Raw genomic sequence first — 133,857 nt, forward strand, 5'->3', positions numbered from 1 at the left:
TACAGTGGTTCAGTTCAGTCTATATGCAGCCATTGAGTATGAGTAGTACTATAGCCATCTAGTGGCTATTGATATTATTGTTTTTTATTCTTAATTTAATACCAATATAAGGCACTAGATGCCAGCAAAAACACTTCATCTTCAGGATTTAACTCTCAGAACTTAGTGGAATGATATTTTTAATGTAGGTAAAGAAATAATAAATATAACATAAAATAAGCATTATTTATATAGAAATTGTGGTACTTTTAGAGGTAAATAAATTCAAAAATACCCCCAAAATAAAAAAAAAATACCATAAATGGATAGAATAAATTTTATCAAAGACATTGATATAACATTTATAATAAATAAAAAATTGGATGACACCTGAGACCTCTGTGCCCACATTTGTCCACGAACAAACAATTAAGGGCTGTTATGTGAATAGGGTATGAGGGTTAAATAATAAACCGATGGAGCTTATTTACACTGTGTTGGTATGTTTCGTGTCCTGTGTACCACATTCCTCACCCTCTACTTGTTCAAAAGCTGCAGCTGTTTCTTGCACAGATTTATCTTCTTATCAGCAAAATCATCATAATTTATACTTTATATGATTTTAAAGGGGGTACAATGCAGTTTCATGCATTCAGAGTTGTTTACACTGTTTTTGGACGTATGACGGAGTATTTCTGTGCCAAAAATCTTACTTCGGTTCGCATAAGTTTCGGAGAGTTTTTCGATCGTGGCTCTTGCTGACGTAAACGAGGGTGGAACTCTGTGACCCGTGCTGGCAAAATGAGTCGGAATGTGCAGATTTTCTTTTATTTTCACATTCTCCATTAAAATACCTTCAAAATGATATATGACTTGTTGTTTCATCGGTGACTCCAGCCCCCGTCCCACAGACTGCTCTCTCCGCAGCATCTGATCCCGCACGAGCCGACTGAAGGACAGCTTTCTCCCTCAGGCTAGCAGGCTAATGAACTAATACACGCTACAGCACACTCCCACTATACGGTATGTGCTGTGATGATGTGACAATAAAAGTGATTTGATTTGGAATCGGATACAGAATGACTGAGCTACGGCCGTTTGAAGGCAGCAGATCTGATTTTGAGAAAAATCTAGTTAAAGGTTCCAAAGCAGAATCACCGAGCAGCGTTGCATATTTTCCTCCAGTTCTTTTCTTAATAATAATTACTACATTATTAATCACAATATAGCTGTTTTTATTTTATCTTTGTTATTAAAAATAAGAACAAAGATGCAAATAAACAGTATTTAATCAAGAGCAGCGAGTGATTCCGTCGTTTCTTTTAATGTAACATTGAGACAGATCTATATTAAGACCTACAGTAATGCATGGATCAAATATAATGTTTTCATATTTTCCCCCACCCTTACGAAAATGAACCATGGTTTTACTATAGTACAACTGTAGTTAATCATGACTGTAGTAACCATGGTTTTTTGGTGTGAACCATGGTTTTAAAAACCATGGTTCAAGTACCACAAATGAAGTATGGTTGTAATACCATAGTTTAACCATGGTTTTACTAAAGTACCTCAAATTACATTTAAGCCAGTTATTCAACAAACATCTACAAAATAAAAACAGAATGACACGTTACTATTCTATGATACAGGCTTTATTATAGCAGTTACATCATCTGAAACAAAATATTGTTGTCACATGTCAAAATGATTCAGAAATACTTTTAAGAATGTTTAAAATGATATCAACTCACGAGAAGATTTCAGTCATTTCAAGCCTAAAGCAAGCTGATTTATTCTACATCTACAGAGTCACCTCATGAGGCCCGATGAAGGCCAGATGAATCCTCCACACTTTTACTTGGTGAAGGAAATGCCCTCTTTTCAAAGACTTGTCATGCTGCATACATGGCAGTAGTGGTCAGTATGAAGTCTATCATATAGTCCAGTAGGTTACAGTCCACCTTTGGTTTGGTTGTCTTGATCCTCACCCCATATGGTACACTTCTACACAATATTAATAAACAGCTTGCTGGAATACTCAGTTGTTATTGGTCAGTTGCACACTCGTCTACACTCTTAAAAAAAGGTGACAGAAAGAACCAAAAAGGGGGTTTCGCGGCGATGTCACAGAGAAACCTTTTTTGGCAGGTTAATGTCAGTCCCTCATCATCCACTACTATCCACTATCCACTATAACTGCCACTGCTGGTTCAAAGAGTTCCCGCTTTCACAGTCCTTCTGCTGAATGGTTGAGGCTGGGTACATAGCATCCTGTAAAAAAAACATAAAAACCAACCTTTCATTAGTTTCTTAATTTGAATAGGTTTAGCACAGGTGTAATGATGCAAAACGACAAACATCGATAATGGAAAGGTATTTTTAAGCTGAACAGCAGTCAGAATAGAAACAAAATCAAAGCAAGTCAAAGTATTTTGGAAGTTCATGCATCCATCACTTATCCTCTCCAGGGTCTCGGGGGCTGAAGCCTATCCCAGCATCTTGGGCCACAAATCCATCTAATTAATGGTATTTAAGCAATATAGTAACAATTATACAGTAACTGTCAAGATTGTGGAAACATTACAGTGTTTTTGGGGAAAAAAATCTCTTCTGCTCACCAAGTCTGCATTTATTTTATCAGGAATACAGAGAAAATAGTAATATTGCAAAATATAATTACACGTTAAAAAGAACTGTTGTCTATTTGAATATATTGTAAATTGTAATTTATTCCTGTGATGCAGCTGTATTTTCAGCATCATTACTCCAGTCTTCAGGGTCACATGATCTTCAGAAATCATTCTAATATGCTGATTTGCTGCTCAAGAAACATTTCTTATTATTAAAACAGTTGAAAACAGTTTTTGCTTCTTAACATTTTTGTGGAAACGGTGATACCTTTTTCAGGATTCTTTGATGAATAGAAAGTACAATTAACAACATTTATTAAATGTATTAAACAATTTAGTAAATAGAAATCTTTTCCAACATTATAAATGTCTTCACTGTTACTTCTGATAAATGTAATACACCCTTGATTAATAAAAGTATTAATTTCTTTCTTTTCTTACCACAAATGTTTGAATGGTATTGTTTCCATAAAAATGTTAAGCAGCAAAAACTGTTTTCAACAAAGGTAGTAATCAGAAATGTTTCTTGAGCAGCAAATCAGCATCTGGGAATGATTTCTGAAGATCATGTGACACTGAAGACTGGAGTAATGATGCTGACAATACAGCTTTGATCACAGCAAAAAAATTACATTTTAAAATATATTCACATAAAAAAGTGGTATTTTAAAATGATAATATTTTACCATATTTCTGTTCTTACTGTATTTTTAATTAAATAAATAAATGCAGTAGTGATGAGCAGAAGACTTACTTAAAAAACACATTCAAAAAACATTTAAAAAAATCATTGAACAGTAAACTTTTGAACAGTAGTGTCCTGTATGTTTGAGGTTTTACTTACTAGTCACATGGTTCATAGCGACTTAGAGATGTTGTCCGACAGGAGACTCTGCGCTCCTCTGCTGCACGGCCATCATAATCTAGAAACATAATATGCAATTTATCATAGAGCCAACGATATTCAGCTTTGTTTAAAGGAAGCAAGCTAGAGCAGAAGTGAAACGCAGAAAAGAAAACGGTACACACACATACACACACACACACACACACATAAACAAACAATTTCTTAAAATAAAATTATTAACGCTCATGTATTTAGGTTTGTGTCACTACCTGTCAAAACCTTCCTTTAATGAACTGTAATATAACAGATGCATGGTGATATAAGAAAATATGTTGTGAAAAAATGCATATGAATGCATATTTCTTCTATGCTCACCTGTGTTTCCTGCATTTCTGTCAGCAGCTCCCTTCAGAAATGTTGAAATCTTGGAGCTTCTCTTCCTTTGTAGAAAGATTATATTATCACTCCTGAAACCACAGAACAATTTTAATTTATCAATATTTGTTTACCATGAAAGATCAAAGCACTTTTGAACTAATGTTAGATTCAGTTAATTTGTGCTTTGTGTAAGTGACGTCACCCATTAACAGTATACAGCACATATTTTAGGTTAAATAAGTTATACAACTTCCAATAAACCATTGACAAACTGACAGCAAACCCTTTACAAAGCTATCAAAACCTCTCATCTACACACAAAGATGTGATTAAAAGCCCAAACTTTCATAAACAAGAGCTCAAGCTTCAGAGTTAGCCTAGCATACCTCGTCTGAAAACAGATGCTAGCGGACTTTTCGAAGACTGTAAAACATTTCTGTGAAGTAAATATTCAACAGAAACATGTCAGTTACATGTAAGAAAGTGTCTGGAACAGCTGTATGTGATATTTGTGTGATTTTAGGGACTAAACTCACCTGAAAGCAGTGAAAACAGCAGCGAGAGACGGAGATTTACTGCTCGTCAGTTACAGTGTTGCGCACCGTTTCCATGGCAACTCCCTCCGCTGCAGTGTTTGAATGAGACTCCAGTATTCAGCGCGCGCGTCCATTTAAACACGTCACAGTCATTCACAAACCTCTTAAAATCTTTCTTTAAATCGCGAATTTGAAACTCATTTTGTAATTCAACGACCAATACATTGGTGCAAAATGTATGATAGTGGGATAAAAAAAAAATATATATATTTTAAGATTTGTATCAATCAGCCTTTTTATTTCATTTGATTTCATTTTAAAACATGATTTTAATGTTTCACTGCTCTGGCCACGCCCCCTGCAGGCTCCGCCCCCAAGGGGCCCGTCTACAGCCGAATCTGGGTTATAATAACACACGGTCTGGCAGGAGCTGATGAAGTCCTGCTGTCTAAAGTCTAATGATGCTAAAGTTCATCATCCCATCATTCATCCGCTCATAAAACTGTGAATGTACGATGAATATGATGATAATATGATGGTCAGGATCTCCACCGGATCAGCGTCACGATCATCAGAACAGAACTCATGTCTTTAGTTCCTGTGATAACGACACAGGGTTGAGAAACACTGGTCATGTGACTCATGAGCATACGTGTCATATTTTATATTATATATGCTGATTATTGAGCAGCTGAATGACGGGAACAGACAAACAGAGACTCGAGAAAAATCACATCAACACAAACACTGATGAGCACTAAACCAGACCTCACACGAGCACAGCCGACACGGCAAAAATAGATTGCGGTGTGACCAATTCAAGATTCAGATTTTTTAATGTTTAACTGGTCCTAATCCTGTAGCTCTCAAACGCGGAGCTGAGATCAGCTGAAATCATCCCATCTCCATCTGGCTCCGTCGACTCGTGGACCTGCACAAACGGCCCTGATGCACACGTGTGTTCACTGAGATCATATTTATGATGCACACACACACACTGAGAAGAGAGGAACCTCATGGGATCAGACTCAGAGCGTTACCTTAATTGTGAAGTGTGTTGTGTTCCATTGTCTTGATTGAATTGTATAGTGAGTACAGGAAGAAGCATAAGTCCACCAGAAATCATATATTTCCATCAGAAGGCAGCTAGACAAAGTTTCGAACTCAGGCCCTTATCAGTCCAGCGGTAAATTGGTAAAGGGGCTACACACTATTTATAACTAAAAATTAATACTTTATTGAGCTTTAATTGAACACAACTAAAAGAAAATGAGTCTGGAATGAGTTCTGGACCAGGCAGCTAGGAACATTTAGCTCACTTGATCTCACTTTCCAGAAAAAAATATTTACAAAAATGTTGATTGTGAAGAACCATTATATAGTCTAAAGAACCTTTTGTGCAATGATGGGTTCTTTTGGATATTAAAGGTTCTTCATGGAACCATACACCCTGCCAAAGAACCATTGTTTAAGAGTGTATTGTTTGTAATAACTGACAACACATTTGCCAAATTTGATTGTTTCATTTTCAGAAATCATGAGATTAATTATGATTATTTTATTGAGCCCTATTTTTTTTTAAGAGTAAGAAATAACTAAATCTGTAGTTAATACTGTTGAAAAACCATGGGTTATTTTGTAATGGTTCTACTGCAAATGCTGTGGTAAACCATAGTTCATTTTGCAATTACTATGGTTTTCTACAAAAACTATAGATAAATCATGGTTACTGCAGTAAAACCATGGTTCATTTTGTAGTTACTATGGTTTAACTGCAAAAAACAGTTAAACCATGGTTACTACAAAAAACCATGGTTAATTTTCGTAAGGGCTAACCTCATCAGGCGTTACAGGAGAACATTTAGAGCTGTTAAACTGGCAAATGGAGGTTTCAGAAAGTACTGAACAAAAGGGTGCCGTTAATTGTGGCCAATGTGTATTAGAGAAAAACATTTATTTCATAATGATATGTCCCCCCATTTTAAATTCTTATTATCCAATGAAAGGTTAGATTTTTGTGATTTAAAAAAAAAAAAAAATTATTTCTTTTTTTTTTAAATAAAAGACCAAAAGGATTAACAAAGCAGATTAATTTTCACAGCATTCTTTGATCATATTTACCAAGGGTGCCAATATTTTTGGCCATGACTGTATATATATATATATATATATATATATATATATAAACCTTTTTGAAATAAATGTTTTAAAATTGTACAAAAAAGGAAAAGTTTGTGTTTTATACAATGCCCAGTAGGATGTGTTCTAGCCTAGGCATTATGCTTTCCTGGATCTGTTTTCCATGAAGAGAGATAGGTTGTTGTTGAAAATTGAGTGACTCCATTCCATTTTTATCACAGAATAAGGCAAACATATATTTTATGGTTTCTGTTCTATGTCAATTAGCACTGTTTTAATTAATATACTATATTTGATTTAATATATTTTATTTCTTGAAGACTTGAAAAACACACACAAACCATATTGTGGCAATTGTGTAATTACTAGCAGGGATCAACGGTCGAGTCAGTGGTACTTGCCCTGCCAATATTTTCACTGGCTCTGCCACAAAAAATAAAATAGTTGCTGTCATCATTGTATTTGATCTATGTTATCTTGTATTCTAATAAACAAGCTTATATGACACCAATATTTTAGATACCAATTAAATTTTACAATTTCGATGATAACAGCAAAAATCACTAGTCAAAAACAAACATAAATATAAAGTTTAAACATTATTAAAGACAAGTGACAGCCAGTAAATAAGAACAAATAACAAGTAATAGCACAGATAAACATAAGCCTATAATGCCGTCCAAAGGCAAAGCACAGTAACTACACATTTGGTCAAAATTGAGTTAAGGTTAATGGCACAATCCTGCGGTCAAAGGATGGTTGAACTCGCGTTAAAACGCAAATATCCAAAGACTGGGAAGGAAGATAGCAAAATATTAACTCCTAGCAAGGCAAATGACAGCTTTATAAAAAAGTACAGAGATTAGCCTATCTTCTCCATTGAAGGCAATATCCAATGTGTCTTACAATAATGTGATTTTCAAGATCTTTAATGTGGCGTGACAGATCGTTGCATTTATGTGAATCAATTCATTAAATTATTGTGCAAATTCCACCTGCTCCGCAAAAACGTCTGTGTCCTCCAAACCTTCACTCCTCACATGTAGCCTGTTTCATTAAACAGCAATAACACGCTCTAAAGGTTGAAGTGGACTCAAATTTGTTAACACACATATTGTCTTTTCTGCTGTAAATGTTGAGTGACTATTCACAAACTGTTTTATTCATGGTATACTGTAAATGAGGACATAATATTTAACGTCTTCCATTCATTATTTGTAGCGCGCCAGCCAACCATAATCGCAACACTTTTGTGCTTTGTTGCTTTTACACACAGCTCAGCTTTCAAATTCTGCCAGTTTTATAACGAAATACAAATTATAAATGTGTTTTTGCTCTTTATTTCAAGTTTATAGCAAGATATAAATTGAAGGAACATCATAAGGCATGAAAAAAAAATGTGTAGCCTAATTTATAATGAAAATAATGTCTCGTCGTTGGTTATTGTAATCGGAAAGATGATTGACTCGCATGCCGCTTGACAAACACATTATTGCAATATAGCCTACATATTGTTTGTATTTCGCTATAAAACTGACAGATTTTGAAAACTGAGATTTGGAATATCTCCCGGTGCTCCCAATCCGGGCCATTCGCATGAGCAAAAGGCTAGAATAGCCTATCTCAAACTATTATAACTATATAATCTTTATTCTCGAAGCATTTCGACTTTAATCTCAAAACATTTCGACTTTATTCTCATAAATTAAAAAATTTTTTTTTAACAAGGCACTAAAACGCCGTCGTATTTTCATTAGTACAGCTTCAATGATGTTGAGATCTGATATACCTTGCCCCAAATTTAAAGAAACTTGATACAAAAAATAAAAAAAAATCCTTTTTAGAATATATCCACAGGGGCATTTAAAAAAAAAAAAAAGGATTTTAGTTTGTTCTTCTGTTCCTGGAACTCTTGAACACCCTTTTACTGCTGTCATATGTATGGATGTTTTCAATTAGCGTTTAGTGAAAAATAACAATATTTATCCCTTAGATAAAAAAAAATAAAAAAATTTTTTTTTTAGAATATATTGAATTTCCTTTTTTTCTGACATAGACATGGTAATTTGAAGAAATATAAACCCTCTTTTACTATATTTCGTAAATTCTGTGAGAATATTTCAAAGTTTGCTTACAAATACTTCAAAGTACAACCCTAATTCCAGAAAAGTTGGGATGTTTTGTAAAATGCAATAAAATCAAGAACCTGTGATTTGTTAGTTCTCTTTAAATTTTATTTAATTGACAGAAGTACAAAGAAAATACTTCCAATGTTTTTGCTGACCAACATAAATGCATTTTATACATATAAACAAATTTCGATTTTTGATGGCTGCAACACACTCCAGTTAAGTTGGGACAGAGGCAAAATGAAAATGAAAGGGCTATAGAAGATCCAAATTAAACTATTTTGAAACCGTTCACAGTAAGCAGTTGTAATAGGCCAGGGTATCATGTTTGGGTATAAAAGGATCCAGTGGCGGGCCGTGCATTTTACACCTAGGCCTTCAGTGGCATCCTACACAGGGCCGTACCCACCATTGAGGTCCCCGAGGTCCGGACCTCGGTATTTTTCCAATAACAGAAGTTGTAAAAGAATTACCTTATATTAATTCTGCTTTCTGCAAGGATAAAAAGCCACGGTAACAGATCTTCTCACCTGAGATGCCTCAGCGGTAGGGGTGTGCGATATGTAGTCTGCGATAATACCGTAACTGTTGTTGTCGGTGTGCGCTTTGACATGATCGAGTATTTTGCAAAAACCATTCAAAACACCCCTACAGAGTGAAGTCTAGACTAGTGAGAGCGCATTTAGAGTGCGTTCTTTCACTGCATGATTCAGTCTATTAAAATGCATGTAGAATTTGTGATCACCAGAGAAATCTCAGTCTGTGTAGGGCATGACCCTTGAGCCCTCAGATGGCATTGCATGAGAAACCGCCGTGTTACATTGCCGCATGGGCTCAGGAGTACTTCAGAAAACCACTCTCACTTAACACAGTCTGCTGCTGCATCAAGAAATGCAACTTGAATCTCTGTTACTCAAGGATTTTTAAAAAAAAAAAAGGATTTTAGTTTGTTCTTCTGTTCCTGGAACTCTTGAACTTTCTATTCATCAAAGAAACCTGAAAAATTCTACTCAGCTGTTTTCAACATGTTAATAAATGTTTTTATTAACATGTTTTTATTTTATTATCAGTTGCCTGTGGTGAAAATACAGGCCGTCTCCCTCCTGCTTTTCAACAGTTGTTGAAGATGCTTCCGAGTCTCTGCACTACACGTTTGACTTCAATGGAATTGTAGTGCAGTAGTCAGATGGGTCTTGCTTAAATGCTGCACTACATTACCTGTTGAAAACAGTGGAATATGAACCGCATCATTTTGATCTGCAGAGTTCATTTGAGTCCGATGATGGTGAATGCATTGTATATCCATGGACAAAGAGCCTAGTCTTTTACTAAATTTGATGTGCTCTATGTATGTGTATTGATCAATATTTATATATGAATAAAAGCCTTAATTAAATCTGTTCATCATATAAAGTGGTCATGTGTCTTCAGAAGACTTGGATTAAATTTAAGATTTTTTGGGTAATGAATGTTTTGGATTAATAACCTTTCATAAATCACCTGGGTTTCATTATAAACACCATTTCCAAGTGGAATGTTTTATGGGATTGGAATGGAATGCAGGTGAACAAATGGTGTCAATTTTTGAGCAAACTATCCCTTTAAATGCATATTATTCAAATCCACTAAAATTTCTTAAAGACTTTTCAAAGGGATTCAGTCTGGATTTACAAAAAATAATAATTTTGAGTTAAATCAAAAAGCTATGAATCATGAATGAAATCAAATCTAATAATGATAATAAGATGCTACCTCTGTCATGCAATCTGCACACATCCTCGATCTCAAGCCTCTTCCCCAGAGGTTGGTTTTATAAGTGTGAATGGATTTGAGGAATAGATTACACACAGATGTGCAGAAATCCCTGTCACCAAAAGGATGTGGGTTGGATGTGTTGGTCAAGCACATCTCATAGATTAGATGCTCAGTTGGATTGAGATCTGGGCAACACCTTGAACGCTTTGTCAAGTTCCTCAAATATTCCTGAACCATTTTGCAGTGTGTCAGGCTGCATGATCCTGCTGAAAGGGGCCACTGCCATCAGAGCACCTTTGCCATGAAGGGGTGTATGCAGGGTGCGAATACCGGGGGGGTCTGACCCCCCTAAAGAAGGCTTTATCCCCCCTGATAGACGTCAAAATTAGATGGGGTGTGGGGGACAGATAGAAAGAAGACTAGCTTACGCATTATATGGAGATTTACTTGTAAATATTAATATGCATTTCTATAGCCCTAACTGATTTAAAATATAATTTTGGCAGCTCCTGATACGGGTCGTATTGACATTACCTGAGCGGTTGAAGAATACGCTTCAGCGCTCATTCAAAGACGTTCATTCATTGCTTGGAGAACACCTCAAATGCATGTGTAGATTCAGTCGTGTGATAAAGTTTACCCTCTTCAATTTAATGCTGTTGAACTGAATTTATGGAGCAAACTATGTGCTAAAATAACCATAACATTAACTGCACCGCTGGCTGAAATACAAGCGCTTGGTTCTGTCAGTCAGATGCACGTGAAAGTTGCATGTGTTACTATAACAAACACTGCGTGTTTTCTTTCAGAATCATGACTGGCTGGTAGAAAGACAAAAATAGATAACATACAAGTTTTTACCTAAAAGTGAAGATAAGGTAATTACACTTTAGACACATTGTTAGTAATTTCACTAATGAAAATAAATCCCTAGCAGAACTGTTATGCGTCTTTGATCAACACACAGCGGTGTTTCATTAATGATTCCACATTTTTAAATGAATGATTGAATATATTTAGGTAAGCTATAGTTTCTTTTTTTAAATAATTTCATATTTTACTATTTATTTGTATTTTTGCATGGAATTAAAATATTTCTTTCTAAAGCTACTTATATTTCAGCAACTTTGTAATGTCTATTCTGTGTTTTTTTTTTTTGTAAATTAACACAATAACACACTATTATCTTTAATAATAACTATCTTTAAATCAGCACATAATGTGTATGTTAATTAATTAATATAATTATTTGGGATTTATTTTATTAGGCTAATTAATCGGCACATTATGTAATTAGATTTTTTTTTAAATAATCACTCGACTGCCATCTCTTCCCCGCGTAAACAACACTCTACACCAGGGGCCTGTACCATGATGGTAGCTGAACAAATTCAGAGTTACAGGATTAGTTTCGAGTTGACAAAACCAAACCACTCCAATCAGGCTTTATTGGTACCATGATGTTGATCATCAACTTTCTTTGTCAACTCAGGCTTTGATCCTGAGTTAATGGAGCGCGTGCACATGAATGTGTGACATCATGGTGAACAGCCAATCATATGCCTTGCAACAATTGGGATTCACTTCTCGTGAGAGAGCCAAAAGATCCAAAACTATTTTGCTAAAGGTTAAAAGATTGAAGAATGAGAGGAATTTAAACACATTTACACTGAAGAAAGTACTTGTCCATGAAAGAGGAGAAATACGGCTTCATGGTACAGGCCCCAGGTGTTCATATGGTGTTTACATTTTTCATAAGTTTGAGATCCAGTAACTCTTCTGTGTGATCGGACCAGACGGACTAGCCTTTGCTCCTCATGTGTATCAGCGAGCCTTGGACACAGCAACCCTGATGCCAGTTCAGCGGCTGTCCTTCGTTGCACCACTTTGGTAGGTACTAACCATTGCATACAAGACTCGCTGTCTGGAGATGCTCTGGGGCAGGGTTTAGTCCTAGAGAGCCGCTGTCCTGCAGAGTTTAGCTCCAACCCTGAAAAAAATCTCACTAGCCTTAGTAATCCTGAAGACATTGATTAGCTTGCTCAGGAGTGTTTGATCAGGGTTGGAGCTAAACTCTGCAGGAAAGCGGCTCTCTAGGACTGAACTTGCCTACCCCTGCTCTGGGGCGTTCAGAGATACCCACAATTATAGGTTAAATATAAACCAAGACATTTTTTTTCAGGGATGTAACAATTCACTCAACTCACGATTTGATTCGATTCACAATTTTTTTTTTTTTTACAAAATGAGATTCAAGACAAATGATAAATTAAAGGTGTCCTTTTATTATTGGTTGGACAAAATGCAGCACGTTTCTTTGTGAAATTGAAATATAACACTATAATAATATACTAATATGGCACTTGCATATTATTGCTCTTTTGTTGGTTTTGATTGCTTCTCCTCATTTGTAAGTTGCTTTGGATAAAAGCCTCTGCTAAATAACAACACTAAATTGAAATTTTAAAACAAGCTCCAAATCAACTAAGTAACACAAATAAAAGAAATCTCTTCAAATAAATAAACTAAGGCTTTGTCTGTGCTCTTTCCATTTAAAATTAGAGGCAACCACTGCATTTTAATCATGATCCAAACAAAGATGCTGCATACATGCAACAGGAGCAGTTTTTAATCTAAATTAGATTGTATAATTTTGAAATTTGAAGCAAAAACAGAATGGTCTGTCTTCACTTTTGTGAAACTACTGTATACATAAAAAAAATATCTGTATGAAACAGAAACAGCAGACGAGCTGAATGAGACGCAGATTCACTCTCTGCCAGCAGGTGGCGCTTTAAGCGTTTCCTTGGCTTCCGCTGTAAACAAAGCAGCGCTGCACTCATGAACTTTAATATGCATTATACAGAGGCAAGATGAGAAGAAAAAATACCATCTAAACTTCTCTAAAGACAGTAAGTTCCCCTCAGACATACGTTCATATAAACTCCTAGCCCTAATTGAATCGCGATTTGTTTAGCATCTTAAATGATTTGAATCGTCACATATATTAATCGATTTCAACTGGCTCGCAGTTAATCGCTTTTTTTATTTTTTATTTTTATCACTTATAACTTCTGGGGAGACAGAGCACAAATGGACAAAGATGAAACTTTCCAGATGTCACCTGTAGCCACATTCAGTCCCATATTTGAAAAAGCTTGCATTTTGAGTGCATTCTCTCCATAAATGTTAATTAAATAATGGAGTGCAGTGTTCATAATTGCATTCAGTTTATGTCCTGTTATTTATAATTGTTTATTAATTGCAGCATTTCACAGCAAGACATATTTTTTTTTTTTTTATTCAATACAAATTAGTTGCTTAGTGTTTAAAACTATAGCAAAAGAGATGTGTTCACATGTACATTACAAAAGAAAATAAAAAGCCTCAAGACAAAATATAATGGCATGAAGGATACAAATAAAACTAATGAACATCACCAAATCACTGACCTGATATCTGATATGGGCAACATCTAAAGGTCACTTCAACAGCCTGGCCAAAAAAACTTTCTACATTTGACCAGAAAAATCTAATCTGGGCCACATTCACCTGTGGTGTGTACGTAGCCTTAATTTCACACAAATCCGTATTTTCTTGTGCCATTTGAGATTGCTAGGCCATTTGAAACTCTTTCCACACACTGAACACAAATACGGTTTCACATAAGCATGAGTTTTCATATGTATCTGTACGTGTGATGGCAAAATAAAGCTTTTATTACACTGATCACATTTAAACGGCCTTTGTCCAGAGTGAAAGCGCAGATGGTTTTTGAAATTGCTCCCTTTTCTGAAGCTCTTGCCACACTCAGAGCACTGCAATTTCGTTTCAGAATGCGTTTGCAAATGGCGTTTCAGGCGTCGCAGATACGCGAAGCTCCTCTCACACTGATGGCACTGGAAAGGCTTCTCTCTGGTGTGATGCCTCATGTGATTCTTAAAGGTTTTAATGAATTGGAAAATCCTTCCGCACAGGTCGCATTCGAGGAGTTTCACTCGGGAGTGAATTTTCCTATGCCTCTTAAGATGAATCATTTTATGGAAAGTCATTCCGCACTCGTGACACATAAAAGAGTTCTCTTTCGAGTGAATCCTCACGTGTCTCTCAAGGGTACCTTTACCTGTGAAACTCTTTCCACACTGATCGCAGGTGAACGGCTTCTCTCCGGCGTGAACGTTTATGTGATACATGAGGCTGACTTTGCATGTGAAGGCCTTCCCGCACAGTTTGCAGGTGAAAGGGCTCTTTCCAGTGTGACTGATCATGTGGGAGTCGAGAGCGGTTTTATATGTGAAACTCTTTCCGCACTGAGCGCAAGTGTAAGGCTTCTCTCCAGTGTGAAGTCTCATGTGGTTTTTAAGACTTTGTTTTTCAGTGAAACCTCTTCCACACTGTTGACATACAAAACAGTTCTCTCCCGAGTGAATCTTCAAGTGGTTATTAAGGCTAGTTTTACGAATGAAACTCTTTCCACACTGATCGCAGGTGAACGGCTTCTCTCCGGTGTGAACGTTCATGTGATACATGAGGCCAACTTTGTTTGTGAAGACCTTCCCGCACAGTTTGCAGGTAAAACGGCTCTTCCCAGTGTGACTGATCATGTGGGAGTCGAGAGCTTTTTTATATGTGAAGCTCTCTCCGCACTGAGCGCAAGTGTAAGGCTTCTCTCCGGTGTGAAGTCTCATGTGGATTTTAAGATGTGCTTTGTCAGTGAAACGTCTTCCACACTGTTGACATACCAAGCAGTTCTCTCCCGAGTGAATCTTCAAGTGATTATTAAGGCTTATTTTACGAATAAATCTCTTTCCACACTGATCACATTCAAACGGCTTCTCTCCGGTGTGAACGTTCATGTGATACTTGAGGTTTAGGTCTGTTGTGAAACTCTTTCCACATTGTTGGCATGCAAAAGGCTTCTGTCCAGTGTGAACGATCATGTGCTTTTTAAGGGTTTCTTTTTGAATGAAACTCTTTCCACACTCTTGGCAGGTAAAAGCTCTCTCTCCGGTGTGAATTCTCATGTGTACTTTCAGGCTTGCAGTTTGAGCATAACTCTTTCCACACTGTTGGCAGGTGTAAGGATTCTCTTCTTTGTGAATTCCCATATGGACTCTAAGGCTTTCTTGTTCACTGAAACTCTGTCCACAATGTTGGCAGGTGTAAGGATTTTCTCCATTGTGAATTCCCATGTGGATTCTAAGGCTTTCAGGGTGAATGAAATTCATTCCACACTCAAAACAGGTGAAATAACCCCTAGTTAGTGTCTTCTGAGCTGTTTCTCGTGAGGAAGTCTTTCCAGTCTGTAAAAGATGTCCCTCCAGTTTTGAAATGATTCTTATTTTGAACTTTCTCTTCTATTTCATTCAGTACTTCACGTTCCTCTTTCAGCAGCATCATGTCTAAGGCAAAAAGACAAATAAAGGTTTACTCCAGTTTAATGACAAAGCCACAGAAATAAAAACCTTTTTTTTTACATTTAAAGAATCAAAATCTACATAATCAAAACCATAAATATGTTCAATAGTACATTCAAAGCATTTATTGTCATGTGTACAGTGAGGAAAAATAAGTTTTCCTGTACAATGAAATTCTTTCTTTGCTGTCCACAGTGAATGCCAAGACAAGTGCAAAAACTATTAAAAAAAAAAGAATAAAAAATAAAACTATGCCGTACAATGTTGACTTATGTTGCAATATTGATGTATGTGCAAAAACAATAGTACAGTAACGTTCAAATTGAATGCAACTGTAGGTATTAGCAGCAGTAGTAACATTAATAATGTGCAAATTGAGATGCAGCTACTATTATATAATAATAACAGTAGTAACATTACTGGTTATGTTGCAATATTGACTTATGTGCAAAACAATAGCACAGTAAAGTGCAAATTGAATGCAACTGTATGATACTAATAGCAGCAGAAGTAACAATAGAAATGTGCAAATAGAGATGCAGTTGTTGATGATAATAGCAGCAGTAACATTAACAAATGTTCAAAAGGAGGAGAAATTCAGTCCAATTCAGATGAGACTAGTCCTCTCTGGCTACCCGTTTAAAAGTCTAATGGCTGAGGGAAAGGAGTCCCTTAAACCACTAAGAAAGTTGTTACTTTTAATCTAATAAAAAAAAATTATAACAATCTTTTTCCATCTTTCCATCTTTTCCATGTAACCATGCAGCTGTCAGCCACAGTATTGCATCAGATAGTGCACTATAGATCCCCTGAGGAACAATTCCTCTCTTCTATAGGAAATTAAGAATTTTATAAACTTGTTAAATCATCTAAACCAACAACATGTATGTTAGACTCTATTCCATCTAAACTACTAAAAGAGCTGCTTCCAGAAGTCATAGATCCTGTTCTGAATATTAACTTGTCATTGTCATAAGGATATGTCCCAGAAACCTTCAAACTGGCTGTTATTAAGCCTCTCATTTAAAAAAAAACACAACTTGACCCAATATGTTGGCATTAGTGGAAGTGCCTTAGCATGGTTCAAATCGTACTTATCTGACCGCCATCAGTTCGTAGCAGTGAATGAAGAGGTATCATATCGATCAGAAGTGCAGTATGGAGTACCTCAAGGCTCAGTACTAGGATCGTTATTTTTCACGCTTTACATGTTACCCTTGGGAGATATTATCAGGAGACATGGTGTTAGCTTTCACTGTTATGCTGATGATACTCATCTCTATATTTTAGGGATGGGGAGTCGACTCCAAAAGAGTCCGAAATCGCTGATGTCTTCACGGATTCTCAAATCCAGTGCATGGCAGTTGAGTGCTGTATATCAGCAAGGAGTGAACGAAATTAAGCGATGATCCGTTTGCATTGCAGTCCGTGTGCGATTCATATGCGGTGCAGAAGCAGCACAGGCTCAGTGTGCTTTATTTAGTGCTCAGCTATGATCCACGGCTGTTTACCACCATTATTTTGATTTAAAATTCAAACATTGTTTTTTCCTCTCTCTCTCAGCATAGTGATTATCTTTTCACACAGTAATACTTCCAGTATCTTTCATAGACATATTCATGTTTAAGCGCAATATTACTAAATGCATTGCACTTCTGTACTAATTTATATAAAAAGTTTATATATTAAGATGCTCAGGTAAGTGGCAAAACATGTAAACAGCCTACAGTCTACTTTTCTTACGTTAAAAGGCACTAGCAATTTTAAATGAGAAAAGTCTCGTGCCGTTGTGTTTTTTTTGCATTTACATTACAAATAATCCTGCTGGTTATAAAAAGAACTTTGTTCTCTAACTCCACGAGTGCCATCGGTTACCATGTTTATCTAATGGCGCTTTTCCACTGCATGGTACGGCACGGTACGGTTCAGTACGGCTCACTTTTGGGGGGTTTTCCACTGGGTACAGTACCTGGTACATTTTTTAGTACCACCTCGGCCGAGGTTCCAAGCGAACCGTACCGTTACTAAAACGTGACATGTAAACTCTGCTGATCGGCTGGAGAAAATCGTCACTGTCTGCGTCATTGAACTTGCGGCACGAGACACAACAGACCCGCTAGATTTAAATCAGCAGCCAGCGAAGGATCGAACGCAACTGTTTTGAATGAGCGCACCGCTTTCTTTAAACAAACAAAAAATGGCTGATCCGTTGTCTGTTGAGGAAGTACAGACTGTCCTCTCGTTGATAGCCGAGGAGCGGATCCAGCGAGAGCATGATGGAGCGACGTGGAATTAAAATGTTTTTCAGGAGTCACAGCAGTAGAGGCGGCGTAACTATAACGACACGTGAATAATCCCGCCCACTCTAAAGGGCTTTTCACACTTGAAATTGTTAACCCCAGATAAGCGGAATGCTGGGTTATCTGTAATCACGTTTCACACTGCTCATACTGTGCCTGGGGTTAACGGTTAACCCTGGGTATTCATTAACAGACGTTTCACACGGTACATTCCTAAACCCCGGTTAACGTTCTTATTTGCATATTTGCGGTGTCACTGTCTCTGATTGGACGAACAGCATTTATCCTTTGCTGTAACTTCTGCGTCTTCATGAAGAGCGCAGGTCATGGCTGCTCAGCAACGGCAGACGCCATGGGAGCGCCAGCTACAGCGCTTTGGAAAGAAGGAGAAAGCGGCGCGCTTAGCGTTTTTAGGCGCGACATGTGAACGGCCTCATGACGCACAAAGGCAAGAAAACAAAGACAAAAGTACAAAAGAAAGAAAACAAGGAGCAAAGTATGTGAATATTTCTTTGAATTTCTTTTAAGTGTGGAGATACGTTACTTGTACATTTGCGTAAGAATAATACCGTCTCCTATTCGCTCCAGTTCACAAGCTTTCCGTCTTTTGATTTTTCTTCTCACCGGCTGCAGTTTACACAACGTGCGTTTCCTGTTACTGCCGTGACACAAGCCTCGCTGCTCAGTTTCTGATTGGCTGTCTGTTGCCAAGCGTCCAGCAGCAACAAGCAAACACCGCTCTGTTTCACACTGAACAAACTTAGCACCGCAATGCGGGGTTTACACCACAAATGCGGTGCTAACCCTGCTCCGGAGCAGGGTTTCATAACCCCGGGTAAAATGCGGTGCTAACGCATGGAGTGAATGCTCAACAGCACAGAAAAAACACTGCAAACGGAGTATTAAACAGGTGTGGAATAGTAAATTCAGTTTGTAATTATACATGCTTCTGTAACAGCTTTGTATAATGTTATGCAATGTTAGCCTATGTTTAATGCAGTCGGTTTTCCATATAGGCTATTCAATCATTAAACTAACCTTAAATCATTAAACACATAATAAACATCAGTAAGTGTAGGCCTACATTTGTATTTATTTTAGTATTTAGGCCTATTGTATTTATTTTTTAATCTCCTGACCATGATATTGTGATGAATTCATCAAAGAATACATTCTTTTATTTAATTCTGAGAGAATATTCCACCACAGCTATTTTTCGTGACTTTCCCCTCTGTGAAATTAAGTATTGGCAATAGCAAACAATGCTGCTCATTTAAAGGTAATGTCACCCCTAAATTGGACTAATTTGGACAGTCACACTAAATCGAGTTCCAAAAAACCTGGAACCGAACACCCTACTATATTTCTATGTGGCCTGACGAAACATACCAAATAGCAAAACTAACAGAATGCATAGTTGATATAAAAACTAGATGACTAGTAATTTCTTACTGCTTCAGACGGACAGCCGAGAGACAGAAACGCTTGCTTTCCTCAGAACGAACCTGCCAGTGATGCTTGAGCCTGAGCTTGAGAAACCTGCTTGAGCAAGTCACGGGAAATGATGCACATGCGTTAATTTGCAGAGGTGATTGGCTGCCGTGGCTGGAGAGTACGTCATCAGTTTTCTCAGTATTATTCATGAGAATAAACTCTTATGATCCAATCACTGCGCTGTATTATGCATGAGGTTATCTTACAGCAGAGAATTCAAATCTGATGCAAGAGCTTCTGTGCTGTCAGTTCAGCTCTGACCGTGTATTTAACAGTAACGACGCGTGGAGCGCTCATTAGAGAGCGGTTTCTGCGCCGAAAGCGGATCATAATCATATCCGGAGCAAGTGTGTTTCAAGTTTTGTGAGTATATTTCCCATTCTCTCTCCTCCAAACATGAACCAGCACCGTACGCTCACATATCATGTCTTCTTCAAATGAAATACGCACAAATAAAGGCACTGATGCAGCGGTGCGTCTGATCATGACACGACGGATTATCGTGACACACAGCAAACAATGACAGACCGAAAATTCAAAGAAGAGCAAACGTTTAAAAAAGTTTCAAAGATATTTCAATGTTCATTGGTCTGTATAATGAGTGTGTTGTAGGTCTGTTTTATTGGTTGTTTTCCCCCTCTACACACACACACTTTCCACAGTTTTCCAGTCTGGTTCAGATCTAATTGCTTAATTTTCAATAATTAAAAGATAAATACAATTTATGTTTTATGCCTTCAAAGTTTAAATACACAACAGAGCTTTTGAGGGGGGAAAAACATTTTGTAAGGCTATTTTCAGAAAAAAATTGAATAAATTAAGTATGCATTCAAATAATTAGACATGCTAAAACAGAATTTGATAAAACGTGAAAAAAAACAACAACATTTCATAGGGTCCTAAACATGTAATTTTTGTTAAACTTTTAATAAATTGGTGTGAAATTGTATAAGTTTCATGATTTCAATTGATTAGACATGGTTTTTGATTAATATAATATAATTGAACCACTAAAAAACGGAACCCAGAAATGTAAAACGGAACACTGAATTTGGGGAGAATGACACTGATTTGACAGGGGCTGAAAACTGCTACAGAAGGGGGCGTGGTCAGACAGCACAGCTTCGGTTTCAGACCCTTTCATTTCACTCTTATGGAGTTAAAAACATAAATGCACAGCCATCTGCATCCACACTACGCATCAAATATATATGTACGCGCTGTTGCACCACTAATTACTGGTCATCAGAGTCTGAGCGATGAGCCTGGCCTCGGCGGCGGGTCTCGCGGTAGTCTGATCTAAATGTTCTAACCAGAATGCATTGCTTTTGCTTTTGCATTCATCTTTGCGGCACCGCATGAAGTCGAACAAGCCTATTCTCTCAAATGCATGCCAATGAAGAGCGACAGCCAATAGGAAAGAAGACGGCAGTGAGTTGCTGTTAGCGACTGTCCTGTTCTATCTGAACATACAGGGACAGACATTCAACAACGAGGCATGGAAAGGGGCGTCTCCAAAATGTTTGTGTTTAGCGGCAAGAGACCTGATTCGCTGTCAACAACGCCGTTACTAGGCAACCAGTAGTGAGGTAAATGAAGACGGTCTTCAGTGGTGTGTGAGGATGAAAGCCAACCTGTCTCTGCGGCCCCGGGGTCTTCAGGCTCCTCTTTAATACACGCCATGCTCCTCCAGCAGTGTTATCTGTGTGTTTGACACGAGACTCATTAACAGAGACACTAACTACACCTCAGTTCATTAGTGACATGATTAGACGAGCTGTACACACGAACAGAAGAGAGCAGATAAACAGGAGGCTCAGTGATTAGACTCGGTATTGTAGGAGGTGTTGATTCGGGAGAGAAGAGTGTTTGTTGTTATTCTGACTCTCAGACAGTCAATCATTTGATTCAATCGACTCCAAAAGTTTAGAAAAGCAGGCTGTTTTCTATCACTACACCGCAGAGAGAACTCGTACTTACTATAATAATATAAACGATTCCTCCGTTCACACAGGTTTGCGAATACTCTACAATAAATCTGTTTAAGACTGAAAACACAAACCTTTCTTCAGGCGAACCACGGACGCAGCCCTATGACGTCAGTCACGCCGCCGCGCCAAAATAAAAGTCCTCTTCTTCTTCTTCTGAGGTTTCATTGGCAGTCAACTGAGAACAAGAATACTATGTGCTTTTATTTAATTGACTTTATAATATAATCACATATCTTACTAGGTGTTGTTTCTGTAATAGACCTGATGAAGTCCTTCTGTTTTGATTCTCCAGGGACCGAATCAGATGAAATCTCTTATTGTTGTTGTAGTACACGATCAGCTGTTTCTTGAGGACTGAAGTTTATAATGTAATCATCTGTCCACAAAAAAGTTGGCAATTACACGAATGTGAAAATAAAGCGGCTCATGCAGAGATGGAGTTTACAGTATTACTGAGAATGAAACAATCATTCATGAATGCACGGGTCTTGAAGGACGTTCATTTTGTATGTTTAAACAATATTGAATCAAAGACTTTTCTTCCTCATAAGTTTACATACCCCTTACAGAATATGCAAGATGTTACAAATTTTAACAAAATAATAATTAAAATAAAATTTGCACATTCTTTTTTCATTTAGTACTGTCCTGAATATGCTGTTTCACATATATCAAAAGTTTACATTTAGATAATAACTGAATTCAAGTTCAAGCGCACCCTTGATTTTTAATACTGTTTTGTTACATGGATGATCAACAACGGTTTTGTGTTTCACGAGTCTCTTTTTTGTCCTGAGCAGAAAGAAACAATCCTCCAGGATCCTGCACATTTCTTTTGGTTTCATTTACAGGACTTTAGACCAATCGAGAGGCTCACACACACACACACAACTATTACAAAGAGTGCATCCCGTCATCTACTAATGCTCCTGAAGGAAATCTGCATCAAGAGCTGAGGACTACATGTAAACATCTGTTATTGTGAATAAGCTTAATCAGGACAGTGCTAAATTAAGAAAAAGAAATTGTTAAAATGATTGATATCTGGCAGGGGTGAGTGAGCAGAAGTGTATGAGCGTCTATTTTTAATTAAGCTAACGCACAACTACTGCACTGAACTTCTAGGAAAAGAGAAGCACGGAGAAGGAAGCTGAATGGTTTTACTTCCCCACACATTTTAGTTGAACTACTAACAAGAAGATGGTTGAGAATGCACATTTCACTGCATGAAGAGGGCATATACATGTCAGTAAAGGAGGACATCGAGAAAACAAGCTTCTTTTGAAGAACACACATGCACACACTATTAAAGTGGTGAGTAACAGACTGTTAGTTCTTTACTACCTTAGTGAACAATAAATATACTAAAATGTATTTAAAATACATTTATATCATACATTTACGTATTATGTAGTTAATACAAAAATACCCTGCAGTTGTACTTTTAGTACACTAAACTGGTACATTTAAAGTCTGCTAAATTGGAACAACTAGTTATGGATTTTAATTGTGCTGAAGTCCAACTAGAGATATACTGAAGTATATTCGATTGTGCTAAAGTGGAACAATACTTTAGGTACCCTTCAAATATTATTTAAAGATCACACAATCCTCATCAGTAGTGACATTAAACATAATTTGCCTCATCTTGCTCTTGTACCGATAAATACATGCAAAACTGTGTCAAAATACCCGTCTTGGAGAGTATCCTCGAGAAAACAGTCGGTTATGTTTTAAGTGAAAGTAAACAGTGGAGAAAGAAATGGGATGTGTATCATTATAATGGATGCATTGTCTCTTCATACAGTGGACTACCAGTAAAACTGATCAAAACCCTTGCAGAGAACTTGATTTCTTCATCTCTCATCCGCTTCATCATGACGCTGCTTCTTCATGTGCTGATGCTGTCGCTTCTCTCCGCCGGTTCAGCCAGAGTCGTGCGCGATTTTGAGACAGAATGTGGCCAATTCTTTGCAAATGAAAGATCACCCACAAGATTTCCCGGACAACAGTACAGGCAGCTCTGCCAAATGCACAGTTATGTTGATTATTATGCCACATTTTATGACACGTTTAACAAGACCCCTGTGTACTCAGCCTACAGGTTTGAAGGGATAAAGCACTGTAGAAGACACACTAGTTGGTACATTGAACCTCAAGTAAGTGAAACATTGTTATTTAATCATAAACATTATTATATTATTATCTAAATTCATTCTGAATTCTGCCTATGAACTACGTTTGTTTTGTTTTCTTATTTGTAGCATTCTCAAACATATCTTTCTCTTGATATAATACTGCAGATTGATGATAATAATGGAGGACCAAACGTGGCATCTGAGGGGTCTGTGGATATACTAGTGCGCGGAGCCCGTCAAGCTCTGAATAGAGATTATTACCGCTCTGGATACCACAAAGGTCATCTGGCACCGGTCTACCTGGCAAACTCACAGAGATGTGCTCGTGCCACCTTCACGCTCACCAACGCTGCTCCACAAGCCCCTTACTTTAACAGTGTTTGGTGGTGGGATGTAGAAAAATCACTGGCAGAATATCTAGAAAGGGGATGTTATTTGCAACCAGTCTACATTGTGACAGGGGTGGTGCCAGGCACTCGTTACTTAAACAACAGAGTGAACGTGCCTAGTCATTTCTGGACCGCATACTGCTGCTTAGACCAGAATAACAGATGCTCGGACTCCTGGGGAGTCATTGGAACCAATGACGATAACTCCACTATTGAGAGAATGAGTGTGTCTGATTTAGAGGAAGAGTTGGAAAACCTGTATGGAGCAACATTTCAGGTGTTTCAATAATAATGACTAAAGCAGACATGGGTTACATAAAGATAACGCCTCACCGAGCCATTGCAAACATTTTTTAGGGAACCTATTTTAAGTGATGTTTTATGCAGATTATTATAATTTCATTACACTTATAATCACTGTAATATTTCCTGTCAGAATTATAAAACAATAATCATTTCCAATACTTATAATTCTGCAAACCTTTGTGCTGGATGTCACAGCTGATCTACAGGCAGACCTTGTTTAATTTTGAAGTTGTTTCAACAAATTTTAAGTGTGAGGGAATCTATATTGAATTATATGTTGCATTTCTTAATCAGAATGACAATTATCTGTAAAATTATAATGAACATGATTTGATTGTAACGTTTATCATTATAAAGTCTGAACTGTAAAACTATTAACCTCTAATACCTCTATGAAAAATCATTAATACTGCAGACCTTGTACTGGATGCTTGTAGAAATAAAATACATGTGCATTTGCGCTTGATTACAGATTTTGTCAACTTGAATGGTATCAGACAGCACTGTAAAAATAAAAGGTAAGGACATCATCGATACAGACAATTCCATTAACCCTAAAACACAATGCAACAAAATGAATAAGGACAATTCCTTTTCGCTTTTTTTGTTTTGTTTTTCACAGAGAATCATATAAATTGTACCAAGCTGTCTGTGATGATTGCAGGGGCTCCATATTTTAACCAACAAGATCAGTGGCATCAAATCTTAGACCCTTAGGGGCCATTCACACAGAATGTGTTTTTCCATTACAATGCTTGCTGTTTTTCTATGTAAACACCTTAGATGGATGTGTAAAAAAGAAAGTTCAACTTTTAAAAACCACACTTTACCCCATTCCACTGCCTGCGTCTCACATGATCTGTGTGAACTTTCAGATTTACCTGCCCATCACATCAGAAAGCAGACAGTATAGTAATTGACAAACAAAATCTTTTGGCCAGAATAAGATGTTTTGCAAATAATGAAACTATTTGTTACTTAACCTTGGGGTTAGGTGAAAGTGGAGGGTCATGATTTGAAACAAAACACCAACACGACTATATCGACCAGTCGTACAGCATGCCATACAGTAAATTACACGTGGTGGCCATGCATTTAAACATGACAGGAACAGCCATACATCAATAAATTTAACAAGGCGAAGGTTATTCAGACAGTCTGGGATAATACTCTTAACACATCCCTGATGAACAAATCAGCATATGTTGTGTTTTGGATGCTGGTCCCCACAATGCAATTCTAATATGCTGGTGTCCCAAACTGGGATTCTTATCTTGCTTAACCAGCAGACTTTCCTTGCACAAACCAGACTCGACCAGTATGCAAACTCAGCAGGGACAGTCTCTGGAAATGTTCTTTATTATTACATTAACAAAACAGTGTAGATATGAGAGAGACACTCAGTGGCCGGGCATATAGCTCTGTAATGTGAGTGTGCTGTTGAGTTTCAGCATGCGAGGTCAGGCTGTATGTTGAGCAAGACACTGCAGAGCTGAGCATCAGTCCCGCCGTATATGATGCAGTCGTGGTGTGCCCTGAAAAAAAAATAGCTGAAGAGAAATCACAAGAAAACTGTAATATATCAGTTGCTTCTCATAGACAAGAATGAGATTAAATGGTAAGCAAACGGAGAATTTAAGTCTACTGCTTCCCAGTTAGAAAGAATTGAATAATGAAAAGCCTCCAACAGTCAGAGGTTTCGATATCAACTCAAATAGCCTACTGCACATCAAATGTTTTAACAAATTAATAGAGCTATGCTATCCACATGAATTTCATCTCACTGTTCTTTTATGCCAAAAATCATTAGGATATTAAGTAAAGATCATGTTCCACGAAGATATTTAGTAAATTTCCTACCGTAAATATATCAAAACTTCATTTTTGATTAGTAATATGCATTGCTAAGAACTTCATTTGAACAACTTTAAAGGAGATTTTCTCAATATTTAGATTTTTTTGCACCCTCAGATTCCAGATTTTCAAATAGTTGTATCTCAGACAAATATTGTCCAACAAACCATACATCAATGGAAAGATTATTTATTCAGCTTTCAGATGATGCAGAAATCTCATGACTGGTTTTGTGGTCCAGGGTCACACACTTCTTTTACTACACTGTGTGTAACTGCCCTCTAGCTGTTGAAACGTATAATTGTCAGTTGCTGGGCTTCAGTGTGGATGGATCTGATGGTTTGAGATGTACACATCTACCCATAGTTACAGGTAATCATCTTATAAGAGCGAATGTCACATCCAAACTCTCCCCTATCCAAATCAATTAATAAGAAAAAAAGATGAATATTTTAATAACATGTCTTGAGGATACCACATCGCACAACACCGAATTCTGTAGAATTTAGTAGTCAACATTTCTAAAAACCTATACAGTATAGCTTTAGTCTGTTTAAAAACATTTCATATATTATGTATTGTATTAGCATACATTCTGTGCAACCTAGGGACAGAAAAATGTGTCAAGTACATGCTTTATATTGCATTACATGTAGTAGTCATTTAGTTTTTTTGGTGACGAGGGATTTAAAAAAGAAATATGTAAAACAGACACAGAGTGATGAAATATGTCACCAAAACTGAGAGCATATAGGGCCAGATCATCCGGGAAACAGCACACCTCCGACCCAGCAGCTCTGTAAGAAAGTCATCATATATTATGTCAAAAACACTTAAAATGTCCTAAAATGCTGATTGAACTTAAAGCAACAGTTCACCAAAAATGAAAATGTGCTTACCTTCAGGCCACCCATGATGTAAATGATTTAGTTTCTTCATCAGAACAGATTTGGAGAAATGTAGCATTGCATCACTTGCTCATCAATGGATGTGAATGGGTGCCGTCAGAATGACAGTCCTAACAGCTGATTAAAACATCACAATAACCAATTACAAGAAACAATTAGATTATTGAGGTGTTAACTTTTTGATAATAATCTCAATTTATAATCATTGCTTGTAAACGGTGCATGATCTGTGCAATTCTTTCTCTCCTGGTTCTTTTGACTGGAGAAAGCAGTATTATAGAGGACTCAACGGTTTGAAGTTAAAAATGCCTTATGATCTATTCTCAGCCAAGGTCTGATTTTTCCTTCCCTTCGTTTCCTATAAATGTCTACTGTTTCATTGAGACTGTTGCTATACTGTAATTGATGTAATGGTAACACTTTATTTTTTATGGTTACACCTATTAGTTGCTAATTAGCATGCATATTACTAGAATATTAGCCATTTATTAGTAGTAATTAAGCACATATTAATGCCTTATTCTACATGACCTTATTCTACATCCCTAATCCTACCCAATACCTAAACTCAACAACTACCGCACTAACTATTAAGAGTTTATTGAGGGAAAAGTCGTAGTTAATAGTTAACAAGTGTTACTTGTTCTAAAGTGTTACCGATGTAATCCTGTATTTCTTGCCCCAAAACTTGTAGAAATGGTCTCATAATGTTCCCAGGATTTTTTCAGTACACCTTTGACGGATGCGTTTCGTTTTGTCCTGGAGATTAGCCATCGCAGGAATGATCGGTTCCTCAACCAGGCTAAATGGCTTTTTAGCTTTCGCCAAAAGTAAAAACACAGCAGACGAATGCTTTTTTCATGTTCTTTTGGTATGATGTAATTTCAAGAAATTTTCTTCTGAAAAACTCCAGTCAGTTCTGACCTGATGTGGGTGTTTAGTCCGGAAATGCCATTGAAGATGAGATGGCTTCATTGTGCTGTTAGCTAACAGCTCACCGCATTAAAAACCACAGTGCTGAGGGAGGGTTGTGTGAAGTAGATGTAAATCCCATCCCTATGTATTCATCACGAAACTGGTGGTATTTTTGAGGCTCTGTTTTTTTTTTAGCATGTTTGTCTTCTGTCAGAGGAAGTCGTGGCCTAATGGTTAGAGAGTCAGACTTGTAAGCCAAAGGTCGTGGGTTCAAGTCTCAGGTCCGGCGGGGATTGTAGGTGGGGGGAGTGAATGTCCAGCGCTCTCAATACCACGACTGAGGTGCCCTTGAGCAAGGCACCGAACCCCCAACTGCTGCCCACTGCTACGGGGGTGTGTGTGTGCACTTTGGATGGGTTAAATGCAGAGCACGAATTCCGAGTATGGGTCACCATACTTGGCCGTATGTCAAGTCACTTTTATTATTTTGCATGCATACAATGCTCCTGATTCCAAATGCGGGTCTCAATAAATAATTCTAATAAACTGAAATGCATTTTAAATTTATGACGTTATTTTAATGCATCTTTGTGTAGTCCTAATTTCATATAAAATACAATAACCTATTTTCTTTGATTTATTCATAAATGTCAGTTTCCATTTTCTCTCACGTACCCCCTGCAGTACCCCCATTTGAGAACCACTGCTTTACAGTGTCGCAGTGACCGTGTTTTTGCAGTAAAGGACCTGTCATAGTTTAATGAGTGGGAAGATGACATGAAGAGACGTGAGATTAACTGCCTTGAAAACAGATGAGCGCACATGTGCATAAACAGCTCCCGATCGGGGCGAAGTTCATGGGATTTTGTCCACAAAATGATAAGAGCACACGTTTTAACATATTTTATTATTTCACACTCTTAACTTAAGTGCTGCAAGCCATGCATACAGCGCCGAACATGACAGGTTTTCTGGTGCGCAAAACAAGTACTTAAAGGGAATACTTTTGCTTATTGCCATTACTGTGGTAGCCAACAAAAGCACAGCTTAACCCTCCCCTGGCTTGCTTAGTTGGGGACACTTCATTTCCAGCGATATCATCGACTTGATTGCACAGATACTATTTAAACTAAACTAAGCTGAACGATGACATCACTGAATCAATGATTAACTGACCTTAACTGGAAAATTGAGTGTTTACTGTTGTCTTTTTTGCATTATAACACACTATTTTTCCTATTTAATACTGTAAAGCTGCTTTGGCACAATCTATATTGTTAAAAGCACCATATAAATAAAGGTGACTTGACTTGACTTGGTGAGCAAGAACCTGATGGTCACTGTAGTTGAGCTCCATGATCATATGTGGAGATGAGACAAAAACATCACTGCAGCACCCCACCGATCTGGGCTTTATGCCGGTGTGGCCAAACTCAATCCTCTCCTCAGTGAAGACACATGAAAACACACTTGGAACTTGCAAAACAAGATTCTCTGGTCTGATGAACCTCAACTCCAAGCATCATGTTTGAAGGAAACCAGCTCTGCTCATCACCTGCAGAGAATCATCCCAAAAGTAAAGTGTGCTGGTAGCAACCTCATGCTGTGGGGCTGTTTTTCAGCGGGAGGGACTGAGTAACTCGTCAGAGTAGAAGAAAAGGTCAATTCACCAAAATATAGAGATAGCCTTAATGAAAACCCAGTCCAGAGCATTCAGAACCTCAGACAGTGCAGAAGGTTCACCTACCATCAGGACAGTGGGTCTCATTCACTAAACATGTGTACGCACAAATTTTTGCGTGAAATGTGCGTACGAACGTTTTCACGAATAAATCATGATTCATCAAAAACTTTTGTACTAAAATTTATTCTAAATGTACAAAAAAATTCAAGAACAACTTATACCACACGTACGCAATAATCATGTACGCCCGGGGCCTTATGTTATTTACAGCGTGGGTGAAAAACAACTAGACATTAAAATTGATAATCATATAAATTGATATATAATTGATATAATAAAGTATAATTAGAGGTCTAATTATATAAATAGATATATATATAATTACAGTTCCAAACAACAATCACCTGATCTATCCTTATATAAACGGTGATTATTGTGTCTCACCTTGTGTTTGGAGCGAATGTCACTAGTTGCGCACTTGAAAACAAAGCCCCCTAGACAGTGACCATGTGCTGATTCTGAACGCGTCTCTCACATAGACTGACAAGGGAGTATACTTTAAAGGCTTGCGCACTCAACTGTTTGTGAAATGAGGCTTTGTGCTCGTGTATCCTACCTCTCTCATTCGGCACAAATCCAAATATTCCATAATATTTCCTTATTTGTGATGTATCTGAATGCAAAATGATTATTTATTATGTAAATTATAGGCTTTGTACTTCAGTCGCGTTCCAACGGTGACACAGAGGTGGGCGTGCTGATGTTTGGTTCACTGAATATTTATTTTGATAAAGTACCAACCACGCTGTCAATTTAGCAATGCTGGAACTGATATGTTTTGTGTGTGTCGGCGCGATCACTTCAACTGTTAACTTATACCAGCAGAGAAAAACAATCCGTCATTTATTGTCTTATTAATAATGCATCACTGTAAAATGTCTGCTTTTATTTGTGTACACTCACAATGAAAACAAAACATTGTGCTTTTGTAAAATTATGAAAACAAATAAGATGTCATTTTATGCCTTTTGAGTTTCCTTTCTGTGAACAAATTGTCACAAAAAGTAACAAACTCAGCGCAACATGTAACGTAGCTGTTGCGGGGCTGACGAGACGTGAGACGTGCGGATCCATATGCAAGCTTTTATTGATAAGAGACGTGGTCTTAACAGGCAGGGTCGATCAATGGCAGACAGGTATATCACAGGCAATGCAAAGAGTAATCTAAAACGGGCGTGGGTCAAATGACAGCGAACAGTATCCAAAGGGGCTTGACAAGAGAGGTAATCCAAAACATAAGCAATAGTCCAGGCAGGGGAAAACACAATCCGAAACAGGCAAGGCAAGGGAAGGCAAGGGAAGCTAACAGGGGCTCTGTAGGGCAGCGATAAATGCATACAATACTCGGCCATGACAGAGAGGAAGTCCAAGGCTTATAAAGTGTGTCTGATGGGATCAGCTGTGTAATCAGTGCAATGAGTGATTGGTGACAGTTGTGATCAGTACAATAGATGATGGGAATTGTAGTCTGGTGAAATGCAACAGTAGTGTAATGCAGTGCAAGAGTCCATGTGATGAGCGGGCGACCTCTGGTGGTGAGTGAACGGAAGTGCATGGACAGGATTCGTGACAGTAGCCTATATATGCTGTTTTTCCCTTGTTTTCTGTTAACTAAATCAAATATATTTCTTGTATTTATTCCTTGTATGTATATAATGTACTGTAGATTTTATATAATATTATAATTTTAGTATTTTCACATCTAGGTGGAAAAAAATTGTAATTTGTACTACTGTCTGTTCAAAATAAATACAAATAAACCTAGCATAGTAGATTTGTTTTTTTCTTGTACCAAAATCGTATCGAACCGTGACCCCCAAACTGAGTCACGTACCGAACCGTGACATCTGTGTACCATTATACCCCTAACAATGTAATACTGAATGTAGTATTCACTACAATAATAACATTAAAAATAAATCTGGACCAAACAAGAGCAGATAAAGGTGTTGGTCTGGGCTGAATCTGGGCCAGAATTAAAATGAACTGTTGCTCATATTTGGGTCAGTTATGCTTTATTTGTTTTACTTTTGACTGACGTGCGGCATTGCTTTGGTTTGCTTGAGGTCCAAATCTGTCAGACAGGAGTGGACCGCCCAAGTGCCATCATTGCTCGTGGTATATGTGGGCCAGATGAGTTGAAAAAGTTATTTATTAAAAATTAATTTTTAGGTGAACTGCACTGTAAGGGAAAGTTAATGTAATTGTTCTTGTTATTGAGTTAAACATGCAAAACTCAGATACAGACATACTAAGTTTGTAAAGTGTTGTTTAACTGATGTAAAACAGCTTTATTTGTTTTCTGTTCTGAAGAAAAACACCCACATTCCTGAAAGAGTTAAAAACAAAGATTTTAATTGGTTTCTATTCTGAAGAAAAAATCACCCACATTCCTGAAAGATTGAAACACATCTGAGATTTTAATTGGTTTCTATTCTGAAGAAAAAATCACCCACATTCCTGAAAGATTGAAACACATCTGAGATTTTAATTGGTTTCTATTCTGAAGAAAAAATCACCCACATTCCTGAAAGATTGAAACACATCTGAGATTTTAATTGGTTTCTATTCTGAAGAAAAAAAATCACCCACATTCCTGAAAGAGTGAAAACAACTGAGATTTTAAAGCGCCCCTATTATGGATTTTTGAAAATGACCTTTCATGCAGTGTGTAATACAGTGAATGAAAACATCCTGCAAAGTTTTAAATCTGAAAGTGCACCGTGTATAAAGTTATTGTCTCTCAAAAGAAAGAGTCGACTCTGAATCATTGAATCGAGTCGTTTTTAAAACAAATCCCAAGCCGTTTCATGTTGACGTTAAAATTAAATATTAGCATATTGCCCGCCCACTTGTTGGTCTTTTCGTTTTGGTCTGAATGAAAATGCAAATTCATTCTTTGCCACTAGATGCTGCTTTTGGAGCGTTAAAAATAGCGGTTTCCCCGGTAACGCTGTACACAAAGCAGCACTGCGCTCACAAACACTGCTTTATCAGGCGTTACAGGCGAGATGAGATGAAAATGAGACCAATCGACCAATCACCGCAGATTAGCGTCACGCAAAGGAGGGGTTTGGAAAAATGAATCATTTAACAAATCGTTTGGGAGTCGTTGAGCAAATAAGGTAAAAAATAAATGCATATTATAAGACAATGAATGTGTGCATGTCAAACTGTTGTTGGGGACTCCCAAAACCAAATTATGAACCTTTCATTACCCATAACAGGGACACTTTAACTTCCCGGACAGCACACGTACGTCTGGCCGTCATCGGCCCAATATCGAAACGTCGGCCTCATTACCTAAAACATCTAAAAAACAATGGTCGATATAATTCGGTCAGTGCTCTGTTTTCCAGCTCATCAATCGTCGGCCCCGAGTCGGTTCACGACCGCAGGCCAATGCCACGCTTACAACCCACAGAAAGAATAGACTCACCCCCGGCGATCAGGTAAGATTTAACTTGAGATAAATTAGAAAAAAACACTACGTTGTTAATTCTGTGACACTTAAAAGGTACTAGTAAGGAACTCTGTGTGCACCATGAAGGCACAGGTGAAGAGACTGTGGCTCATTTCCAACTAACTTGTATAGCTTACGGTCACGGTAGCGTTTTTTAAAATGAACGTTAACACATTAATGTGTTTCCAACAATTTCTCGGAGAGGAAATGTTAAAGCGGATTATTAAAGAGAAGTCCTAACTGTTTTTTCACCGTGTTTTTCACTCTTTTACAGGCTGCCAGAAGTAATCCATCTCTACGGTAAGCTACTGTTGCTGTTGTTTTTTAACTACAAAACTGAGTTTTAAATTCATTATTGAATAATTATTGAATGAGACTGCAATTTATTCATTTAATGCTTTAATTCTAGATGTTTATTTGTGTAAATGCTGTGTCAAGTCACCTTTATTTATATAGCGCTTTTAACAATACAGATTGTGTCAAAGCACTTAACAGTATCAAATTGGAGGATAGAGTGTCAGTAATGTATAATGATAAGATTAAACACTCAATTTCCAGTTAAAGGCATTTCATTATTGAATTCAGAGATGTCATTGTCTAGCTCAGTTTAGTTTAAATAGTATCTGTGCAATCAAATCGGCGATAATCGCTAGAAATTAAGTGTCCCCAACTGAGCAAGCCAGAGGCGACAGCGGCAAGGAACCAAAACTCCCTCCGAGACAGAATGGAGAAAAAAACCTTGGGAGAAACCAGACTCAGTCGGGGGCCAGTTCTCCTCTGACCAGACGAAACCCGCAGTTCAAAAGTTTATATTTCTATTTTAATTTTGTTGCAATTTCTAACAAAAGTAGTATTATGTAGTTAGGTATTTTATTATATTTTAGTTATTTTGTTATATTTTTTTAGTTTTATTGTATTTAATCGAGGTCATCACTGGGGATATGTCTCTGGGGCTCATCTGGGTGTCCTGGTCTCCGCTGACGATCAGGGCTGAAAACACAGATTCTGTTAAGATATTATTACTAGTATTAGTAGCAGTAGTATTTTTTGTATATTATGTTATTATAGTATTATATATTATTCTTTATTTTATCTGAATTTTACCTCTGGTCTAGCTTGTTTCTTTCTAATAAATCTGGAACTGCAAACTAAATATAGTTGGCTCTGTGACAGATTGCTTGTTTTGTTCCTAGATTCTTCAGTGCTGATGGCCTGCTGCACCCAGCAGAGTCGGAGTGAACCTGTCAGACAACATCTCCAAGATGCTACAAATCATAGGACTAATAAGTAACATCTCAAACATACGCTACTGTTTCATAAGTTTGGGGTTGGTATGATTTTTTTAAAATGTTTTTGAAAGTCTCTTATGCCCACCCCAGCTTAATTTATGAAATAAATACAGTTGATGCAATTTAAAATAACTTTTTCTATTTAAATTAGAGAAATAATTGATTCCTTTGATGGTAAAGCTGTATTTTCAGCATCATTACTGCAGTCTTCAGTGTCACATGATCTTCAGAAATCATTCTAATATGCGGATTTGCTGCTCAAGAAACATTTCTGATTATTATCAATGTTGAAAACAGCTGTGATGCTTCATTTTTACAGAATTCTTTGAATTAAAAATGTTTAAAAAGTACAGCATTAATTTGAAACAAATGTTTGGTCTAACTTTTGATGATAAGACATTGATAATAATAATAAATGTTTCTTGAGCAGCAAATCAGCATCAGAATGATTTCTGAAGGATCATGTGACACTGAAGACTGGAGTAATAAATGTTCTGCTTTGATCACAGAAGTACATTTACATTTACATTTTATCAGACGCTTTTATCCAAAGCGACTTACATTGCATTCAAGTTACAGTTTTTACATTTTATCAGCTCTTGCTTTCCCTGGGAATCGAACCCATGATCCTGGCGTTGCTAGCGCCATGCTCTACTATTTGAGCTACAGGAAAGCTTTATATATAAGTAAATTAATTTCACGCATATATTCCCATATAAAACTGTTGTGTTAAATTGTAATATTTCACAATATGACTGTTTTTACTTCATTTTGATCAAATAAATGCAGCCTTGGTGAGCAGAAGAGACTTCTTTCAAAGACAAAAATCTTACTGATCCCAAACTTTTGAATGGTAGTGTAAATTACAGTTATGTTCCACCCACTTAAATTATACTGTGGCATGTGTAGTCCATTCTAAAGAGACGTCCTGTTCCCCAAATAATGAGGACAAATAATACATTTACTAAGGGATCACACGAAACACTTTTTGAGAGCATCAGTGGCAGTGTGCCAATTTTTGTTTATTGATAAGTGAAGGGTTTCATGTGATTGAGCACCTGCCTAAAGTTTTTGGATGTGCGCATATTACACCTTCTTGTGATTAAACCAGATACTGATAGCAAAATAAGCACAAATTGTGGCAGCAGCAGCCCCTGTAATGAGAACACAAAATTCTGGACTGTTGATAATACCAAGGATGCATCAAAGTCCACTAAAGGAAGTAGAGCTTTTTGTTATTTTACTTTGAAACAGCCTTCCTGATTATGTTTGAAGCTCAGACACACTCTTTGTTTAAATTAGATTAAAATACATTTTTTATCCTAGTATTCACACAACACATCTGATAACTTTGCACTCCAGTTATATGTGATGAAATAAATAATCTTTTGTGTGAAATAATATGAACAGCAGTTATGCTAAACTTTCTCCTTTTGATTTCTTGTTTCTATCTCAGGATGCCCAGCCCAAAGTTACTAGAGATTACGCCAGCTCCAGATTGGATCCAGCCTCCTGTCCCAAGACTTCAGATGATGGCAACTGCACGTGGACATACAAAACTGACAAATATTACCCTTATATTGCTTAGAAGGGTAAGTCTGATGATTTTCAACCCACTTTGTATTATTGCAATGTCTCTAATATCTGTAAGTGAACAATATATACACTTTCTCTGAGCAATGAGTATCTATATGTCCTCTTTTATTTGTAAGCAACACTGCACAGGATGATGCAAAATGAAATGATGAGTTTTGACAAAATGACAAGACACTTTTTGCAGCATCAAAACGAAAAAAAAGAAAAGATGTTTGCTGACAAATAAACTGGGTATCTCGGAGAAAAGATAAACTGTTCTTTTACATTTATTAGCAACACTAACAATACAAAATGGATAAAAAATTGTTGAACTTACCCTTCAATAATGTTGAAGGATAGTGTTTAACTGAACACATGGCTAGTGTTACGAGGCGAAAGAGACGTGAGATGTGCGGATCCATATGCAAGGCTTTATTTACAAAAGCGAGGTCAAGAAACAGGCAAGGGTCAGATAACACAGGTAAATCACAGAAAAGGCAAAGAATATTCCTAGGGCTAGCGTGGGTCTGCGATCGACGAACAATATCCAGAGGGCTTGACATGAGGGGTAATGCAATAACACGAACAATAGTCCAGGCGAGGAGCAAACAGAGTCCGAAACAGCAGGCAAAGGGTTAATCCAAGATACATAGGCAGAAGATCGGGAAACAGACAACAAGGCAACATGAAATGACTAGACTGGAAACTTGGACTAGCTCTAGAAGAGTGATATATGCTAAACAATACTTAACGATCTGAAAGAGGAAGTTCAAGGCTTATAAAGCATGTCTGATGAGATTCAGCTGTGTGTGTGTGTGTGTGTGTGTGTGTGTGTGTGTGTGTGTGTGTGTGTGATCAGTGCAATGGACGATGGGAAATGTAGTCCAGGGTATAGTATAACAGTCTGTGTAGTATGAGAGTCCATGTGGTGAGCGGGCGACCTCTGGTGGTGAGTGAACGGAAGTTCATAATTCAATTCAATTCAATTCAAGTTTATTTGTATAGCGCTTTTTACAATACAATCGTTGCAAAGCAGCTTTACAGGAAATTAAGTTTCTACTATACACATACACATATATATACATAGACCGAATTCATAGACAGCTAGAGACTTTAATAATATTTCATCAAAAAAGATTTTAGAATTTTTATCATGTAATTTAAAACATTTTAACTGCTGTTATTATTATTTGCTCGGTTTTTATTTTGTGTTTATGTAACTCTTGTATTATTGTAACTCAGTTTTTGCCATGCAGAGATATGCTGCCTTAGATGCTGACAGTACTGACCACATGACTTGTATTATGTCAAATGGACATTACTTCGTTCCCCAGTGAGTCTCAGTCACCTCTGGCTGATTAAAGGATATTTTTAAATTGTAACCTTGAAAACATGCATTTTCTGTAAACCTACTTTGAAATAAGTATTGTGAAAGGTGCTTATACTTATACAACAGTTAACCATGGTTTTACTATAGTAAAACTGTAGCAACCATTAGTGTAGTAACCATGTTTTTTTGTTTGTTTGTTTTTTGGTTCATACCATAGTTTTGATATAGTAACCATAGTTTTTTAAATCATGGTAAATTTTGTACTTACTATGGTTTTACTGCAACAGCCATAGTTATTGTAGTAAAACTATGGTTGATTTTGTTTTTACTATGGTTTTAATGCAAATGCTGTGGTAAAACCATGGTTAATTTTTGAAAGCGTACAAATAATCGTGAATTGAATGCTTCTCATTTGTAAGTCACTTTTGATAAAAGCATTTGATAAATGTAAATATATGTTCATTGAAAATATTAATAAAGTTGCAACTGTTATTGAGTGGTGTGTATTATTTTATTATATGCGGGTGGTCCGTAACGATGAGCAAAACACCGGTGAACCGCGTCCACGCAGAGCAGCCAGGATTTACAGCTGCATCGTCCCAACATCGGCCAGATAGCATTTTCCGATCAAAGGCCAACGCCGCGGGGACGTATTCCCGATTAGCAAACGCTCCCTGAGCGACATCATGCCGATAAAATTTTGTACATCGGATCGACGTCGGCCCGACGTATGTGTGCCATTAGGGTTGTTTCTGTTACGAAGAAAAAAAAAATCACCCACATTCCTGAAAGAGTGAAAAACAACTGAGATTTTAATTTGTTTCTGTTCTGAAGAAAACACACCCACATTCCTGAAAGAGTTTAAAACATCTGAGATCGTAAACAGAAGTGCAGAAGAGACATTATCATCAGTCAAGGTAAGTCATAAATAAGATCAGAAAATTACTGGAATCATGTAAAATATGTTTTATATTATTATTATCTGCAGTTGGAAGTCATAGACGTTGTTGTTTTATTATTGGTCATCATATGACTGAAAAATACAGGGTAACACTTTATTTCGATGGCTCTTTTTGAACATTCTGTTGACAATATCTAACCTTGCACCTACATGTCAACTAACATCATCAGAGTATTAGTATGCTCTCTGCTTAATATCCGCCCTCACACCATAACAGGAAGAGAAGAAGTTTCGAGGGGGTTGGAGGTTAAAGTTTATGATTAAAAATTATGAGGACACATGAATTTAAAAAACAAATTATTAAGTGTACAAAAAAAAAACACCACTGTATTCTATAAAAAAATAAGAAATTTTTGTTGTGGTGACTAAAAAAAAAAACAATTACATTTTTAAATGATGAATCTATGTTGATGAATCTGTTTCTCATTGTAAAATCTCTGCTGCAGATGAGTGTCAGTGTTGGTATTGATGCGGAGACAAATGCAGATGTAAACGCTGCTGTACTTGCTGGAAACACTATCACAGGCCCAGTGAACTTCAACTATGCTGCAGAAGCTGAAGGTACACACGCACGCTGTAAAATTGATGTTAATCTCATTGGAATTTTAATAGACCACACATGCTTTAACATTACATGACAATTTATCTGTATTTTCTTTCTCTCCCTTTTATTTTACATGCCTTTTCTCTCCCCAATCCTTTTCTTTCTATCCCACAGAGAAAGAAAGAGAAGAGCAAGGTAAATCCGCATTAAACACAAGGCAGAACTCAAGCACACTAAAGGGCTTTATTTGTGATATAGCCTTTGTTATAGGGGTGTTGCGCTATATATCGTTTGCGATAATTTCGTAATTGTTGTTTTAACGAGTATATTGCAAGAATCAAACAAAACACACCTAGAGAGCGCACGCGTACATTACGTAATGAATGAATGAGGCATTTATATAGCGCTTTAATGTGTATTGCAATACACCCAAAGCGCTTTACAATCATGTGGGGGGTCTCTCCTCAACCACCACCAGTGTGCAGCATCCACTTGTATGATGCGACGGCAGCCACGGGACAACGGCGCCAGTGCGCTCACCACACTCCAGCTACAGGTGGAGAGGAGAGAGTGTCATAGAGCCAATCAAGTGGATGGGGATTATTGGGAAGCCATGATTGACAAGGGCCAGTGGAGGGAATTTGGCCAGGACATCGGGGTTACACCCCTACTCTTTACGATGAGTGTTATGGGATTTTTAATGACCACAGAGAGTCAGGACCTCGGTTTAACGTCTCATCCGAAAGACGGTGCTTTTTTACAGTATAGTGTCCCCGTCACTATACTGGGGCGTTAGGACCCACACAGACTACAGGGTGAGCACCCCCTGCTGGCCTCACTAACACCTCTTCCAACAGCAACCTAGTTTTCCCAGGAGGTCTCCCATCCAGGTACTGACCAGCTCAGCCCTGCTTAGCTTCCATGGGCAACCGGTCTTGGGCTGCAGGGTGATATGGCTGTGTAAAGAAGTCTAGTAACGTAGGTTAGACTAGCGCGAGTGCGAGCGCGTTCTTTCACTGCATGATTCAGTATTAAAATGCATGAAGAAAATTCAAGATATGGGGGCAGAAAATGTATACATTTATATAATTTCATATAGTTAAACAATAATCACACGAAGATCGAGCGCCATTTTTTTTTTTTGCTTCAAAAATCATCATGATTACAAATGTGATAACAGTTCAATAAACAAGAAGTTAACATTAAGACATTTGGACTGCTGTGTGTGTATTTGAGCACTGAGAACTGATTGTGTGTTATATGAGACTGAAGAAGTTAAGCGTGCGCAAGAGAGAGCGCTTCTATCAGCGCGATTCCGCCTATACCGCCTTCACTAACTTTAAGTTAATCAACAACGAACTGTGACTCCCGGGAAAAACGGGACGTTTGGTCACCCTATCCCTAACCCTTTGGGTGCTGAGGCCATTGTTTCAGATCGCTAGTCTTCAGTTCGCGTTTTGGTAGCCTATCCATCCACTGCGGCTGCCTAGATATGCAAACGCCCCTTATCCAATGACAGAGACGCACATTTTGAAAGACAAGACAGTTAACTTAGCCTATAGGATGTATTTTGAATGTCCGGTAGTCCTCAAAAAACATTTTAGTCCCGTCTCGTCTTGTTAACGAAGACGCGGCATGAATTTCGTCATAGTTTTTATCATCAGATATTAATTTTAGCTCGTCAACGTCTCGTCTTAGTCACAGAAAAAAGGTTCGTTGACGAATATTTTTCGTCTTCATCGACGAAGTTAACACTGTTTGGATACGAATAAAATGTATCCAAAAGGGCGTGACTATCTTTTCTCTTTTAATTTAAATCTAGATTTATTCACATTGGCCCTTGAAAACCTCTACTTTAACACACCTGACCGAGAAAAAGTGCAGGGAAAGAGTTTAGGTTGTATTAAAAGTCGGGGGGACACCTCCCCCGTGTATTGCACACCCACGCTACAGGGAGCCACCGCAGAGGGATGAAAGAGCCGCGGGTTGCTGACCCCTGGCCTAAGGGAACCCCAGAGTATAACGTAAAAGGGAACTCGCGATGAATCAAACATTAAATTTAGCAAATTGACAGGGAATAAAAAAACAGTAAATTAGTCATCAGCTGCTGTGTTCAATACAGCAGCATCTTAGAGATCTCTAATCAGTTAAACAGCAAAGTTATTAATCCACCACATGGATGTGATGCATTAACAATGACCCTATATTGTTGAACTAATGTGGTTCAAACAACGGAGATGCAAGCGTGTTCGGGAAACCATCGTGACTAGCTAATTCGTTTCCAAAACTATGAATCGTACTATGAATCGTCAATCAGCAAGTTACATTGTTGTACGGGAAACAGATGTTTCAATGTTTTAACATTAAGATTGGGTGAAAACTGATATTGATATTGACTGAACATTGACAAATCAACAATTTTTAACTGATTCAATGTTACAATCAGTTATCTTGCTATCTGGAAGTAATTATTTAAATCCCACCCTCACAACGTCTGATAGGTGAAAGTGTCTCTTGTCTCTTATTTGCATAAATAAATTGTATGCCTTACTAATTTATTCATACTCAATATTCTTTATACTATTAATTAATTGGAATATTTCATGTTTTTAACTGCTTCATGAGATATTTCTTTCAATTTTGTTTGTCAAATCCCCCATTAGATTAATTTAAATGTGTGAATAATGATGAACAAGCTGATGTGAAAAACAAATGTGTTTAATAAAATGTATTTTGTCCTCTTCATTTATATTCACAGAGCGTATAAAACTGCACACGTTTTTGGAAGATCATAAGATCAACATGACGGAGAAAGCAAAACATATTTTTGAGGGGAAGAAGGAAAACAAAGTCAATCTGGAGAAGGTTTACACAGAAGTGTTTATGACAGAGGGAGATATTGAAGAAGTCAACTGTGAACATGAGATTCTGAAGATTGATGTTGCCCTCAAGAGCAAAAAATCACCCATCAAATGCAATGATATATTTCAGTCACTGGGAGAAAAGCAATGCAATGATATATTTCAGTCACTGGGAGAAAAGCAATGCAATGATACATTTCAGTCACTGGGAGAAAAGCAATGCAATGATACATTTCAGTCACTGGGAGAAAAGCAATGCAATGATACATTTCAGTCACTGGGAGAAAAGAAATGCAATGATATATTTCAGTCACTGGGAGAAAAGAAGCAGATTATTCTGACCAAAGGCATCGCTGGAATTGGAAAAACAGTTTATGTGCAGAAGTTCATTCTGGATTGGGCTGAAGAAAAAGCCAGTAAGATAGATGCTGTGTTTCTGTTTCCATTCAGACAAATTAACCAAATTAAAGATAAACACAATCTCCATGAGTTTCTGCAGGAATTTTATCCTGAAATGAAAAAACTGGACAAAACAACTCTAAGAAATTTAACAGAGAAAAAGAATGTTGTATTTATCTTTGATGGTCTTGATGAGAGTCGTTTGCATCTGGATTTTGCAAGCAGACCACTGACAAGTGTTGATGAAAAATCATCTGTAAATGAACTGATTACAAATCTGATTAGAGGAGATCTGCTTCCATCATCTCTCACCTGGATCACATCAAGACCAGCAGCAGCCAATCAGATCCCTCCTGAGTTTGTAGGTTTGTTCACAGAGATGCAAGGATTCACCAACCAGCAGAAGGACGAATACTTCAGAAAGAGATTCAAGGATCAAGCTGATAAAATGCTCAAACACATCAAGAGATCTCGTAGTATCTACATAATGTGTCACAGTCCTGTCTTCTGTTGGATCACAGCAACAGTACTTCATGATATTGTCATCCAGAAAAATAAAGAAAACATTGATACCACACTGACTGAAATGTACATTCACTTTCTGCTGATTCAGATGAACATGAAGAATCAGAAGTATGATGAGGGAGATGAACAAGACTATACAAAGCTCTTAGAATCCAATAAAACAACAGTTTTGAATTTGGCCAAGCTGGCGTTTGAACAGCTGAAGAAAGAAAAAATCATCTTTTACGAGAAAGATCTAAAGCAATGTGGTATTGTTGAGAGTAAAGATTCAGAGTACACAGGAATGATCATTGAGATCTTGAAGAAAGAATCTGTTCTTCACAAGAGAAAAGTCTTCAGCTTTGTTCATCTGAGTGTTCAAGAGTTTCTTGCTGCACTGCACGTCTTCATCTGTTACATGAACAAGAACATGAAAGACCTTGAGTTTTTCTTCTCACGTGAGCCAAGCAAAAATGCTGATTTGCATGAGATTCTACAGAAGGCCACTGATAAAGCCAAGGAGAGTGAGAGAGGACATCTGGATCTGTTTTTACGCTTTCTGATGGGCATTTCACTGGAATCTAGTCAGAAGCTGCTCGAAGGTCTGCTCACACATACTGAAGACACCACAAAAAGCATCAGAGAAACAACTGAATACATTAAAGAATTAAAAGATAGTGAAATCTCAGATAAAGCTATTAGCAACCTTTATCACTGCTTACTGGAACTCAAGGATCAGCCAGTATATGGGGAAATCCAAAGACATCTGCATCCAGATTCTCCAGATTCAGTAAGAGACCTCTCATCTAATATGTGCACACTGATGATCTGTGTACTGTCCATGTCAGAGAAAGTGCTGGAAGAGTTAAACATAAAAAAGAGATACAGGACATCAAAAGAAAACTGTGAGAGGCTCATTCCAGCTGTAAACTATTGCAAAAAAGTTGTGTGAGTAACATAATTTAACAGCATAAAAGGTACATTTTTTACAGCACAAAATATGCTGTAAAAATATTCACCCTGTGAAAGTATTGTAAATGAACACTGGAATTTAATCTAGATTAATATTTTGTTTTGGCAGTTTTGACAGCTGTGGACTCACTGAAAGATTGTGTGAAAGTTTGTCTTCATATCTACAATTGTCAGACTCTCCTCTGAGAGAACTGGATTTGAGTAACAACGATCTGCAGGATTCAGGAGTGAAGCTGATCTCTGATGCTCTCAAGAGTCACAACTGTCAATTAGAGATATTGAGGTCAGAAATTAGGGCCTAAGCACCGAGGTGCAGGGCAGAGGCCTTGCACCATAGGTGTGGAGCCCTATTGTTTTTAGTCAGATATTTTTTTCAAGGTTTTGGGGCATTTTGGAGCCCTTAACATGCTTAAAAACTCTTGAAATTTGGCACACATGTCAGAGTCTTCGGCCATTAGGCCCAGGCAAAAGCTGGCACACAGGCGTTGCAGGGAGCCTTTGCAGCGCCCCCTAGAACGGGTCACATAAAATCTATGCACAGTTTGCGCATACATGTTGGCACATATACAAAATGTATATTACACTCATTGACCCAAACAACTTTTGCACAGCTTTAAAAATTAAACCCATTAGCTCCGCTTAACAGGAAGTTGGCTTTTTTGGATTTAGGTGGATTTTTGACAATTGCATGTGGGGAACTTTTAAATACTCCTCCTGGTGGACTCATAAGATTGTCACCAAACTTGGTCAGTACAATGCCAAGACATTGAAGATGATAAATTCCAAACAGATTTTTGATATCTCGGAACGGTGTTGGTATGGTGAGGCAGTAAATTTATGGTAAAATCATGGAAACAAGAAGAGCTCATATTTGCTGCATACATTAAGGCAGTGTTTCTCAACTGGTGGGTCGCGACACCAAAAGTGGGTCGCGAGACCGTTCTGAGTGTACGGCCAAAGAAACAACATCAACAACAAAAAACGTAAAACTTAATGTTTTTCTGATGCAAGACTTTTATTTTAAAAGATGTGCATGAAAGCTGTTGACAGTTCTGTCAGTTTCAAGTGCCTGAGAAAAACGCGCTGATTCAGTATCTGCAGTCAAATGAGATGTTGACAGGTTTAATGTCAGTGTCATTATTCTATCGTTATTTTCTTAACTTGTTATGAAATAGAAAGTCTCTCACCTCAGAAAAACGAACTATACTGTCCTGCCAGATGTTATAACATGCTCGTAGTGCGCACTCTTCAATAGCACGTGTTAACGCGGCACCGTGCTGTATATCACTTCACTAAAGTGCAGAAACTACGAGCATTCAACGTGTGAAATAAAAGTACAGTACCTAAAAATCACAGACCTGGTACTGCGTGTGTTAGCTGGGAAGGATTTGCATGAAGGTATGATATTCATTCTTTTCAGGAGCAGTTTCCACGTTTTATTAACAGTTCATGTTAGTATTGTGTATTCACCATGGTAACTGTTGTTTCCATAACCCAAAAATACCATGTTATTTTCACTTTGTGTTATTTTGTATATGTTTAAATGACTGAGTATATATCAATAAGTATATATATATATATATATATATATATATATATATATATATACACATATATACACACACATATATATATATATATATATATCCCAGATAGCACATGTATGGCTGCAAGATGTCTGTTAAAGCATTCTTATAGCTGTGATATTTACAAAAGGAATTAACAAATATAATCAAAAACTGTTAAACAAATAAAATTAATTGACACAAAATGACATTACGAATCAGGAAATACAGGGTGATTCATAAAAAAAACATGCTGAAATTTCATCTAACCACTACTACGGTAATAAGTGTTTGCTTTAGTCAGGCTCTTAAATCTTGTGTTTTAATACTAGTCATTAAAAGATCACCCTCAATTTTATTTAAAGCAGCTTCTTAAGTTTATTACAATTTGACTCATCATAAAAACAAACAACTACAACTAAATTATTGTTTATGCTTTGTCAATGCATATGTGTTCTTATTGAAACACAATTACAAACACTGAAAGAGAAATGATTTAATGAAAGTCAAGAGTCAAAAGTGAGAGTCAAGAGACAATAATGGTTTGATTAGTTTTCAACATTAATTGCAGGTGCAAAAGTGATATTGATTCAATGCTATTAATATTGACAAATCAAAAATCAATCAAATATTAATTAAATATCTGGTAGTGGTTGCGATAGCTGTTCTTTATAATTTCTGGGACAACGTATGGAATTTGTGTGTTAATATTTGAAGATAATGGTAATTTTGTTTGGTTTTGTTTAGATTGTCCAGCTGTAATCTGACTGATAATTGTTGTGAAAGTTTGTCTTCGTATCTACAATCACCAAACTCTCCTTTGAGAGAACTGGATCTGAATTACAACGATCTGCAGGATTCAGGAGTGAAGCTGATCTCTGATGCTCTCAAGACTCAGGACTGTCAACTAGAAATACTGAGGTAATTATCGATCCACTGTAAAATCCAATTAGTTACCCTAACTTTGAGAGAGCATGCAAACCAACTGTCGTGAAAAAGCAAGTAACATGAAATAGAAATGGTATATACTAACAAATGCTTGTTTAGTGGTGCACACTTATTCTATCGGTTACAGTTCTGGCGCCGCTGTATCAATATACTGTACAATGCGACATACATGAACATCAGTGTTAATTTTCATTTTCCGCCGGTCTTAGTACACGATATAACTACAGAAGAGTCAAGTTTTAAATAGGAAAACTATCGAAACTCTTTGGTCATTTTTGAACGCGATGCTACTGGTCTAATCGGATTCAATGATCTATGCTAAGCTATGCTAAAAGTGCTATCGCCAGACCCGGAGATCGGCTGAATGGATTCAAAAACGGGAAAACTCAACTTATTAACTCTGGGGGAGTTGGAGAATGAGCCTATTTCCAAAAAAAGTGGAGTGTTCCTTTAAGCAGTTAAAGGGATAGTTCCACCAGAATGAAAATTCTGTCATTAATTACTCACCCTCATTTCTAATTATTTCCAAACCCGTAAGACCTTCATTAATCTTCGGAATACAAATCAAGATATTTTGGTGAAATCCGATACGATGAGCTTTCTGACCCTCCATAGACAGCAACACAACTGAAATGTTCCCAGACCTAGAAACATAGCAAGAACATCGGTAAAATAGTCCTTTTGACATCGGTGGTCCAACCGTAATTTTACGAAGCTACAAGAAATCTTTTTGTGCACAAAGAAAACAAAAATAACGACTTCATTCAACAACTCTTCTCTTCCTCATCCTGTCTGCCGCATACCACCGTTGTGGTGAGAGTATCACGACGCATGTGTTTGTTTCCGCTTCATGTAAACAAGTTGTGTTGCTGTCTATGGAAAGTCATAGAGAGCTCTCGGATATTATCGAAAATATCTTAATTTGTGTTCCGAAGATGAATGAAGGTCTTGTAGGTTTGGAACGACCTTCATTTTTAGGTGAACCCTTTAAACAATGATGAGCCTCATCTCATCATGCTTTCATCACACCAGAATTCAACTCCACCTGCAGGCAGGACTGCATAACTGTACATAAGCAGTCTCGTCATTTACAAATACTTAACAGATTAAAAACATTTGTCACTATTTAGTTAAGTCAACAAACTTGTTGAGCTAAGACATTATTTTGAGTCAGCAGTACTTAATTATACTTGATCAGTAAGTTAAATCTACAAATATTAATATTATATATTGTCTGTTTGTTGTGCGTGTGTCTGTAGATTATCTCTGTTAACGTGTGTGTGTGAAGGTCCTCACAAGTACAGCAAAACAAACGTGTGTGTGTGTGTGTAGATTATCTGTCTGTTGATGTGTGTGTCTGTAGATTACCTGTTTATTTATGTGTTTGTAGGTTATCAGGTTGTATGGTGACAGATGAAGGATGTGGTTATCTGGATTCAGCACTGCAATCAAACCCATCACACCTGAAAGAGCTGGATCTGAGCTACAATCACCCACAACGCTTTCAGTTGCACTTTCAAGAACGCTATGAGAAATATGGCAAACCTAAGTATAGGTACAGCACTGTACACTCACATATGTCCTGTGTTTGTGAGGGGGAGGGGGAGGGGGGATTCACCTAACCTACTCAAACAGTGTTTTAAAGCACATGATGTGTTTGCTTTATTTCACAAATCCTGAGAAAATATGTACAGTTTTACAAATGCAGAATTATGTCACGTGCCAATGAAGCATGCATATACAATGCAGTTTTACCATGGTATAATCATAGGAAAACTACTAAAACCAGAACAACTGCAAGGAAACAATAAATAAAATAAATATTCAATAACAATTAATACCGAATTTTAGACATATTAACATGCAGATTCAAATCTGCTTTTGTGCTACACAGAGAGGCGACGAAAGTGGCTGTCACTTATATTCACACAAACTCTAAACTGCTACTCAAACAATATTTTAGGCACATGTGTCTATTTAATGTGACAAACACCACAATAATAGTGGTCATTCACATCGATTTACTATGGAAAAAACAGTAAATCCTTCCAAAGCACATGCAAGTAAAGAATTAATAAAACAAATTATAAAATAAAGTATTAGTAGATATTTTAGTACTGTTTGTATATGTCTGCAAATTTAGAATGATTTAAAAAGGAACTCAGTAATTGCTTTTAGAAACACTTACTCCAGGACAACAGTTGAAACATTTTCAACATACTCGTGAAAACATTAATATTTACAGGCATTAGGAGCTGAAGCTTTGTACTGTGCTGTCAGATTTGTGTTTTCTTCGACAACAGCAGCTCATTCTGTGCATCATACGTCATTGCGCAAGACTTCCTAGTTTCAGTTTTCAATCAGATCAAGTGTTTCAAAAATATTAGAAACAGTATAAATACTCCTTACAATCCAAATGAAATTTCAGTCGGTTTTGCCATTTTTCTTCCAATTGAGGTGTTTATATAGAACATTTTCATTCAGATTAGACTTTTAAAACAATTCAATTGGAATACAATGGTAGCTACTGATCAACATTAATGATGACTTTAAACAGCTTGTTTTTAATAAAATATCAGTGAGCCAGAAAACTGAGAAAAACTTTACTACTTGGGAAATCAATCACCTTTGATCGCTGACACTGCTTGTTATTTTCATTTTTGCACACAGTGCACACGCATTTGTTTGATCAGTGTGAATTAGCCGTTAAAGGAACAGTTTACCCATCCTCATGCCGTCCCACGCATAGATGTCTTCCTGTGTTCTGGTGAACACATTTGGAGTAATAATAATAATAATACAATGATACAAATCCTGGCTGTTCCTGACTTTGTAATGCAAGTTAATAGTGCCCCAGTTTTTAAAGGCAGCGGCTAGTTGCACTAAGTGCAAATAGCGATAGATTCTATTTACACTATGTTAAAATAGCAAGATTTACTGCTATTTCTGTCAGAACCACTATCGTCAAAGATGATAGACACTTAGCATACAGTTTGGATTGGTGGTATGGTTCTGTTCTGGGCAAGAACTCCCTGCGCATCCATGCAGCCTAGCATAGATGAGAGCAGCGATAACCCCCCAGGGTAAACAGAACAGAACCAACAAAGTATTGCAGATATTGTTAAGTTCAGTAATTTGATGTACACATTTTAGAATTGGTCTGATTCAAAAGAGTATCAGAAGGCTGGATCCTGACTGACAGAGGAGGAGTTGGGGATGGAGAAGGGTAATTAGCTATTGAGCAATGTGAAAACTGCTGATAATACTGATAGACCTTATATATGGATGCTTAGATAGGTGTCGCATTCTCAGCTGAGAGTCAGCTGATGCGAGCTTGACTAACGTGACCTGCCAGAACTAACGCTATGCTTGATTTATACTACTTATTGCAAATAGTGGCAATTATCTGCACCTCAGTATTGTAGTACATTATAAAACAGTGTAAATTATAATTTCAATTCAAATTATTAAATGGATGCCACCTTTTTGTGACAATAAAGCCCTCCCTACACCTACCCTAACCCTAGCCGATACTTTATTTTCAACTTTTTTTATTATTTCTTTCATTTTTATTGAAAATAAATGCCTTTCCAATGCGATATGAGATTTGAAAAGTTCAGTAAAAGGCGGTTTCGAACTCGGGTCAATCGTGTCAAAAAGCACGTGCCTTACCACCTACTCCACTGAAACTGATATTAAATGAGTGTCTTTTTTCAGTGTTGACTAGCCCAATCACATGTTAGTGGGCGGAGTTAGTGTAAATAGCCTCTGCCAACAAGGCGGGCTATTTGCACCTAGTGTAAATAGACACTCCGGTTTTGAAATCGCCAAAAAGCGCACATACTGTATCCATCGTAAAAGTAATCCACACAGCACCAGGGTTACATGTCCAGGGTTAATACATGTTTCATGACTTGAAACAATACATTTGTCTCAAATGGGCCGCCCGCAAGCTCAACGAATCTCAACTTTTGAATCTCATTGGTTGTCGCACGTCTTTTACCACAAGAACCAATGAGATTCATTCGTTGAGAACATCACTGCTTCACAGCGCTACGAATCGCAACTTTTGAATCTCATTGTTTGAAGTGTCTGGTGACCACTAGAACCAATGAGAATCAAAAGCTGAGATTCGTTGAGCCTGCGTGTGGCCATTTTGAGTGAGAACAGTGATCATCTTGTTTACATCCTAATGTGACTAAATTAGCACAGGAACATATGATTAATTGTGAAGAGCAGAATGTGACATCATGCCTGTGTTTTGTTTGTGTGTTTGTGTGTGTGTGTGTGTGTGTGTGTAGTATGGATCATGGTGGAGAGTTCAGAATCAGAAAAGGACCATGCAAGTGTAAGTATATATTTACATTTAGTCATTTTGCAGACACTTTTAAATTTAGGATGAAGTTAAGTAGTGTCGAAAGAGATGAGTTTTCAGTTGTTGCTTGAAGATTGACACGGATCCAGCACTCCGGATAGGGATGGAATAGGAGTACACACACACACACACACACACACACACGCACACAGTGATGTGCGGATGGTGGTTATATCCGCAGGTCGGGAAATAAAAAATTGCATTCTGATTATTTGGGGGTGGGTCGCGGGTGGATAAGCTAATTAATTAACGATGCAAATATTAACTACATTTTCTAAAATATGAATGTGTTTTAAATACTTCTTTTCATCCGGCAGACGATTTCATTTGTGTGTGTTCGCCTGTTCGGAATCCATGTGCTTTTTTTCTGCTTATATGATTGGGTGTCATATCCGATCTGTGCCCCACCCGAGGAAAACATTGGAATAGGGTCACTTGATACATGCAGTGTAAATGTGGCCCACAAGGCTTTTTTATGGCGTCTTCTGAACTTCTAATATTGACATCCAGGGGACTTCTGTAAAAAGTTAAAACTGATTAAAATGTGTTGTTTTTCAGACCAGTTTCAGTTTTCACATGGAAATGAATGAATTGAGTGAGACTTTGAAATAAATGGAGTTGAATGATCTGAATGCAGTAAGACTGTTTTAATTACCCAGAGTAACAACTGAATCAATGTTAAAAATTAACATTAACAAATCAAAAATCAATCATTAACATTGATTCAGTGGATGCTTACTATCTGGGCAAATGAACAGTTTTACTGCATTCAGATCATTCAACTCCATTTCTTTCAAACAGTCTTACTCAATTCATTTATTTCCATGTGAAGACTGAAAATGATCTGACAATCACCACATCTTAACTAGTTTTAACTGTAAAGAAGTCCACTGGATGTCAATAGGTGTTCAGAAGACATCATAAAAAGATGTAATAAATAAATAATGTTATAAATGTCTCCTTCTTGTGTTCAGGGGTCTGTGATCTCACACTGGATCCAACCACAGCGCACAACTACTTCATGCTGTCTGACGAGAACAGAAGGATCACATATGGCCGAAATATTCAGGCATATCCTGGTCATCCAGACAGATTTAATGATGTTTCTCAGGTTTTATGTAGAGAGAATCTGACTGGACGCTGTTACTGGGAGGTTGAATTGAGCGGATCAAGGGTTTATATAGCAGTGGCATATAAAAGCATCAGCAGGAGTGAAACGTTTGGAGCTACTGAAAAGTCATGGATTCTGGATTGTAATGATAACTCATTCGCTGTCTGGCACAAGAATGACAGAACATCTATACCAGCTCCTTCAACTCTCTCTAATAGAGTAGGAGTGTATGTGGACGTGTCGACCGGCTCTCTGTCCTTCTACAGCGTCTCTGACACACACACACTCACACACTTACACACATTCAACACCACATTCACTGAACCTCTGTATGCTGGATTTAAAGTTTTTCATTATGGCACTTCAGTGTATCTGTGTAAGGTTAAATAATCTTCTTTGAGAAACAGCAGAGACGTGACACACAAAACACACACACACACAGTGTATAAAGTGACAATTAATCAGTTTTTAACTTTGAATTAAACTTCCTGTTTATTTTAACACAGTGATTTTATGAACCCGGAACATTTTCACAAGGTCCATTTCTTCAAGGCCTCTTAACAATTTGTAGCCAAATTTGCAGCAAAATGGATTGTCCCTTACCAAATTACCGAAAAACTAGGTCCAGTAAATGATTGTGTAGTATGTGAGGACAATGGAGAAAGCTTGTGTACAGTACATGTGTGCAATTTGAAGCCTGCCTTGCCCTCTGCTGCAGAGTTAGATCGTATGAGGAAGTCTTGAATATTTTTGCTGATATGTCAGAGGATGAAGATTTTTTAGGGTAATAGATGAAATTGTGTCCTGGATTAACTGATTCTTCTGTATTGCAAGGTCAGATTATTTGGAAATAAGTGGAATTTAAACTAGTGAGTTTTATGCTGTTGTTATTTCAGGACTTTTATGAATTGACAATCTCCGGTTCATAAACATGTACAGTTTATAATATTGCAGAACATTATGGGGTTTCTTTTCAAGAACGTGACAGTTGTCAGTGATTTTTCCTGTTTAGTGCTGGGGGTGGCGCTGTTGAGCGTATATATGGGGAACTTTTGTAGCCTTTGTTGTCGGTGTGCGGGTTGTTCCCGGCCACGGTCACGCTAGCAGGCATGTTGTGAGTATCGTTGTAGCCCCACTCTGCACTGGAATCAGCGTTAATGCTACATTTAATGCTGCGGTTCTTTTGTGTTTCTAATGCTTAAAATTCTTTTTTTTAAGGAATATGTTGTTCCTCATTGAATTTCGTAAAGTACTGGAAAGTTACATTTACATTTACTTGGTTCACATGTTCACATCATTTTTTCCAGTTTGCTTATGAGGTCATTTTGTGGGTAAAACGCTAATTCAGGGTATTATATATAGTGTGTTTGGGGAGGTTTTTGGTTGTAGGGAGTTTTTTTTAAGTTTTTTTATTTTGCGCTTGAGTTGCCAATGTGTTTGTAAATGTTGTGCGATGTTTGAATTATTTCTTTTTCCAGGCCTAGTAGTAAGTGAGTGACACGGTCAGCAAATTAATCAGTTTTTTTTTATTTTATTTGTTTGTTTAATATTTCTTGTGTTTAAGAATTAAAATCTGCTGAAAATTATGAAATTTTGTTAAATGGTATATGTTCATAGGGAAATGATTTAAAAGATTTTGTTTTCTTTTTCTGTTGAACTTTGGAATTCGTATAATAATTTTCTTATGTTTGTTTTTTTCCTGGTGTGTTTGACTATTAAATGTAATTTTCTGAATTTAAATATTTACTGATTTACTTGTCACTCTGTTAGTATTCTGTAAGGTATTTAAAAGGTAAATGTTCCTGGGCCTGGAATTATTGTGACTTATTATACGATGTACTGAACTGAGATGTGCGGTGATTTGATAAGATCTGAATCGAGCTTAAATAGAAGTCTGTAGTTGTAGTTCATTGTCCTGCTTGATTTACTTAATTGAACTGAGCAGTCAATACCATTCACCTTGTGTCAAAAATGATTGATGACTTCCGGTTTCGACCTCTGACCTCCGCGACTTCTGATGACCTTACCCCTGCCCCATTGCCCACCCATGTCGCGACGACCCTGTGACCTGATAATGATATCCAGATGTGGATATAGTCATATTTGAAAGTCCAACATCGACCTGTAACCTCTGGGGAAGAAATATGGTGTTTGTACAATTCCAACCGGTGTCAGGTCTAGGGATGCAACGATTATAGATTTTGTTGGTACGATTATAGTCTGAGGAATAATCACGGTTTCACGATTATTACGATTATTATGCATTTATTCATTTCACAACATAAAATCACATAAACACTCTTTAGATATTAAAGTGTTATTTATTGCTGCCTTTTGAAACAGAAATAACACAGTAACCAATAATACAGCACAAGATAATAATACTAAAGAAAAAAAAAAGTCCATCTCTTCTATTGGAATTAAAAAAGGTGACCTCTGCTCTGTAAACATCCACGTCAGTATTTCCCTTTTGAAAATAACAAATGTATTTGGTGTTTTCATTTCATTCTTTATACATTTCTTTTGGACCTGAGGTACAGAACTTGGAAAGATGGTGAAAAATAAATTGACTTATGAATAATACTATAACAGGGATGATAAATCACAATATTAATGAAGTATTATTAATATATGACTAATATTAACTTTATTTATCCCACAGAGGACACTGTTACTAATGAGGGGAATAAACTAAACTATTATTGTAATCAACTGTCATCCATCTTTATTCATCTGATTTTACATAAGGCCTGAGAAAATCATGTCTATTATTTTGGTTTGTGAGATCGAGATCGAGCTGCCCACAAACATTTAGGAGGACAGAAACGTGTTGTCAACGCTGCCCAGCGACTTTCATTAATAAAATAGCTTAGATACTGGATCGCTACATTATATTAATCAGCAAAGAGGGGGTAAAATGACTGTTTAAATAACTAAACTCAAATCTTCATTGTTTAAAGTGATGCGTAGATGCAGGTTGGCTAATTCACACGCTCTCTCTCTCTCTCTCTCTCTCACCGTACTATTTCATCTCTGAAGTGGGCAGAATGTTCGAGCTAACGAACGTCGCGTCAGGTGGTCCTTGCCTTCACGTCGTGCATTAAAATCGTTTATTGCACAGCCAGAACAGGTTGGCTAGCTGTGCATTATCCTTTATGTATTCACTCTTTAACAGCGATTTTTACGGCAATATTGATGTACCCAAATTTAAAATGGTCCCACACTATCGACTTCAGTCATTTCTCTGGTGGAAATAAAGGATCGCTGTTTGGTTCCTCTGTCATAGTTAATCTAGTAGCCTCCGTGTCTCTGATAAGCACGGCATTTTAAGCTGGTGCACCGCTAGTGTAACTTTGTTTTCGTTTTGCTCATGTTTCAACAGTTCCATTCCGTGCAACAGAAACACTCGGTGTAGCGGAGCCTTTACGATTAATTAACCGTGACGTTTTAAAGCGCGGTTAATCGTAAAACCGGTAAATCGCTGCATCCCTAGTCAGGTCATAAATGAAGTCCTGAGGAATGTTTTTGAACTCCCACATCCAGGACCCCCATCTGACATCCACATGTCTGATTGCATTCCAATGCATGGTATGTAATGATCGCGCTCTCTCTCTCTCTCTCTCTCTCTCTCTCTCTCTGGGTGTGTAAGAAATAGAAGGTTGTAATGATGAACAAACAATATTAAAAGTAATGGAATTTAATTTTAAGACTCTCTCTCTCTCTCTCTCTCTCTCTCACACACACACACACACATTTGCTTAGCTATCTAAATGGGGACATTACACAGACTCCTATTGTTTTTATTTACAGATAGTTATACAATTTACAACCTAACTTTAACCCATCACAGACAACTTTGCATCTTACAAAATAAATAAATTATTGGTGTGATTTATAAGTAATTTTCTCATGGGGCTCAATAAAATGGCCCATGCAAAGTCAAAATGTTCATGTTCCTCTCTTTGAGAGGACACTTGGCACCTACACTGAGTCTTATTCTGTTCATTTAAATGAATGAATATAAATAAATGATGTGATCACACGCAATATAAAACAATGCAAACATTTACACTAGTTTTAGTCGTCACTAAAAATATAAAAACAATGTACATTTTGTCGATTGTAATGAGGAACCAGTGACATCAAAATAAGTAAAGGGGGAAAAAAAATATTGTAACAGGCCAAACGATAAGGAATATTGTGGACAATATGAATTCAATATGTCCGGACATGTCAATGTCATGTTTTATGGAGGCTTTCCATAGATGTAGTTCAGTTCAATTCAATTCAATTCAATCCACGCTTATTTGTATAACCTTTTCACAAAACAAATTGTTGCAAAGCTTTCTACATTATATTTAGAAACTTTTATATTCATATTTACATTACATTAATTCATTTTATACTGTATCACCCCCTAAACCTACCCATCACAGTAAACTTTCTGCATTTTTATATTTTCATAAACATCATTTAGTATAATTTATTATTTAAAAAGCTGTTATGCTCATGGGGGTAAATTTTGTGCAGTTCAATCATTTAAAGTATTACTACACATCTGGTTTGTGGGGAAAATCCATATAGGCATAATGATTTTTTACTGTACAAACTGTACAACTACCCATCACACAAAAATTCTGCATACATCCATTTTTAATAAAATACTGTTTGAAAGTGATCTGAATTATGACGACTCAAGAAATGTAATCATAAACCGCATTTACATTGTTATATCAGTGTAGCACCCATATCATTATACAAATTTGGGTTTTGATAAATCATATAAACAAGCACACACATACATAAACATTTCAAGCTAAAAAGAGATGTATCTCTATTTTAAAGAATATGGCAATAAATGAAATATATAATTATATCTGAGAGCTTGATACTAAAGCAAATCATTCATCATTCACTTTAAACATGCATTCAACATTTATTTTATATTTATTAAGTTTATTGTAGTTATAAAACACATCATTATCTTACTTTAAAGGGTAATAAATTAAATATAATTATATATGTCATAGTAACAATCATGTTACTAAAGCAAATCAAATCATTTATCATACATTTTAAACATGTATTTAACATTTAAGTTTTTTGAACTTTTAAAACACATCATTCTCTTCTTTTAAATAATATAGTGACAAATAAAATACATAATTATAAATATGTCATAATATCAAACATGTGAGTAAAGCAAAGCAAATCATTTATCATGTACACTGAACAAAATTATAAACACTTTTTATTTTGCCCCCATTTTTCATGAGCTGAACTCAAAGATCTAAGACTTTTTCTATGTACACAAAAGGCCTATTTCTCTCAAATATTGTTCACAAATCTGTCTAAATCTGTGTTAGTGAGCACTTCTCCTTAGCCAAGATACTCCATCCACCTCACAGGTGTGGCATATCAAGATGCTGATTAGACAGCATGATTATTGTACAAGTGTGCCTTAGGCTGGCCACAATAAAAGGCCACTCTAAAATGTGTGAATAATATGAATTCAGCATGCTGTTTTGCTGTGTATAAACCATACAAAATGCTTGAAATGGTTATTGCACTACTATGTGCATGACTTTAACATTAAAACAAGGTGATCTTGCTTTTGTGGGGAAAAAAGCATACCTGTCTCAGCAGGTAAAAAAAGAGCACTAGCAAGGGGAACATAGCATTAGCACTAGTCTTAGCACTTAGCACTATCTGATGTCTGATGTGACTATCTGTCGTGCTGCTGAGAGGTTTGCGATTGTAGCTCCGTATAGCTTCACTTTTCTGTTGAATCTCTATCTTATTTTCACTCTCTGTTGTTTAAAGTGATAATATATAACTTAATTCCCACCATACTTCTGGTATTATCTATCAAACTAATCTAACTCGTTCGCTTTTTAAAACCGTGAGTGCAGCACATTAGCATTCGTTAGCCGGTTAGCTTGTCACTCACGGTCAGTGTTGGGGAGTAACGCGAGTTACGTAATCAGATACATTTTTTCAAGTAACGCATTACTTTTTTAATTTACAAGAAAATATTCAAATTACTTTTTCAAATAAGTAACGCCAGTTACTTTTTTCCCATTTATTGATTGACAGCTCTGCTGTCCCCATGTTGAGAGAAATCGGAAGTAAGATTACTGTAGTTCTAGAATAAATGCGAACATGCATTAATTCATCTCACTCACAAAAAAACAAAAACAGATTCAGAATCCTCCAAATGAATACAAACTGCGAAATGCAACTCAGAATATGACGCAAATCTGCAATAATTAAATGTTAAATAACACAAATATCCTTTATGTATTTAATCCCATTTTATTAACCAATGTCTTTGCTGCTGACCTTCAATGATCCAATTCAACCATATTAATAAGCAAAAATTACTTAAGATAAACATTTGTGCTCCTTTTTTATTGCTGAAGTGTGTTGAAATTACTACTTCTACATTATATTGCAGCATTCCAGCGGCTCTACCACGGGACCTGACCAAATTTCTTGCGACGCGGGATTAAATTTCCCGTATAAAAGGCGGTAGCGGTCGGTAACTCTGGTGTAATTTGAACGACTTCCTTTCTATACAGCATATCTGTGCTTTGTTCTTATTGACCACCAGTACAGCCTGCACTCAGGACTGTTGCACGCGCTGCACACATGGACCGTTGCTTTTTGCGTCATGCATTTTATTTGCGAGGTCTGTGCGCAGTATGTGCATAACGGTCCTCAGAGCAGGCTGTAGCGGTGGTGAATATACGGCCCTCAGACAGAACAGGCAGGCTGTCGATCAGTGACAGAGCAGAATAAGGATAGAGCAAAGTGTGGATGCGCTGTCCTTGAAGGACGTTCAACTCGGTTTTGTTCATATTTTGCTTAAAGCCTATCATTTTAAATGACAGATGTCGTATTTATTTATTTTTCTCTGCGACAATTTTCCTACTGTGCTAACTGCAAAATGTTAAACGAATTTTGTATATTAACAAGACGAATAAAAATTAGAAATAGGCTACAATTTTTGTACAACCTTTCTCTGCAACACGTTTTCCTATTGTGTTGACATGCAGCAAAATGTTAAACGAATTGTATTGTTACGTCCATAGGGACATAAGTTATTCTATTTATTATAAGTTATTCTATTTTGTATTTAACTAACAATTGTGTTTCGTGTGTATGTCGTGTTATGTCCCTATGGACGTAACAGTATCTTGAAAAGATCAGGTCGGGAAGAAAATTATTCTAAGCGGACAGCGGCTGAACAAAGAGTGAATATATCACGTGAGCGGGTTGGGTGCGGAATATAACCTGGCAGGAGCGGGATTTAACCCTCTGGGGTCTGAGGTCATTTTGGGGCCCTTGAGATGTTTTGACATGCCCTGATATTTGTGCTTATTTCAGCTACTTAAAACATACTATTGACCAACATGTAATTTTTTTGTATTCAGCACAAACTGTGCTACAATAATATGTGACCAAGATGGATGTACATGTTTGCATTTTTTAGAAAAAAAATATTATGCGTGGTTTGTAAGTTTTGGGGAAAAAAATGTAGCTGAAATAAGGCCTTAAAACTCATACTAAATAGTCCTGACCAAGACTTTTGAGTAATCAGTCTTGTAGCCTAGAATATTTACTTCAAAATTATGTGAAAATCATTCTGCTTACTCATTCACAGAAAACAATATATTGATTTAAAATTTTCAAGACATGTTTTGTGATCGAGGGTCTATATGCGAGGGAGTGGCAATGGCCATGAATATTAAGTGAGTCTCACCTGAGAGACAAAGGGCCCTCCCCTAATGGCCCATCAGTGTGACTGTGACTGTGAGGCAGGTAAGAGAGAATGTGAAGAGATTGAAAAAAAGGGTTTTTTAAATTATTTGTATTTTATTTACAACACAGTATAATCAAAACATACATAATGAAGGTCAAAGACACATTATTGTGCACACTGATCTAACCACAGAGATGTGAACAGACTTTGAGTCATTCCTGCAGCAGATTCTGTTCAACAAGTGAAACAAGTAAATCATACCTGATATTTACGTGTGTTATTTAAGTGTTTCTACTTCTTTCCATGGATTCAAGAAGAAATAAAAATAATGTTAAAGAGGTGTGTGAACTTGCAAGTACGATGTCAGACACTGTAATATGCTCTGGTCCGCTCCCTGCTTACCGGGCGATGAGATTCATAGCAGACTGTTGTCACTCAATGGCTGGATGTCTAAGTGGTGCCCGCAGAATAACATGACAATGACAGAATGACAATTGAATTTGAATTTAATAAGGGAAAGCCCCTTGAGATGCTTCATCTCATTTTCAAGGGGGACCACACAAATAAGATACAACACAAATAATGTACAAAAAAACAAAAAAAAAACAAACAACAGCTCACTCCCCTATTCACCCACCCACAGTCTATAACTATAAACAAAAACATATACATACAAGAAAGCATACATTTTAATACAAGCATGAAAAACCAAATTAATATAACCAAGGCAATACTCAACCCAAAATTAAAAACATAAACAGATTATTTTCAAATGAGATAATGAATTAGTCCTGAAGAGACGGAAAGATGTAATTGATCTAAGGGAAGAAGGAAGAACTTAACTTGAAGAGCGGTGAATGGGAGGTACCACAAATATATTTTTTGCACTCCCATTTGCTCAAATAGCAATAGAAAAACTCCACGATAGTGTTTTCATGACTTTCAATAAAAGGAAAAAAACTGAGAGAGACTGATAACAGCAGTCAGAAGAGAGAACGATGTCAAATTTACCATCCCTCCCATAGACGCTGCATTAGAAACACTCTCGCATTAGCGTAAACTAGTTTTTTTGTAATTTGATGCAAGGTAATACAATACAAAGAATAGTGTTATTAATGTACATACATTTTTTAAAAAATACAAATATGAAAAACTTTCGAAGATTTATGATGCTGATGACCGTTAAACGCGTCATCACAGTCTTGTGAAAAGGGTCCATCAGACATTACACCTGATTTAATAATTCTTTCCGGATTAGTGACCAATATCCAGTCCAACAGAGATGATGAATTTTGACTAACTCTGGTAGGCTCATTGATTAACTGAGTAAGATTAATAGTTACAATTAAAGTCGCCCAAAAAATATGGGCACAATAACTCTTAGAGTTGCGGGAAAAATGTAGACAGCTGTAGGGTTTGATACATAAATATAATTTTAATTTAGCTCAAAGGGAATCATTTATGATTTTATAGGTAACTTGAACAGAATCACTGTTCTGCGGCTGATCACTGAGTCGGCAGCGATTCACTGAACGAGCCGTATAACATCAACTCTGCACTGGATATTAAAATCCAAAATATAGTGAACACACTATTAATAAGCACAGTAACAAGATTGGCAGATTAAGACATTAACTTGTAAGCACAAAACACAAGATACTTCTCTTTTGAATATAAATAAGACTTTATTTATATAAACCTAAGACAAACTAATCTAACATGAACACACGCATTCACACATTCACACGTTGCAGAAAGAGAGAAAGGATGAGTTTAGAGAATGAGAATGTGAAATCCCAAGTTTATAGCAATATGTGCTATCACATAGACCTGAACAACCATCAATCACTTAATTAACCCTCGCATTGAGTTTCTCAATGAGGCTAAAATTTATATTAAATGCACCAGTTCAGTTAGAATCTGGAGTTGTTTTACTTGCGTTGCCTTGTGTTACAGGGATTCCTTTCTGTCGTCGTCGTTGCAGGAAAGGGGTTTTCCCGAGTTGGTGATTGGCTGGAAGTTCAGTAGTCTTTGAAGTGATGTCTTGGGAAGCCAATGGTTGGGCGTTGGCTGAGGATGGTCTTGGAGTCCGTTGCTGGTTGAAGTTTGAAGCGGGTGCAGTCGGAGCTGGACTTTGCGGCAAACTTAACTTTTGAACACGAGACTCAACGGAAAGAAAAGAAACTAAAGTAAAAGAATAAAATGAGTAACGAGACTAGGTGGTTTTTCTTCTCATCGTGGTGTTAAGTAGCAACTGGCCTGTAGGCCAGAGCACGCTCAAAGAGCGCTAAAACAGCGTCAAAACGCAGTGGCGAGAAGAAGGGAGGAGAAGGGAAGAAGGGGCGAAGGGAAGAAGGGGCAGATTTGATGCTGTCCTGAGGTTTTAAACTCTGCTTTTTGGACACATCCCATCTGGTGTCTTGACCAATTAGATAGGCTATTATCTTAGCTAGGGTTGTTCCTTCCATCATAAATCAGTTTGTTATCTGGTCACATGGTCTGAATTTTACACACTCTTGCAAAGTATAATTTTGGATGTGATTTCTATAACCAGAATATGATACATTTGACAAAGAATCAGTTGGAAGAAACGTTTCAAGCTAGAATTGTCAAGCTCATACATACCAAACACGACTAACCTTAAAGTCATTCAATAGTTATTAAAAGACATACATAATATGTGCTTAAAACATGATAGTCTAATGTGTGGTTACATACATAATATAGTGTTATGCCTAGAAAAGTTCCTTTTAGGATGATTTTATATGCATATGAAAAAGAAAGTCTCTGTGTAGATCTGTGGGGACCAAAAGACATGTTCTTTGGACAGAGGAATTTCAGTCTGGTTCTTTGTCTTCTATGTGTGGGGAAGAGTCAATCTAAAGAAGCTTGTGATTTCTCTTGTGGAACACATGTGATGGCCATCTCTTTGACCATTAATCTTGATTATTTACCCCAAATTTGACGATCTCCTTCCTCGTTGGACTTATCAATAAGTGTTCTTTTGTCTTAATGTTGCAAACTGTTCTGGAAGAGGCTTGTTGGTTAGGCTTGCTCCAGAGGTTGGAGATAGGCATCTTTACGACGTTGTCATGTTCTCCTGGAATTTCGGCTCCTCATGTTTCGATGTCCTGATCGAATCTTAGTTTTGTCTGACTCGTTCTGATGCTACATACCCCCCTTGATTGGCGATGTGTCGAGTTGGAGACATCGGCAAGCACTGGATAATCAGAGGCAGAAGAAGCAGACACAAACACAGCAAACAACAAGACAACACCTCCATGACAGTTACTGTACTGGTGCAGGGCATCAGGTTATTCGGGTACAGGCGGTTATATTTAATTGGTCAATCTAGTTCGGTAAACTGAATAGTTTAGTTCAATTTTGGAAATTGTTGTTCTAATTTAGTTTAGTACGTTGATTCTTCAATCAAATTTTGTGATTAGATTTGTTTGTTTCTTCTAAGTTGTCTTAACTTAAGAGTGTTCACCTTTAGTTTCTGGTGACATCATTTGTAGTAAAATGACTTGACCTATCGTGCATGGATATTAGGTGTAGTGAGTCAATCCTAATATCAGACCTTTGACCCTTGCAGGGTGTCTAGGTTTTCACCTACTAAAGAAAGAGGGAAGGAAAAGGATAGGTAAAGAAGAACAAAACAAAACAAAGCTGCTGTGGATTTTCCTAGCATGGCTTGCAACTACTGTTGAGCTAGGAGGTCATGTGCAGCTAGGATGTCATGTACCTTAACTTAGTGTCAGGTGTTCTAACTATGGTGAGGATAGCTGCATGCTCCTTCATGGTGGTGTATGTAACTTTGTTACGCTAAAATTTGGATATTCTACTTGTGGGAAGAATATGTTTGTTAAATGTGTTATCAGTGGATGTGGTACCTCTGGGTGTAGGTAATGTTGTGTGTGTTACTGGTATAGTGTAGGTGTGGTCAGATCTGTTTCAGTCTGTGTTGTCTCCCCCCTTTTCGGGTATGTCAGTGAAGACGGGCTCTCTGCATCCTTGGCTTGGATGAGGGCGTGTCCATGATCTAATGGGGTCAGTCCAGAAAGGCAGGAAGTTCTTTAGCAGACAGTCGGAGGTAGTTTGGCATGGCTGTGTGAAGCTGGGATGCAAACTTCGTCTCCTATGTTGCATTCCTCTTGTGCTGCCTTCTGGATGTGGCAGACTTTCTGACCTTCTGTGCTTTGGTGGTTGCTGTTGCACAGACAGGAATGTGGTTCTTGGACTTGGAGTTCATTTACCAGTTTGTTATTGAGTGATGGGTGACTGAGGTGATGTTCTCTGGTACCTCAGTTTTCATCAACAGTTGGCCGTGAGAGACTTGCTCGTTCTGGGTGGTTGTTGAACAGGTGTTTGTCATCTCTGATATGGTGGTGTACCATGTGATCACCGCCTTCCGTTCTGTCGCTGGTCACAGCGAGCATGATTCAATTTTGTAGTCATCCGTGTTCAGCTTATCTTGAAGGAACTCTTTCAGTTGTCTCATGACTTGTTCCATGTCTTCTGATGGTAAGCTGTCTTGTTCTTGTGCGTACTCAGCACTGTGCATGTCTGAGTGGTGCTGAGGTGGGTTTCGTTGTCGCCACCCACACGAGTTGCTCTTGGATGAGTCAGGCGATTACCTTTGGATGTCTGATCTTTTGGGTTTCTTGAGAAGCGTGGCTTGTCCCATGGATTTTTCCAGCGGTTGGGCTGATAGCTGTCGTGGACATGGGGGTCACGTTCTCCGTGCTCTTGATGGAAAACTCTGGTGTTGTGATGCAACTGGGTGTCGTCCAGTGCAAGGCTAGAGTCTTTGGTGACAGAGTTCAAGAGTGTGGGGGTTTTGTTACCTTTCTTTGAGGCCATCTTCTGCTTGTTGTAGGCCTTCTGTGTTAGGTCACGCAACTGTTGGATGGTCATGGAGCGCGGACAGGCCATGACGCCTAGATGGTGACTGACTCCAGGGTGCAGATTTTTTAGGAAGAGGCTTTTGAAGTTCACATCCTCTTCAAGGTCAGGTTCGTTGTGTGCACCAAAGTAAGCTTGTCGGAGTCGGTTGTAGTAAGCTTGTGGAGTCTCTTGTCGACCTTGTTTGGTTTCCAAGGCAGTTAACAGTCCGTTTTCCGACTCTGGGTCTGTAAATTCTTTAATCAGGACCTCACAAAGTAGCTGGTAGTCTGACTTCGTTCGACTGGGCTGTCGATCTAGGAAGTTTCGTACCTCGGACTGGACGTTGCTCTAAGGAGGTACAACCTGTCTCTGTCAGTCACATGAGGTCTCATTTCTAGATAAAAGTCGATATCTTGCAGATGAGCCTCGATGGTGTGGCCCTCTGTGGAGTTCGGGTTGAACTTGCTGATGTTTTTAGACAGCTTGTCGAGGTCTTTGACGGTCATCCCAAGTGCAGCTCAAGGTCTGCTTGGATGGGAGGTTTTCTTTCGTTGACAGGAAAGAGTTCTGTGGCGAAGGCAGGTGAGGTTTTGGGTTGTGGCCCTTTGCTTCTTTCGTTGCGTACCAGTTCTTGGACGAGGACTCGGCTCTGCTCAGCAGTCGTGAGGGTGAGAGATGTTTCTCTTGCCTTGGCTCTTGTTTCTGCTCATAAGCATGTTTGAGTTCTTTTCTGACCATATAGAGCTCATAGTTGGTATCGTCTAGTTGTTGGGTCAGATTGTCCATTTCAGTTCCATACCTTTCAAGGTGGTCTTTCAGGGTACTGATTTCAGCATTCTTGTTACTGATGTCATTCTTGGCTTTCTCTAGTAGCTGTTCGGCATACTGGAGTCTGTTTACCAGGTCTTTCTGGGCAGCTTTTGCATGTTGTTGGTCAAGCTGAGCTGCTGTCAGGGCTGCTTGGAGCTCCTTAACTTGTTCCGTTGTTTCCTGCTCCTCTCGTTGGGTGCTTTGGGTTGATCTTGAACTTTCACTTCCAGCTTGTCTATGCGGCGTTGAGCACATGTCAGCTCCTCTTGAAGATGGGTGATGTGCTTGTCGCTGAGCTTCAGCTGGGTCGTGAAGGCATAGCTTAGGAGCTGGTGATTTTGACTAGCTCCTCGTGGTTGGTGTTCTGGCTCGAATCTTGTGTCAGAAATCTTCTCAGAATTAGGATTATTATTAAAAATAATAACAGTTCAAGGGTCTTGGGGTGAGGCTGTCTGTCGTGCCTCTCAGCCAAGTGTTCCCATCTTCCCTTGGGCAAGGGGCTGCAGTCTGCGCATGTTAGCACGCTGGGGAGAAGAGAGACTGACACAGATCTGTGTGGAGTAGAAACCTATGTGTGGTGGGACAACTAAGTGTTGTGTCAGTGATTTTGAACCACTAGTGTAGTGTGGTGATGACTGTGTTGGTCTCAGGGTATCTAGGTAGACTAGAGATGTGAAGACTTCGTCACTTCTAATGAGGAAGAGGAAAAGAGAGAAAAGGTGAAAAACAAATTCAATTAAAGAATCAATTCCTTTTTTTTTCAAATGAGGAAAATTCTTTTTTTTTTCAATTAAATGTTATCAAGGAGGCAAACAATATTATTAAATCTCTGTTTTAGACAAACGAATATAATAATAATTATGATATCTCTTTCTTAGTCTGACAGGATTGACAACATACACCTTACAGTTGGACCGCTCACCAGGGAGGCTGCGAGGCAACGGTTGCCCAAAACTTCTCTATTAAATTGATCTCAGCGTTAGATGAGATGTTAAAATTTGGATTATGCTTTTCAAATGTGGGAGGCTAGGAAGAACGAAAGAGTGTTTGATTACAATCAAATTCTTAAAGATGATTCGCCTTTTGCCAGGATTGTGTATTTCATTCACTTAGAATCGATTGATGGTTCTTACAGGTCCCTACAAATGTGAAAAGTGAAGAGGAAAGAAAGCAGAAGGAAGGAGACAGTAGATTAAGTGGATCGGGTCCACTAGCAAGTTGTTATGCCCGACTACGAGTGGAGCGTTATTTTCAGTTGCTGCACAACTAATAACAAATAAATAAATTTCGGTGAAAGAGATTTGTCTCTAATTTATTTGAACTCGTAGTGAGGGATAACAATGTCTCCTATTAAGGCTCAGGTTTGTCGCTCCCAAGCTAGGATACACAGAGGAAAGAAAATGGTAAGACAAAGTAAACTTGAAAAGTAATAAATGGGTAAAATAAGCAAAAAATGAAATTAAATAAAGGATGAACTCTTTAGTTTTAGTAACTAAAAATAGTGGCTAAGTCTATAACCAAAACAGGAAGAAAGAGGGGTAAAACGCAATAAAGTAATGAGTATAAGTCTAAATAGAATCTATTGATATGGGTAATAAATCAATTAGGTAGAATAAGTTTAAAACTTTCAAAGTTCAAGGCTTATTTGTACCTAAAATGATTAGGCCCAAACGAGAATACTAGGAGTAATGATCATATGAAATGATCTGAAGAGAAATTTGAATGATTCCAAATAAATTTAATGTTTTAATCAAATTTGAATTTGACACAATTAATAATTGTGAACTAGTATTTCCCTCTCTAGTAAAATGCAAATAAGTGGTAAGAAGTGAGAAATTAGATAAATAAGAAAGAGAAAGACCAACAAGTGTATTAGTTTAGATGTTTAAAGGGTTAAACCACTTTAGCTTTTCAAACACACACACACTGTATTCAACCACTGGATACTAATGCTAACTTCTAACCTTTGAGGCTAATGGCTTTAGCATAGGCTTCAATGTAAACACAACCGTTTCGTTAGCTTAGCAACAGTATGGAGTTTGTTTGCAATAGCTTCGATGTGCTGCGTGCGCAGTTCAGAGTTGCTCGAAGTAGGTTAAGACTTCCGTGTCACGATCGTAACTGTGGCAACCAAAACAAACTCTAGTGGACTAGCACGTGAATGTTGCACTGCAATTACAGTTAAGCATGTTACATGAAATGTCGGCGCATTTCAACACTGTACAAATAACAACACCGCTTTTAGTTGGTTCTGCGATGTGGCGCTTAAACTCAGTTCGTTCAGAGTTTGATTAAACTTTATTCGAATCGCCGCTTCGTGCTGCATTCGAGGAAAACAGGGATCAGATCATAAAAGCCTGTGCCAGTTTCTCTGGACACATAAACAACAGGTTTGCTTCGCTGTTGGCACAAAGTTAACTTTAACTTTATCAAGCTTATAGCATAGATGATCTGACAATGGAACACGCACTGAAAATCAAACTATGAATAATAAGGCTTTGATCAAATAGAATTGAGGAACACGCTCAAAACTAATTTTATCCACCGATTTATTTCCTTTTAATTATTGCAGTTTCGCTCCGTTCTACTAACAGTAACTGAGATTCAGGAGTATAGCTATTGAATGACCTGGAACTCGCAAGACATCAATTCAGCTATAAAACAAGGCATTACAGAAAAGAGGAACACGCTCAATTTCAACCTTATTGTACAATCTCAGATAACTTTAAGTTCACTTACTGCAGTTGAACAATGGAGAGACGGACTCAGGTTACAGCCTTCTCTGCGTTCATTCATTCATTCAAGCAGGCGCGCTGCTGACGTCACACACACACACCCTAGTCTCGCTCAGAAGCGCCTCATCTTTCATCCACAGCAATGGAAAAGATTAAATAACTTGGTTTATGCTTACAATTTAGATTAATCTGCCCGCATTCTCCACCAATATTATGTAGGGTTTGATACATAAATATAATTTTAATTTAGCTCAAAGGGAATCATTTATGATTTTATAGGTAACTTGAACAGAATCACTGTTCTGCGGTTGATCACTGAGTCGGCAGCGATTCACTGAACGAGCCGTATAACATCAACTCTGCACTGGATATTAAAATCCAAAATATAGTGAAAACACTATTAATAAGCACAGTAACAAGATTGGCAGATTAAGACATTAACTTGTAAGCACAAAACACAAGATACTTTCTTTTGAATATAAATAAGACTTTATTTATATAAACCTAAGACAAACTAATCTAACATGAACACACGCATTCACACATTCACACGTTGCAGAAAGAGAGAAAGGATGAGTTTAGAGAATGAGAATGTGAAATCCCAAGTTTATAGCAATATGTGCTATCACATAGACCTGAACAACCATCAATCACTTAATTAACCCTCGCATTGAGTTTCTCAATGAGGCTAAAATTTATATTAAATGCACCAGTTCAGTTAGGATCTGAGTTGTTTTACTTGCGTTGCCTTGTGTTACAGGGATTCCTTTCTGTCGTCGTCGTTGCAGGAAAGGGTTTTCCGAGTTGGTGATTGGCTGGAAGTTCAGTAGTCTTTGAAGTGATGTCTTGGGAAGCCAATGGTTGGGCGTTGGCTGAGGATGGTCTTGGAGTCCGTTGCTGGTTGAAGTTTGAAGCGGGTGCAGTCGGAGCTGGACTTTGCGGCAAACTTAACTTTGAACACGAGACTCAACGGAAAGAAAAGAAACTAAAGTAAAAGAATAAAATGAGTAACGAGACTAGGTGGTTTTTCTTCTCATCGTGGTGTTAAGTAGCAACTGGCCTGTAGGCCAGAGCACGCTCAAAGAGCGCTAAAACAGCGTCAAAACGCAGTGGCGAAGAAGAGAGGAGAAGGAAGAAGGCGAAGGGAAGAAGGGGCAGATTTGATGCTGTCCTGAGGTTTTAAACTCTGCTTTTTGGACACATCCCATCTGGTGTCTTGACCAATTAGATAGGCTATTATCTTAGCTAGGGTTGTTCCTTCCATCATAAATCAGCATGTTATCAGTCACATGGTCTGAATTTTACACACTCTTGCAAAGTATAATTTTGGATGTGATTTCTATAACCAGAATATGATACATTTGACAAAGAATCAGTTGGAAGAAACGTTTCAAGCTAGAAATGTCAAACTCATACATACCAAACACGACTAACCTTAAAGTCATTCAATAGTTATTAAAAGACATACATAATATGTGCTTAAAACATGATAGTCTAATGTGTGGTTACATACATAATATAGTGTTATGCCTAGAAAAGTTCCTTTTAGGATGATTTTATATGCATATGAAAAGAAAGTCTCTGTGTAGATCTGTGGGGACCAAAAGACATGTTCTTTGGACAGAAGGAATTTCAGTCTGGTTCTTTGTCTTCTATGTGTGGGGAAGAGTCAATCTAAAGAAGCTTGTGATTTCTCGTGGAACACATGTGATGGCCATCTCTTTGACCATTAATCTTGATTATTTACCCCAAATTTGACGATCTCCTTCCTGCGTTGAACACTTATCAATAAGTGTTCTTTTGTCTTAATGTTGCAAACTGTTCTGGAAGAGGCTTGTTGGTTAGGCTTGCTCCAGAGGTTGGAGATAGGCATCTTTACGACGTTGTCATGTTCTCCTGGAATTTCGGCTCCTCATGTTTCGATGTCCTGATCGAATCTTAGTTTTGTCTGACTCGTTCTGATGCTACACAGCATATAAGGTTAAACGGAAATGTGCTTTGATCAGGTATGAAAGCAGCAACGATGAAGAATCCAAACTTTAAACTCTGATAATATAATAATAAATCAAATAAAGTATTAAATTTAAAGGCCCATTTAAACAGAATGAAGACGCGCTCAGGCAGTAGCGGCCATCTTGAATTGGAAGAATTTTTGGGGCAGACCTGACCTGTTGAACAGAGATGGTGTTCATCCCTCCTGGGGTGGTGCCGCTCTTCTCTCTAGAAATATGGCACATAGTCTTAGAGTTCGTACTTGACTAACTGGAGCCCAGGTCAGGAAGCAGACAGACTGGCTCAGGGTTTCTGCAGGATTTTTAAGCTCAAATTTAAGAATTTTTAAGACCGTTTTTAAGACCTGCACAAATAAAATTAATACCATATGAGCGGGGTAGGGCAATGTCTATAGTGCCATATCAAACTGTAAAATGACTGTCAAAGCATAATTTACAATTCAGATACAAGTTCACAAAAACAAAGTTTTATAAAATGATCAACTTTACATTTCAGCCTTTAAACTATTTTTAAGAAGATGGATAAGTCAAAAGTATGAATTATATTGATTTTACCAATTATTATCAATAAATTATTATCCAAGTCAAATAACATGAATTAGGGGTGTGTGAAATTGACAAAATTATATCTTGATATTTTCTGGAATTTTATCGATAACGATAATTAGATGATGTTTTGCTGAGTGTGTTATTGTGCTTTTATTGATATTTGAAACATAAAACATTGAAAATTGATGTTTGAAATTATTTTAAAAAAGGAAGATACTTTAAATGTGAAATTAAAACCACCAGCAGGTGGCAGTATGTCAGCGTTAATAAGTGAGTCATTGCGATTGAACCGAATCATTTAAACAGTTGATTCATTCAGGAACTAAACACCATCATGTTGCTCAGAGACACAAAACAGTGCTGTGGCTGTGTTTGGAATTTTTTGTTGTTGAAGAAATAGAGCAAAAGCAGGAAATATGGTGTCTAAACGTAAGTCTCTTAATTAACTTCTTTTTTATTGAACTGTTGCATAAAATCAAGATCACATTTGTAATCATGCTGACTTTTGGAGAAAAGAATGGCACTCTTCATGTGATATTAACTATATGAAATGATATACCGTAAATATAGGCTATATATTTTCTGCCCCCATATCTTAAATTCTGTGATCATTCTAAATGCATTTTAACAGACTGATTCATGCAGTGAAAGAAGGCACTCTTACATACCCACTGTAGGGTCAGAACGAGTCAGACAAACTACGATTCGATCAGAACATCGAAACATGAGGAGCTGAAATTCCAGAGAAGCCCAACAGGACGTCATAAATCTGTCCGTATTACTCTGGCGCCATGAGTCTGAAGGAAGCCTAACCAACAAGCCTCTTTCACAGAACAGCTCGCAACATTAAGACAAAAGAATACTTATTGATAAGTACAATGCCGGAAGGAGATCAAAATTTGGGACAAATAATCAAGATTAATGGTCAAAGAGATGGCCATCACATGTGTTCCACGAGAGAAATCACAAGCTTCTTTAGATTGACTTTTCCCCCACACATAGAAGACAAAGAACCAGACTGAAATTCCTCTGTCCAAAGAACATGTCTTTTGGTCTCCACAGAACTACACAGAGACTTTCTTTTTCATATGCATATAAAATCATCCTAAAAGGACATTGCTAGGCATAACACTATATTATGTATGTAACCCACACATTAGACTATCATGTTTTAAGCACATATTATGTATGTCTTTTTAATAACTATTGAATGACTTTAAGGTTTATTTGTGTTTGGTATGTATGAGTTTGACAATTCTAGCTTGAAACGTTTCTTCCAATTGATTCTTTGTCAAATGTATCATATTCTGGTTATAGAAATCACATCCAAAAGTATACTTTGCAAGAGTGTGTAAAATTCAGACCATGTGACTAGATAACAAACTGATTTATGATGGAAGGAACAACCCTAGCTAAGATAATAGCCTATCTAATTGGTCAAGACACCAGATGGGATGTGTCCAGAAGCCGAGTTTAAAACCTCAGGACACCATCAAATCTGCCCTTCTCTCCCTTCTCACCCTTCTCTCTTCTCGCCACCGTGTTTTGACGCTGTTTAGCGCTCTTTGAGCGTGCTCTGGCCTACAGGCCAGTTGCTACTTAACACCACGATGAGAAGAAAAACCACCTAGTCTCGTTACATTCTTTCTTTCTTTTATTTTAGTTTATTTTCCGTTGTGAGTTTCATGTTCTCAGTTTAAGTTTTGCCGCCACGCCTTGTCTCTGAGTTCAACTCGAGCATGTGACCGTCTCAAAACTTCAACCAGACCAACTCCGCACCTCCAGCCAACGCCCAAGACATCACTTCAAAGACTACTGAACTTCCAGCCAATCACCAACTCGGGAAACCCCTTTTCCTGCAACAACGACGACGACAGAAGGGAATCCCTGTAACACAAAGGCAACTCAAGCAAGTAACCTCCAGATTCTAACTGAACTGGTGCTTTTAATATAAATTTTAGCCTCATTGAGAAACTCAATGCGAGGGTTAATTACGTGATTGATGGTTGTTCAGGTCTATGCAATAGCACATATTGCTATAAACTTGGGATTTCACTTTCTCATTCTCTAAACTCCTCCTATCTCTCTTTCTGCAACGTATGAATGTGTGAATGCATGTGTTCATGTTAGATTAGTTTATGTCTTAGGTTTACATAAATAAAGTCTTATTTATATTGAAAAGAGAAGTATCTTGTGTTTTGTGCTTACAAGTTAATGTCTTAATCTGCCAATCTTGTTACTGTGCTTATTAATAGTGTTTTCACTATATTTTGGATTTTAATATCCAGTGCAGAATTAATGTTATACGGCTCGTTCAGTGAATCGCTGCCGACTCAGTGATCAGCCGCAAAACAGTGATTCTGTTCAAATTCCCTGTAAAATCATAAATGATTCCCTTTGAGCTAAATTAAATTTACACATTAAACCCTACAGCACACTAGTTTAACCTATAACTGATTCATTTTCTGCCAGCAGGTGTCGTGTTTGACAGAGATATAATGGTTTTCCCGGTAAAGGCAGTACGTGCAGCACCGGACTTTGAACTTGCAGCACTCGTTTATTTAATGAAATCATAGCCTTTTGAAGTTTAATCGTCACATTCAGCCATATCGCAATTCTGGTCTTTCCGTCTCCAAATTTAAGACCTCTTGAAATCATAATTAAGACTTTCTTGTACAATTTAAGACTTTCTAAGGCCTAAAATTTGATACAAATAAATTTAAGACTTTTTAAGACTCCACGGAAACCCTGCTGGCTAAACCGACCGTCTGCTAGCCGCCTCATGTCACAGAAGTCAGTAAATTCTCAGCACATAGAGACTCCTTCACCTAGATATCACTCTATAGAGACTGTGTCTGTTCCCCGAACTAGAAAATACAAAAGACGTACAAACCAATTTAAGAGTAACAATTTGATTGACGTTCAACAAATAAAAAATGTATATAATACAGAGAAACAAATTATAAAGCTTGGCTTACTGAATATCAGGTCCCTTTCTACGAAAGCACTTTTTGTAAATGATATGTTCACTGACCATAAACTAGATGTGCTTTGTTTGACAGAAACCTGGCTAAAACAAGATGATTACATTACTTTAAACGAGTCTACACCCCAAGATTACTGTTACAAACATGAACCGCGTCCAAAAGGTAAAGGGGGAGGTGTTGCTACAATTTATTGCAATATTTTCAGCAAAGTGATATCTCAGATCAATATCTAGTCTTGTAGCAAGGAGTAGAATTTACAGTTTTAGCTATATGGAGTTTACACAAGTATGGTAAAACCATCACTTCTACCATACTTGTAAATAATTTTGTAAATAATCTTCCTGATTTATCTCAGTTCCTCAGCATATCCAATAGCTCAGAACAACTTGATGATGTAACAGGAACTATGGACACTCTCTTTTCTAGCACTTTAGATGCGGTTGCTCCTTTACGCTTAAGGAAGATTAAGGATAAGAGTCCAACACCGTGGTATAATGAGCACACTCGCCTCTAAAGAGAGCAGCCCGGAAAATGGAGCGCAGCTGGAGGAAAACTAAATTAGAGGTATTTCGTTTAGCTTGGCGGAAAGTACCCTATCCTACAGAAAAGCATTAAAACTGCTAGATCTGATTACTTTTCGTCTCTTCTAGAAGAAAACAACATAACCCTCGGTATTTATTCAATACAGTGACTAAATTAACGAAAAATCAAGCATCAACAGGTGTTGGCATTTCCCAAGAGCATAGCAGTAATGACTTTATGAACTACTTCACTTCCAAGATCGATACTATCAGAGATAAAATTGTATCCTTGCAGCCGTCAGCTACAGTATCGCATCAGATAGCGCACTATAGATCCCCTGAGGAACAATTTCATTCATTCTCTACTGTGGGAGAGGAAGAATTGTATAAACTTGTTAAATCATCTAAACCAACAACATGTATGTTAGACCCGATTCCATCTAAACTACTAAAAGAGCTGCTTCCAGAAGTCATAGATCCTCTTTTGGCTATTATTAATTCATCATTGTCATTAGGATATGTCCCCAAAACCTTCAAATTGGCTGTTATTAAGCCTCTCATTAAAAAACCACAACTTGACCCCAAAGATCTAGTTAATTACAGACCGATCTCAAATCTCCCTTTTCTGTCAAAGATACTAGAAAAGGTAGTATCCTCACAATTATATTCCTTCTTAGAGAAAAATTATATCTGTAAGGAATGGCTTAGCTCTTCAGTACTTGAGCGAGCTCTTATCACACTATAGTCCTCCACGTCCGCTGCGTTCTCAAAACTCTGGAACAGTCTACCTAACACTGTTCGGGAGGCAGACACACTCTGTCAGTTTAAATCTAGATTAAAGACCCATCTCTTTAGCCTGGCTTACACATAACACACTAATACGCTTCTATTATTCAGATCCGTTAAAGGATTGTTAGGCTGCATTAATTAGATCAACCGGAACCGGGAACACTCCCCATAACAAGTCAAGTCAAGTCACCTTTATTTATATAGCGCTTTTACAATGCAGATTGTGTCAAAGCACTTAACAGTATCAAATTGGAGGATAGAGTGTCAGTAATGTATAATGATAAGATTAAACACTCAATTTTCAGTTAAAGGCATTTCATTATTGAATTCAGAGATGTCATTGTCTAGCTCAGTTTAGTTTAAATAGTAGCTGTGCAATCAAATCGGCGATAATCGCTAGAAATTAAGTGTCCCCAACTGAGCAAGCCAGAGGCGACAGCGGCAAGGAACCAAAACTCCCTCTGTGACAGAATGGAGAAAAAAAAACCTTGGGAGAAACCAGGCTCAGTCGGGGGGCCAGTTCTCCTCTGACCAGACGAAACCCGCAGTTCAAAAGTTTATATTTCTATTTTAATTTTGTTGCAATTTCTAACAATAGTAGTATTATGTAGTTAGGTATTTTATTATATTTTAGTTATTTTGTTATTTTTGGTTGATATATCTAGGATATATCTCTGGGGGTCATCTGGGTGTCCTGGTCTCCGCTGACGATCAGGGCTGTAGACATCATCTCTTGGTGCTGATCCACCATCTGATCGGATACGGACTGAGAAACAGACTAGGAAAGAAACAAACAAATATTAGCGTAGATGCCATTCAACTGACGATGTAACGAGTACATCGTGTGTTATGGGGAGTGTTCCCGGTTCGGTTGATCTAATTAATGCAGCCTAACAACTTTAACGGATTTGAATAATAGAAGCGACACGCGCGTTATGTAAGCCAGGCTAAAAGATGGGTCTTTAATCTAGATTTAAACTGACAGAGTGTGTCTGCCTCCCGAACAGTGTTAGGTAGACTGTTCCAGAGTTTGGGTGCTAAATAGGAATTGTATCCTTGCAGCCGTCAGCTACAGTATCGCATCAGATAGCGCACTATAGACCCCTGAGGAACAATTCCACTCATTCTCTACTGTGGGAGAGGAAGAATTGTATAAACTTGTTAAATCATCTAAACCAACAACATGTATGTTAGACCCCATTCCATCTAAACTACTAAAAGAGCTGCTTCCAGAAGTCATAGATCCTCTTTTGGCTATTATTAATTCATCATTGTCATTAGGATATGTCCCCAAAACCTTCAAATTGGCTGTTATTAAGCCTCTCATTAAAAACCACAACTTGACCCCAAAGATCTAGTTAATTACAGACCGATCTCAAATCTCCCTTTTCTGTCAAAGATACTAGAAAAGGTAGTATCCTCACAATTATATTCCTTCTTAGAGAAAAATTATATCTGTAAGGAATGGCTTAGCTCTTCAGTACTTGAGCGAGCTCTTATCACACTATAGTCCTCCACGTCCGATGCGTTCTCAAAACTCTGGAACAGTCTACCTAACACTGTTCGGGAGGCAGACACACTCTGTCAGTTTAAATCTAGATTAAAGACCCATCTCTTTAGCCTGGCTTACACATAACACACTAATACGCTTCTATTATTCAAATCCGTTAAAGGATTGTTAGGCTGCATTAATTAGATCAACCGGAACCGGGAACACTCCCCATAACACACGATGTACTCGTTACATCGTAAGAAGAATGGCATCTACGCTAATATTAGTCTGATTCTTTCTTATTCCGAGATCACCGTAGCCACCAGATCCAGTCCGTATCCAGATCAGATGGTGGATCAGCACCTAGAGATGACCGCTACAGCCCTGAACGCCAGCGGAGACCAGGACACCTAGATGAGCCCCAGAGACATATCCCCAGTGACGACCTCGTCACCTGGACAGCCATCGGGACAAGACCACGGGAACCAGACGAGTACTCTGCACAATCTGACACGGCTGTGGTTGGAATTGAACTGCGGGTTTCGTCTGGTCAGAGGAGAACTGGCCCCCCGACTGAGTCTGGTTTCTCCCAAGGTTTTTTTTTCTCCATTCTGTCACAGAGGGAGTTTTGGTTCCTTGCCGCTGTCGCCTCTGGCTTGCTCAGTTGGGGACACTTCATTTCTAGCGATTATCGCCGATTTGATTGCACAGATACTATTTAAACTAAACTGAGCTAGACAACGACATCTCTGTATTCAATAATGAAATGCATAGTGTTTAATCTTGTCATTTTATATTATTGACACTATTTTCCTATTTTGATATTGGAATTGACATTCTGTATTGTTAAAAGCACTATATAAATAAAGGTGACTTGACTTGACTAGTCAGTCTTGTTGGTCAGATTTTGGTTTTATCAACTAGCTAGTCAAATGTGTTCATTAAACTTTAATCATTACTGCTTGCTATGGCGATATGATTATATATATATATATATATATATATATATATATATATATATACACAGTGAGGAAAATAAGTATTTGAACACCCTGCTATTTTGCAAGTTCTCCCACTTAGAAATCATGGAGGGTCTGAAATTGTCATCGTAGGTGCATGTCCACTGTGAGAGACATAATCTAAAAAAAAATCCAGAAATCCCAATCTATGATTTTTAACTATTTATTTGTATGATACAGCTGCAAATAAGTATTTGAACACCTGAGAAAATCAATGTTAATATTTGGTACAGTAGCCTTTGTTTGCAATTACAGAAGTCAAACGTTTCCTGTAGTTTTTCACCAGGTTTGCACACACTGCAGGAGGGATTTTGGCCCACCTCCACACAGATCTTCTCTAGATCAGTCAGGTTTCTGGCCTGTCGCTGAGAAACACGGAGTTTGAGCTCCCTCCAAAGATTCTCTATTGGGTTTAGGTCTGGAGACTGGCTAGGCCACGCCAGAACCTTGATATGCTTCTTACAGAGCCACTCCTTGGTTATCCTGGCTGTGTGCTTCGGGTCATTGTCATGTTGGAAGACCCAGCCTCGACCCATCTTCAATACTCTAACTGAGGGAAGGAGGTTGTTCCCCAAAATCTCGCAATACATGGCCCCGGTCATCCTCTCCTTAATACAGTGCAGTAGCCCTGTCCCATGTGCAGAAAAACACCCCCAAAGCATGATGCTACCACCCCCATGCTTCACAGTAGGGATGGTGTTCTTGGGATGGTACTCATCATTCTTCTTCCTCCAAACACGTTTAGTGGAATTATGACCAAAAAGTTCTATTTTGGTCTCATCTGAGCACATTACTTTCTCCCATGACTCCTCTGGATCATCCAAATGGTCATTGGCAAACTTAAGTCGGGCCTGGACATGTGCTGGTTTAAGCAGGGGAACCTTCCGTGCCATGCATGATTTCAAACCATGACGTCTTAGTGTATTACCAACAGTAACCTTGGAAACGGTGGTCTTTTCAGCTCTTTTCAGGTCATTGACCAGCTCCTCCCGTGTAGTTCTGGGCTGATTTCTCACCTTTCTTAGGATCATTGAGACCCCACGAGGTGAGATCTTGCATGGAGCCCCAGTCCGAGGGAGACTGACAGTCATGTTTAGCTTCTTCCATTTTCTAATGATTGCTCCAACAGTGGACCAAGAAATGTAGCAGGAACATTATTACACTATTCACATAATATGTTGTGTAATTAAATAATTAAAATTCACAAACAAACTACAAAATACATAACTTTTAAAACAGATCAGATAATGCAAGCCTGTTAAATAAATAAATAAATAACTGCTCGATGACATATTTAATGAACCTAAATAAAAAAAATTGAGAAAATGTTTGACAGTCAGCTTAAAAAATATATACTTACAAAGCCTGTGCTGTGCTGAGCTGTGCTGTGCTGTGCTGTGCTGTGCTGGGAGAAGGCGATTAGTCACCAGAAGAGACGGACGGCAGCGCGTAAGTGTTTTAATACTTATTCTTAGCTCTGTTGTTTAAATTAATTACTTGCTGCTAGGAAAGAATAGTTTGTTTCCTACCTATTTCTATTCTGCTTTTTCGTGGTGGTTTATATTTTTGATAGCACTTACTGGTCATTATAATAACTGCCCTTTAGCTGAAACTCCTTTCCTGCACTTAAGTGCGAAGTGTTAGTTTCCACAACAAGCGACCACAGCTTTTTTTCACTCTAGACTGTGTATTTGTTTGAGGTGTGTGCGCTGACGCGGAAGCGTCTGCGGAAGCGTTCAGCCGTCGTGTTCAGCCTCCTCGTGTGAAGACCGAGGAGTGTAAAGACCTGCGACTTTTTCCTGTGCGACTTGAACCGAGCAACGACACCGAGCTACACACTTAAGTATCTTTTTTCCTTCCTCACACTCTGCTCTCCTATCCTCTTTCCTTCTACCTCTATCATGTGTCTCCAAAACATTCCGGTTCTCTCTCAGCCACGCTCTAACATCACTCGCAGACGGCAACGTAATACTGCTAACCTACGCCCTATCTCTACATCTTCCACTACACCTCTGGCTTTCTCGGTGGGTCTCTGGAATTGTCAGTCAGCCGTCAACAAAGCTGACTTCATTTCTGCCTTTTCTTTAAAATCCACTCTCAGCATCTTGGGCTTGACTGAGACCTGGATTCGTCCAGAAGACTCAGCAACCCCAGCTGCTCTCTCTACTAATTTCTCTTTCTCTCATACTTCGCGTCAAGTTGGTCGGGGTGGGGGTACTGGCCTGCTCGTTTCACACAATTGGAAATACTCAACCCACTCTACCCTTTGCAATTACAACTCATTTGAATGTCATGCCATTACTGTATCAGCTCCGATAAAACTCCAGATTGTGGTAGTCTACCGTCCCCTGGACAAATTCTAGCCACCTTCCTAGAGGAGCTGGACGGGTTGTTGTCCTCTTTGTGGAGGATGGCACTCCACTCTTAGTCTTTGGTGATTTCAACATTCACCTAGACAAGCCTTATGCTACAGACTTCCACTCGCTACTAGCTTCATTTGATCTCAATCGCCTTACCACTACTAGCACGCACAAATCAGGCAACCAACTTGATTTAATTTACATACGCAATTGTACTGCAGATAACATTCTGGTACAACCGCTACATATCTCGGACCATTTCTTCATTACATTTACAATACATTTTGCTACCCGTGTGCCGCCAACCCCCCTACCGGTTACTTTTAGACGAAACCTGCGCTCCCTTTCTCCTTCCCATCTTTCCTCTGTAGTATCATCCTCTCTTCCCTCACCTACCCATTTCTCATCTCTGGATGTAAACGCAGCTACTGAAACTTTATGCTCTACCTTAACTTCTTGTCTAGACGACATTTGTCCTCTCTCCTCTAGGTCAGCACGGACTGCCCCTTCTAACCCCTGGTTATCTGATGTTCTTCGTGAACATCGGACTAAACTCAGAGCGGCAGAGAGAAAATGGCACAAATCAAACAACCCGTCGGACCTGAGTAGGTATCAGTCTCTGCTCTCATCTTTCTCTGCTGATGTCCACACTGCCAAATCCTCACATTTCCACAACAAGATCAACAGCGCTCCAGACATGCGTAATCTCTTCAGAACATTTAATTCTCTCCTCTGTCCCCCTCCACCACCTCCCACCACTTCTATTACAGCTGATGACTTTGCCACTTTTTTTACAGACAAAACTAGATCGATTAGTGATCAGTTCTCACCTCCTCGCACACAGGACCCCCAACCAACCACATCCACTGCTAAACCTCCCATCTTCTCCTTCTGTCCCCTGACGGAGGCTGAAGTATCCAAACTTCTCCTCTCCAACCATCCTACAACATGTCCTCTAGATCCAATCCCCTCACACCTTCTGCAAGCAATCTCTCCCACGCTCTTACCTGCACTCACACACATCATCAACACATCCCTCCTCACAGGCATCTTCCCCACTGCGTTCAAGCAGGCTCGGGTAACCCCACTGCTCAAAAAACCTACATTAAACACTTCTCTTATAGAAAACTATAGACCTGTCTCTCTCCTTCCATTCATAGCGAAAACACTTGAACGTGTTGTCTTCAACCAGGTCTCATTGTTTCTTTCACAGAACAACAAACTGGACGCTAAACAGTCAGGTTTCAGGAGTGGCCATTCAACTGAGACTGCACTTCTCTCGGTCACTGAAGCCCTGCGAATTGCAAAAGCCCATTCCAAATCATCAGTCCTCATTCTGCTGGATCTATCTGTTTGACACTGTTTGACACTGTCAATCATCAGATACTCCTCTCCACTCTCTCATCACTGGGCATCGCTGGAATTCCACTTCGCTGGTTTGAATCCTATCTCACTGGTAGGTCTTTCAGGGTGGCCTGGGGAGGGGAGGTATCCAAAGCACATACACTGGTCACTGGGGTTCCTCAGGGATCGGTTCTTGGACCCCTCCTCTTCTCCACATACAGTACATCACTGGGTCCCATCATACAGGCACATGGATTCTCCTACCACTGCTATGCTGATGACACACAGCTCTATCTCTCTTTTCAACCAGATGATCCAACGGTAGCTGCAAGGATCTCAGGTTGCCTGGCGGACATCTCGGCATGGATGAAAGAAAATCACCTCCAGCTCAACCTGGCAAAGACTGAGCTTCTTGTCTTTCCTGCCGCTCCGACTCTACAGCATGACATCACGATCCAGTTAGGTTCATCAACAATTACCCCATCAACTTCGGTCAGAAATCTTGGTGTAATCTTTGATGACCAGCTGACCTTCAAAGACCACATTGCAAAGACTGCTCGATCTTGCAGGTTTGCACTACACAACATCAGAAAGATCAGGCCCTTTCTGACAGAGCATGCTGCACAACTTCTTGTCCAGGCCCTTGTCATTTCTAGGCTGGACTACTGCAATGCTCTTCTGGCTGGACTTCCATCAAACACAGTCAAACCTCTACAAATGATTCAGAATGCGGCAGCACGACTGGTCTTCAAGGAACCCAAAAGAGCCCATGTTACACCTCTCTTTATCTCATTGCATTGGCTACCAATCGCAGCTCGCATCAAGTTCAAGACACTGATGCTTGCTCATAGAACAACCACAGGCTCAGCACCCGCCTACATGCACTGAGATCTGAGATCTGCTAGTGAGCGACGCCTCGTGGTACCATCACAAAGAGGCTCAAAATCACTCTCCAGAACATTCTCGTTCACCATTCCTGGCTGGTGGAATGATCTTCCCACCCATATTCGGAGTACTGGATCCCTGTCAATCTTCAAGCAACAGCTGAAAACTCATCTCTTTCGACACTACTTGACTTCAACCTACACATAATAAAAAAATAAAAAAAATAAAAACTCTTTCTCCTTATTTATTCCCTCCCTGGCTAGCTTGTACTTATTTAAACAATGCCTGAGACTTGGTGTTACAAGCACTTCCTTTGTCGGATTGCCTCTTCAAGATGAATCGCTTCATGTGTTCCCCAAATTGTAAGTCGCTTTGGATAAAAGCGTCTGCAAAATGACTAAATGTAAATGTAAATGTGCTGTGCTGTGCTGTGGTGTGCTGTGGTGGGCTGTGCTGTGCTGTGCTGTGCTGTGCTGTGCTGAGCTGAGCTGTGCTGTGCTGAGCTTAGCTGTGCTGTGGTGTGCTGTGCTGTGGTGTGCTGAGCTGAGCTGAGCTGTGCTGTGCTGTGCTGTAGTGTGCTGTGCTGTGCTGAGCTGAGCTGTGCTGTGGTGTGCTGTGCTGTAGTGTGCTGTGGTGTGGTGTGCTGTGGTGTGGTGTGCTGTGGTGTGCTGTGCTGTAGTGTGGTGTGGTGTGGTGTGCTGTGCTGTGCTGTGCTGTGCTGTGGTGTGCTGTGCTGTGCTGTGCTGTGCTGTGGTGTGGTGTGGTGTGCTGTGGTGTGGTGTGCTGTGGTGTGCTGTGCTGTGGTGTGGTGTGCTGTGGTGTGCTGTGCTGTGCTGTGCTGTGCTGTGGTGTGGTGTGCTGTGGTGTGGTGTGCTGTGCTGTGCTGTGCTGAGCTGAGCTGAGCTGTGCTGTGGTGTGGTGTGCTGTGGTGTGGTGTGGTGTGCTGTGCTGTGCTGTGCTGTGCTGAGCTGAGCTGAGCTGTGCTGTGGTGTGCTGTGCTGTGCTGTGCTGTGGTGTGGTGTGCTGTGGTGTGCTGTGCTGTGCTGTGCTGTGCTGTGCTGAGCTGAGCTGTGCTGTGGTGTGCTGTGCTGTGGTGTGGAGGCTTTGGGGTGCAGCAGCTACTGACACACAAACAGAGGGGAGAAAAAGAAAAAGCGTCACTCAGTATCAGATAATGTTTGTACAAACTGAACATGGCAAATCCAAGATGCAGGATGACTGCTTGACTGATGACTTACAACAATCGGATGACAATCTGAAAAAAGAAAGAAAAAAAGAATAAATATTTTCATTATTGAAAATAATTATAATTTTACTTGAATATGACTTTTATTTCTTCCCTGGTGTATACACATGCATACATGTTTTACTTTTATTGTAATTATTTGTTATTAAAAGCAGAAATATTATTATTTTACTATTATTATCTCATAAGGATAGGCTACATTGGCTTGTGTGAGTCTTCTGTCTCTCGCTCGCTCGACCACACACGCTGAGAGAGAGAGAGAGAGAGAGAGAGAGAGAGAGCGCTCAGTGTGCGTCAGTGTCGCGCGCTCTCACTCAGACAAATCTGAGACAACACTGCTTAAATGTGAAAATATTAATTGTAAATGGCTACATTTTTTTAAACTAACGTTACCTTGACCGACATGAATGTGAAACGAAAGGAGGTTTTCTCAATTCTAGCAGATCTGCGCAAATGACGTCACACAGAACGGCATTAACAGTAATTAACGGTAATTAACGGAGCTGAAGAGTGGGCCGTGCAAAATAAAGACGGAACGGCTCGTTTGAACAGTGAACAGTAGGCTTATGGTACATTTAAATGACAGGCCGTCGATTTTATACTTATGTACACAAAAAATACTTTACCTCGTGAAAGCTCTCCGGTCAGGCGATGTCCACTCAGAGTCCGGCTGTGCGCGTCACGTGACGACCGCAGCTTATATAACCTCTGGTTCTTTCGCGGGCTTTGCACGTGAGGTGTCAAATAGTTAAAGTTACATGGTGTGCTGTGCTGTGCTGTGCTGTGCTGTGCTGAGCTGAGCTGTGCTGTGGTGTGCTGTGCTGTGGTGTAAGTGTGCTTTGGATAAAAGCGTCTGCAAAATGACTAAATGTAAATGTAAATGTAAATGTAAATGTAAATGTAAATGTAAATGTAAATGTAAATGTAAATGTAAATGTAAATGTAAATGTAAATGTAAATGTAAATGTAAATGTAAATGTAAATGTAAATGTAAATGTAAATGTAAATGTAAATGTAAATGTAAATGTAAATGTAAATGTAAATGTAAATGTAAATGTAAATGTAAATGTAAATGTAAATGTAAATGTAAATGTAAATGTAAATGTAAATGTAAATGTAAATGTAAATGTAAATGTAAATGTAAATGTAAATGTAAATGTAAATGTAAATGTAAATGTAAATGTAAATGTAAATGTAAATGTAAATGTAAATGTAAATGTAAATGTAAATGTAAATGTAAATGTAAATGTAAATGTAAATGTAAATGTAAATGTAAATGTAAATGTAAATGTAAATGTAAATGTAAATGTAAATGTAAATGTAAATGTAAATGTAAATGTAAATGTAAATGTAAATGTAAATGTAAATGTAAATGTAAATGTAAATGTAAATGTAAATGTAAATGTAAATGTAAATGTAAATGTAAATGTAAATGTAAATGTAAATGTAAATGTAAATGTAAATGTAAATGTAAATGTAAATGTAAATGTAAATGTAAATGTAAATGTAAATGTAAATGTAAATGTAAATGTAAATGTAAATGTAAATGTAAATGTAAATGTAAATGTAAATGTAAATGTAAATGTAAATGTAAATGTAAATGTAAATGTAAATGTAAATGTAAATGTAAATGTAAATGTAAATGTAAATGTAAATGTAAATGTAAATGTAAATGTAAATGTAAATGTAAATGTAAATGTAAATGTAAATGTAAATGTAAATGTAAATGTAAATGTAAATGTAAATGTAAATGTAAATGTAAATGTAAATGTAAATGTAAATGTAAATGTAAATGTAAATGTAAATGTGCTGTGCTGTAGTGTGCTGTGCTGAGCTGAGCTGAGCTGAGCTGTGCTGTGCTGTGGTGTGCTGAGCTGAGCTGAGCTGAGCTGAGCTGTGGTGTGCTGTGGTGTGCTGTGCTGTGTGGTGTGCTGTGCTGTAGTGTGCTGTGGTGTGCTGTGCTGTAGTGTGCTGTGGTGTGTGTGGTGTGGTGTGGTGTGCTGTGGTGTGGTGTGCTGTGCTGTAGTGTGCTGTGCTGTAGTGTGGTGTGGTGTGCTGTGCTGTGCTGTGCTGTGCTGTGGTGTGCTGTGCTGTGCTGTGGTGTGGTGTGGTGTGCTGTGGTGTGGTGTGCTGTGCTGTGCTGTGGTGTGGTGTGCTGTGGTGTGGTGTGCTGTGGTGTGCTGTGCTGTGCTGTGCTGTGCTGTTGTGTGGTGTGCTGTGGTGTGTGTGTGTGGTGTGGTGTGCTGTGGTGGTGTGCTGTGGTGTGGTGTGCTGTGCTGAGCTGTGCTGTGGTGTGTGCTGTGGTGCTGTGCTGTGCTGTGGTGTGGTGTGGTGTGCTGTGGTGTGGTGTGCTGTGGTGTGCTGTGCTGTGGTGTGGTGTGGTGTGCTGTGGTGTGCTATGCTGAGCTGAGCTGAGCTGTGCTGTGGTGTGCTGTGCTGTGGTGTGCTGTGCTGTGGTGTGGTGTGCTGTGGTGTTCTGTGCTGAGCTGAGCTGTGGTGTGCTGTGGTGTGGTGTGCTGTGCTGTGGTGTGGTGTGGTGTGGTGTGGTGTGCTGTGCTGTGCTGTGCTGTGCTGAGCTGTGCTGTGGTGTGCTGTGCTGAGCTGAGCTGAGCTGTGCTGTGCTGAGCTGAGCTGTGGTGTGCTGTGCTGTGCTGTGCTGTGGTGTGTGTGCTGTGCTGTGCTGTGGTGTGTGTGGTGTGCTGTGTGGTGTGCTGTGCTGTGCTGTGCTGAGCTGAGCTGTGCTGTGGTGTGCTGTGCTGTGGTGTGCTGTGGTGTGGTGTGCTGTGCTGTGCTGTGCTGTGCTGTGCTGTGGTGTGCTGTGCTGAGCTGTGCTGTGGTGTGGTGTGCTGTGGTGTGGTGTGGTGTGGTGTGCTGTGGTGTGGTGTGCTGTGCTGTGGTGTGGTGTGCTGTGCTGTGCTGTGGTGTGCTGTGCTGTGCTTGTGCTGTGCTGTGCTGAGCTGAGCTGAGCTGAGCTGTGCTGTGGTGTGCTGTGCTGTGGTGTGCTGTGGTGTGGTGTGCTGTGCTGTGCTGTGCTGTGCTGTGTGTGCTGTGCTGAGCTGTGCTGTGGTGTGCTGTGGTGTGTGTGGTGTGGTGTGTGGTGTGCTGTGCTGTGTGGTGTGCTGTGGTGTGGTGTGCTGTGCTGTGCTGTGCTTGTGCTGTGCTGTGCTGAGCTGAGCTGAGCTGTGCTGTGCTGTGGTGTGCTGTGGTGTGGTGTGGTGTGCTGTGCTGTGCTGTGCTGTGCTGAGCTGTGCTGTGGTGTGCTGTGGTGTGGTGTGCTGTGCTGTGCTGTGCTGTGCTGAGCTGAGCTGTGCTGTGCTGTGGTGTGGAGGCTTTGGGGTGCAGCAGCTACTGACACACAAACAGAGGGGAGAAAAGAAAAAGCGTCACTCAGTATCAGATAATGTTTGTACAAACTGAACATGGCAAATCCAAGATGCAGGATGACTGCTTGACTGATGACTTACAACAATCGGATGACAATCTGAAAAAAGAAAGAAAAAAAGAATAAATATTTTCATTATTGAAAATAATTATAATTTTACTTGAATATGACTTTTATTTCTTCCCTGGTGTATACACATGCATACATGTTTTACTTTTATTGTAATTATTTGTTATTAAAAAGCAGAAATATTATTATTTTTACTATTATTATCTCATAAGGATAGGCTACATTGGCTTGTGTGAGTCTTCTGTCTCTCGCTCGCTCGACCACACACGCTGAGAGAGAGAGAGAGCGTTCAGTGTGCGTCAGTGTCGCGCGCTCTCACTCAGACAAATCTGAGACAACACTGCTTAAATGTGAAAATATTAATTGTAAATGGCTACATTTTTTTAAACTAACGTTACCTTGACCGACATGAATGTGAAACGAAAGGAGGTTTTCTCAATTCTAGCAGATCTGCGCAAATGACGTCACACAGAACGGCATTAACAGTAATTAACGGTAATTAACGGAGCTGAAGAGTGGGCCGTGCAAAATAAAGACGGAACGGCTCGTTTGAACAGTGAACAGTAGGCTTATGGTACATTTAAATGACAGGCCGTCGATTTTATACTTATGTACACAAAAAATACTTTACCTCGTGAAAGCTCTCCGGTCAGGCGATGTCCACTCAGAGTCCGGCTGTGCGCGTCACGTGACGACCGCAGCTTATATAACCTCTGGTTCTTTCGCGGGCTTTGCACGTGAGGTGTCAAATAGTTAAAGTTACATTTATATCTATTGATTGATTTTTTTTATTTTTTTTTTAATAATCTAAGATGTAGGCTACATTTAAATCATTACCTCATGTTATATTTTTCCTGGCAAAAAAAATAAATAATAATAAAATAAAATAAATTACACACACACACGCATGTTTGTTTTTGTGAAAAGTGGGGACTCTCCATAGGCGTAATGGTTTTTATACTGTACTTACTGTATGTGCTATTGTCCTACACCAACCCTACACCTAAACCTACCCCTTACAGGAGACTGTGCATTTCAACTTTCCCCAAAAAAACCTCATTCTGAGTGATTTATAAGCGTTTTGAAAAGTGGGGACATGGGGTAATGTCCTGAAAAGTCACCTTCTCCTTGTAATACCTGTCATACCCTTGTCATTATACACATCTATGTCCTGATTTGTCACAAAAATGCAGTAGCCCCTCACTGCAGAACAAAGGCGCATGCATACACACACACACATAACATCTGAAATCGTATTTTGTAAAAGTTTACCACTTATTACTGAGGTATCAGTTTTTGCAATCACACACAGTCAGAAAGTGTCAATTTAGATTAAGGGAACATTTTTAAATTATAAGCAAAGTCCATTTGAGGTCAGCCTAAAATTAATAGAAATATTAAAATAATAATAAAATTGAATAAATAACTTTGACAGGCAAAAGGTTTACAACTCTAAAGTATTTTGTTTAAAAATATATATTTTTGTAATTTTATAATTCAGCCTAATTGATTGATTGTGTGTGTACAGGTTTAATTTTTTTTACATTTTTAATTGTGGGGACCAAATATTCAGATAAGGAGTAATTGCTATTGCCTGATTACATATCGTTAGCTAAGGTGTGTGTATATCTGTAAGCTAACACTGATCTCTCAATAAGACACCTGTCCTGTCCTGTTCTCCTCACACATCAACTCAATCTGTCTCCTCTGACCGCTGTTCTGTCTAATCCTGGCCTGTCCTGCTCTCTTGGCCGCACAGCAGGCTCATAATTTTATCTGTGGTCCATCATACGAGTGTAAATAAACATTTAAAATTTCCTCAGCGTCCGAACTGTCATTGCGATGCATTGCTTTCCTATGATTACAGTTTTTCTCAATTGCTAAAACACTAAACCCTATTGTCTGAACCAAATGCTCAGTTGCCTGAACCCACTGATTGAATCAAACACTCTTTTGGCAAAACCATAAGCACTTTTCACATGTTTAGACACAACTTGCCAACACATTTTCATTGTGATGCACCCGTGCTGCATAATGGTGAGCACAGGTGACAAAAGTCAAACACAATTAAAGCACAGGTGTCACCACTTGAACACAACAACTCAAAATTGATCACACTTGTGACTAATGATGTGAGGGAACATATACAGTAAGCCAGTTCAGAGAGCACTGGTTTGTGAGGCCCTACAATGGATAGAAATCTGAGAGGAAGAGTTTGTGTGAGAGGAGGTCGAGGTGGTCAGCGAAGACAAAGAACAGTAATATCTGATGAAATCAGAGCTACTGTGATTGACCATGTTCTTGTCCATGGTATGAGCATGAGGGAGGCTGGACAAAGGGTACAACCAAACATCAGTAGATTCACTGTGTCCACCATAATCCGAAGATTTAGAGAAGAGAACAGGTAATTACCTTTTTTTGACATTATAGTACAGTATGTAAATGTTGACAGCAATTACTGTATGACATACTATGTACTGTACCACAGTATACTGTAAGTAAATATGTTTCAGTACATCACTGTACCAATGTACTGTAGTATTGTAATGGAGGGTTGGTCTAACTGTTTGTAGGCCTAGTATTCCATGTATATTTTTTGTAACTCCATGTTCTCTTTTTGTAGAATTGAAAGACTGCCACATGGGGGTGGGAGGACAGGTATGTTCTCCCCACACCAAGAGACAATAATTGTTGATATGGTCCGTGAGAACAATGCCACTAAACTGAGTGAAATTCAGCAGAAGATCATTGAGGACCATGTAAATTTTGAGGGTATCAACAGTGTCAGCCTCTCTACTGTTGATCGTGTCCTCAAGCGCAACAGACTGCGCATGAAACCGCTATACAGAGTGCCCTTTGATCGCAACTCAGACAGAGTCAAAGAGCAACGGTTCCAGTATGTACAGGTTGGCATATATCCAGACACATTCAATGTTGATTACTCTAAGTAGCGATTTACTGTAGTGGCCTAAATCACTTTTTCCGTATCACTTACAAAACTATATCTATTTCTACAGAGGGTTTTTGAACTGGATGCAATGGAAAGACCCCATGAATACATGTACATGGATGAAGCTGGGTTTAATCTCACCAAAAGGAGAAGGAGAGGTCAGAATGTGATTGGCCATCGGGCCATTGTTGGTGTTCCTGGGCAGCGTGGTGGCAATGTCACATTATGTGCTGCCATCAGCAATCATGGGGTTGTCCACCATCATGCCAACCTGGGGCCCTACAACACTCACCAGCTCCTCAATTTCCTCAAACACATGCGAGATGCTCTGTTAGGGCAGCAGGATGAGCATCCCATCTATGTTGTTGTTTGGGACAATGTGAGTTTTCACAGAGCCCTCCAGGTTAGAGAGTGGCTCAATATGAACCAAGGTTTTTCAATCTTTGCCTTCCACCGTACTCCCCTTTCCTAAACCCCATTGAGGAATTCTTCTCCTCATGGCGGTGGAAGGTATATGAACGCCAACCTTACACCAGGGTAAATCTCCTGCAAGCCATGGGACTTGCCTGTGGTGACATAGGTGTGGAGGCATGCCAAGCCTAGATATGGCATGCCAGGGGTTTTTTCCCCCGTTGCCTGGCCCGTGATGTGGATGAAATCCTGTGGCCTGACCCAGTACGGAGACATGATGCTGTGGCTGAGTAATGCACTTATTTGTATATTTTTGTACTTTATTTTTTACATGGGCTTACTGTACACAAGTGGCGAACACATAAGATTTCTGTTTGTTTTTACAAGTGCTACATGTAAATGCACAAGATTTGTTTTGTCTTTTTGTACAAGTGCTAAATGCACAGGTTTTTTTTGGTTTTGCAACATGCATTTAGCCTACAGTGAACAATAAACATTTATTTCTCCAGCTTCATGTCCTGAGCATTGTGTTTTCTATTTTTCTACGTAGTGTTTAGTGACTGTTCCGTAGTGTTTTTAATTTTGATTGACTCGGGGCACGATTTGACAACATGGTTCAGTTTTGAGCACAGATTGAACTGTTTTGAGTTGAAAATTGGGTTTTGTGTTCACAGTTTAAAGAAAAGGAGAGCAACTTTCAAGAAATGTGTCTTAGCAATCGAGAAAAACTGTAACATGGACTGCTCTCCCTCTCGTTACGTCACTTCCGGTTTTGGCGGTTTTCAGATGCGGAAGTAAAATTCTCTCTCAAAAACGACTCCAGAAGCCTTAATAGCGTATTTTAAAGTTTATTTGAAAGAAAATCTAGTTCCTACATTATTTTTCTATACATCGACTCACTGGGGTCTCTAACCTGCAATATGCCCTTTAGGTATGTTGTTGTTCTGAATATTCAGTATCACAGCACAACTGCTAGTGTGGCACTGCTTTAATACATGAAACATTCTCCACTGCAGTGTTTGAAGGGCTCTTTACTCACTCAGGTTCAACTCCACACCGTAAAAACCCATACGGAAAGGTAATATATTCACATATATGTGAAGCACTGTTAAATATATTGAAATCTATTTTGAAAACATGTTGCGTGTGTGTGTGTGTGTGTGTGTGTGTGTGTTTACACAGGCTATTTGTGAAATTATATTCATGCCTGATGGATGGTGAAGGTGGGAATTATAAGTTTGATTTTCTAAACTTTAAATGTAGTAAAGTGTTTGTTCAAGTAGACTTTGTTGCTTGTGGAAACCTTACACAAGCCTGAAAGATGCTTAACTTAAAATCTTAATTGCACTCTTGAAACAATAACAAAAGACACAGCAAAATACCTTTATTTTTGTTCTGGAGACGATCGCGCTCTGCTGCCTCACTGGAGCGCACTCGCCACCAACTGGACAGGGCTGGGAATTACAGTTATAAACTACAATAGATCACCCTCAGTGTGTGCAATCTGCCAAAGTGACGGACGGCCTTCAGATTTTTCCGTCACTGCTAAAAAAATTCCGTCAATTACGGAGAATTTTCGGTTAACGCGACCTCTGCTTCTGTGTCAAGTGAAAAGTAAATAAATTAAATCACTCATTCACCCTGTCTAATCTTCAAGAAGAGCCAACAGCGTCTTGAAACCCTTCTTGTCATCCTCCTCCCTACTGTGGACTTTGCTGCGTGTGTCAGTCACATATCAGTGCCCTTTAGCAATCCAAGATCTAACATACGTTTCTGGTTTAAATTTGCACAGTGGTGGTCCAACAAGGCATATGTGGCAAGGTGGGTGACGTAATCTTTTCACATTGGCTCATTAACGTGTGATTATCACCCATAATAGTCCATTAGAATCCGGGTATTTAAGGCTGGAGTTATGCCACTTGGTGTGCGTCACGGCTGGGGCTGCCCTTATGGAGTGCGGGTGTACAGGTGCGTGCTGAATGGCCACTTGATGCTGTGCGTTGGGTTGCAGGTTGTCCACTACATGTCAGGTATGCGTTCACCGGCACTACGCGCTGCTCGTTTGGCGTCGGGTGGTGTTAACCGGTGTTGATTCACTTTTTTTAGCAGTGAAATTCTTCAGTGACTGTGTCCTCCTGCACGAGATTCTATGCTTGTGAGCTGAGAGCAACGGTGTGATTCATGTGGCACCATGATTCATTTGGGTAGGTGCGATCTATTCTATTCTTTTCTCTTTTATAAGAAAAGTGATTATTTTTTTTTAACAATCGCCCTTTTCTTTTAGTGCACTGAGATTTTTCTGACGCCGTGTTGGTTAGTCGCTGGAGAACGCGGAAGTGTTTACACTCTGTGTCGAAGGAGGACGGCGTTGCTGTTTTCCTTTTCGTTTTGTATTCTTTTCTGTTGTTTATTATTATTATTATTATTATTTTCTTGATAAGTTTTTCTGTTGGGCGGCTAAATATCGGCCGTATGCCGGTTGGCTGATGCTTCAAGAAAACCTAATCTGAGCGGTCTTGAGTTGTCCCATTGAGACCGACCCGATTCGTCGGGCTTTCGGCTGCTTGCATCTGTGACTCTGCCTATGCTGCGAAGGGTGTTTTCCTACGGCCCTGGGAGAACTGACCTTGAGGTGCTACTGCTTCAGTGAGCTTTCAGTGTGACTTCTAGCCAGCGTGTTTTGGTCGATTTCTTTTGCCCAATTCAAATATAATATTGTGTTATTTTATTGTGGTATATTTTCTTTCTTTGTTTGTTTGATGTGATTATACTACTGTGAGACTGTTTCTCCATATAGGTTGTGCTTCTTTTTGGTCTAAGTCAAAGTCTTGTTGACAATTGTTTTATTGAATGTAATAGGTTTTGTTTTGTGTCCATTCTAGGCACTGTTGGGCCCCTAGGCTGGGAGGCTGGCTGGCTTCGTGTACTGGTGGTGGTATAATCGGGTGGAGTGCAGTGCTGCTTGGAATCACGCTTCACGTGTGTGTGTGTGTGTGTGTGTGTGCATGTGTGTGTGATGCACTAGTGTATAGATCGGATCTTCACTTCAGCTAGCCTGCCCTTGCCGTTTGGCCAGCCTATGTTTGTTTCTTTGTTGTTTTTTTTGTGAGTATTTTTGAGTTGTTTCCTTATTTGGCGTCGTACCCATGGTCACCATTTGTGTTTTATATTGTGGCACGACACGTGGCATTGATGCCATTGGGGGGTTTTAATGATCTATTGTAACAATCCAATAAAGCGTTTTGTGCATTGTTCACACGCCTCTCAGGGTTTTACTTGGCCTACGAACCTGTGGTCTTTTCCCCGTTTCTTGACGGGGTGGCGTAGTCGTTTTTTTGTTTAAGTATGCTCTGATCCGTTTATACATTTTTTTTCCTCCCCTCTGCATTGCCACACATAGAAATAGCAGGGTTGAAATTGTCTTTATATTAAGAGAGGGGCCTGCATTCTCGCTACTACCCCACTTTTACGTCCAAACATCACTGAGGCTCCATCAGTTGTTATGGCAATCAGTTGCTTGGAAAGGAATTCCTTCGTAAAGTTGTGTCTCTCTAGACTCGAAAGAAGGCTGTGAACAATTCCTTCAGAACTTAAATCATTCAGTTCCACTAGATCCACAAATATATCAGCAGGCATGTCCATGTCTTGTAACTGAAGTCTCATATAAATGATAAGGGCACATTTTTTGCTTAAACTTGTTGCCTCGTCAATAATAAGGCTAATTTTGGGGGCACTTTGTACAATTTTTTCAAACAATTTATGTCACATTTCAGATGAGATGTGTTCCTGAAGACTGGCGCACGCTACATTATAATGTAAGATACGCCCCATATCGATGCCATTTAACTCTTGGCAATCTATTTCATGCTCGAATCCATGGGTAGGTCTATGGCGTTTTGCCTCTTTGTTAGCAGATCGAAATACTCTAGCAGTCGTTTCAATCTGTGCAGCCTGTGCAATAACAACACTCTGTATAATTGTATTTTGACTGGCTTTTTGCAAAATGTTTTCTGCTGCCATATGTGATTTAGTACGACTGTGCTCAAACACTTTTTTACGAAGTGGTGTGGCATATCAAGATGCTGATTAGACAGCATGATTATTGCACAGGTGTGTCTTAGGCTGGCCACAATAAAAGGCCACTCTAAAATGTGCAGTTTTATCACACAGCACAATGCCACAGATGTCGCAGGTTTTGAGGGAGCGTGCAATTGGCATGCTGACTGCAGGAATGTCCACCAGAGCTGTTGCCCGTGAATTGAATGTTCATTTCTCTACCATAAGCCGTCTCCAAAGACGTTTCAGAGAATTTGGCAGTACATCCAACCGGCCTCACAACCGCAGACCACGTGTAACCACACCAGCCCAGGACCTCCACATCCAGCATCTTCACCTCCAAGATCGTCTGAGACTAGCCACCTGGACAGCTGCTGCAACAATCGGTTTGCATAACCAAAGAATTTCTGCACAAACTGTCAGAAACCGTCTCAGGGAAGCTCATCTGCATGCTTGTCGTCCTCATCGGGGTCTCGACCTGACTGCAGTTCGTCATCATAACCGACTTGAGTGGGCAAATGCTCACATTCGATGGCGTCTGTCACTTTGGAGAGGTGTTCTCTTCATGGATGAATCCTGGTTTTCACTGTACAGGGCAGATGGCAGACAGCGTGTATGGCGTCGTGTGGGTGAGCGGTTTGCTGATGTCAACGTTGTGGATCGAGTGGCCCATGGTGGCGGTGGGGTAATGGTATGGGCAGGCGTATGTTATGGACAACGAACACAGGTGCATTTTATTGATGGCATTTTAAATGCACAGAGATACCGTGACGAGATCCTGAGGCCCATTGTTGTGCCATTCATCCACGACCATCACCTCATGTTGCAGCATGATAATGCACGGCCCCATGTTGCAAGGATCTGTACACAATTCCTGGAAGCTGAAAACATCCCAGTTCTTGCATGGCCAGCATACTCACTGGACATGTCACCCATTGAGCATGTTTGGGATGCTCTGGATCGGCGTATACGACAGCGTGTTCCAGTTCCTGCCAATATCCAGCAACTTCGCACAGCCATTGAAGAGGAGTGGACCAACATTCCACAGGCCACAATCAACAACCTGATCAACTCTATGCGAAGGAGATGTGTTGCACTGCGTGAGGCAAATGGTGGTCACACCAGATACTGACTGGTTTAGTAGTTTAGATGGAATGGGGTCTAACATACATGTTGTTGGTTTAGATGATTTAACAAGTTTATACAGTTCTTCCTCTCCTACAGTAGAGAATGAATGGAATTGTTCCTCAGGGATCTATAGTGCACTATCTGAAGGCTTCTGTCCAGTGTGAACGTTCATGTGCTTTTTAAGGGTTTCTTTTTGAATGAAACTCTTTCTCATGAATAATTTAATAGACACTGTACTATCGCCCTTTGCCACGTCACAAATAGAGTGGGGGAACTATGACGTCACTCTGTATGCGGATCGGCGGTTAGCATGAAACTGGTTCCCTCGACAAGAAGCCAATAGGATTCTCCCATAGGATTATCGCAAAAAATAAGCTCTGTGTTCAATCATAGTTCATGAAACTTACACGTTTTGTCCATCAAGATAATCTTCACAAAATAATATAAGTTTGAAGTCTAAATAAAAGCGCCAGAACTGAAAAGCTAAACTTAGGCTATAAACAAACTACAGCACCATTCATTGGTTATTCTAAAATTAATTGTATTATAAATTATACTACAACTGGAAAATACTGTAAATTGATAAACTGTCCGGTGTGATGACGTTGAATGTCTCCGACAGCGTCTGTAGTCCCATTTAGCAGCTTGTTAGCAACCGTCTTTTTTAAGAAACGTAACAGTTAAAAAAAATCACGAGTGTGGTGTAACTGGTGTGTTTTATGTCGTAGAGTAAAACGTGAAAGTATCTTGAGCCTGTGTGAACCACGGACCTTATTTTAGGGATTTAACCAAAATCCCATTCAGAAAACCCATTGACTCTGGGACGATGGAACCGGAAGCGCCAAAATGCACTCACTTCCGGGTTTTCACCTACAAAGTGACATCATAGTTCCCCCACTCTATTGATGTAGATTTTAAACCTAGATGAGAAAAGCACAAAAAAACTCAAAAGTAACCAGTTTTCTCTAACAATTAAAATGAACGGATGCTAACATTGTCTTCTATGATGTGCAACACAATCACCTCAGATAAAACCTCAGAAAAAGTAGTGACCCTTTAAATCTCTGTTTGCACTAAACCATTACATGGAGCTGACTACTGTTTATTCTGGATGTCTACCAAGCTAGTGAAGCTATTGGGTTATTTACAGTTGTTATTTAATAAATAATTCACTACATTTACATATGTTATGTTGTATATCAAAGTTAGTAAAGTAACTAAGTTAAAAGAGAAAGATCCCAGTCTCTTCCACACAGTGAGGCACACAGTTTATTAAGAAAGTCAGCACTGGTATTGTTCAGTATCGGATCAGTACTCTGTATCTGCTAATACTGAACCCCAGGTAAAAAGGCAGATCAGAGCATCTCTAAAGCACACACACACACACACACACTTCAGCTAATAGCTATGCTGCATTGTTTGGATCTGCTGGAACTGAAACGGCTCTCTTGCTCTGCAAATCCCCCCACCCCCCTCTGATACCCCATACAAACCCCCTACCTCCTGAAACATGGATCATCTGAAACTTATGGAACTTTTTTTGTGCAATCGAAGTGTGCTACACACAGGTGAGTGGGCCTGTACAAACCACCTGTAGTAGCTCACTCTCCTCCTCTATGCGCACTAGTCACTTTCCACACACACTGCTGTGTGTATACATATCCCACAAAAAGACCTGCACTGTTCCCCAGCCAGCTGCTTGAACTCAATGTTTCTCCTTGCACATGTACAGTATTTATCTGAAGCATTCGTATAGTTTGTATAGTTTGTATTTTTTAGTTTATGTATAGGTAAAAAAATTGTTTATAGATAGTATATTTATAGTCAAAATCTATCAGTAGGATAGTTGTGTATAGGTTTATATTGTCTTACTCCATTGTTGTATGCCTGTATTTATGTAGCACCGTGGTCCTGTGAGGCACGACATCTCGTTCCACTGTATGCCCCCGCATGTAGCGGAATGAAAATAAAGCTCAACTTGACTTGACTTATGTTCAGTAAAGTGCTTTTGATGATGAAAATATCACTTGCAGACAACATTTGCATTTCGCTGTTTATGAAAAGTAAGTATTTTGTTTTAATCAGCATGTCTGTCCTCATGAGGCTTTACCATCTTTAATTAAGACAGTCTTCAGAAAGCGCTGTCTGAGGATGAAACCCAACCAGTCTCTTCATGTTTGAACACTTCTTCAATCCAGGGGTCTGTACCATGAAGCTGGTTTAGCTGGCTAGCCAGGTAAGTCTCAGTTTAGTTTGCACCAGTGTTGTCAAAAGACCCGGTACTTCAGTACCAAGTCGGTACTAAAGAAATGAAAACGTCACGGTACCAGGTTTTTTTAAGTACCGGTGGTACCGAGTCAACCCGGTTCTTGACGCGTACAGCCCTATGATTTCCGTGATGCAGAAAACGTGGACGGAATCTCGGAATCCAGTTATAAAAACAGAATTTACAGTTTAGCACGGAATGTCACGGAATTTGTCAAAGTTTGGATGAATTAATTAAAAGTAGGTCATTGCACTTAAATCAAATCGCGGCACGGACTAGTATCTGTAAATATTAAGCCAAAAGTCGATTCAGATATGAATCCCACATGTTCTGCGAGTCTCTGTGTGAATGAATGAATGGCAGAGACGAGTGTTTTTTTTACTACACACACTGAAGCGCGCCTGACGCTCGCGGTGATTTCAGCATCTGCCGTCTCAATGAGGACATAAACAACATCTCCAGAACTGCTCTGAGAGTCAGTAAATCCCCTTTATTTACCAAAAAAATAAAATGTGTTTAAATTTCCTTAATTAAAAGACAAATTAAATTTGGGTGAAACTTTACTGTTTTTCATACTTTTATTACTTGCGGAAAAACTTGAAACACAGTTTAAATAAGTATAAAGAATGGCATTGATTTTTGTACATTTTATTTTTGTTTGACATTATTATTAAAAATAGTGTGTTTTTTAATTAGCATGTGGTACCGAGAACCGTGGATTTTCACTGGTATCGGTACCGAATACTGAAATTTTGGTACCGTGACAACACTAGTTTGCACCAACTCTGGGTTTTAGGAACCATGAAAGTGGCTTGGCTTTTAGCAGTGTTCATCGCCATAGTAACTTACGCTCCACAGCTGATCTGCTCCGCGGCAGCTTATGTTCTGGTTTAGAGATCTCAAACTGAAATTTGACCAATCAGCTTCAAGCAAAGTGACACGTCTCTGACGCAATAAAGCCACTCCTCCACTTTCTCTTACTCCAAATAAAGGACGCTACATAGTAAAACATTTTTAAAGATAAAATCATCTGATTTTTTTAGATAATTATTTAATATTATTTATATAATTATTATACCCTTAATGCATTACACAAGCCAGCTTAGTTTAATAGTAATTAAGCTTTTATTTAAAATCAATGTAAACATATAGATAATATGCAATATAAATAAGTTTTAGAATCAATAGCTTTAAGCATGACTACATATGAGCTTAGATTTTTAAGTGTTTTTATACCTATAAATATTATCAACTCTATAAACTTTTACTTGCACTTATATGGTAAGATGTTTTCTTTAAGTTTTCCTCATTCATGGATAGATCGTTTCATGATCATGCTGTGTAAATGTGTTTAAATTCTTCATATTGTTCAATCTTTTAATCTTCGTACTGACTCTCTCACAAGAAGTGAATCATAGTTTTACGGCATGTGATTGGCTGCTTGTTACTGATGTCACACTTTCGTGTGCACGCGCTCCTTTAACTCGGGATCAATCCTGAGTTGACAGAGAAAGCTGATGATCAGCCTCATGGTACCAACAAAGCCGGATTGGACTGGTTTGGTTTTGTCAACTCAAAACTAATCCTGTAACTCTGAGTTTGTTCAGCCACCATCATGGTACAGGCCCCTGGTGTCTTCAGGCTCCTCTTTAATACACGCCATGCTCCTCCAGCAGCTGTTATCTGTGTGTTTGACACGAGACTCATTAACAGAGACACTAACTACACCTCAGTTCATTAGTGACATGATTAGACGAGCTGTACACACGAACAGAAGAGAGCAGATAAACAGGAGGCTCAGTGATTAGACTCGGTATTGTAGGAGGTGTTGATTCGGGAGAGAAGAGTGTTTGTTGTTATTCTGACTCTCAGACAGTCAATCATTTGATTCAATCGACTCCAAAAGTTTAGAAAAGCAGGCTGTTTTCTATCACTACACCGCAGAGAGAACTCGTACTTACTATAATAATATAAACGATTCCTCCGTTCACACAGGTTTGCGAATACTCTACAATAAATCTGTTTAAGACTGAAAACACAAACCTTTCTTCAGGCGAACCACAGACGCAGCCCTATGACGTCAGTCACGCCGCCGCGCCAAAATAAAAGTCCTCTTCTTCTTCTTCTGAGGTTTCATTGGCAGTCAACTGAGAACAAGAATACTATGTGCTTTTATTTAATTGACTTTATAATATAATCACATATCTTACTAGGTGTTGTTTCTGTAATAGACCTGATGAAGTCCTTCTGTTTTGATTCTCCAGGGACCGAATCAGATGAAATCTTATTGTTGTTGTAGTACATGATCAGCTGTTTCTGCATTAAATTGATATAATGTATGATCTATTCTCAGCCGAGGTCTGATTTGTCCTTCCCTTCATTTCGTATAAATGTCTACTGTTTCATTGAGACTGTTGCTATACTGTAATTGATGTAATCCTGTATTTCTTGCCCCCAAAAAAGTAAAATGGTCTCATAATGTTCCCAGGATTTTTTCAGTACACCATTTTGTCCTGGAGATTAACCATCATTAACTTCTCTTATAATTCTTAAAGGCACAAAATATATATTTTAAAAATGTCCTGTTTACATGTTAACATCATAAAAGAGCATAGAGTACAACGAAAAACACATAAAACAGTATTCAGAGAAAATGAACTGCCGGTAAGTGTGAAGCACATCTAATATCTCTCGGAGGAAGATCTGGGCACAGAAACTATTAATGACAGGGATTGGGAACTGTTTTTAATTTTTTATTTTTATAACCAGCCAAAATATGAAACACACACACACACACACACTGGCTTCACACCACAGCAACAGCTGTTCTGACGTAATGAAGCCTTGTTTACTGAAATCACGTGACTGTGGCAGTTAGATACGTGCTCTAAACCACTGTTTTGAAACACAAGATTCACAAAGGTTTCGAAGCTTCCTGAAGCAGTGCAGTCACTAGTTACAAGTTATGTAAATCATTGTTTTCGATTGAGTTTAGGGGTACTTATAAAAGTCTGTTTTATGGATTTTAATACTTGACCTGGTTGATTGAAACAACTAACAAAGCTGTTTAATAGGTCAGTGTAATTTATTTATTTGTACATTGTTAAATATCAGTTCGTGTAGCGTTGAGGGCTTGCTGCGCGCGCTGAAAGTCTCACAGACGAGACGCCATTTGCTTCGACGGTGAGTTTTCTTTAATCGTATTTACAGCATGTAATTTATAATATCATTGTTTAAAAGCAATATTTTCTTGACGTGCTGACCCAAAAGTTTGAACTTTTCCCACATAACAGTTACATCATTTTCTCCAGCTCGGGCTGCAGAGCATGTAAGACGTTACGTTACAAACTGGGGAAAACACGCAGAAGGTAAGTTCTTTATTTCATGAAGATAAACATAAATCGAAATAGTTTGAAGAATCGTTGTTTAACATTGTTTAACGTTAGCTGTTTGTCTTAAAAGCCTGTTCAGATTTATTCGGACTTTTATTTATATGGACTTGCGTAACGCTACTTGAGCGAGCTGACTGAAACAACCACTTTCAGTTACTAGTTCAAATTAACCAGCTATTTTATGGGCAAATTCAGTTTAGAGTATTGCCTGTATGTAACTGTAGTGTGTAAATTCTGTTAACTGTCAAGTTTGTGTAGAGTTCAGCTTTTACAGCCTGAAATTTCTTTGACTCGCCATGTGGACACAGGTGCAAACGAGGATTAGGCTTCTCCTCCTCATTGGAAATGTTTTAAAAACGGACTCTAAAACTAGGCCAACTTCGAAATTGAGCTGCAGGGTGATAAACCTTTAGTTACAAATTATGTCAAGAGTGCTAAAAGAGACTTTTTTTTTTTTTAGACATCTTTTCTTGAACAGAATGAACATTACGAAGCTGCATCGTTACCTGCATTTCGTTTTCTTTACAGCACATTAACAAAAAACATTGACGCTTATTCTTAATAAGTTATCAGTCTAAAACAGGGTTGGCAGCGGTGTATGACTGCATTTAATTTAACTTTACTCCAAAAATATGAACTTACCTGAAAATACTTTTATCTTTATATATAATATATATATAATACTTTTATCTCAATATTTAGTGTTAAACCGTTGGTCTTTAAAATAAATCTACTTTTGATTTTCACTGATTTTTAGACTGATAAAAAACTTTGCGGCAAATTTGCAACAGCAGGATCCTAATAGCTATCTATAGCCCTATTCAGACTGGATTAGTTTCACAAGGGTAGATGGAGTAATGTTAATTTACCACAGGACGTCTGTAATATTAATGGCCAACAGGATAAGACATCTCAGTAAAACTACCAGAAGTGGGAGGAGTAACTCGATTTACGCACCGCTGTCACCTCCCTGTCGTCATGTGCGTGCTACATCCATCGATTTATTAATTAAAGTATGACTGGATTCTGTTTGAAATAGACACTTACCAGAGGTTGCGTTAGACTTTTATATTATCCGATATTTTGACGGACAGGGTCGTAAAAATTCTGTCATAATCTATTATTACCCGTCATTTAAATTTTTGTATTTTAATTATAATAACCCATTTAATTGCTTTTATTTTTGTTCACGTTTTCATTTTTAATAATGAACCTAAAGGACGAACATATTGGCTTATGCATTTATTTATTTATGAAGAGAACAGATGAACAGAGACTGCGTCAGTGACAGCGGAGGACACTTAAAACAACAAAATATGCTAGTGCTGGATAAAAAAATAAATAATAATAGATTCTTATTTTTATGAACCAATATCATTTCCTAACTCCCAATCGATGCTGTTTTCATTTGATGAATGCACAGTAACGTTAGACAATCGGCTAAACTTTGTGCGTTGTTACTTTTGATATGAAATACAGTCTCAGGTTTCAAATTATGTCCATTTTATTAGGAAATTCAAGCAATAAATACTGTTTTGGCTTTAATGTGGCGTGATAGATCGCTGTAGACACCTCAGATCAAGCGATTCGCTTTACTATACTCGCCTGCGAGTAATCAGAGACACAACAAAAGACCTTTATTTTTGTTCTGGAGACGATCGCGCGCTCTGCTGCCTCACTGGAGCGCACTCGCCACCAACTGGACAGGGCTGGGAATTACAGTTATAAACTACAATAGATCACCCTCAGTGTGTGCAATCTGCCAAAGTGACGGACGGCCTTCAGATTTTTCCGTCACTGCTAAAAAAATTCCGTCAATTACGGAGAATTTTCGGTTAACGCAACCTCTGACACTTACCTAAAGCTAACAGAATTTTGTGCCTCTAACAAGTGCTTCGACCTTCTTTTTGATCTGAATGGTATGCATTGTCAAATGCAGGAAACATTCGAGGTTTGCCGCAGACTTGTCTCACCGCCTAGAATGCAACTGAATGTTTCAAGTGTGGAAAAAACGCGGAAAACTACTTTTAAATAGGAAATTACAGAATCACTGAGAAGCTCTGGTAAACATTACTTTACCCCACCTCTCCATGTAAAACTAATCCCGTCAGAATAGGGCTTAAGACTGCTGTATCCAAATAGCCTATATTAACTAGCTGTTTTAAATATTTTTATATTTAACATATTAGTTTTTCAGTATGTTCGAAAGTATATTATTTCGGTTATTGGTGCTTCCAGGCTCTCTCTCTCGCGCGCGCGGTTTAAAATCACCAAATAGTCATGAAATAGCCTATGACAAATACACAGAGTCTCTCTCTTGAGACTGCACGATAATATTGTGTATCGGCGATCTCACAGGCTGGCGATATGGCGACATGAAAAATGACCATATCCCCCAACACTAATGTATTGTCACTTACGTGCTGTCCCATACCATACCATATGTTATATATATTTATCTTTGGTAGGACGATTCCAACCCAGACGCAGAGAGAGCAGTATGCCCTTGGAATTGTGACTTTGTTTCCATTATTGAAAACCCCATTTTCCAAGAAGGGATATGTAAGAGTTTTTCCATGAAATTATTAAATGTTTTTACTTGAAGGAATTGGTTGATAAGTGGAATCTTCATCGCTAAAATTCACACAACCTTATGTGACTGTCATTTCACCTGCTATAGATTTAGATGTATGAACGTAAAATGGTCCTTTTTCCCCCCTATTTTACAGGAGCACTTTTATGATGCAGCAAGTGGAAGTGGTTATCTTGCTTGGCGTTTAAAAACTGTTCAAAGAAACAACTCTCGTCACACTGAAAGTAAGAATAAGCCTAACTCTGAACAAGGAGGTCCAAACATTAGCTTAGAACATCAGCTTGAGGGAGATGCGCTTGTGGAGGCCATTTCACTTCTTGCTCATACAGGAGTTGAAGAAACCATTTTTGAAAAGATGAGACAGACATTTCGCTATCGCCAGGAACTTGTTCACAATGCAGATACAGCAACAAATATTTTAAAAACCTTGGAAAGGAGTTGGTGAGTAATATTTAAAATGATTGAATGTTGCTTTAAGTGCATATGTACGTGTCTAATGCTGATAAATATTTTCAAGGTGAACCAAGATTTTGTTCTTCTGTTCGATTTGGACCAGTGTTAATTTCGTCAACGAAGACGACGACGAAAAATATTCGTTAAAGAACCTTTTTTCTGTGACTAAGACCAGACTTTGACGAGCTAAAATTAATATCCGATGATAAAAACTATGACGAAATTTATGCCGCGCCTTAAATGTTAAAATGTTATTTGAGGACTACCGGACATTCAAAATACATCCTATAGGCTAAGTTAACTGTCTTGTCTTACAAAATGTGCGTCTCTGTCATTGGATTACACTCAGATGAGGGGCGTTTATATCTAGTCTCAGTATGGCAGCCGCGGACGGATTGGCTACCAAAACGCGAACTAGCGATCTGAAACAATGGCCTCAGCACCCAAAGGGTTAGGGATAGGGTGACCAGACGTCCCGTTTTTCCCAGGAGTCACAATTCGTTGTCGATTAACTTAAAGTTAGTGAAGGCGGGATAGGCGTAATCACGCTGATAGAGGTGCTCTCTCTCTCTCGCACACGCTCCACTTCTTCAGTCTCATATAGCACGCAATCAGTTCTCGGTGCTCAAATACACACGCAGCAGTTCAAATGTCTATTGTGTAGTAGAATATCTCATGTAAATACAGTCAGTTATGGCTTAAGTGAACGTAAACAGGTGAACTCGGGAGGCCACGGCGGATCTAGGGACTCAGGAGGCCACGGCGGGCCCCAGCCCCCGCCTCGGCCTCAACGGCAGGAGCACTACACTTTAGGGGTAGTTTCAGGCTGGCATTCAGGGGGAGCAGACTCTTGGGGGCGCTCTGGAAGCGCAGAGCTGGACGGGACCAGCAGAGACGTAGGAGGGCTCTTGCGAGGAGCAGGCACTGGCGAGCTTGCCATACTCTCTGACGGCGGGCTTTCGTTGGCCGCGAACGGCGGCGGACTTGCGTTGCCCGTGGACGGCGGCGTTAATTATAAAATTAACTCTGGCGATTTTGCTGTGCAGAAAAGAAGCACAAGTAGCACTGAACCTGATGAAAACAACACAGAAATGAACTTGTAAAATGTCGCTTAAACTGTATAAAGTGTGTTTGATGGTTGAGTAAAAATGAGAAATACCGTGAACTGCTCAGAAGACTCGATGCTCACTGAATGAGGGACGAGATGGAGACGTCATTCAATGTCAGTCATGTGTGCAGTGAAATATCATTTATTAGGCATTTAAGCTCTATTGAGAAACGCATAGAAAGCCGCAAAAGCAAACATAATACCTCATGGCAAGAAATTATTCCTAATGCAAGCAGAATCAGCAGAAAATAAAAACTGACAATAACAATAAGATGTTGATAAAATGAGTAGAGTTTAATCAATTATTACTTGAAGCAAATACAAAAATTAAGTAAAAATGAATGAGACAGATCTCTCGATGGACATATTAGAGAGTCAAAGCATCTAAAGAGAAGAGGAGAAGTGGAAGAATAACTAGATGTTTTAATGAAAAACAATGAAGAACAAGATAAAAATACTATCAGATCATGTCTCTCTTAAGTGTTATGTCTTATTTAGCTCCCTGAACTCTGGCCTGAAAGTTTTTTCCAGTGTGAATTTTCTAGTGTTCTTTCAGATCATCATCTGTAGTAAAAGACTTCCAGCACTTAAACACACACCGTCGTGTCTTTTCTGCTGTAATATTACGAATGAGTCTTCTCCTTATCTGAATCTTTAGGTGTTTCAGACTGATGCTCAATGAAACCTTTCACTGCACTGATCACAGTTAATTATCAGAACGAGAAGGCAGATGTGATTTCAGAGCGAAGGCTTGAGCCGCTTCTTCTCAGTGTGAACTCTCATTTAGCCTTGATTTACACTGAGGGCAGGTGGCAGATTTTTTTGGCTTCTGGTTTTTCTTTCTGGTTCACGTCCATCAGGTCTAAAAGAAATGTTAAATCATGTGAGATTTCAAATGAGAGACACACGTGAAATGAAAAGTGATGAAAACCCAAAAGTCAAGATCACTGATGAGTTCAATAGTCATTTTAATCCATCAAATCTGCTCGACAACTGCTGTGCAGGATTATGATCTATTTTAACGTCATGAAGATGATTTGTGTAATAAATCACTAATTTGGTCATGAAACTCTAAATTGTTTAAGCTTGACATGTAATCCGCTAACAATCACATCGTTTCCTACAGGGCACAGGCTTCTTCAGCGTGATGAATGAGGAATGAAGAATAAACACCAACCTGATCTTCATGCTACAGGTCTCAAAAAAGTTGGCATGGGGGCAACAAATGGTTGAAAAGCAAGAAATTTTGAAAAGATTCTGCTGGGAGAACATCTAGCAACTAATTAAGTTAATTGACATCAGGTCTGTAACATGATTAGCTATAAAAGGGATGTCTTAGAGAGGCAGAGTCTCTCAGAAGTAAAGATGGGCAGAGGCTCTCCAATCTGTGAAAGAGTGCGTAAAAAGATTGTGGAATACTTTAAAAACAATGTTCCTCAACATCTACGGTGCATAACATCATCAAAAGATTCAGAGAAACTGGAGAAATCTCTGTGCATAAGGGACAAGGCTGAAGACCTTTGTTGGATGCCCGTGGTCTTCGGCCCCTCAGACGACACTGCATCACTCATCGGCATGATTCTGTCATTGACATTACTAAATGGGCCCAGGAATACTTCCAGAAACCACTGTCGGTAAACACAATCCGCTGTGCCATCTGCAGATGCCAACTAAAGCTCTATCATGCAAAAAGGAAGCGATGTGTGAACATGGTCCAGAAGCACTGTCATGGCCTGTGGGCCAAGGCTCATTTAAAATGGACTGTTTCAAAGTGGAAAAGTGTTCTATGGTCAGACGAGTCCAAATTTGACATTCTTGTTGGAAATCACGGAAACGTCATGTCCTCCGGGCTAAAGAGGAAGGAGAACTTCCAGCGTGTCATCAGCGTTCAGTTCAAAAGCCAGCACTTCTGATGGTATGGGGGTGCATAAGTGCATACGGTATGGGCAGCTTGCATGTTTTGGAAGGCACTATGAATGCTGAAAGGTATATAAAGGTTTTAGAGCAACATATGCTCCCCTCCAGATGACGTGTATTTCAGCAGGACAGTGTAAAACCACATACTGCAGCTATTACAACAGCATGGCTTCGTAGCAGAAGAGTCCGGGTGCTGAATTGGCCTGCAGTCCAGATCTCTCACCTATAGACAACATTTGACGCATCATTAAATGGAAAATACGTCAAAGATGACCACAAACTCTTCAGCAGCTGGAAACCTATATCAGGCAAGAATGGGACCAAATTCCAACACCAAAACTCCAGAAACTCATAACCTCGATGCCCAGACGTCTTCAAACTGTTTTGAAAAGAAGAGGAGATGCTACACCATGGTAAACATGCCCCTGTCCCAACTATTTTCAGACCTGTAGCAGGCATCAAAGTTGAAATGAGCTCATTTTGTGCATAAAATTGTAAAATTTCTCAGTTTAAACATTTGTTATGTTATCTATGTTCTATTGTGAATAAAATATTGGCTCATGTGATTTGAAAGTCTTTTAGTTTTCATTTTATTCAAATTTAAAAACCCTCCCAACTTTTCCGGAATCCGGGTTGTATGTCTCAGTATCTCATATTAAAATATCAAAGCAGATATCAAGCAAACAACAAAATGTTCTGTTGCTCAGTGTGGCTGAAAGGAATCTAACTTACTTTACTGCTCAGCACATAAAGATGAACTGCTTACAGTGATTTCAGACTGTGATTGTTTTTTGTATGAATGAATAAAGATGATAACTGGACGAACCTCTCCTGACATGGATCGCAGTGATCTGGTTTCTCCACTGCATGCATCTTCATGTGTATCTTCAGGTGACTTTTAATAGAGAAACTCTTTCCGCACTGATCACATGTGTGTGGCTTCTCTCTGCTGTGGATCTTCTCATGTCTTTTCAGATTTCCTGACAGATTGAATGTCTTGTCACAGTGTGAACACTTGTGAGGTTTCTCTCCAGTGTGGATCCTCTGGTGCCGTTTTAAACAGCTCGCTGTAGTAAAAGTCTTGTCACACTCAAAGCACATGTAGTCTTTCACATCAGCATGCATTTTCTCATGTTTACGTAAACTTTGCAGCAGTGAAAAACTCTTTCCACATTCAGAACAGGAATGTGGCTTCTCCTTCATATGAACTGTCAGGTGTATCTTCAGTTCTGATGACCGAAGAAATGTTTTGCCGCACTGATCACATGGGTACATCATATCTCTTGTGTGAATCCTCATGTGAGCATGAAGGTATGATAATAGCTTGAAGCTCTTCCCACACTGATAGCATGTGAATGGTTTCTCTCCAGTATGAACTCTTATGTGATCCTCAAGACTTTGTTTTTCTTTGAATTGATTTCCGCACTGATCGCATGTGTGTGGCTTCTCTCCAGTGTGAACTCTCATGTGACGCTCAAGATGATGTTTGTGTGTGAAGCTCTTCCCGCACTGATCACACGTGAACGGTTTCTCTCCGGTGTGAACTCTCATGTGAAGTTTAAGATTACGCTTGGTTGAGAAACTCTTCCCGCACTGATCACACGTGAACAGCTTCTCTCCGGTGTGAACCCTCATGTGTCCTTTAAGGTTTCCTTTTTGTGTGAAACTCTTGCCGCACTGATCACACGTGAACGGCTTCTCTCCGGTGTGAACTCTCATGTGACAATCTAGACTATGCTGGTTTGTGAAACTCTTTCCACACTGAGTGCAGGTGATAGATTGATTGGCTCTTCTTTTCTTTAAAAAAGTATTTTTAGTCTTTGAGCGACTCCAAGGTTTTTCTCCAGGTTTGACATGATGCTCCTCCTCCACTTCACTCAGTTCTTCACTCTCCTCCATCAGGTCTAAAATGAAAAAAAGCACAAGCAAAGCATGCAATGACTGTGGGAACTTTAACATTTGAAAGGATACTATGGCAAAGTTATTGCAAAAAAGGTCTTTTACAAAAAAGGCATTTTTTACTGCCTATTTGTCAACTACGCATATGCATAGTTGACAAATAGGCAGTAAAAAATACTTTTTTTGTAAAAGACCTTTTTTGAAGAAGAAATGCATATATTTATGTAGCGTGAAGTCTGATCTTTGAGAAAATATAAAGGGTCACTAACTTTTTTAAATATTTTTACCGAACTGTACCATAAATTTGTCCTATGGTGTGACAGCAAAAATTAAAAAAAAAAAAAAAAACTCTTAATAATACATAAATAGCATGAGAGAGATTTATCTTCATTGTTAGACACTTATTTTTACGGAGCCCTTTACAGGACATTGTGGTGGGAAAAATTCGGGGTGAGTGGAAAAAATTCTCAAATGTTTTGCTTTCTCTCGCAAAACTTTTGCGTTCCCTCAAGAAACTTTGCGTTTTGCTTTACACCTCGTATGTTCACAATGGAGCGGTTCATAGAGTTTTATTTTGAACTTGGACTCAAATAAATTAATAAGTCAGTGCTTAGTTCAAGGCACAGTTTTGGGACATAATAAAACGCTTAATGTGGCTTAATGTTTTAAAACGGTGACTTGGAGGACCAAATTCGATAATAATAAAAGCTGATAAAATTATTAGGCTAATATTAATAACCTTATTAATAATATTACTAAGCAGAATAGCCCAGAATATGAACGCAACGCCCTGCACGTAGCCCAAGCTTTTTCTCCCTCATAAAACGCTTAAGGTAGGCTATAATGAAAACGGTGATTTAAAAATACCAAATCCGTTGCATTCATATTCTGGGCTATTCTCCTTTATTAATAGTAATATTATTAATAATGTTATTAATATAAACCTAACAATTTTATTAGTATTTATTATTATCGAATTTGGTCCTAATGTCACTGTTTTAATACATTAAGCATTTTAGAATGTCCTAAAACCGTGCCTTGAACTAACCACTGACTGACTGTATTTCTTTATACTTGAGTCAAAGTTCAAAATAAAAACTATGAACCGCTCCATTGCAGAGGCGGACAAAGTACACAACTTCCTTACTTGAGTGAAAGTACAGATACTACTGGTCAAATACTACTCCACTACAAGTGAACGTTGTAAAGACAGATTTTTACTTAAGTGAAAGTACGGAAGTACATGTTTTTAAAAGTACTTAAGTATCAAAAGTAAAAAGTAAATGCATTGTTTTATTGTCACATTGTTGTATATTTACAATACCATATGCCACTAATGCAACCTACTGAATACACTGATTAGCTTGTATTATCTTTGGAATTAAGAGCTTTTATGTTACAAAACATACTGAAATGGAACAACTGAATGAAGATAATCATCTTTATTTTTTATCTAACACTCCTACAGCTACATTGAACTCATTTTAATACTTGTTTAAGAGTTACAAAGTTATTTTTCAAAGAGATATTGAAATCTATGATATGGTTCATTTTAGGCAAACATTGAATAGAAAACAAACCTTTAATCTCTTCAGAAAACTGGATCATACTCTCTCAGTATGTTCATGGGTGTGCAGGTTGCACCAAATAACCATCTTTTGAATTTTGCCATCAACTGATCAGTGTTCATAAAATGCTCAGAAATCAGTGAACTTCACAACATGTGGCTAGGTTGGGTATTGTTTGAATTTTATCCATTCTGGTTCTGCTTATTGATTTAAATTCTTATTGATTCCCAGTTTAGGTTCTAAAGTTTTCATTTAGCCTACTTTTTGATAATTTCTTTGCAAAAATATATGTATTTATGTGCAGTGTTTTGACAATAAAATAATGTTCAGATTTATATACTTCCTGACCAATTTTTAGCAGCAATTTACCAGTAGGCCTAATTTGTATATATGTGGTAAAGTGAGGGCAGTCATTTTTGACAGATATATTAGCCTATCATTGGTATTGCCATAGTTTAACTACAAAAATTAAACTGACTATAATGAAACTATGGTAAATTTGTGGTTACTGAAGTTACTACAAATAGCATAATTATGGTTACTATAGTGAGATAATAGTACATTTGTGGATACTGTGATTTTACTGCAAATACCATAGTTATGGTTACTATAGTAAAAACATGGTTAATTTTACAAATGCCTTTTTAGAGCGCTTTTAGCTTGCAGTAGCGCGGACGTTTACATTAGTTTAGCGGGAAGATCCCGAGGTTGCCAGATTTGCGTAAAAATATCAGCCAAATGTCCATTCAAAGCTAGGCGGAAAACTGCAGGCTTAGAAATACTGTAAGACTTGGCAACACAGGAAGGTACTGGCTGATCGCAGGCGGATTTTCACAGAAAAAAAGGGTTCAGTGAATCTGAAAATGCACACGCTGTAAAACTGCTACATATAACGACTTTCTACTTGGGGACCTTGATATAAATGTAGTTGAGTAAAAAGTACGATATTTGTCTTTCAAATGTAGTGAAGTTAAAGTCGCAAGTTTCCAGAAAAAATAATACTCGAGTAAAGTACAGATACTCAAAAAGTGTACTTAAGTACAATACTCAAGTAAATTTACTTCGTTACTGTCCACCTCTGCTCCATTGTGAACATACGAGCTGCATGAACCTTTCATTATAGCCTACCTTAAGCGTGTTCTATGGGGAAGAAAAGGCTTAACGTGCAGGGCGTTGCGTTCATATTCTGCTTTATTAATAGGAATATTATCAATAAGGTTATTAATGTTAGCCTAATAATTTTTATCAGGATTTATTATTATCGAATTTAGTCCTCCAATGTCACTGTTTTAAAACATTAAGCCACATTAAGCGTTTTAGAATGTCCCAAAACCGTGCTTCGACATAAGCACTGACTGTATTACTCAGAGTCTAAGTTCAAAATAAAACACTATGAACCGCTCCATTGTGAACACAAGAGCTGTAAACACTGCAATCTGCAAAGTAAACAGGAAGCGTTTGTCCGAACTCAAATGGTTTTGCGAGAGAACGCAAAACATTTGAAAAAAAAATTTTCCTCCCACCCTGAATTTTTCCCACCACAATGTCCTGTAAAGGGCTCTGTATATTTTCATATAATGCTATTTATTTCATAAGATGTGAATGATTTTTTTTTTAACTATATGGCTGCTCTTTAAGGCATCATTATTGTTCTGTATTCTTTCTGCATCGCTCTCTTAGGATCCCTTCTGCCTGTTCATTTTCTGTCTATATTTCCGTGTCCTCTCTCTTCCACTAATTTCTCTCCCTCAATTCTTTCGGTCTCAAGAACATAGCATCACATTTTATGCTTATTTTCATGACACTTCAGGACAAGTTTTCTGTAAAAACATCAGACAATAGTTTAATTAATGTAATTATTGCATTTAAGAACACTGAAAATGATCAAAAAAGAATAAAAAGGAGTTAAACAAATCTTATTGAATTATATAAAATGCTTTTTAAAGAGACCTTGTCCTCAATATTAATTAAATTCATTTTTATCTTGTGGGACAGTGAAAATGCCATGTTCACGACAACAACCCATACATGTATATATAAATTTGTTGAAAAAAAAAGACATTTTATATAGCAAATCACAATTGTAACCAGAAAAATCCCAAATGGATTTTTAACCCAAATCCAGCCCTAAATAGCTGGCATGGAAATACTGCTGAGTGTATGGGAGACATTCAGTGTAACAGGCTGATCTGGCCACAGAATCACCCTCAGCCTTTCACAAAATATCCTTTAGCACCTAATTGTGTAACGCGTTATATAAATAAAGGTGACTTGACTTGATTTGTCAGCTCAGACAAAGACAAACATTGTCCAAATGGAGCCACGAGCTAGCAGCTGGACTCAGCGTTGACTAGCCTCAGAGACTCGGGGAGTTCACACCTCGCTGAGGAACAGGAGGTGGTTTGGATGGACACAGCGTCTGCAGCAGGCAACACGTCTCTACCCTCTCTAACTCACATCTGCACTCAGTGGGGTGTGAGGGCCGTCTGTGTCTGGCCATATCTCAGCAGATCAAAGCACTTAAATATGACATGGTTTCCCCTTTAAAAACATGGTGTGTTTTGTTTTTTAATTGACACAGGAAGTGACATCATCTGGGCTCTTTTTACAGCATAATGGAAAGACAAGAAATCGATCCATTGTCTCAGTTTTCACACAAACTGTACAGTGCTGATCACATTCATTAAGCTACATCTCCATAATTATAAATAACTTCTTTCATTTATGAGAAATGCTAATTTATCCTTAACTATAAATCAAAATTTGCTTAAGTCATTTATTACTGAAAAAAAAAAAAATAGCAATGTTGTAAACTATTGAAAAATGTAATAAATATTGTGGTTTGTTTGAAAAGAATTGTGAACCAGATATAATATAAGAGGTAAACTACATGTTGACACTCAGTATTAACGTTTCTCAAACCTCCCATCACAGATCATTTGTTAAAATCCCCCCAAAAAGAACATGTTGTACCCATTTCATAATTGAACTGTTTATCTAAATGTGATGAAGTGCTTGAATCTTTCTAACATGAATGTTCTTCAGCATCGTGAATGAAGAATAAACACCAACCTGTTTGTTGTTCAGTATCTTCAGTGTGTTTGATTCTGCAGGGCTCTGGATCTCTCATCTTCTCTCTGTCCTCTTTAATAAACTCAGTCTTTGATCAGATTTCAGCTCTTCCTGATGCTCTGACGCTCGCCTTCACTTCTGAACTGATGGGAATCTTCCAGCATTTATTGTTGAACTGCAGTGGGAGGAGCTTCACTGATGATGAGTTCCAGTGTGGGAGGAGCTTCACTGATGATGAGTTCCAGTGTGGGAGGAGCTTCACTGATGATTAGTTCAGTGTGGGAGGAGCTTCACTGATGATGAGTTCCAGTGTGGGAGGAGCTTCACTGATGATGAGTTCCAGTGTGGGAGGAGCTTCACTGGTGATGAGTTCCAGTGTGGGAGGAGCTTCACTGATGATGAGTTCCAGTGTGAGCAGAGCTTCACTGGTGATGAGTTCCAGTGTGGGAGGAGCTTCACTGATGATGAGTTCCAGTGTGGGCGGAGCTTCACTGGTGATGAGTTCCAGTGTGGGAGGAGCTTCACTGATGATGAGTTCCAGTGTGGGAGCTTCACTGATGATGAGTTCCAGTGTGGAGGAGCTTCACTGATGATGAGTTCCAGTGTGGGAGGAGCTTCACTGATGATGAGTTCCAGTGTGGGAGGAGCTTCACTGATGATGAGTTCCAGTGTGGGAGGAGCTTCACTGATGATGAGTTCCAGTGTGGGAGGAGCTTCACTGATGATGAGTTCCAGTGTGGGAGGAGCTTCACTGATGATGAGTTCCAGTGTGGGAGGAGCTTCACTGATGATGAGTTCCAGTGTGGGCGGAGCTTCACTGATGATGAGTTCCAGTGTGGGAGGAGCTTCACTGATGATGAGTTCCAGTGTGGGAGGAGCTTCACTGATGATGAGTTCCAGTGTGGGAGGAGCTTCACTGATGATGAGTTCCAGTGTGGGAGGAGCTTCACTGATGATGAGTTCCAGTGTGGGCGGAGCTGATCTGCCAAAATCAAAAATCCATCACTGAGTTACTGAGTTAGTTTTAATAGTAATAGACAACAGAAAATAATAATGTAATCTATAATTCTTCCAAGTATAAATAATGGTAAGAAAACAATAGAAAGCATAAACTATGATATAAATGTACAGGCGAACTGCACAGTTTGCAGAGAAGCATTTCATTTCTATTATGAAGTAACTATTATATTTGTAGGCATTATTAGACAGATAAATACTTAGATTACAATTAATGTTACATTAATTGATTTACTGATAACAAATATTATTTTAAGTTTTAAGGTGAGACACTGCAGGTGAATAGGGTAAAAAAATTATCTAATAGTTATTGCCTTACGTAGTTGATTGATTACATTACATAATTGCAAACATTTTTTTGTATTAAAAGTTTTCTAAAATGTTAGGTTTAAATATGCAAATGAGTCATTATTTAATGAAATATGCACTAATTTGCATACATTTCTAATACAAAAATCTAAACACTGGATGAAGTCAGTTTCAAAATTCTTGTTTAATTTTTTTGACATATTACAGTCAAAAGTTTTTACAGAGGGGATTTTGGGTATCTCATTTTGTCCCTCCATAATTCAGAAAATACTTAGAACAGACAGAAAACACTATATTTTGACAATTTTGGGGGGATTAAAATGTTGTATATAATCAAGCAAATTAAATATGAACAAATCCCTCTGTAAAAACCTTCAGGATATAGGCAGGAATAAAAATGTAAAGTTTGGTGTGTGTGAGTGCTACTGAAGTGGAGATTTATGGCTCAGTGTAGGAGAAAAAACTCATTTTGAGAAAACGGCCTTTAAAAATATGTATTGTAATTGAAATCTATTGACACAAATAGATAAAGTGCTATAAAAGAAACACTTCACAGTGTCTTTTGGATGTTTTCATTCTACTAGTCTGAAAAAACACTTTATGAAAAACCAAAAAGCCCAAAATCTCATAATTGACAGGTGCATGAAAAAAACAGTGTTTTTGCCTGCAGTGTCTCCCCTTAAAAGTGTGAAATTGTTTTTTAAAAATGGAACAAATAATTACACAATAATTTGAATCATAACCCTAACCCTTAAGTAGTAAATAAGATAAACATTTATTCCAGCAGAATAGTTAAAAACGTGATTACTAAGGCACACCAACATATTCAGAAGTGTTCTTCAGAAATAAATAAAATAATCAAATGTATAATAATAATAATAATAATAATAATGTGTTTTGTTGCAAGTTCACATACTCCATCTCATGTTTTCTCGTGGTTTATTGTTGAGCTGTCAGGTTGTCATGTGTTGAAATAATCAGTTCCAAGCCTTTGACACATTTCTTTTTATTTGTTTTAATTTTCTTTTATTATTTTTGGGTGTTATTTTGCCTCACTGAAGGTGGCAACCATAATGTTGATGCCAAAGGAGCTTGAAGTGGCAATTTACAGGAGATCTGAAGACATCAGCATAATAACTGAGGTGAGAACAGGAGCTATTGTCATGAAATAAAGAGTGTTTTCAGCAGCTGTTAATATTGATGAGCCTCAGACGATCAACACTCATTCAACAAGACATTCAGGATCATCAGCAGATCATCTCACTTTATTCTGAGTGTTTGCTCTTAGAAACACATTATTTGAGTCGGGATATATGCTAAAAGCCTAGATATGGTCTGTATGTGATTTTCTGGAGATGAATATGTGTGCATCTGAAATGCTAATTTGTGCAGCGATATAAAAGGCTATAAATAGCATATTTTAACAACAGTAAAAGACCAAATTCATTCGCAAAAGGAAGTTATTACAAACACTCGATGGTGGTTTGAAGTGAGTTCTGAGTAAAAGTGTACTATTAATCTCATAAATTGTCTTATGTAGCATGATGCTAATATTAGCTCTAATGCAGCTGCAGAACAGGTGCAATTCTTCTTCATAATGCATTTTGTCATAATACTTCATGTAAGGTAGTTTTGTTGTATTTATTTAGAAACACTTTTGATAATAGTTGGGTAGATGTATGCTGGGATTGAAGCGATGTGGCTTGGTAAATGTTTTATTGCCAGTTTAAAGGTTGATTTATGGCTGAATAAAAACAAAAGAATAATGATAAAGAATAATAAGGATTATGTCTCATACCTGGCGGAAGTGTGAAAGGTTCTGTTTCCTTAAACTAGTTTCATGCATTTCTTTATTTCAACACATTTACAGGTAAATCCTAGTATTTTAAATTTGTGATTAATCACAGTCCATGACTGTGATTAACACAATTAAATTTTTAATCGATTGACAGCACTAATATATATATATATATATATATATATATATATATATATATATATATATACACAGTGAGGAAAATAAGTATTTGAACACCCTGCTATTTTGCAAGTCATGGAGATTTAGAAATCATGGAGGGTCTGAAATTGTCATCGTAGGTGCATGTCCACTGTGAGAGACATAATCTAAAAACAAAAATCCAGAAATCACAATGTATGATTTTTAACTATTTATTTGTATGATACAGCTGCAAATAAGTATTTGAACACCTGTCTATCAGCTAGAGTAGAATATGTAGTATTTTCCATTGCAAAATAGCAGGGTGTTCAAATACTTATTTTCCTCACTATATATATATATGTATATGATTTACACTACCAGTCGAAGGTTTTTGAACAGTAAGATTTTTTTTTTTTTTTTAAGTCTCTTCTGCTCATCAAGCCTGCATTTATTTGATCCTAAATACAGCAAAAACAGTAATATTGTGCCGCCCACAGCAATCACCAGATCACAGTCACCTGAGTTCTAATCACCCGCACCTGTCAACCTTCATCAGCACTTCCATAAATACCCACTCTCTCTGACATTCATCGCCTGGTCTATGCTTCACATGCTGAATAGTAACCTGACTCTATAGTCACCTACCTGTATCTACTTACCTGTTGATTCGCTGAGTTTCTCCCCAGTTCCATCAACTTCTCTCCAAGACGAACTTCCAAGTATCCTGGTTCCAGATCTCCAACTATCCTGTATACAGAGAACGCTGTTATCTCCCAGTCAAGGCCTTTGGACATTATCTCACATCAAGATACTCACCCACGTCATTCTCTGCACACTCCAGTCATCAAACCATTCAATAAACTTCACTGTCATTCACTCACCTGTGGTTTCCATCTTTGTCTGTGACAGAAATATGTTTACTATATCAAATTATTGTTTGCTATTTGAATATATTTTAAAGGAGACCTATTATGCCCCTTTTTACAAGATGTAAAATAAGTCTCTGATGTCCCCAGAGCGTATATGTGAAATTTTAGCTCAAAATACCCCAGGGATAAATAGCTTGTTTAAATTGCCACTTTTAGGGTAGGAGCCAAAACTCACTGATTCAGAGAATGTTGCTTTAAATGCAACATTGCAAATGGAGAAGAGGGCGGAGCTTCAAGAGCTCAAGCAGTGCTAGCCTTTACAAATAGACATTCCACTATTAGTACAAGCCTGTTATCTTTACAGAAAACATACTCTGTTTCAAAGTCAGTCATCTGATTATACCGTGCATAATAAATTCGCGTTTATGAATTACACAGGATAAAAATAACAACATAGTTGGTCTCATGCTATCACAAACTTTATAAGTCCCACTTCTGATTATGAGCTCGACGACTTCAAGCGATCGACTTCAGCTTTCATACGCAACTTTTAACTACCACATTCCTATTCACGATTATTCTGGTAGCACTTGAAGGCAGCATCAGTGAAAACAGACAGAGACAATGATAGCTTTAGCAATTAGCCTTACAGAGTGCCAAGAACCTCTTTCAGAAGACAATTTGGAAAACAAATACGTGATACTTACTTTGTCTGGAGCTCACATTCATGCATGAAGCGTTGATATTAATTGATTCCTAAGTTAAACATTTAGGGGACGTTACCGATTTTTTTCCGGGATATTTCCGTCCAAAATGAAATGTAACCACAGTGTCCTCGGCTCAGATGAGGGAGATTATGGCGACTCCTATGTTCATCAGTGCATCTCAAAACACAACACTTGAAAAGCCTCTTTGGTGCTGACATTGTCTCCAGTAATGGCAGACCACAGCTTCTCACTCAGGGCTTTTTTTAATTTCTTTTATTAATTTTTTTATTAGAACTACAACAAAGAAATATATACAATTATATCAAGAAATCCAAATAAAAAAATAAAATAAAATAAAAAATAAACATGGGTTTACAGCCTACATTACAGATATAAATATACAAATATACAGTTTTACAAGAATACAAAGAAAAGAGCAACTAAATGTCAATAATCCAAAAGACAGCATATATGAGATCACTTTTCAATTAATTTCAGCTCTTCAGCAAATAGAATTGTATCTTTACATGGTTTACTATCAATAAACTGAAGAGAATCATATTGTATATGAATGTGCATCAACCATAAAAACCTTCAAACAAGGTTTAGAATGATTTATTTTACTTTTACGGATATGAAACTTACCAAATAAAATCATAAGATTCAGCATAAAGTTAACAGATATACTTTTTGATTCTAAATAAAATAAAACATCTTTTGAAGTCAAATCACAACTATAACCAGTTTTCTCTTGGACATACAAGGATGAGTCTCCCCAGAACCTTTGGTAACATTGATAAAAAAAAATGTACCAATTTTTCTGGCTTATCTGAACAAAATGAGCATTTTCCATCAATATCCATAAATTTTGACAGAGTGTAATTCCGAAGTCTGTTAGAAATCCCTAAGTTTGTTAGAAACACAGAATCAATGAGGGAGCAACCAAGCTTTTTTCCACATAATATCTGTGAAGAAAACATTCCAGAAAAATGTCCCTCTAGGCTTTAGGGATCTATTTCTATAAAGTATTTGTCTAATAATTTTATTTGTACACTTTTTACTGTTAATGTCAACCCCATTTAAACAAAGTCTTCAATCGACAGATATTATATGACAACATATGACTTCTCATCAACATCAGCAGACCTGTGGGGAAGTTATATTCTTTATTCTGTTAACATTTGGCTGAGCTGGTTAACAAAGATGAATAAACACAGTAACAAATGTATTGGTAATATTAGTCCATGCATTAACTAACGTTAACTAAAGGAAGTTTATTAAAAAGCATTACCTCAGTGTGAAACATGGGGCTTCGCTGATGATTTCATAATCAAGCGTCTCTGTCGGTTCCCGCGCATCGAGGACCGCAGAAATGTGCGCAGCTGCAATTATGCAGTTTGTTGTGGCGACCAGGATCTAGCACAACGTTTATGTGTTTCTTTCCACAAAGGACGCATCTGTTTAGCGGATCAAACACTGTCCCTATGCTAATATGATGCTTCAAACACACTTGGTTCAGAAGTTTCCGATCGATAAATCCAGCGCCCTCAGGTGGTCTGTCGGGTTTCATTTGTAGACGGTCCGGATTTATTGCTAAGACTTTTACTTTTTAAAAGAATTGATCTGATTTATGTTCAAATAAATAATAAAAATATAAATAATAAAAAATAAGCCTCCTCTGCTGTCTTTCTGCAGACGTCAGATCCTCATTCAGACGAACACCTCTTTTCTTAAGTGCAGGATGCTCCCGTGCAGCTCTCCAAACTTTCTCTCTGTAAACTCAGAGCGTGAACTGAATGATAACCAGCCTCGGGCGATTACTCCCTGTTCTGAATCCGATTAGACCAGTAGCATCGCGTTCAAAAATAACCAAAGAGTTTCGATATTTGTCCTATTTAAAACTTGACTCTTCTGTAGTTATATCGTGTACTAAGACCGGCGGAAAATGAAAAGTTGCGATTTTCTAGGCTGATATGATTAAGAACTATACTCTCATTCCGGCGTAATAGTCAAGGAACTTTGCTGCGGCAGCAGGCGCAGTGATATTACGCAGCGCCTGAAAGTAGTCCCCAGCTATATTATAACTAGGTACCTAGCTGGGGACTACTTTCAGGCGCTGCGTAATATCACTGCGCCTGCTGCGGCCATGTTACGGCAGCAAAGTTCCTTGAGTACTAGAGTATAGTTCTTAATCATATCAGCCTAGAAAATCGCAAATTTTCATTTTCCGCTACTACCTGTTGGAGTATTTGGTGACGAATCATGGTCTCCAGATGACGTATCAAAAAGCGAAGAGAGTAACTTTCTTCTGTCTTTATTCTTTGGTGTTTTGCAAGTTTCGCACGTGCATTGGTCTGTACAGTCTAGTTTATCGTATAAATCAGTCTATTAATCGTAACACTAGCTCATTCGCTCTTTAGAGGGAGTTCACACTCCCTACCTTAATATTAGAGGTTAGTTTGACCAGATGATGAACTCCTCAAAGCGCCCCAGAGCTCAAATCAACACAGCCGTTCAGTTCCTCCTTCTCACTCGGGGCTGTGTTTATGCTAATAGAGCAGAGAGCGTCACGAATGAGCAGGACTTTCCCCCTCGGTGACGTGAACAGAGCGGGAATCTGAAAATGTGCATGATTTATTGGTTTATTAAAAAATAAGTTGGTGGATTTTTAACATTATAAGCTGCACACACTGCAGCCACACAACTGTGTTCAAACACCTTAGAAAAGTGATTTTTGCATAATAGGTCCCCTTTAAAATGTCATTTATTCCTGTGATTTCAAAGCTGAATTTTCAGCATCATTACTCCGGTCACATCATCCTCAGAAATCATTCAAATACTCTGATTTGCTGCTCAAAAAACATTTATTATTATTATGTTGAAGACAGCTGAGTATAATTTTTTTCAGGTTTCTTTGATGAATAGAAAGTTCAGAAGAACAGCATTTATCTGAAATATAAATATTTTGTAACATTTATCATCAATTTTTATCAGTTTAAAGCATTCTTGCTAAATAAAAGTATTAATTTCTATTAATCCCCCACCCACCCACCCAAAAAAAGACAAAAAACAAAAAAAACAATACTGACTTCAAGCTTTTGAATGTGTATAATGTTACAAAAGCTTTTTATTTCAGATAAACGTTGACCTTTGGATCAAAGAATCCAAAATATATATATATTTTTTAAAATATTAATAATAGTAATATAGTAAATATGTACAAATGTTTCTTGAACAGCAAATCAGCATATCAGAATGATTTCTGAAGATCATGTGACACAGAAGACTGGAGTAATGATGCTGAAAATACAGTTTTGCCGGCAGCCATATCACCCTGTAGCCTGAGACCGGTCACCCGCTGAGCTGGTCAGTACCTGGACGGGAGACTCCTGGGAAAACTAGGTTTTTGCTGGAAGAGGTGTTAGTGAGAAATGCAGAATTGGTGAGCAAAAGAGACTTCTTTAAAAAACACTCAAAATCTTAGGCTACTGTTCAAAAACTCTTGACTGCTAGTGTAGATATGTATCATTGCATCTAGTTGTTTTGGATAAGAAAAAAGTCTAGATTCATTCGCATTGGCCCATGGAAACCTCTATGAACACACTTGACTTGACAAGAAACGTTAATTTACATTTTATTAAGAAGTGTTTGTGTATTCTGCAGTAATGGCGCGCGCACACTTTAGGATAGATTAGAGGCCTGCCTCCGTTCTGAGTCCCTGTCGAGCACTTTACCGATTCAACTAAGCTTATTTTTGTAAACGAAAACTGAAACTAAGACTAAAACTATTGGTCAAAAAACATTTTCGTAAACTGAAATATAATTAAAATTTCTAAATAAATGAAAAACTAAAAATAAATGAAGCTAACAACAGTAACTGAAAAACTAACGAAAAAAAAATAATTAGCAAAAATAAATAATCGTGTTCGTGATCTAATAAGCTCTCATTCTGCGCCAGAAAATCAGACCTGTGGTTGTTTAGGGAAATAGATGGGCGCTTCATGTGAGCTGCGTCCTATAATCACAGAGAATGCGTTTTTATATTTAAAATCAAGACGAGGGCTATGAAATAGGAAATAACTATAGAATATGAAATGGGAAATAATAATAATGCACACCTTACAGCGCACGAACGTTTAAAAGCGTGCTTGACGTGCGAGAACAACATGAGAGTGAGTTAACAGACACAGAATTAAAAGTTTTGACTTTAGTGAAGAGTCATTCTGTCACGCGTTGCGATTACTATGGTAAGGTCCGCCTCGAGTCCATGACACGAGCACCGACTTGACTGAATAAAACGCACCCAAAATGAGAGAAAGCGATAGCCGCGCTGTGTTTTCACCGCTGGCCGTGTTGTGTAAAAGAGGCTTTACTGGGATTGATCGTGTTGCTCATCTGAAGCGCATGAGCGCTGGGGCTCGTCAAAGTAAAGCACAAACATCATTTAAATCACCATATCGCATTTATTTTTGAGTAGTATGAGGTTTCAAAGCATTTTAGATTGTTTCTTCTTATTGTGTACGTTCATAGAGGGAGACAGGACATACAGTAGTGCGCACCGGTGGCTCGTATGTGCAACAAATCCAACAAATGAATGCATTGAAAACACAGATGGACAAAAATAAAGTTTACAGAGTTTCAATGACGATTGCAAAGAACAAGCCTGTGTCCCAATGTGCACACTGTCCATGCTAAAGTCTATGTGATTAGTTGTTTTTAATACTATTTAGGGTAGATAGGGTGGATAGTATGCACATTGGGACACAGGGCATGCTTCCTCAGATCCAGCACTGGAGGGTCATTGATCTGCAGAATTTAGCTCAAACCCTGATAAAACCTCAACTGCCTGATGCTGTCTAGTAACTCTGAAAACCTTGATTAGCTTGTTGTTTGTAAACTATTGACATATCTTTAATATGAATGAATATGAACATGAATATGAATTAATAGCCTAAATTGTATGCGTTGCATATTTTTGGTTTTTGTTGAATTGTAAAGAATTATTTTATTGTAATTATTAAGAGGTTTGCACAAGAGTTAACTGTAAACTGCAAACATTCAACTTTTCTAAAATGAAACGTCTTGGTTTGGTCTAGAACTGGAAGTGTTCATTAACTCTGTTAAACTATAATTACTAAAACTAAAACTGAAACTAAAATATATCAAAACTAAATAGAAATGTGTTCACAAAATAAAAACTAAACAAAAACTAACAAAACCATTAATGAAACTAACTAAAACTAAACTGAAATTATAGGAAATTTGAAAACGATATTAAAATAAAAACTAATTCAAAAATTCAACTATAATATCCTTGGTGTGTGTGTGTGTGTGTGTGTGGTCTGTGTACGGTGCGTTCATTCGTTTTTTGATTAAATATTGAAAATAGAAACATGAGAAAACGGCACCATTTTCATTTTTCGTTTTGTCAAAAAAAATGAAAAAACAAGAAATCGCCTTGATTTGCCGTTTTTACATTCAGGGTTAGAAAATGAATAAACAGCTCGAATGTTCGATTTCCACGTGTGGGAGGGAATGAAACGCCCCATTTCACTGATTGGTCAAGCAAAAATGAAGCGGTGCCGTCATCATGTCGTCTTCAGTACTGTGTAACAGAAGACGAGTCCTCCGCTGTTAAAGCGTTTATTGCAACTCCTGCATGTCATCTCTCTCTCATCAAACAACCAGACTAACAAATGAACGGGGTTTACTTCTGTGTAGGCATAAACTCTATATGGCAATTATTAGGTGCTTATTGCAGAAATATGTATGTAGCTCGGATCTGCAGCCACATTACCCTTTTAGTCTATTTCTTTGGCGCACCGCACATTTTATTTAGCTGTCCAGTTATCAAAATCTGTGTGGCAAGGCTGCGTGACGCACTGGACAACATAGGGCGAATGCATTTACATTATAGTGAAGCGCAGAGCAGTATTGATTTTAGTATATCCAGCAGTCATAACTTTTATTTTAGACAGTACAGTTTCATTAATAATGAGTATAAATTGATTTAATTTTAGACACAAAACAGTCTGTATTTGACTTAAAACAGAGTCTTTGAATGAATCATTTGAGTCAGTGGTTCAGTGACCCATTTACTTTGCTCCTGAACAAATCAGCATTTTGAACGAATCGGTTGAATTAATGACTCTATGACTCATTCATCAACACAATGACTTGCCGCCACCTACTGGCGATCTAACCTTCATAATTCAAGTAGCCTATCCAGTTGTTTCATTTTGTCACTCATTTCATATTTCTGTAGGCTACTCAAAATGTTTTTGTTTAAAACATTAATTTCATTCCATAATGAAATTGTTGTGTTAATGCATTTACTACTGTCTGAGCAGCACTAATTCTGTAAATACATTAACTTAAGATGCAGCTTCTGTGCCACAGTGCAAAGATGGCTTTGCCTGGTACTGATTTAATTGGTAACACCTATAATGTCATATTTTTCAAATATTGACTAAATTCAGAATTTAATATTAAAGGTGACAGACATATTTTATAAAGTTAGAAAAATGCCCTTTTCTATAAAAATAGCATGCATTATATACATGTGTAACATGCTGTCAGATAATGACAGTATCATATAAACTTCTCAATGAAAAAAAACTCACGCTAAAATCAATACTGGTCTGCACTTCACTATAATGTAAATGTTCACTATAATGTAAATGTCACGCAGCTTTGCCACACAGATTTTGATAACTGGACAGCTAAATAAAATGGGCTGTGAGCCAAAGAAATAGACTAAAAGGGTAACGTGGCGGCAGATCTGAGATACATACATATTTCTGCAATAAGCACCTAATATTTGCCGTATAGAATCTATGCCTGCACAGGAGTAAAGCCCTTGTCTAGGCGCTGCCCCAGTATGGTTTGTGTCAAGCCACTTGTTAGTCTGGTTGTTTGATGAGAGGGAGATGAACGCAGGAGTTGTCAATAAATGCTTTTATTCTGTTGCACAAAACTGAAGACGACATGATGATCCTTGCTTGACCAATCAGTGGAAAGGGGCATTTCATTTCCCACACGTGGAAATCGAACGTTCGAGCTGTTTATTCATTTTCTACCCCTGAATGTAAAAACGGCAAATCAAGGCGATTTCTTGTTTTTTCATTTTTTTTTTGAAAAAACGAAAATGGTGCCGTTTTCTCATGTTTCTTTTTTCAGTTTTAAATCAAAAAATGAATGAACGCAACGTACACGGACCGTGTGTGTGTGTATATATGTATGTATGTATATATAAATTTTATCTATATATCTAAATAAAAATAGACTATATTCAGTATATGATCCAAAGTAACTAGTAACTAACTACTTAAGTAGTTTTTTTATCCGATACTTTTTTACTCTTACTCAAGTAACTATTCAGACTATTACTTTTACTTTTACTTGAGTAAATATTTCTTCAAGTACTTTTACTTTTACTTCAGTACAGTTTTTGGGTACTCTACCCACCTCTGCAGTCAGTGACATACATGAATTGTAACTTACATTATTAGACGTGCACGAGTCCGTTATTATTAGTGTGCAAATAAACAAACCGTGTACGTGCGCTCTCTGATAGCTTTATGAGCACATTTCAGTATGATCGCATGTCTGGCAAGTCTTTTATAACGGACACTCGCTGAAGAAGCGTGTTTTTATAGGAGTTTGCCATGTACAGTGGTGTATTGGCATCAACATTCACTCTGACATGTTGAGCTGCCTTCAGATCACCACACAACAAATTCATGTTTTTATTTACTTTTTTAATTGTGTTTTGCTCTGTTTAATGATTCTGAATACAGATCTGTGTATACTTATATAACTTTAAGGCGACTGGGATAGTGGTCTGTTGGCGTCTCCGTGTGGTGCTGCTTGGTACTGCAGCTTGACTTGTAGTTATATATACATGTATAGAAAATGGTCTAAACAAGTGTAACATTTATTTTTCTCACAGAGTTTGCTGTTGCACTGTATACATCAATTTTGAATTATTATTATCATTTTTCTTGAAAAAAGCTTGCAGAAAATGAATTTTGAATTTGGTGAAATTTAAATTTTACATTTATTTAAAATGTTTCATGTCTTAATCATTTTATTTTTGTTATACTGGGATGAGGAGACCCCCCTCCCTCACAATGTAAAGCGCTTTGAGTGCCTAGAAAAGCGCTATATAAATGTAAGGAATTATATGCTGTCAATTATAGTTCTTAGAAACAAAATCAGAATCGACAAAAATCGGTATCGGCAGGTCACACTTCCAAAAAAATCGGAATCGGCCAAGAAAACTGCAATCAGTGCATCTCTAACATTTATATTTGTATAATGGTTACATACATTTATGTTAAAAACAAATCTGTTTCAAATAAATGCTGTTCTTTAGAACTTATCAAAGCAGCCTAAAACAATGTATTGCTGTTTCCACAAAAATATTAAGCAGCAAAAATAATATTCTCAGCATCAAAAACTAAAACCACCATTATTACAGTTTTTCTCAATTGTTTACACACATTTTCTGGGCAAAACCCCTCAATTCTCCTGCAAAATGAAACTGTTATTTCTTCTCAAAATGGGATTTTGTTTTCAAATGACACACACAAACCATCATATGTATAGACATTTATAAGAACCAGCTGAACACTGACGTGCTCAATGTAAAACACTTCTTCTCCATTCATCATAATGACTTACGCCTTTTTTTGGTTCAGTGTTACACTTACTACAGACAGTACAAACATAAGTGTGTTGTAAAATATTTGAGAATATTGTTTTTATACTCAGAACACGGTAAAATTTTATTTTATTTTTCCTGCAAAAACAATGTACACAGTGTACATCCCATTCCCAACCAACACAAAGTTGCACATACACTACATACAAAACAACAGAAGAATTTACTGTATACAGTGTTGAGAGTATGCATCAATTGTGGGACTCACTTGCACATAGTTATATCGCAATTCTTTGACTCTTTCTGAATTGCGTTCAAATGGCACCCTGTAGACCTGCTTCATCCGGAGATGATTTCTGCGCAAGACACGGTCCAGTGTTGATAAGCTTACCCTATCAATATTTTGAAACATGTCATTGTTTTCTATTATTTTTCTTTGTATTTGCCGTAATGTTATGGCGTTGTTTTCTAGGACCATGTTCATGATTTCAGTTTCCTGTTCAGGAGACAGAACACGTTCCCGACCACCTTGTGTTGGTCATCTTTCAGTTCTGCCAAACAAATAGTAAAATACTGTAAATACAAAGTACTGTAGGTATACATTTCCTAAATACTTGAAACATACTTTACAGTATTTGTACAGTCCTACAGAACAGTCCACAGGCAATACTGTACTACTGTACTCATTGAGTACTGTATTGATATGCAGTACTGCAATTTTCTAGTGAGAGTAGATTTCTTACCTATTCTCATTTCGGAAAGTCCGTATGATGGATGCTACAGTGTACCTGCTCAAATGTGGCTGTACTCTTTGCCCAGCCTCCCTCATTGTTAGACCATGGTTGACCACATGATCAACCAAAGTGGCTCGGATCTCATCAGAGATTACGGTCCTTGGCCGTCCTCGTCCTCGTCCTCCTCCTCCTCCTCCTCCTCCTCCTCCTCCTCCTCCTCCTCCTCCTCCTCCTCCTCCTCCTCCTCCTCCTCCTCCTCCTCCTCCTCTTACTCTCACTCCTCTGGCTCTGCCTCTGTTTCCAATGTTGGCATCCATTGCTCCAAAACAGAAGAGCTCACCTGTTGCCCTTTTATGCTAAAGCTCTGATTGCTAATTGTAAAACTGTGTGACGGGTGTCTGCCCTTGTGATGAGTCAGTGTGCATATTTGAATGGCAGTGTGTTCCTTGTGGAAACAAGATATTTTCTGCATGAAAATTGTGCCAAAAGCAGAGAATTGTGTGTAGTGTTTTGAAAAAAGTGTGTTTTAGAACTGCAATTTGAGTGTAAAGCAGGAACTGTGCTTGTAGTTTAGCAGAATTGGTTCAGGGGGTTGGTGAATGAGTTACATGTTGTGGTCATTGTGTCTCAAGTACCAGAATTTGTGTGTAAACAATTGAGAAAAACTGTAAAAACTGAGCAGCTGAAAATTCAGCTTTGAAATCACAGGAATAAATTACCTTTTAAATAAAAATAGAAAACAGTGATTTTAAATTGCAATAATATTTCACAATATTACTGTCAGGTGTGTCTTGTTCCCCATGCCCATATTTGGTCCTTCCTGTTCCTGTCTTTATTATTATTTATTTTGTCTCCCTCTTTGTTTAATTACTCCCCACCTGTTTCTGTTCTTCCTCATTGGATTTCCCAGCGTTCTTAAGCCCTGTGTTTCCCAGGCTCCGATGTCCGGTATTGTTTGTCTTTCCCCCGTGCTCCATGTTTCCCTGTGTTTGTGCTTCATTAAAAGAAGGTTTGATTGTGCTCCTCGACTCCTGCATTCTCCTTGCTCCGTGTAGATTGTGACAATTACTTTTCTTACTGTATTTTTGATCAAATAAATGCAGCATTAGAGACTTCTTTCAAAACCATTTTAAAAGCTTATTTATTCATAACTTTTGGCCGGCAGTGTATTTTCACTTAGAAATTGGTAGTAAATTTCACAAATAGATTGCAATGAAGTAGCAAGTAAAACACTCGCTCGTGTACGTCTCACTCATGCTCACAGGAAAAGCAAAGTCCACTCAAATAACGTGCCGATAGGAAATTTCTGTGTAGTATGTTCCTGTTTGCAGTAGCGCTACTGTGCTGTAACATGCTGTAGTACAGCTGTACTGGGCAACGGTGTTGGGGGTAATGCATTACAAGTAGCGCGAGTTATGTAATCAGATTACTTTTTTCATGTAACTATTAAGTAACGCATTACTTTTTCATTTACAAGAAAATATTACTTTTTGAAAGTATCGCCAGTTACTTTTTTCCCATTTATTGATTGACAGCTCTTCTGTCCCCATGTTGACAGTAATCAAGTGTATGATGTCACAAATATCCTTTATGTATCTAATCCCATTTTATTAACCAATGTCTTTGCTGCTGACCTTCGATGCTCCAATTCAACCATACTAATAAGCAAAAATTACTCTAGATAAACATTTGTAATCTGACGTGTTGAACTTCTTCTGTGTTCTGTTGTATAGGCATGAATTAGTAATTCATAAAAAGTCTAATAGACATGTGTAGAAAATGTGCTTGACAGTTTTTGACAACTAGATCTACCATTTTGCAGTTTCTGTAATGACTTATACGATGAACTAATGACTTGATGTTTTGAGGGGTAAGACTATAGCACAGAGAACTGTATCATACAATTTGAGCAACATGACAATAGCAACTGATAATATAGGAAAACGCAGATAAATGTACATAATCAATTGCATGAATTTACCAAAGCATTCACAGCTTGTTCGAAATAATGAGAAACTGGTTTTATGATGTGCACAAGTGACTAGATGATGTGGAGGTTGAACAAGTAGTTTGAGTTTTAAGTTCATTTCTGATCTGAAAAATGCACCAAAGCCACTGAGAAAAACTGTGAGCTGACTTTGGCTCTTTTATCTCTGATCTCTGAGGTTCTGATTGGTGTGTGATAAATTTTAAATCCTAGTGTTTCCACTTTGGTAAATGTGTGCTAATTGAGCTCAAACTGTGCAGACTTGAGTGAACAATATTGAATGCTAGTGCTTTCTAAATGACCATATGGTGTAAGCGCTGAGAAATGTAGGGATTTGTGTGCAGAGTTTTACAGTAACAGTTCACCAAATCTGACTCGTGTGTCAAAGCAGAGGAATGGTGTTTATAGTTTAGGGAAATAGGTGTACTTTTTCAAAAATGGCGTTATGGTTTTGAAATTTTAGTTCAAAAGCCTGGTGATAGTGTTTTAGCAATCGAGAAAAACTGTAAAAGTAACTTTCCCCAACACTGCTGGGCAACACTGGTAAAATGACGCTACCCTCTCCTCCACTGATCTGCTCCCGCTATGCTCTGCTCACATGATCTGATAATAATAGCTTTGTAGGACTATACATTATTTGGAAAAAGTGATATCTTATTCTGTTGCATAGAGCTAAACAAAAACTTTTTTTTTTTAATTCAAAAAAGCGCCTAGCAACAAATCTTTTTAGGGTTTGCCCAAACCTTATTTAGTTTCTGAGACTCGCCGGTACTGGCACACAAGCGTGAGGTCTCTCTTTCCTTTTTCTTTCATTAATAAATGTACATTTTGCATGTTCAGAAGAAGTGAGCTGCCCTGTCTTGTGAAAATGTAAATATGCTCGTGTGAGTAAATTGTTAAAGAAAGAGAAAAAAGTGCAAAGAAAGAGAAGTGATGGGAACCTTGGTACTTCTATGTTCTTTTTTCACGTGTCTAGTAGACATGAACAAGTTCTTTGAAAAGAGTCTATGACCTTTGAAACATGTCTAGTCTTCATGCTCTATGTTGACTATGGTTTCACTAATAATAAACATCCATTTGCATAAAGCATCCATATTTGTCCATGCCCGTGTTGATTAGGGTATTAAAAATGTGAAAAACATTAATTTAGGATACGTTTAGAAAGGATAAAAATGTGTGATTAAGTTGCGATTAATCACGAGTTAACCCATGACAATCATGCGATTAATCGTGATTCAATATTTTACTCGATTGACAGCCCTAATATATATATATATAAATATATATGTAATGATAAATGTATTCGTACCAAACAAATCATTCAGTTTTTTTTCCAGGAAACTCAGACAATAAATGCCGTTTTGACGCTCTTTGATGTGGCGAGACTGATCGCCGTGTAATAGTAATGCCTCAGTTGTAATGGTGGCGTGGAGCGCGATCATTCTTTCCCCTTTACTACTAGTTTTAACGTGAAATAAAGATGAATGAATAATCTCATGTAATTGCTCAACCAGTGTTACAACCGCGCAAAGACGTCAGTAAACAAAACAGCTTGTAAACAAAATGTCACGTAGCATTTCATTTACCTCAGGCAAGTCATCAGTGTCCACATCTCAGTATTTGCTAGAGAAATTAAGTCTAGAGAAGAGCATTTCGAGAAATATGGATTATATCATATTTTACTTTACCTGTTAGTGATGTCTTGATTATTTAATGTTTAAATAAATCTTTAATGAAACAAGTTATGACAGCCACTGTGTAAATGATTATATTTCAACAACAAATAGAAATTGTATAATTTAGAAGTTAGTTTAAAAATTGCATTATGTGCAATTTACACATTTGCATACAAATTTTTTATTTGAGTGTTGGTTATAATTAAAAATAAATAGTAATTGAATGTTGGGCTCTGTTGTTAATTGTAACCTTATAGTAATGTAAAAGGGCTCCCTGTAGTTTAGAGCAGAAGTTACAACATACAGTGTATATATAATCTTACTATTTCTTCAGCCATAGAGTGAATGTATTGTGTTTGTTCATCTAGGCTCTGGTAAAGTGATATTCAGAAGTGAGAGCAGCTACTTGAAAGCTGTGACTGCAGTGTTTGTGCTGATAAAAACCTCCACTTTAATGAAGAAGGTACAGAAGAGCAGGACTCAAATATGCCATATGCTGTGAAATCAGCCCTGTGTATCTCATTCACTCTCTTTCTGTTTCCTCCGTAGATCCAGATTGATCCATATCTGCATTACTCCGCGTGCCAAATATGTAACAATCTGCCTGGGCTGTACTTCTGTAGGTCTCAGGTAGGAATCAGACGCTGTACAGCATCAAATCAAGCATTACAGCTCAGTTCACTTCGTTTCAGTTTGATTCTTTGATCTCTTTTCACAACGTGTAATTTGGCAAGTGACAACAACAAATTTGCATCATTAATGCGATGGTAAGCAAAAATCATTATCTATCTGTCTGTCTGTCTATCTGTCTATCTATCTATCTATTAGGGATGCAGCGATTAACCGGTTTCGTGATTAACTGCGGTTTAAAACATCACGGTTAATTAATCGTAAAGGTTCCGCTAAACCGAGTGTTTCTGTTACACGGAACGAAACTGTTGCAGCTTGTGCAAAACAAAAACAAAGTTAGACTAGCGGTGCACCAGCTTAAAATGATGCGCTTATCAGAGACACGGAGGCTGCTACACGCATTAGATTAACTCTGACAGAGGGACCAAACAGCAAAGCTTTATTTCCACCAGAGAAATGACTGAAGTCCATAGTGTGGGACCATGTTAGGAACACCAAGAATGACCAGGGTGTCATTTAAAAAACTGCTGCTAAAGAGCGAATACATAAGGGATAATGCACGGCTAGCTGTACATTGAACAATTTTAATGCACGATGTGAAGGCAAGAACCACCTGACACGAAGCTACAGCTCGTTAGCTCAGCATTCTGCCGCTTCAGATCAGAAAGAGATGAAATAGTGCGGTAAGATCACATTTATTTGAATTAATTAATTACAACATTTAGCTACTTGAATTAAGTATTCAATCGAGAGGGAGAGGGAGAGAGGTGACAGTTGCCTGGATTAATTAGCCTACCTGCGTCTGTGTCTCTCCAGTAGGCTATTTAATCTATTTTATTAATAAAAGTCGTGGGGCAGCGTTCTCAAGGAGTTTGTGTCCTCCTGAATGTTTGTATACATGCGCAGCGCGATCTCCGATCTCACAAACAAAAATAATAGACATAATTTTCTCAGGCCACGTGTAAAATCATATGAATTATTATAAAGATTATTCAAATGAAGACGTAGGCCTATGGATGACAGTTGATTACAATAATATTTCAGTTTATTTCCATCATTAGTACAGTTTCCCCTGTGAGATGAATGAAGATAATATTAGTTGTATATTAATAATACTTCATTAACTTTGTTATTTACTATTCCTGTTGTAGTATTATTCATAAGTAAAAAATATTTTTTTTTTTTTTTCACCATGTTTCCAAATTCTCTACCCAGGACTTTTGTGATCTATTTCCATTTGCTATTTTCAAAAGAGAAATACTGTCATGGATGTTTACAGAGCAGAGGTCACATTTTTTAATTCCAATGGGAGATAATAATGTTTAAAAGAATGTTTATTATTATTTTGTGCGGTATTGTTGGTTACTGTGTTATTTCTGTTTCAAAAGCTAGCAATAAATAACACATCTAAAGAGTGTTCATGTGATTTTATACATTAGTAATATTGTGAAATGAATAAATGCATAATAACTGTAAAACCGTGATTATGCCTCAGACAACATTATAAACGCAACACTTTTGTTTTTGCCCCCATTTTTCATGAGCTGAACTCAAAGATCTAAGACTTTTTCTATGTACACAAAAGGCCTATTTCTCTCAAATATTGTTCACAAATCTGTCTAAATCTGTGTTAGTGAGCACTTCTTTGCCGAGATACTCCATCCACCTCACAGGTGTGGCATATCAAGATGCTGATTAGACAGCATGATTATTGCACAGGTGTACCTTAGGCTGGCCACAATAAAAGGCCACTCTAAAATGTGCAGTTTTATCACACAGCACAATGCCACAGATGTCGCAAGTGTGAGAGAGCGTGCAATTGGCATCTCCAAAGGAGTTTCAGAGAATTTGGCAGTACATCCAACCGGCCTCACAACCGCAGACCACGTGTAACCACACCAGCCCAGGAC

The 133,857-nt window shown here is 38.2% G+C and overlaps 3 protein-coding genes, 1 long non-coding RNA gene and 1 pseudogene across 6 annotated transcripts; 2 read left to right on the plus strand and 3 right to left on the minus strand.

Moving 5' to 3' along the window:
• Positions 1-1,884: 1,884 nt before the first annotated feature.
• LOC131535870 (uncharacterized) lies at positions 1,885-3,896 on the minus strand. The gene is made up of 3 exons (XR_009269762.1): positions 3,835-3,896; positions 3,457-3,535; positions 1,885-2,253 (listed from the first exon to the last, which is right to left on the minus strand). It is a non-coding gene; the product is annotated as an uncharacterized LOC131535870 (long non-coding RNA).
• An 8,664-nt stretch (positions 3,897-12,560) lies between these two features.
• LOC131537420 (gastrula zinc finger protein XlCGF57.1-like) lies at positions 12,561-99,483 on the minus strand. Of its 3 annotated transcripts, none has more exons than XM_058770808.1 (3): positions 99,456-99,483; positions 21,242-21,309; positions 12,561-15,798 (listed from the first exon to the last, which is right to left on the minus strand). In XM_058770808.1, the coding sequence occupies exon 3, from the start codon at positions 15,622-15,624 to the stop codon at positions 13,945-13,947; it is 1,680 nt and encodes a 559-aa protein (XP_058626791.1). In that variant the 5' UTR covers positions 15,625-15,798; positions 21,242-21,309; positions 99,456-99,483; the 3' UTR covers positions 12,561-13,944. The 3 variants fall into 3 exon arrangements, with proteins under 3 accessions (XP_058626791.1, XP_058626789.1, XP_058626790.1); XM_058770806.1 differs by lacking the exon at positions 99,456-99,483 and adding an exon at positions 21,670-21,757; XM_058770807.1 differs by lacking the exon at positions 99,456-99,483 and adding an exon at positions 21,588-21,691.
• On the plus strand, positions 22,499-24,902 carry LOC131537421 (endonuclease domain-containing 1 protein-like). The gene is made up of 3 exons (XM_058770810.1): positions 22,499-22,912; positions 23,406-23,757; positions 23,902-24,902. Exons 1-3 carry the CDS (start codon positions 22,893-22,895, stop codon positions 24,412-24,414), a joined length of 885 nt encoding a protein of 294 aa, XP_058626793.1. The 5' UTR covers positions 22,499-22,892; the 3' UTR covers positions 24,415-24,902.
• LOC131534068 (NACHT, LRR and PYD domains-containing protein 3-like) lies at positions 33,397-52,266 on the plus strand (annotated as a pseudogene).
• Positions 99,484-105,251: 5,768 nt separating the features above from the next.
• Positions 105,252-113,565, minus strand: LOC131536647 (gastrula zinc finger protein XlCGF57.1-like). The gene is made up of 3 exons (XM_058769688.1): positions 113,415-113,565; positions 107,702-108,779; positions 105,252-105,820 (listed from the first exon to the last, which is right to left on the minus strand). The coding sequence occupies exons 1-3, from the start codon at positions 113,470-113,472 to the stop codon at positions 105,742-105,744; spliced, it is 1,215 nt and encodes a 404-aa protein (XP_058625671.1). The 5' UTR covers positions 113,473-113,565; the 3' UTR covers positions 105,252-105,741.
• Positions 113,566-133,857: the final 20,292 nt, after the last annotated feature.

Source organism: Onychostoma macrolepis, chromosome 03 (genome assembly GCF_012432095.1).
Source record: "Onychostoma macrolepis isolate SWU-2019 chromosome 03, ASM1243209v1, whole genome shotgun sequence".
In the NCBI taxonomy this organism is placed as follows: domain Eukaryota; kingdom Metazoa; phylum Chordata; class Actinopteri; order Cypriniformes; family Cyprinidae; genus Onychostoma; species Onychostoma macrolepis.

What these genes read in the sequence shown, in the direction of transcription:
- LOC131537420 (XM_058770808.1), bottom strand. Translation starts at nt 15,624, where the DNA reads ATGAATTTCATTCACCCTGAAAGCCTTAGAATCCACATGGGAATTCAC.
- LOC131536647 (XM_058769688.1), bottom strand. Translation starts at nt 113,472, where the DNA reads ATGAGAGATCCAGAGCCCTGCAGAATCAAACACACTGAAGATACTGAA. An exon ending in AGATACTGAACAACAAACAG is followed by an intron (nt 108,780 to 113,414) that starts GTTGGTGTTTAT and finishes TTTTCATTTTAG; the next exon opens with ACCTGATGGAGGAGAGTGAA. An exon ending in TGCGATCCATGTCAGGAGAG is followed by an intron (nt 105,821 to 107,701) that starts GTTCGTCCAGTT and finishes CATTTCTTTTAG; the next exon opens with ACCTGATGGACGTGAACCAG.
- LOC131537421 (XM_058770810.1), top strand. Translation starts at nt 22,893, where the DNA reads ATGCACACACTATTAAAGTG. An exon ending in ATGCACACACTATTAAAGTG is followed by an intron (nt 22,913 to 23,405) that starts GTGAGTAACAGA and finishes CTCTTCATACAG; the next exon opens with TGGACTACCAGTAAAACTGA. An exon ending in GTTGGTACATTGAACCTCAA is followed by an intron (nt 23,758 to 23,901) that starts GTAAGTGAAACA and finishes ATAATACTGCAG; the next exon opens with ATTGATGATAATAATGGAGG.